Source organism: Mustela nivalis, assembly GCF_964662115.1.
Source record: "Mustela nivalis genome assembly, contig: HAP1_SCAFFOLD_176, whole genome shotgun sequence".
Taxonomy (NCBI): domain Eukaryota; kingdom Metazoa; phylum Chordata; class Mammalia; order Carnivora; family Mustelidae; genus Mustela; species Mustela nivalis.
The window spans coordinates 2,610-146,788 of record NW_028136452.1 but is presented as its reverse complement, the minus strand read 5'-3'; the positions used below and the strand labels follow the sequence as shown (position 1 = coordinate 146,788).

General features: G+C 41.3%; 1 pseudogene across 1 annotated transcript; it reads left to right on the top strand.

Annotated features, from left to right (window-relative positions):
- The first annotated feature begins 74,129 nt into the window (after positions 1–74,129).
- On the top strand, positions 74,130–75,059 carry LOC309857014 (small ribosomal subunit protein uS5 pseudogene; annotated as a pseudogene). Its single transcript has one exon. The product of its transcript is annotated as a small ribosomal subunit protein uS5 pseudogene (transcript).
- The last annotated feature ends 69,120 nt before the right edge of the window (positions 75,060–144,179 follow it).

Genomic DNA, 144,179 nt, shown 5'->3' with positions numbered 1-144,179 from the left:
TGAGGGGGCTAGCTATTGTTAGGGAAAGGTCATTTATTACTATTTAGTAAAAACTCAGGGAAGAGACTCTTCTGATGTGTATCAGTGGGTATATGCTTGGGAGATGATTGCCAATGTATATCTTGAGGGCAGGGGTGGGGAGTAGAGATAAAGAAGTTTCCAAAGTAATTTTTACATGTGAAAGTAGATTTTCAGTATCCTGGGGGGTGGACTAAGAATGCTTTTTGCCCTGAGTGGATGTGTCCACATGGAAGCAGCTGAGTCCCCAGAGGAGCTTCAAGGACTTGTCAACAGGCTATGAGTAGTAAGGAAATCTAATTTCTTCTCTAGCTTTTGTTCCACACACATCACCTACATCTTACACCTCTTTTATATTGATAATTTTAATGCTTTGCTGGTATCCAGATGACTATATCCTTAAGTGACTTCTTATCTCTATTGAATCCATTACGTATTCTATCCATTGTATTCTTAATTCAACTAGATTACATATATTTAATCTATTAGTACCACTAGGTTCTTATTCTTGTTTTTATTTCAAAATCTTTCCTTATTTCCTTACATTATTTATTGGGTATATTTTAAATCCCTGAAATACTCACTTATTATATATAAGCTGTCATCCGTATTCTTATTTTGAGGTAGCTATATCTTTTTGGGTTTTAGGACATCATACCAACAATGCCAAATAATTTTCAGACAACAGCAGGATCTCCAAGAATTCAACTAAATTCTGACACTATCTACCTGAACATAGTGTAAGATTTCATCAGTTAATGGATCAGTCCTCCAAGACTATCTCCAACCCCACCTCAGATGCCAGTCTCACTGTAGGCCCCAGGTTATTACCTGTGCTTGTGACTGAGCAACTACAGGTTGGAGGTCCCAGTGGCCTACTTCTTACGTTCTTTTAATTTGCTACAGGGACTCACAAAACTCAGAAAAATACTTACTTTATGTTTGCCAGCTTATTAAAAGATATAATAGAAGATTTAAATCAATAGATAGATAAAGAAGTGCACAGGGCAAGGTATGGAGAATGGGCACAGAGCTTCTATTACCTTCTGTAAGACTGCCACTCTTCCTGCCTTTTCATACATTTCACAAACTAAAAGCTTTCTGAACCCAGTCCTTTCAGCTTTTCTGTGGAGGCTTCATGACATAGTCATGACTGACTAAATCATTGTCATTTGCTGATCTAATCTCCAGATCCTCTTCCCTCCCCAGATAATCCTGTATTGGGAGGAAGGGGAGGCAAAAAGTTGTGAAGGCTTTCACCAAGTGGTTGGTCCTTCAGGCAAACAGCCCTTGCCTTGAGTGAGGTCTGAAGGTCACTTCATTAACAGAACAAAACACACCTCTCTCACCCTTATCACAGGAAATCCCAAGAGTTTTAGGAGCTGTGAGTCAGTAGCCATGGTTGAAAACCAAATATTCAGATGACCAAAATATATTTCTTGTAAACCACTATATTACACTACATGCTTAAGTATTTAATTATGTGATCTTTTAAACTAATATTTTTCTAAGAGTATAAACTGTTCTGGCAGTAATCTGGATTGGGGAGTGATGTATTGCCAAATTTCTGTCGTTTTAGTCCAGGAAGTCAAAGAGAAAGAACAGGAGAGCCCCTTAGGGCAGGAAGTTCAAAGTAACAATGTTAACTACTACTACCTTTTCTTGATTTTTTTTTTTAAACAAGCAAATCTTCTCTTCAGAGTTGCAGTTTAAAGCCAAGAACATGCAGAATTGGGAGAAAAAATAGTTAAATTTGGAGACTTGCAGAGGTAGAATCAGAGTAGTGAAAGCCATTACAGCAACTGAACTAACTGAGGTCAGTCTTTGGTGAATCACAGAAACAGGTGGAGTTGTCAAACAAAGGAATCTTTGTTTACAACATACAAGGAGATCACAGGGAATAAGTTCCAAAGCCTTGACTGTTTGAACAGGAGAGAGATTTTTATTTAGTATTTAAGATGAATACTCAGAAGGGAGAGTTTTATTATTCCGTGTATGGTTGGTCATAAGGTTGTGGATGCATGCACATCCACATATGTATTTGTGCAATATGTATTGCATGTTCACCTGAATGAAGCTTGTATTCCACCGAGGGCAGAAACTTCAACGTTAGAATAAAGCAGAGGTAACTGTTGGACAAGGGAAAGGGACTCTGCAGGCTTCAAGAGCAGATAGAAACTAGATGGGGTCTTGGGCTCATTTTCTGGGACAAGGAATGCAAGGCCTTGATTGCTTTTGAAATAGCACTAGGAGTTTTGCCACTGATTTATTGTCTCAATAGCTTAGGCTATTTCCTGGTCTGGTGGTGACTGTTAGTTTTCCCATTGCCTTGTTCCCTCAAAATCCTTAAGGAGTGAGGTTTTTGCATTTCTTTTTAAGAACCTCCCAGGAAGTTTTGGAAGAAGTGTGCTTGGGCAAGTACACAGGTGGGGTATAGATCATTGAAAATAGCTGGGGACAAAAAATGATTTTCTTATGTCAGGAAAACTATATGTCATCTTAATTTTCTGGGAACCTCTAATTCTTTCTGCTGATGTTACCAGCAGGCTTCTGAGATATTACTGATTGTTCTCTTGTACCTAAGGAAAAAGAAATGTAGAAAGCAAAAGACAAAACTTTAAAATCTATCCTCCAACTCATCAATTCACTGCAGCCACCTCTCTGTCTTTCCCTTTCTCTTTTTCTTTCTCTTTCTCTCTCACTTTCTCTCTCACATACGCACAACACACGCAAATCATCTTAAAACAATTTTTAATTTTCCCTATTCCATTTTAATATACTTGAGGCATGATCATTTTCTTAGTAAATACAAGAAAAAAAAATCTAGGATTCCATCATTCTGTGTGATTAAAGTATTGAGGAATTTACTTCCAATAGCACTTATAAAAACACATTTTATTTATGTAATATTATATAATCAGGTGCCTGCATTTTTCTTATTCTCTAACTAGTGTTATTTGGCAATTAATATTTTGTCAATCAATATTCCCCTATATCTGAATGTGTGGGCAGTGAGAGATGAGTTAGAGGCAAGGATGGTGAACACTCCCAACAACTGCAGACTACATATATCTTAAGCCATGATTTTCTTTGCAAAGGTCAACATTGATAATGTTCTAGTCATACCTCCGTGTACCAGGAAAGAAGTAGCATATTTCTTGAAAGACACAGCTATCAAAGCTCCATTGAGAAACTGTAAAGATGGACAAGCGATTTCCAAATTACATATCTGATAATGGACATCTACTCTGATTATTTAAATATGAATAAAAATAAAAAAACCTTACTAATAACCAAACAGAGTATCCAATTTTACATGTGAAGGAAATAATGGAAGAGACATGTCACCAAAAGTATATGGATGGCTTATAGGCACATGACAAATTTCTCAACATTTAGACATTAAAGAAATACAAATTAAAATCATAATGAGACATGCTTACATATCTATTAGAATGGCTAAAATTATAAAGGCTAATTGTACTTGGTCTGAGCTAGATTGAGAAGCAACAAAAAATCTAAACTGTTGTTGGCATATATCATGATACAACCACTTTGGAAAATAGTTTGAAAATTTTTTTAAATGCAAAATATGTTGCAGTTACAAAAATAGCCATTTTACTTCTAGGCATTTAACCAAGAGAAACAAGCCCTATGTTCATACAGGGACTTGTATATGAATTTCATAGCAGCTTTATTTTTAAGAATTGAAAACAGTGGAAATGTTCATCAATGTCCATCCATAGAGCAAAGAAAAATTATGATCTATTCATTAAAGAGATTACTATTCAACATCAAAATGAACTATTTATAATTGGAGATTCTCAAAGTAATGATGCTGAGAAAAGAAAAGCCAGGCAATGAATAGTATATACAGTGTGATTCCATGACTATAAAAAATCTAGAAAATACAAATTTATATATAGTCACAGTCATCAAATATATTGGTGTGATTTTAGTGCCTTCTTCTGTGATCCTATAGCTTCCTACACTTGCATCTCTGAGCATTTGTTACACCATGTGAAAATATGAACTCTTTCTCTTCATTCTGTCTTACTAGAATAAGAGTCCTTGAAATTTTATGGACAATTGAACTCTCAGTTATTAGCAGAAATTCTATCACACAGTAAGTTTCCAAATATAAAAGCCAGAGTTTTACAATGACTTCTAAGCTTTTACATGATCTAGCCACTCATTTAACCTCTGTGACCTCTTTCCCTGCTACTCTTCAGTCACTCACAGTGGCCTCCTTGCTATTCCTCAGATATGCCAGGCATGATCCAACCTTATGGCCTTCAAGATAGCCAATTCCTTTGTCTGGAGTGACCTTATTGCTGATAGTTCTGCGCAAATTCATCACCTTTCCATACCTTTGTTCAATTGTCAGCTTCATTGTAACTACCCTGATCTTCCTATTAAAAATTTTAACTCCCCATCCCCTGCCTAGCAACCTTGATTTTTCTCACCCTGATCGAGTTTTTCTTTTTCCCCATTGTACTCATCCTTTTTGAATGCACTATGCAATTTTTATTAAGGTTTATAGCTTTGAATTGTCTCACCCATTAAAATAAAAGTTCTACAAAGCCAAGTATTTCATTTACCAGTGTAGTCTGAAGTAATATCTGCCATATAATAGTTCAGTAGACAACTGGTAAATTTCAAAATAAATTAATGTTGAGAATATACTGAATTTCACAAGTCATTTCAATATTTATTTCCAAAAAATAAACTATGTAAAACATACCTTAAATTTACTTTCAAAATATTTTATAGCATATAATGGACAATATACATAAGCCTTAAAGAAACAATCCTATAAATAACCATTTCATACCTACTTAAAAACTACATAATACCACACTCCTAGATCCTCTCTGAACGCTCTAAAATAACCCTCAAGGAAATACATTTTTAAAAATAACAGATTTTTTGTCAAATAATTTAATAAAATAAAAGTTTCATTCATCTATGTAGATCATAATAAATGTTTTTAATAAGCATGAAATTATAACTCTGAAGTGTGCTAAAATGAAACCACCTGCTAAGGGTGAGAGAATAAAAATAAACATCATGTTTCCAAATAAGAGGAATTTATTACCTTTGAATCAAAGCATGTGGATTTGTTCAAACTGGCAATAAAGGAATATGGAGACACAAACCATAGAAAGTCATATTTTAGATTTCTAAAAGACTTCGAAGTGAAGAGTATACATTCACTTCTCACTTATTGCTCCTACATATTCATGAATTTGAGAGAAAATATAGGCCCTGTGTGTCTTAGCATCTAATGGGATATTTTTTGATATTTACATGCTTACACATAGTATGTGTTATAGTCTTCTCTTTTACATGCTGTAAAAAGGTTAACCCCTTTTCTGCAGAGATCTGAAAATGTGAAACAGTGCCTGAGTAGCTGAATTCATCTAATTCAAATTTCTTGCAGGTCTAAGACCTATTGATTTTCACTTGACTGCCTCCTTTTTCATCTGTCAATTGGTTACAAATTCTGGTACTGAAGAGAATACATTGGGGCTGGTGGCTCAGTGTGTTAAAGCCTCTGCCTTCAGTTCAGGTCATGATCTCAGGATCCTGGGATCGAGCTCCACATCGGGACATAATGTAACGACAGATAGTTTATATGGGAGCCCTTTGGGTACTCTGGTGGATGAATGTTTTTAAATTAGTTTTTCATGGACATGGGGAGTTAGAGACGAGAAGGGAGGTGGGGGAAATTGGAAGGGGAGCTGAATCATGAGAGACTATGGACTCTGAAAAACAATCTGAGGGTTTTGAAGGGGCGGGGGATTTGGAGGTTGGGGTACCAGGTGTTGGGTATCATAGAGGGCACTGCTTGCATGGAGCACTGGGTGTGGTGCAAAAAGAATGAATACTGTTATGCTGAAAATAAATAAAAAATTAATTTAAAAAATATTAGTTTTTCGTAAACTACAAAAAAAAAAAAAAAAAAAGAAAAGCGCTCCCATTTATAGCGTACACTTTATGGTTCACAAAGCACGTGCCAACAATAAAAATAATAATGGGATACCGTTACACTTCATAGAAAACGAGGTACAGGGAAATTGAATGAAAGGGAATAACAAAGTAGGTTCATAAGTCAATCTTCCTTGTAAAAAAATTAACCTGAAAGTGCGTTTCTGCCACCTCTCTCCTGTGTGACATTTTATCGATGGGAGATGGAAAATAAATGGTCTGGTTAACCTTTCCCTCCCCCTCAAAACCCATTATTTGAAAACACAAAAAGGGAAGTGAAGGGAGAAATCCTCCCACTCCCATTCCCACTCACCTCCATAGCCACCTCCTCTTCCAAGAACCTAGCAGACAAGGTGCCAAGAAGTGTTAGGTACCAGCAGTGGTCTCAGATCTCATTCAAGGATCATGGTGAAAGGCATTCAAAGAGATTGTGGGGGCACAGGGATCCAATTAAGGGGGACAAGTTTAAGGTTTGCCTGTTCCCCTAAAAACTAATGGCACTAGAGAAGATGACCTTTGGGAACTATAGCATAATGGATACAATGTGTAAAAAGCTTCAGTGAGTCATGGTGGGAAGAGGCCAAGAGGGCAGCAAACACAGTCTTAGATGATGTTATTAATAGCACTACAGGCTCTAGATTTCCTGTGGTGGTGTTCTTGGCAAGACCAGCCCGGCCAAAGTGGATACTCTCAACCTGGAACAGAGGGTCTTGGAGATGCCAGCACGTGAGGTATGATGAGAGGGTAAAATGATAGGAGGTGTCCTTTGGAAGGACTGACTCCTTGACTTTAAAAGGGAGAACCCAAATCTGTAGGTGAAATCTTTCTGGCTACAAAGAGGGCCAAGGCCTCCTAAGGTCAAGGTCTCCTCGTCACTTGCAAAGATGTCGAAGAACATATTCAGACATTTCAAAGATGTCCTCATATCATTGGTTCCCACTCTGGAATTCTATCAATAAGGTGAGAGTTCCTCTAGTTGAAAAAGAGATCTAAAAAGACTTCCCTTTCTCATGTAATTTCTGTAACCTCCAGGACACACCCACCTCCCCCTTCCAGCTCTGTAATGAAGCCACAGCTGGTGCCAATTTGTGGAACTCCTTAAAGGCTATTCTCCCTTATATACCCCGGGACCAAGTTCCCATGCTCCCTCACCCGATTTCCTGCACTCACCTCCCACCTGGTGTGTTCACACCTGCAAGTGCCTTTTACCAACCCCTTTGCCAAAAGGCAGCCAGAGTGACCTTTCAAAGACCTATCAGTTCCTGGCATTTGTCTCCATAGAAATCTGCACTGATCTTCTAACAAATTCTCAGTCCTCCAAAGGCACCCATAATCCTCCCATCAGTCTATTCATACCCGTCCAACTGACTGATGCCTGTTCTGCCCCATCTCTCTGCCCTTCAACCACACTGCCTCCTTCTTCCTGTGGAGACCTCTCATGCCACCTGCCTCCAAGCACAGGTGATTCCCATTGATGGGAAGACCCTCTTCTCTCCCCCATCTCCCCACTCCAGTTACTCCCACTTATTCGTGAGCTCACAAGCCCCATGGTACACACTCTCCATGCAGCCTGCTCTCTCTTTTCTAGCACTGGCCTCCGTTTCTGGCTGTGGTTGTGTCATGGATGTCCCTCCCCAGCTAGCCTCCAAGCTCTCTTTCCCTTTAGCTCCAACACCTGACACAGTGCCTGGCACGTAGTAAGCCCTGGCTAGCTTCTAAGAGCCTCACTGAGGGACTGAAAGCATTTTAAAAATGTCACCACGTAGGCTCCAAACTGTAGGCAGAAAAAGCTTTGCCTGGATTGACATTTTAGAGACGTATTGGTCAAGTTGGATGTGTTCACTGACTTTACCTTGTAAAATTTAAAAAAAAAAAAAAAGACCTCTGTATCGCTTCGCATCTATCGAAGGCGCATGTATACTCCTAGACCACGTTATGAGCTTAATGGAAGGAGACAAGATGTTTTCGCTAAGAAAATGTATAAGACTGTTGAGGTCAAGTGGGAGGAAACAGTCCGTTTGTTGGAGCATTGCTATCTTACTCTATCACAGCCACTCATAAAAATCTGACACGGGGTGTGTCAGAATTGTCTGTCGGAGATGAGTTAGATCTGGCTCATGTTCCTACAGACATGAATGCCAGAAACGAAGAAGGAGGCTTTGAAAGCGTGGGTTGAGGAGGCCGTGTGGTTCACTGCGATGAGCTAAGTGCCCAGGGCCACCAGCAGACATGCTGGCCTGTATCCTTCCTTTGTTCTGGGGTCCCTCTTGCACCATGTGGTGAGGCTGGTGGCTGGGAGCAGCTCAGGACAGGACCCGGTGGCATCTTAATTCTCCCACCCTCCTGTGGGCTCCAGTGGGCTCCAGTAGGTCCCAAAGGACAGCCTGCTTTCCTTGAAAAGCCCAGTAGCACTGGGAGCAGAAACTGGGGCCAAAGAGTGAGCACCCTGTTTGACAAGCTGGACCAGCCACCTCTTCTTCAGATGCAGGGGGAGCCCTGGCATGCTGACTCCTCCCTTCTCCCTTTCCTCTTTCCTCTCTTCCTCCCTCTTTCCTTCCCCTCTCTCCTTCCCTGGTGGTGCCCTTTCCCAATGCCCACTTCATCCCTTTTCCTTTCTACATACCTGTCTTCTAGAGTTTCTTCTCTTTCCTCCCCATTACTTCCCTTCATCTGAATCTCCTCTTTGGTCCCTTTGTCCCTGCTCTCTGCTCCTCCTCCCCTTCCCTGGCCCCTGTTCAGCTCCATACTGAATGCAGGCAGAGCTGGACTAACATGCTCACTTGCTAGCTCAGCCACCCTCCAGAGAAGTCACTCTTCGGTGGCCAACTTCCTGACCCCCTGGTCGCTTCTCCACTTGTTCAGATATTGCTCTGAAGTCTGAGGAGGACAGAGCGGCGCTGCCACAGAAGCAGGCCAGAGGAGAAACCAAAACATGTGTCCACACTGTCCCCCAGCACTGCTGCTCTGAGAGCTTTCAGAGTCCTCAACAGGGTTAGGATTTAGGGGCTTCTTCAGAACCGGGAGTGAAAACAACCATAGGTCAAAAGAAAAGCTATGGCTCCCACAAAAAATAATAATCACAAATGAAAACTATGTTAACTCTGAGTCCCAAAGTCGAAAAATTGCCTTGAATCTGTCTCTAGAAAGCACCCAAGGCCTCACTCTCTGGGTTCTGGGTGCCCTGGAAATGGCAGGAAGCTCTGAAACGCGCGTGGGGTGCTGAACTATGGGGGCTAGCCTGCCCTCTGGCGGGGGGGGGGGGTACCTCCTGTGGCGCTGTCCCGGCCTGACCCCCTGCGGACAGGGTGTGGCACAGCGTCTGGGGTGGTCCTGGTGCCCTGGGGTTGGCGGGAGGCTGGGGCCCAAACATCCCACGCCCAGCTCCTGGACCGCGTTTTCTGCTTCAGGTGAGGGCGCGTCGTGGTGTCACTTTACCTGTGAGCAGAGGGTCCTCCAGAGAAGCCATTGGGCGGGGAGGGGCAGCAGGCGGCGGGAACGGGAACAGGACACCACGGCCTCATGGGCTAGGCTGGAGCATGAGAGTGCAGGGGCAGCAAGTATGGTGGGTCCTGCAGTCCCGAATGGGCTGCAGCACAGCACCCTGGCGCTGCGCGCCCCTCCTTCCCGCCTGGGCAATTAGCAAAGCCCCTTCTCCCGGCCGCCCCCGACCCGCCCCCGCCCCTGCCCCCCTCCCTCCTGAGTCCTCTGAGAGCTCACTTCCAGCTTTGGAAATTAGCAAAGACCCTTCTCTACGCTGGCCCCACCCCCTCACTTCTGAGGTCGGAGCCCATGCTGGGGTGCGGGGCTAAGCCCTGGCATGCTGCTGCATTGCCAGCGCCTGCGCTGGGCAGCCGCCTAGCTTGGCTCCCTGAGCGGGTGTCCACGCGCAGCCTGGCTGCCAAAAGATCATCAGTCCTAAACGCCGGCTGCACTCTTGGGTCAGTTTGCTGGCTTCCAGTTTGCGCCCAAAGCCAGGAACCAGCTTCCCCAACACAGGCCTGGGCTGAGATGCCTGCCTGGGATCTGTCTGAGCAGTCTCCTCCACTCCAGGCAGGGATGGCACTTCAACCTGGATGTTTGGGTTTTTGGTTTGTTTTTTTGGTCATTGGTTATTACATGACCTCCAGGGTAGGTGCTCCACAAAGGGAGTGAAAACAGGACGGCATATATAGCATACAGCCATTCTAGAAAAATAGCTTGGGGTTCTCTCGGGAACGCGGCATTGGTCCTTGCACTATGGTTTAATAGAAAAGGGATTATGCACCAAGTTACTTAAATGAGCATAGGTTGAAATCGTTTACTGAGAGTAAATATTTTAAATAGTTATATTTTAACTAAATCTATTATCAATCATAAATCTATTACACGAAGGTTACAGGCAATTTAAAAGCAAGAGCACTCTCTTCAGGGTTTTAAATAACCCCTGTCTGTCTTGGCACAAGAAATGCAAAGATAGGAAATGGTTTGTAAAAGATCATATAATAGATTTTACTAATTCTATTTATTTGACAGACAGAGATCACAAGTAGGCAGAGAGGCAGGCAGAGAGAAAGATGGGGAAGCAGGCTCCCGGTCAAGCAGAGAGCCTGATGAAGGGCTCGATCCCAGGACCCTGAGATCATGACCTGAGCCCAAGGCAGAGGCTTAACACACGGAGCCACCCAGGCGCCCCCAGATGAAATACATTTCTGACTTAGAAACTTCAGATAGAATTATTTTGTCCATGATGACAACTGAAGAAAATGTGTCATCCCTAAACCTAACCTTAAACCCTACCAACGCTGAAACCTAAGCTGACCTTAAAGCCCAAACTAGAACCCTGAATCCCAAACCTGGAATGGAACCCAAAGCCTGTACCTGAGCCCTGGATCCAAGCCCTGAACCACGAACCCAAACCCTAAACCAGACCTCCAAGTCATGAAACCTGAACCCAAATCTCAGCATGAAGTCAAACCCCAAATTTGACCTTGAACTTTATCCCATAAGCCCTGAGTCTTAAAGCCTAAATCATAAACTTAAAGCCCTAAACTATAACTCTGTTCCCTGTCCTTCACTCTAAACCCTCACCCTAACACTAAACCCAAAGCCTGATCTAGAACTCTGACTAAAACCTGAACCTGTACCCAAATTCAAATGCTTCACCACACTTTGCTTAGGCACTTGCCATTGATGGATATTTGCAGTTTCTACCTTTTGATTCTTGTGAACATTGTTTGGGTTGGGGGCTAGGGTTAGGGTCTTGGATTAGGGTAGGGTCCAGGCTTGAGACCAAGTTGAGGTCAGAGTGTGGGTCTGCATCAGGGCCATGTTCAGTGACACTGTTTGGGTCAAGGACTGTTGTAATTCCACATTGTTTCCAATTCATTGTTCCTTAGCTATTTGGGGGGAAGTTGGGGGGTATTGGGCTCCATGCAGCTTGAATTTCCGGAATGAAATGGCATCAGCTGGACCCCAGGAGGGAGCAGGACCTTCCACTGAAGGGTGAGCTCCCACAGTCCTGCACTGCCTTGCACCGCCTGCAGAGGGCGCCAGACCCCAGCTCCCGCCCTGAGCCCAGGCTGCACAGCCACAGCTGGGACCAGAGCCCCGCCTCTTCAGGACCCACTGTGGAGACTTCTGGAGAATGTGGGGCGCCTCCCACCCTGACAGGACAAGCTGAGGAGGGTGTGGCTCTGCATCCACACTGACCGGACCCGTTGTGGAGGACGCGCCCACACTGGCAGCAGTCCAACCTCCTAAGGACCAGATGCTGGAGGAGCTGAGGAGAAGCCGCCTGAGTGAACTGTCAAGGGGTTCGTGGTCTCAGGACCCCACAGAGAAAGGGAGCCCTATGTAGACACTGGGGCTTCCGTCGTTTTGTGTGAGGAGACGTGGACTCCTGCTGTGCTGTGCGCGGGGCTGTGGGGTCCCCCCTTTCTGGGCTCGGGTGCTCCTAGGTCCTCATCTGTGTTTGTGTGCTCGCGGATTCGGTTCCTGGGGCTCCTCAGATGGTCTGAGGTCAGGGAGCGTCCGCCTGCTTCGGTGCTTGTGCTCTCCCCACCTCAGCCCTGCGGGGTCCTTCCCGTGTCCACACCCACTCCAGGCTTGCGCCGAGTCCGGAAATTCGGGAGCCAGAGTGAGGACTCTGTAGACGGTTTTGGGGAGAGTAGGTATTTTCCCAGTGTGGGTTCTACCCTGAGCACAGTGCCTCCCCATCTCCGTGTGTACCCCTCCCTGTCTGTCGTCATTGTTGCAGGGCTGTCAGATGACAGGTCTGTCACCTTCTTGGTTCAGGGGCCTCCCGGGTATCTTGCTGTCTTGGATGCAGGTGTAAATGAGATCGTTCTCAGCAGTCTCTTTTTGATGGTTCCTTCCGAGCACGTAGGAGTGCCACTAATTTGTGCATATTGATTTTGTTCCTTGCAAGTTTTTGAATTTATTAGTTCAATTGGCCTTAAACTCAATCTGCCAGTTATTTGACCAGCAGCATGGGTTTAATTGGGAAGAGCAGAGAATGGCAGTCTGGGCTGAGCAAGCTAAGGTCCCATCACAGGCAAGTGCGAGAAACAAAGGAGAGGAACATTATTTCATGGAGGAGGAAGAAGTTGGGAAGGGTGCTTGAAGGAAAGTCCCTTGGAGAAAGGCAGGGTGATGGAGAATTCTCACCAGCTGAGCTGCAAAGCTCCTACAAAAAGTCAGGAGATGAACCTCCAGCTTCCCGTGTGAGGCCTGGAATTGGTGAGTCTCTCCTGTGGGGGATTGCAATGTGGGGTCTGTAATGGGCACTGAGCACCAGGCGCTCCCTTCCAGCCTCCCCTTCTGGCATCCCCAGTCCACTTTACTGGGGCTTCCCTTCCTGCTTTTGCACAGTTCTAACCAGCTTGTGGTGGAACGTTGTGGAAAAACTGAAATTCCAAATCCACTGCTTCTACTGCACCTGAGATACAGGGGCCCATGATTTAATTCTCCCACGAGTCTCTTGCTAACATGTGTCCTCTCCATGTTGGGTGACCTGGATTTGGGAGGGCTTGGCCTCCATCCCAAAGTCTGATGTTCTCTCTGCTTCCGTGTCATCGTGCTAACATGGATATTTGGAAGATTCATTTCCTCTGTGGTGATTTCAAAGTGCAGTCAGCTTGTTATAGCAGCACAAATACGTGCTGTCTCCACACTCAGATTCCCCAGCCGTCATTTCTTTACCACGTTTGCCACTTCACACGGGATGCTTCAGTGTGTTTGATCCCACACCAGGACAATGTCCTGCAGAACCACCACATAACCTGAAATGAGGAGATCATTACAGAAACCATCCAAGGGTTAGTGTTAGGAACCAGGGACATGGCAGGGCTGATCTGAAGACCCCATGGAGAGCTGTCTGGGTGGCTGAGTTGACAGTGGAGGTGAGGGTGAGTGTCTGGCTCTGGCTTTGTGTCCAGGAGTCAGCTCTGTGTGGGTGTGTCCTTAGCTAGGCATGCAGATTTCTGCTCCTCTAAATCCTTTCCGGAGTTCCAAATGGCACAGTTTCCTTCTGGGCAGCAGGCTGAGTCCTCTGGGATTGCCCATGTGTCCCCAAATTGTAGGGCACCTACTGCAAGGCCTTTGGGGTCAGAATCTTGAAAAGCAAACCAAAGGTTATGGTTAGGGACCACAACATGGCAGGCCCGATCTGCCAGCAATCTGTCCATCTTTCTGGGGGAGGGGGCAGTCGAGGGATTTGTTCAGGTTGAGTGTCAAGCTCCAGGTTTGCATCCAGGGGCCTGCTGAATATGGGGGTGTCCAGAGGTAGGAATGCAGATTTCAGTTCCTCTGAATCCTTTCTGGAGTTCCAAATGGCATGGTTCCTTTCAGGGTGGCAGGGTTAGTCCTATGGTGTTCCTCACTGTCCCCAATCTCTGAGGCTTTGGAGCCAGGCCGTCGGGGACAGACAAACACAGGCTGGAGAGCTTTAATGTCAGAAATGTATTTTCGCACAGATCTGGAGGCCAGAAGTTCCAGATCAAGGTGCCAGCAAGGTTGGTCTCCAGTGAGCTTTTTCTTGTTGTTCTATAGATCACTACCTTTTCAACTGTGCCCTCAGATGACCTCTTCTCTGTGGGCCCCCAGAGGGGAGGTAGGGGGAGTGCTTTCATGTGTTTCACCCTTATGAGGACACCAGTCCTAGCAGATTAGGACTCCTGTGACCTCACCAAGCCTTCAGTACCTCCTTCTAGGTAGGCCCTATCTCCAGATGCAGTCACACTGGAGATTAGGAATTCTTCATATGACTTTTGTGGGGACACAATTCAGTCCATAACAATTAGTACAGGAGAAAAGCCATGGAGAGAATTCTAGAGGAGTCACACGTTGATGTTATAAGGTAAGTGGGTATAAAAGAGCACCTCTGAAGTCCAATAGGTCATTAGAGCTAGAGGCTGACAGGAAAGTCCCGTACGTGCCACAGTTTTGAGTTTGATGCAAGCGCAACTCTGAAGGGAAGATATTTGGGAGGCCTTGGCCGACCACTACTTCCAGCCAGGGGTGATTCTGGAGGGAGTATCTCTCGGAGTGCTGCCTAGAATCAAGACTTTGGGGTTGGAAAAGTGCCACTTCCAAAGCTGGAGAAGGATGGTGCTGTAAGTTACTTGAAGAGTACTGTTCTGGGAGATAGGAGATCTGGGGTGTCTTCTTTGTTCTGCTGCTGACCAGATGTGAAAATGCAGATTAACTCCCTAACCATCTCAGTTCTACCACCATGTGCTGCTGTCATGTGTCCCAAGCCCCAGAGTTAGTTTGATCCATAAGCAGAAGCCGGTCTTTTAGTTCCCAATCTCTTAATCGGGCTGATCGTCACAATATATAGCGGACACGTGACAGCCACCGGGGAGAAGTAAGGGTTGTCTTCCCCTCAGGGAGAGTGGAAAAGCTCTAGGAGAGGGCATACCCATAGACCAAAGGCAGCCAGTGCTGGGGAGTGGAGCCACGGGGAAGAGTGTGCTGATGACAGCCTTGTGGAGGGAGGGCAGAAAGAGCCACCACCATGACACTTGAGTTACAGATCGAGCTTGGGGATAGAGAAGGGATCAGGGCACGGTAGAGCAGCAGCTGGCAAAGTGATTCTGTTGAGCTTAAGCTCATAGTGCCTTAGCGAATTAGAATGGGAAATGCCTTGCTATTGTCTGTGACTCTGTGATTGTGTGAGTATGAGTGACAGAGTGGGGACAAAGAGAGAGGGAGAGAGAATACATTAAATTTTAAAGAAGGACAATAAGGGACGCCTGGGTAGCTTACTCAGTTAAGCATCTACCTTTGGTTCAGGTCATGATCCCAGGGTCCTGGGATTGGATCCCATACCAGGCTCTAGTGGGGGGCCTGCCTTCCCTCTGCCTGCAGCTCCCCTTGCTTGTGATCTCTCTCTTCCTCTGTAACAAATAATAGTAAAAAATAAACAAGGGCGATACGTTATGTTTACTTTTGTTTCTGATGCCAGACATGGGTTCAGAGGATTGAAGAGGGAGATCCAAGGAGCTAGCCTCTCAAGAGGAGTGAATACCTAGTCACTGGTAAGACCCCTGGTCCTGCAATACAATATGGCTCCTGTGATCTGGGTCCTGTTAAATGCCCCTCGCCATCCTTCACCCGATAGTTTGATTCTTCATTGCGTTCAGTGTGGGGAACTGGGAGAAGCTATGACACTTGGCCCTTTGTGGAGGAATGTTAGTAGTATAAATAGCAATAGTTATCAGTTCTGGAGCACTTCCATGACTCTGCTGCAGGCACTCTGCTGTGACCTGGGTTTATAGCAGTGAGATAAACATAGAAATAGATGTGGGCTCTGTTCCCAAGAATCTGAAACCCACTATTCTCCTTGTCCCCTTCCCATTCTGTCTTCTTCAGCCCTTGTGCAATCCCACCAAGCAGGAAGCTTGCTTCTCCCCTTCCCTCTCCTGCTCCCCCTGCTTGTGCTCTCATTCCCTCTCTCTGACATGTAAATAAATCAAATGTTTTAAAAAATTATAAAAAAGGCAAAACAAATAACCATTTTTGGAGAGTGATTTTCTGAATGCAGTTATGGGCAGTGCTGGGTACTGAAGAAGACGCTCTGCTGACCAGAGGAGTGGGGAAATTACAGAACAAATTCCACAGGTCATTGAATATATCACATTCATCACCCCACCCATAGCACTCATTAATCTCTAGCCCAGCCAATATGTTGGTTATAAAAATGAGCTTTCTCCAAACTGACAGGAAGTTCTCGTTTTAGCAATGTAAATCATTCTGATCTTTATCACTAATGTGATCTAATCCTGTCTAGTAAAGAAACTTGAGAGTTCTATATCTCTGTAAGCATTTAAGAAAAACAATGGACTCTACTCTAATTACTTTTTAACTAACTTGACTTGCCAAAGGAAGGAGAAAGTAAATATCAGAAATCTTACCACTAAGCACAAGTTGCAAGTTATACCTGCCAAAATGTGGTTCAAAATATAAGTAACCAGTCTCCTTAGAAGCCTTTTACCTTCTTATATCTGTTATGTTGGGTAAATGAGTAGTTACTAGAATACAGCTGGCTCAGTGATCACAATTCTGCTTACCCTCAGAAATATAAATAGATTACATGTTTAGCCCGGTAACTGGACACTGATATAGAATTATTCACTGGCTGATTCCTAGATCAGAAACCACAAAAAATTTTTCTTTTTTATGGAAGTATGGCTGTTACAATAGTCTCACCTGTACCTCATAGTGATTGACTTAACTACTCTATACGTTACAACTCTAGATGTAACATTTTAATAAAACAACAATATCTTTGATGGTATCATGGAAATGTAAGTGCCTTGTGCACTTTTCTTAATGTGTATAATTACCTAAACATCATAGTAAGTAAATCAAGGCCATTGTCAAGCTTCCGTCAAGGAGAGTCCTTAACTAGAGGGATTTCCCATTGCTCTCAGGATGATAACCTCTGAGTTACAGGTTCCGTTAGTTGGCCACACACATTTGGAGCCTTGTGGACTTTCTGACAGCTGAGCAGCATATCTGTTTCAAGCATTGTGATCCCTGTTCTTACTGCAAGAGTGACAGTTGTCACTTTTCCTTTGACCCCTGTCTTTAGGAAAGTGTCTGACTCAGAAAGTCGAGTCAGTACCCCCCAAAAATATTTTCAGGAGAACCACCTCAAAGATGATCACCTGAGATACTGTCAAGAAAAAAAAAAAACTGAAATTCTAAGCAACATCCATAAAAAGTATTTTCATGTTGATAAGGAAAGATTTTCCCCTAAATACCAGAGAGGCTCCATGAAAGTGAGATTTTTACCTATTTTGTTCACCGTGTCACCAGTCCCTAGAAGAGCGCCTAAGACATCACTCAAGATTAGGTTGCTTTGAATGAATCAAATGAATGAATGAACTGTAGCCTTTGATAGTGAGGTAGTTTATGGTCCTTAGGCAAGAGATGTGATTTGTGTTGGGATTTCAAGAATGGGAGGTGCTGAAGAGAAAATTGAGAAGCTAAATGTGAAAATATGCAATTTACTGACTGGAGTAGTTCTGAATATATTTCAAACATAATTAAACTATGGCTGTGGGTCTATATGCGTTTTCATAATTTTCCCTTGAAAATGTGAGGCATACAGATGTCATCTCCAATGAATTCTCCTTGTCCGTATACGGAATCACCAAAAAAAAAAAAAAAAAAAAAAGGCATTCTGACAGTCTTCAGACCATCCACTCCAGGATTGTGACTCTTTCTTCTCCATGTTCTTTCTGACATCATGGACTTTCAGGTTGACCTCTCTCATCTTGGGTCCCACTCTCATTAGCTGTAGAAGTCATGCGATGTTTGTGATGTGAGGGTGGCAATACTCTCTGACTTTTGGTTACAATATGTCTTTGAAAGCCAGTGTTTATTCTGCTTTTACAGCATTTCTCCATTTGAATTGGCCACCTTTTAAGTGGTCATTAGCCACATGTGGCTACTAGCCATGGGACTTGGACAGCAGAGGTGTGGAAAGTCCGCACATTCTTCCACTCAAAGGATATTGTGAGTTATGCTACATCTTTTTTTTTGAAGTGCCTTTTTTAGATATTTAAATTCAATTAGCCATTAGATAGTACATCATTGGTTTCAGAGAATTCAGTAACTCATCAGTTGTGGATAACCCTTGGTGCTCATCACATCACGTGTCCTCCTTAATGCCTATCACCCAGTTTCTCCATGTCTCCCACTCCCCTCCCCCCCAGCAACTCTCAGTTTGTTTCCTATAGTTAAAGGTGCCTCATGGCTTGTCTCCCTTTCTGATGACTCCCATTCAGATTTCCCTCCCTTCCCTCTGATCCTCTGTACTACATCTTAATCTCAACAGTCAAGCAGTGGTAGTAATTCAGTCATGGAGTCATGCATATTCTAAATCTAATGAGGTGGATTCCCATACTGCCTTTGTCTCTTCCAGAGCGCTTACATTTGTTATATTATTGCTGCTGTGTTCATGTTTCTCGTTCACTGAATATCTGATAAAAGAATTAGTAAAATGTGTGACTGCAGAAAATACAATGGTCATGGATGATGAAGATTTTCTCCTTGACCAGACTCGAGTCAAGTTCCTCTGAGTCCTCTTTCTGTCTAGCCTTGACCTTAGGCTCCGCCCACTTAGCCCAGTTTTAGCAAGAAATCTGCTTGGTCATTTTTCAGCAATCTTCTATCCTACTCTTGATATCTGATCAAATTCCTTATCTCTCACCCCTGGTATCTTACCACTTTTTTTTTTTTAAGATTTATTTATTTTGACAGAGAGAGAGCCTGAGCAGGGGGAATAGCAGAGGGAGAGAGAGAACCAGACTCCCCACTGAGCAGCAAGCCCAATGCCAGGCTTGATCCTGGGATCAGATCATGACCAAGCCAAAGCCAGAGATTTAACCAACTAAGCCACCCAGGTGCTTCAGTATCTATAACCCTTAATATCTGATCCAATCCCTTATTCCCAGGGCACCTGGTTGGTGCAGCTGGTTGAACGTTTGACTCTTGGTTTCTACTCTGGTCATGATCTCACGGTCCTGAGATTAAGCCTCACCTCAGGCTCTATGCTCAGTGAAGAGTCTGATTAAAATTCTCTTTCCCTCTCCCTCTACCCCTACCCCTGCTCCCTCTCTCTAAAATGTATTAATAAGTCTTTTAAAAAATTCCTTATCCCCTGATCTCAATAGTTTATGACCCTAGCCTTCCTTCAACAATATTACTGTCCAGATGGTTTAGCCAGAATCCCTTCATCCTTACCCTTGATGTTCCATCTTAATTTTACATTCAGTGATCCCCACCATGCTCTTTAGCTGTAAATCTCCATTTGTCTGAGCTGAGCCAGATTTCTCTCCCATACTATACAATAAAATCTCATCATAGTAGCATCCCTTGAATAAAATCTTCCTTACTCTCTTTAATGGGTGTCACAATATTTTTTTTTTCTTTAACAGTCAGGAGGGTGCTAATGGAGTACCATGACAAAAGGCCTAACTTCCTATAATGGACATTTCTTTGGTTTACCTGACAAATACGCTTTCTCTCTTCTAAGGAAAATTTCCGGTTCTCAGTATAACTGCCAACTGGCCCAGGGGTGGACAAGTGAGGCAGATGAGACCAAAATGAAAATTCTGTTGAGACACTGGACCTTGAGGATTCAAGCCAAGGACATAAAAGTGTTGGTACTCCATTATTCTGATGGTCCGTTAACTCTTGCTTTTTTGGTTCCTGTGTCTATCACTGCCCCTGCCTTTTTGAAGATAATGACCATTCATCTGAGTACACGGTTCACAGAATCCCTTTGCAGTGGCCCATGCGGGCCAAGGTAGTAGAGCATAATAGATCTCTGTAAGTTTTTAAAAAATGTCTTTGTCCCTGTTGCCCATGGCCATTAAAGACCAAAGGTCGGGGGTAGGGGGATATTGGAAAAGGTGAAGTTATAGTTACTCACTGATTTTTTGATTGGTAGAGAGAAAGCAACACCTACATACAGGGCCAGTGGGTGAGTGGAGGAAACATCTTTGGCTCTAGGAGGAATGGGGGAAGGAGGAATATTAATAATCTTTGTCTTTGGAACTGCCCCTGAAGACTTCCCCACACAGGAAAATGACCTAGCGTGACTCTCCTAAACTTCGGCAAGCCCCTTAAATTTAACTGACTTCTAGATCTGATACTCCCTGCTGGATAACTCTGATCATTATTGGATTGTTACTTATTTTATTTTAAAATTATTTTTAAAGAAAATTTTAATCTAAATACAATTAATTAACATATAATACTAGTTTCAGACATACAGGTTAGTGATTCATCAGTCTTTTGTAACACCCAGTGCTCACTGTATCACATGCCTTCCTTAATGTCCATCACCCAGTTACCCCATCCACCCATCCCTCTCCCCTCCAAGAACCCTCAGTTTGTTTACTGTGATTAAGAGTCTCTTCTGAGGGGTACCTGGCTGGCTCAGTGGGTTAAAGCCTCTGCCTTCAACTCAGGTTATGATCTCAGGGTCCTGGGATCGAGCCCCACATCAGGCTCTCTGCTCCCTGGGGAGTCTGCATCCTCCTCTCTCGCTCTTCCTGCCTCTCTGCCTACTTGTGATCTCTGTTTGTCAAATAAGTAAATAAAAATCTTTTTTTTTAAAGTCTCTTCTGGTTTGTCTCCCTCTTTGACTTCATCTTGTTTTATTTTTTTCCTTTACTCCCCTATGATTCTGGTTTGTTTCTTGAACTCCACATATGAGTGAGATCATATGATAATTGTCTTTCTCTGACTGACTTATTTCGCTTGGCATAATACCCTCTACTTTCACCCCTGTCATTGCAAATAATTGCCATTTATTTTAACTCGACAGAGAAGGCCACTAGAAACAGCAGGTGATGGCCCCAGCTCCTGTTCCTCCATGCAGAACATCTGTCAACACCTGTGGACATCTTTTCCTCCCCCCATTCCTATGAATGTTGCTCAGTTGTTACATGGCATGGACAAATGCTGTTGGCTGGTGGCATGGACACACTGGACAAGCTTGGCCTTCGGTAAAACAAAGACTGGCTTCAATTACTCAAACTGAAACAGGAATGCTTGGATGAACAAGCCTGCCAGGAAGTCCCACTGGAGGTACTCAACCTGTGCCCCTTCCCTCCTTGGACCAAGAACCTGAACTTGAGAGATGAATGGCTTATCCAAGGTTATGGCAAGGTTACACAGACCTGAAACTAGACACAGGTGTACATGCCTATTGATCAAGGCTGGCTGAGAAATCGAACTGCCTCAAATCTTGATTCTTTTTGCCACTTCTTATTCTCTGACCCTGTTTTTCATAGATTAGGATGTAGGAATAATAAAAATATCAGCTAATGGGGTATCCTGACTTTTTGATCTTTTAGTTCTTGTCAGACATTTACCATAATGCTTAGCACATGGATATGTGTGTGCACACACGTGCACATGCATGACACTCAAAAAATTGTTCCCTGATATTAACTTTATCAGTGCACTTTGCATCCACCACCAATTGGCTGTTTTGTCACAAACTGATTAAAGCAGAACTGTCAAGTGAGGAACTTCAAAGCCAAAGCATTAAGTGCTTTGAAAAACCAGCACCTGGGAGGATTTGTCTCAGCATCTGTGATTAGAAGGCAGCAAAAAGAGACTTTGGGGACACAGTTCACCCCTTCATGAAGCAGCCATTCAGAACTTTCTCCGAAGGGCTAATGCCTAATCTTCCAAAGACCAGCAAGAACAAGCTTATGGTCTGTTAAAATCAGATTTTTAAAAGATTTTTATTTATTTATTTGAGAGGGAGAGAGAGAGAGTGAGAGAGAGAGCATGAGAGGGGAGAAGGTCAGAGGGAGAAGCGGACTCCCCATGAAGCTGGGAGCCTGATGCAGTCCTTGATCCTGGGACTCCAGAATCAAAATCAGTTTGATTGACTCAATACAGTCAGGGAGGACAGTCCTCAGGAGTCACAGAATGCTGGTTGCCATGAGGGAGGATTCTTTTACAAAGTCTGGGCTCTCACAGAAGGAGTCTGAAGCACGTGTATGGAAAGCAGAGGTCAGTTCTGGATTAGAAGCTCTTTCTGAGGGGAAATGAGTAGAAGCAGGGATTAACCAGGACTTGGGCTCTGCTTTATTCAGTTCAAGTTGCTGCAACAAATGATGACAGACTGGGTGGCTGAAACAGCAAAACATGTACTATTCCTTGCAGTTCTAGAGACTGAGAAGTCCAAAAGCAAGATCCTGGGAGATCTGATATCTAGCAAGAGACTGCTTCATTATCTACAAATGCCCATATTTCTGTTGTAGACTTGCATGGATGACAGCTGGCAGAACAATCTCTCAGGTCGTTTCTCAGAAGTGCTTTTATCTCATTCACAAGTGTTCCAATCTCATGACCTCACCACCTCTCAAAGCCCATACCTCCTGATGGCACTCCTTGAGGGTCAGGGCTTCAACATCTGAATTGGGACAAGACACAAACATTCAGTCCATTAGCAAGTGTTGTCATGAGGACAGCATAGCTTATCAACTGGGTATCCCCAGGAATCCATGGGACTAGCAAAGCAGAATCTGGGGTTGTCACTGGTAGGAAAGCAGGAGGTCCCCAAGACAGTCCTCATAGCATTTTACAGAGACAGCAGGACCCTTGAGAAACAATAGTTTCCGTGACCCATACACCAGCCTTTATCTATGCCTGTCCTCCCTGCTGGATTCACAGCAAGCCTACTTCTTTCTTTTCCAGTACAAATGGATTTCCACTCTCTGAATCCTGATGAATTTTTGCTCTTTTGCAGTTAGTAGGTTGTCCCTCAGGATTCTGCATGTCTGGATTTGCAATCGTGGAAACTGCCAAAGGTCTAGGGACCTGCATGGCAGAACCCGGCCTCTACCACTATTGCCCAAGGTAGGGACTCTGGTCCCTTGAGTGTCCTGTGCTGCTGTCAAAGGTCTGTGTGCATTGGCTTATTGTTTTTTTTTTTTAATGTAATTGCTTATACGTGTGTTTCATCATGCTCAAGTGGCCTTTCTGTGAAAAAGTGGCCAAGCTACACCTAGAAGTCACTGAAGAAAGTTCTAAGAACTCCTGGTTAGTATGAGGCTAGAGAGAGAGAGAAAGAGAGAAAAGAAATCTGCCTCTCTGCATTTTGCAAGTCCCTGGGCAAAATCTGTTGGCTGTGCACTCCTCACACGAAGATTCCAGGCAGGGAGACCCTCCTGAGCCTCATCTCCCTGAGTTCCTCTTCCAGAAGCAATCCCTAGTTTGAGACCAGGGTTAGCGAAAATAGAGCAGCAAAGCAGGGTCCAGAAGGAAGGACTGCCACAGACCATGGAGCACCAGGGGGACAGGCTGGTACCTCCTCACGGTTGGGGTACAAATGGGCTCAGCTCAGCAGGTATATGGGTGCCCTTGGCCCCTCTGGTGGGCTTTGCAGTGCCCCAATCTCAGGAAGAAAAAAGGCTGGCTCAGGTGACATATTTTTGACTGGGAAGGAGCTGACAGCAATGGAAATAAACAAGTAGGGAATGATGTTGTAAAGTTGGAGGGTTTGTCCTTTATATCTCAGCTTTCTCTCCTATCTTCCCTTGCTCTGTAGTGTGTTATCAAAGAAGTTTTTGGCATGATATTCCTGTTCACTGATTAACTCTTGAGCTGTGTCTTTTCTGCTGTTCAGCTCATCTGGTGAATTCTTTTACTGTAAAAAGTATCTTGCCCTTGCAAGGGCAATGGCAAGACCTGAGAAATCCCAGAGATTTCAGCTTGCCACCCAGAAGGAAACCAGGCTATTTGGAATGCTGGAAAGGATTCAGAGTAGGGGAAATCGTCTTGGACATCTGAGACCACCCCCACATTCAGCGGTCCACTGGACACAAACCCAGACCTTGATACTGATCCTGAACCATGCTCTCAACTCAGACCCCTGTGATCCTCGCCACAGTGCTTTCAGATCAGTGCAGCCATGCCCATAGGCACAAACTCTTAAGCCTAGATTCTGTCCTGAGAGGTGTGTCCCCGACGGCCTGGCTCCAAATCCTCAGAGATTGGGGACAGTGAGGAACACCATAGGACTCACCCTGCCACCCTGAAAGGAACCATGCCATTTGGAACTCCAGAAAGGATTCAGAGGAACTGAAATCTGCATTCCTACCTCTGGACACCCCCATATTCAGCAGGCCCCTGGATGCAAACCTGGAGCTTGACACTCACCCTGAACAAATCCCTCGACTGCTTCCTCCCCCAGAAAGATGGACAGAGTGCTGGCAGATCGGGCCTGCCATGTGGTGGGCCCTAACCATAACCTTTGGTTTGGTTCGGTTCTCAGGATTGTGACCCCAAAGGCCTTGCAGTAGGTGCCCTACAATTTGGGGACACATGGGCAATCCCAGAGGACTCAGCCTGCTGCCCAGAAGGAAACTGTGCCATTTGGAACTCCGGAAAGGATTCAGAGGAGCAGAAATCTGCATGCCTAGCTGAGGACACACCCACACAGAGCTGACTCCTGGACACAAAGCCAGAGCCAGACACTCACCCTCACCTCCACTGTCAACTCAGCCACCCTGACAGCTCTCCATGGGGTCTTCAGGTCAGTCCTGCCATGTCCCTGGTTCCTAACACTAACCCTTGGATGGGTTCTGTAATGATCTCCTCATTTCAGGTTATGTGGTGGTTCTGCAGGACATTGTCCTGGTGTGGGATCAAACACACTGAAGCATCCCGTGTGAAGTGGCAAACGTGGTAAAGAAATGACGGCTGGGGAATCTGAGTGTGGAGACAGCACGTATTTGTGCTGCTATAACAAGCTGACTGCACTTTGAAATCACCACAGAGGAAATGAATCTTCCAAACAACCATGTTAGCACGACGACACGGAAGCAGAGAGAACATCAGACTTTGGGATGGAGTCCAAGCCCTCCCAGATCCAGGTCACCCAACATGGAGAGGACACATGTTAGCAAGAGACTCGTGGGAGAATTAAATCATGGGCCCCTGTATCACAGGTGCAGTAGAAGCAGTGGATTTGGAATTTCAGTTTTTCCACAACGTTCCACCACAAGCTGGTTAGAACTGTGCAAAAGCAGGAAGGGAAGCCCCAGTAAAGTGGACTGGGGATGCCAGAAGGGGAGGCTGGAAGGGGGCGCCTGCTGCTCAGTGCCCATTACAGACTCCACATTGCAATTCCCCACAGGAGAGACTCACCAATTCCAGGCCCCACACGGGAAGCTGGAGGTTCATCTCCTGACTTTTTGTAGGAGCTTTGCAGCTCAGCTGGTGAGAATTCTCCATCACCCTGCCTTTCTCCAAGGGACTTTCCTTCAAGCACCCTTCCCAACTTCTTCCTCCTCCATGAAATAATGTTACTCTCCTTTGTTTCTCGCACTTGCCTGTGATGGGACCTTAGCTTGCTCAGCCCAGACTGCCATTCTCTGCTCTTCCCAATTAAATCCATGCTGCTGGTCAAATAACTGGCAGATTGAGTTTAAGGCCAATCGAACAAATAAATTCAAGATCTTGCAAGGAACAAAATCAATATGCACAAATTAGTGGCACTCCTAGGTGCTCGGAAGGAACCATCAAAAAGAGACTGCGGAGAACGATCTCATTTACACCTGCATCCAAGACAGCAAGATACCCGGGAGGCCCCTGAACCAAGAAGGTGACAGACCTGTCATCTGACAGCCCTGCAACAATGACGACAGACAGGGAGGGGTACACACGGAGATGGGGAGGCACTGTGCTCAGGGTAGAACCCACACTGGGAAAATACCTACTCTCCCCAAAACCGTCTACAGAGTCCTCACTCTGGCTCCCGAATTTCTGGACTTGGCGCAAGCCTGGAGTGGGTGTGGACACGGGAAGGACCCCACAGGGCTGAGGTGGGGAGAGCACAAGCACCGAAGAAGGCTGATGCTCCCTGACTGCAGACCATCTGAGGAGCCCCAGGAACCGAATCCGCGAGCACACAAACACAGACGAGGACCCAGGAGCACCCGAGCCCAGAAAGGGGGGACCCCACAGCCCCGTGCACAGCACAGCAGGAGGCCACGTCTCCTCACACAAAACGACGGAAGCCCCAGTGTCTACACAGGGCGCCCTTTCTCTGTGGGGTCCTGAGACCACGAACCCCTTGACAGTGCACTCAGGCGGCTTCTCCTCAGCTCCTCCAGCATCTGGTCCTTAGGAGGTTGGACTGCTGCCAGTGTGGGCGCGTCCTCCACAACGGGTCCGGTCAGTGTGGATGCAGAGCCACACCCTCCTCAGCTTGTCCTGTCAGGGTGGGAGGCGCCCCACATTCTCCAGAAGTCTCCACAGTGGGTCCTGAAGAGGCGGGGCTCTGGTCCCAGCTGTGGCTGTGCAGCCTTGGCTCAGGGCGGAGCTGGGGTCTGGCGCCCTCTGCAGGCGGTGCAAGGCAGTGCAGGACTGTGGGAGCTCACCCTTCAGTGGAAGGTCCTGCTCCCTCCTGGGGTCCAGCTGATGCCATTTCATTCCGGAAATTCAAGCTGCATGGAGCCCAATACCCCCCAACTTCCCCCCAAATAGCTAAGGAACAATGAATTGGAAACAATGTGGAATTACAACAGTCCTTGACCCAAACAGTGTCACTGAACATGGCCCTGATGCAGACCCACACTCTGACCTCAACTTGGTCTCAAGCCTGGACCCTACCCTAATCCAAGACCCTAACCCTAGCCCCCAACCCAAACAATGTTCACAAGAATCAAAAGGTAGAAACTGCAAATATCCATCAATGGCAAGTGCCTAAGCAAAGTGTGGTGAAGCATTTGAATTTGGGTACAGGTTCAGGTTTTAGTCAGAGTTCTAGATCAGGCTTTGGGTTTAGTGTTAGGGTGAGGGTTTAGAGTGAAGGACAAGGGAACAGAGTTATAGTTTAGGGCTTTAAGTTTATGATTTAGGCTTTAAGACTCAGGGCTTATGGGATAAAGTTCAAGGTCAAATTTGGGGTTTGACTTCATGCTGAGATTTGGGTTCAGGTTTCATGACTTGGAGGTCTGGTTTAGGGTTTGGGTTCGTGGTTCAGGGCTTGGATCCAGGGCTCAGGTACAGGCTTTGGGTTCCATTCCAGGTTTGGGATTCAGGGTTCTAGTTTGGGCTTTAAGGTCAGCTTAGGTTTCAGCGTTGGTAGGGTTTAAGGTTAGGTTTAGGGATGACACATTTTCTTCAGTTGTCATCATGGACAAAATAATTCTATCTGAAGTTTCTAAGTCAGAAATGTATTTCATCTGGGGGCGCCTGGGTGGCTCCGTGTGTTAAGCCTCTGCCTTGGGCTCAGGTCATGATCTCAGGGTCCTGGGATCGAGCCCTTCATCAGACTCTCTGCTTGACCAGGGGCCTGCTTCCCCATCTTTCTCTCTGCCTGCCTCTCTGCCTACTTGTGATCTCTGTCTGTCAAATAAATAGAATTAGTAAAAGCTATTATATGATCTTTACAAACCATTTCCTATCTTTGCATTCTCATGTGCCAAGACAGACAGGGATTATTTAAAACCCTGAAGAGAGTGCTCTTGCTTTTAAATTGCCTGTAACCTTCGTGTAATAGATTTATGATTGATGATAGATTTAGTTAAAATATAACTATTTAAAATATTTACTCTCAGTAAACGATTTCAACCTATGCTCATTTAAGTAACTTGGTGCATAATCCCTTTTCTATTAAACCATAGTGCAAGGACCAATGCAGCGTTTCCAGGAGAACCCCAAGCTATTTTTCTTGAATGGCTGTATGCTTATATATGGCGTCCTGTTTTCACTCCCTTTGTGGAGCACCTACCCTGGAGGTCATGTAATAACCAATGACCAAAAAAAACAAACAAAAAACCCAAACATCCAGGTCGAAGTGCCATCCCTGCCTGGAGTGGAGGAGACTGCTCAGACAGATCCCAGGCAGGCATCTCAGCCCAGGCCTGTGCTGGGGAAGCTGGTTCCTGGCTTTGGGCGCAATCTGGAAGCCAGCAAACTGACCGAAGAGTGCAGCCGGGGTTTAAGACTGATGATCTATTCGCAGCCAGGCTGCACGTGGACACCCGCTCAGGGAGCCCGGCTAGGAGGCTGCCCAGCGCTGGCGCTGGCAATGCAGTAGCATGCCAGGACTTAGCCCCGCACCCCAGCCATGGCTCAGGTTTCAGATGTGAGGGGGCGGGGCCAGCGCAGAGAAGGGTCTTTGCTAATTTCCAAAGCTGGAAGTGAGCTCTCAGAGGACTCAGGAGGGAAGGGGGGGGCGGGTCGGGGGCGGCCTTGAGCAGGGGTTTCGTTAATTGCCCAGGCGGGAAGGAGGGGCGCACAGCGCCAGGGTGCTGTGCTGCAGCCCATTCGGGACTGCAGGACACACCATACTCGCTGCCCCTGTGCTCCCACGCTGCAGCCTAGCCTCTGACGCCGCGGTGTCCCGTTTCCGTTCAGGCCTTCAGGCCCCCTGCTGCCCCTCCCCACCCCATGGCTTCTCTGGAGGACCCTCTGCTCACAGGTAAAGTGACACCGCGACGCGCCCTCACCTGAAGCAGAAAACGCAGGACAGGAGCGGGGTGTGGGGTGGTCGGGGCCCAGCCTCCCGCCAACGCCAGGGCACCAGGACCACCCCGGACACCGCGCCACACCCTGTCCGCAGGGGGTCGGGCCAGGACAGCGCCACAGGAGGTACCCCCTCCTCCCCCCCGCCAGCCGGCAGGCTAGCCCCCATTGTTCCGCACTCCCACGCGCCTGTCAGAGCCTCCTGCCATTCCCAGGGCACCCAGAACCCAGAGAGTGAGGCCTTGGGTGCTTTCTAGTGACAGATTCAAGGCAATTTTTCGACTTTGGGACTCAGAGTTAACATAGTTTTCATTTGTGATTATTATTTTTGTGTGGGGGCCGTAGCTTTTCTTTTGACCTATGGTTGTTTTCACTCCCGGTTCTGAAGAAGCCCCTAAATCCTAACCCTGTTGAGGACTCAGAAAGCTCTCAGAGCAGCAGTGCTGGGGGACAGTGTGGACACATGGTTTGGTTTCTCCTCTGGCCTGCTTCTGTGGCAGCCCCGCTCTGTCCTCCTCAGACTTCAGAGCAATATCTGAACAAGTGGAGAAGCGACCAGGGGGTCAGGAAGGTGGCCACTGAAGAGTGACTTCTCTGGAGGGTGGCTGAGCTAGCAAGTGAGCATGTTAATCCAGCTCTGCCTGCATTAGCAATGGAGCTGAACAGGAGCCAGGGAAGGGGAGGAGGAGCAGAGAGCAGGGACAAAGGAACCAAAGAGGAGATTCAGATGAAGGGAAGTAATGGGGAGGAAAGAGAAGAAACTCTAGAAGACAGGCATGTAGAAAGGAAAAGGGATGAAGTGGGCATTGGGAAAGGGCACCACCAGGGAAGGAGAGAGGGGAAGGAAAGAGGGAGGAAGAGAGGAAAGGGGAAAGGGAGAAGGGAGGAGTCAGCATGCCAGGGCTCCCCCTGCATCTGAAGAAGAGGTGGCTGGTCCAGCTTGTCAAACAGGGTGCTCACTCTTTGGCCCCAGTTTCTGCTCCCAGTGCTACTGGGCTTTTCAAGGAAGGCAGGCTGTCCCTTGGGACCCACTGGAGCCCACAGGAGGGTGGGAGAGGTAAGATGCCACCAGGTCCTGTCCTGAGCTGCTCCCAGCCACCAGCCTCACCACATGGTGCAAGAGGGACCCCAGAACAAAGGAGGGACACAGGCCAGCATGTCTGCTGGTGGCCCTGGGCACTTAGCTCATCGCAGTGAACCACACGGCCTCCTCAACCCACGCTTTCAAAGCCTCCTTCTTCGTTTCTGGCTTTCATGTCTGTAGGAACATGAGCCAGATCTAACTCGTCTCCGACAGACAATTCTGACTCACCCCGTGTCAGATTTTTAAGAGTGGCTGTGATAGAGTAAGATAGCAATGCTCCAACAAACGGACTGTTTCCTCCCACTTGACCTCAACAGTCTTATACATTTTCTTAGCGAAAACATCTTGTCTCCTTCCATTAAGCTCATAACGTGGTCTAGTAGTATACATGCGCCTTCGGTAGATGCGAAGCGATACAGAGGTCCTGTTTTTTTTTTTAATTTTACAAGGCAAAGTCAGTGAACACATCCAACTTGACCAATACGTCTCTAAAATGTCAATCCAGGCAAAGCTTTTTCTGCCTACAGTTTGGAGCCTACGTAGTGACATTTTTAAAATGCTTTCAGTCCCTCAGTGAGGCTCTTAGAAGCTAGCCAGGGCTTACTACGTGCCAGGCACTGTGTCAGGTGTTGGAGCTAAAGGGAAAGAGAGCTTGGAGGCTGGCTGGGGAAGGACATCCATGACACAAGCACAGCTAGAAACGGAGGCCAGTGCTAGAAAAGAGAGAGCAGGCTGCATGGAGAGTGTGTACCATGGGGCTTGTGAGCTCACGAATAAGTGGGAGTAACTGGAGTGGGGAGATGGGGGAGAGAAGAGGGTCTTCCCATCAATGGGAATCACCTGTGCTTGGAGGCAGGTGCCATGAGAGGTCTCCACAGGAAGAAGGAGGCAGTGTGGTTGAAGGGCAGAGAGATGGGGCAGAACAGGCATCAGTCAGTTGGAGGGGTATGAATAGACTGATGGGAGGATTATGGGTGCCTTTGGAGGACTGAGAATTTGTTAGAAGATCAGTGCAGATTTCTATGGAGACAAATGCCAGGAACTGATAGGTCTTTGAAAGGTCACTCTGGCTGCCTTTTGGCAAAGGGGTTGGTAAAAGGCACTTGCAGGTGTGAACACACCAGGTGGGAGGTGAGTGCAGGAAATCGGGTGAGGGAGCATGGGAACTTGGTCCCGGGGTATATAAGGGAGAATAGCCTTTAAGGAGTTCCACAAATTGGCACCAGCTGTGGCTTCATTACAGAGCTGGAAGGGGGAGGTGGGTGTGTCCTGGAGGTTACAGAAATTACATGAGAAAGGGAAGTCTTTTTAGATCTCTTTTTCAACTAGAGGAACTCTCACCTTATTGATAGAATTCCAGAGTGGGAACCAATGATATGAGGACATCTTTGAAATGTCTGAATATGTTCTTCGACATCTTTGCAAGTGACGAGGAGACCTTGGCCTTAGGAGGCCTTGGCCCTCTTTGTAGCCAGAAAGATTTCACCTACAGATTTGGGTTCTCCCTTTTAAAGTCAAGGAGTCAGTCCTTCCAAAGGACACCTCCTATCATTTTACCCTCTCATCATACCTCACGTGCTGGCATCTCCAAGACCCTCTGTTCCAGGTTGAGAGTATCCACTTTGGCCAGGCTGGTCTTGCCAAGAACACCACCATAGGAAATCTAGAGCCTATAATGCTATTAATAACATCATCTAGGACTGTGTTTGCTGCCCTCATAGCCTCTTTCCACCATGACTCACTGAAGCTTTTAACACATTGTATCCATTAAGCTATAGTTCCCAAAGGTCATCTTCTCTAGTGCCATTAATTTTTAGGGTACCAGGCAAACCTTAAACTTGTCCCCCCTAATTGGACCCCTGTTCCCCCACAATCTATTTGAAAGCCTTTCACCATGATTCTTGAATGAGATCTGAGACCACTGCTGGTACCTAACACTTCTTGGCACCTTGTCTGTTAGGTTCTTGGAAGAGGAGATGGCTATGGAGGTGAGTGGGAATGGGAGTGGGAGGATTTCTCCCTTCACTTTGCTTTTTGTGTTTTCAAATAATGGGTTTTGAGGGGGCGGGAAAGTTTAACCAGACCATTTATTTTCCATCTCCCATCGATAAAAAGTTTACCACTCCCCACTGGAAGAATTTATATCTTTCCTTTGAATCTACAGGAAAATCTCCCAAACCCAGACCACCACCATGTGGATTCAGCCATCTTCTGATTCACCTCCAGATTGTCTCCTCCTAACTGCTCAAGCCACAGGTTAAGGGCGAAATGTTCAATGCCCAAGCAATTAAGTGGGGAACACGTTTATCTAAGCAATTGCATGCAGCTCTCTATCTGCATACAGGGGGTCTCTCCCAAGCCTTTCCAACCTCAGCAAAAGAAGACAAAGCCCCAGCAGTCTGGGGTATATATCATTCATTCATTCCTGTGTTCAACACTCATGGCGGATCCCCACCAAGACAGTGGGAGAGCAAGGACTGGAGAAATCCTGGAAGCTGAAATCTGAGGAGGATTTCAAATTCAAGTCAGAGATGAAAGAAACATCTGGACTTGGTCCTCAGGTACATGCAGTATTCTGAACTGAGGCTAGAACCAGAGACCATTCTAATGAAAGGCCTCTACAGGTGGGCTCTCACAGGTGGGCCCCAACTCAGTTTCGTGTATATTCATTCATGAAATAGCTCTTTGGGTCAACATGCAGAAGAAAACCATTTCAGAAAACTGACAATGAGGAGAGGAAAGGGAAGCCAAAAGGCTTGTGAATGGGGAGAGAGGAGGAGCCAGGGCAGAAAACCAAGAATCCCTCCCTGCCCTCCTTGCTGCCAGGGAGGTCTGAGGGACTAGTTTCCACCTGGGATCCCAAGTCCAGAACAAAAGCAGCGGGGCCACGGCGGGGGAGGGAAGGGGGTCCTCAGCACGGGCGCATGGGGCTGCGGAAAGATGGGGGCTAGCGTGCCTGCTGGCGGGGGGCACCTCGCAAGGCGCTGTCCCCAGCCCGACCCCATGAGGACCCGGGTTTGGCGCAGCGTCGGGGGTGGTCCCGGTGCCCCGGGGTTCCGGGAGGCTGGGCCTCCACAACCTCCCTCTCCGCCCCCAGGTCGGGTCCGTGCTTTCTGCTCCAGGTGAGGGCGCGGCGCGGTGTCACTTTACCCCTGTGCAGAGGGTGGTCCGGAGAAGCCTTGGGGCAGGGAGGGGCAGCAGGCAGCAGGAGCGGGACAGCGGAGCCTCACATGGGAGCGTACGGGCGGCGAGTCCGGTGGGTCCTGCAGTCCCGAGTGGGCCGCAGCACAGCACCGCGGCGCTGCCCGCCCCTCCTCCGCCAGCCCCTCCACCTCCTCCCAGACTCTCAGCCACATCCTCTGTGAGCTCACTTCCAGCTTCGGCAATTAGCAAAGCGCCTTCTCCCCGCCGCCCTCCACCCGCCCCCGCCCACCTCCCTCCTGAGTCCTCCGCGAGCTCCCTTTTCGCTTTGGCAATTAGCAACGCCCCTTCTCCGCGCCGCCCCGCCCCCCTCCCTCCTGAGGCCCCGCCCCGGCTGGGGCGCGGGGGGAAGCCCCGGGGGCTGCAAGCTTTGCCAGCGCTGGCGCTGCGCAGCCTCCTAGCCTGGCTCCTTGAGCGGGTGTCCACCCGCGGCCTGGCTGCAAAAAGATCATCAGTCCTGTTAACCCTGGCTGCACTCTCCCGTCAGTTTGCTGGCTTCCTGATTGCGCCCAAAGCCGGGAACCAGCTTCCCCAGCACAGGCCTGGGCTGAGATGCCTGCCCAGGATCTGTTTGAGCAGTCTACTCATCTCCAGGCAGGGATGGCACTTCCACATGGATGTTTGGGTTTTTTTATTGTTTTTTGGTCATTGGTTATTATTACATGACCTCCAGGGTAGGTGCTCCACAAAGGGAGTGAAAACAGGATGCATGATATACCCCTCACCTCCCATGCTGTCTTTCTCTTAAATAATAAGCACTGCTGAACTATCTTAGATTCTGTACCTTCTCTCCAGCCATGAACCTATCACTGTCTTTAACTCTTGAAAACTTCATTAGACAAATTAATGTGGTGAAGGAAGCAATATGAGAAAGCCTATTAATCTGATGAGCATGGAACTGAACAAACCCTATAGATACTTTCCCTTTGATTTCTAGCCTATCAATACCTACAGTGAGTCACATACACTCAAGATTATTGTTTTTATTGTATACTTCATATATTCATTGATTTTGGACTCGTTATCATTTCGTTGAAGTGTTAAACTATGGTAATAAACAAACTTTTAATTAACTTTTCCTCCTATGATACAAATATAACTTGCACTTGAGCTTTAGCTAATTTTATGTTCTAAAATTGCCAAAACAAAATGATCAAGGTTTCTAGATTATTTACTGTATTTTCTACTATATAATATTGTTCTATCTCTTCTGTATAAAGAAAATGAATGCTTGGGGCTCTTGGGTGGCTCAGTGTGTTAAAGCCTCTGCCTTCTGCTCAGGTCATGATCCCAGAGTCCTGGGATAGAGCCCCACATCAGGCTCTCTGCTCAGCAGGGACCCTGCTTCCCTTCCTTTCTCTCTGCCTGCCTCTCTGTCTACTTGTGATCTCTGTCTGTCAAATAAATAAATAAAATCTTTAAAAAAAGAAAATGAATGCTTGATAACTAAATGAATGCTTTACTGAACAAATTAAATATGGCAATAGCATTTTATTTTATCATGCTTCACATATTAAACTATAATATTATATCACTAGTCTACAAATAATCTACTCGCATAGTCATTTGGAAGCTTTTAGCAAAAGAATTCTTCCTCCTGATTGTAGTATAACAGCCACAGAAATATACAGAAGACTCCTAGGATAGAAAGTGAAATCCAGTTATCCGTGATGCCTTGAGGAGGACCTGACCTATGTATGTCCTGGGATGCACTAGTAACTGTTACATGTGATAGGATTATATTTAATATATACAGTTTCATTTACTTCACAAAGGACATATAAATTTGAGAATAAAATATTTGATGAATCTATAAAGTCTATATCTATTTGTAACTAATGTGGTAGAATTAAGATGTTAATTTGAAAAAAAATTCATTGAACACATTCAATTGTTTTTATATATATAAACAGCATTATTTATTTATGTAAATAAATGCATTGTCAGTAAAATCCATTTACTTATCAATCATAAGGGTAATTTTAAGTACTAAGAATAAGAAATATGTGAAAAGATAAGTGTTCAAGAGTGCAGTTTGTGGTAATTAATACAATATGATAGGCTCATAAAAATGATATATTACTTGAACTTAAAAGCTTCTATAATTAAGCGATGACCACTTGAAATTTGTAATTAGTCTTGCTGCAGTTTTTCCTTGCACTTATTGCCCTTCCCCAGAAGTTCATTAAGAATTTCTGTGAATGTCCTTATGTTTAATCTCATTCATAGATTCCACTGCTGCTCACAAAACAAAGCCAAAAAGAGAGGTAACTCTATGTGGCACTCCATCCACAAGCAATACATTCATAAATAATTAAAAAGCTCTCTACTTCATTTGTTACCCATTCAGCTGATAATTTAAATGAGTAACTGAGGCCATTTTATCAGCACTTTTAATAGAATGCGACTCAGAAACTTCACAGTGTTATTTAAGAAGAAATGCTCACGTGTTAAGGTTTTTATTTTTTTAAATCAACAAAATAATTTTCAAATATTAAAAGCAAATGTCTCCTTTTCCTCCAAGTTTCCTTGCTATGTCAAAGTTATAAATAAATATATTAAAATCGTATTTTGAGTAGTAGATAAAAACAAAAGTTTTGAAACTGTGGGTTGAGTGTCTGGGTTAACTTGTATAAATATCTGAACTCAATGTATTTAGACTTTATTAGATTTTTTTTTAGACTATTTAAAAATACATGCTGAGATAATGACAACATTATTTTATTCATTTTAATAAATAAATTATTTTATTTAATTATGTTTAGATATTTATTTATTAAATTAATGATTTAATATTTAATAATCTAAATTTGAAATATTTTAAATTCTAAAAATATTTATTTAATTAAATTGATATATTTAATATAAATATTTAATAAATTATTTAACCATTATTATAATTATGCAATACATTATGTATTGTGTAATAATTGCATTTTAATAAATAAATAAATGTATTATTTACATTATTTTATTATATTTTATTTCGTTGACAAAGAGAGGGAGAACGCAAACAAAGGGAGCTGCAGGCAAAAGGAGAGGGAGAAGTAGGCTCCCAGCTGAGCAGTAAGTTCAACCTGGGGTTCCATCCCACGACCCTGGGATCACCACCTGAGTCGAAGGCAGATGCTTAAGTGACTGAGCCATCCAGATGCCCAAGGCTTTGTATTCTTCGCTTCTAAATATTGATGCACCTTCATCTCTGGAGTTAGTAAATTGATGTTGAGAATTCATATCAAAGAATTGATAGTAGCTGTTAAACAGAAACATGTAATTTAGGGGAAAAAAAAGAACAGAAGGAAGAGAAAGGCCAAAAGTCAAAAGCACATTAATATAAAATTTAATTAGATAAAAAAGCTGATATTCCTGAAGGGGGCTAATAAAAGAGCTGCAAAGAGCTGATAGGATTAGGAAAATTGTCCACTCCTGGTCATTTCATAATTTTAAACTATTCCTTATTAATAAATATACATAGTTCCAGAAACACAAGCACATAGGAACATTTCCACCAAGTTTTCTCTAACAGCATTTACAAATTAGACGTTCAAACAATGCAGTTCATTACATGTTGCATCTGTATCTTAAAGTTTAAACACTTTCTGTGACACATTTTCTAACAATTAAAATTAAAATATATATATATATATATACCTTATCCCTAAATGGAAAAAAAAAATATATATATATATATACATAGAAACCTTATTCCTAAATGAAACCTTTCTTTGTTTATTAGCTTAAATAGGTAAATTAGCAACAACAACAACAACAAACAGCTAATATTATAAAGGTAGGAACAATTTACCTTTTCATTTATTGCTATTTTCTAAAAATTCCTATTTTATTTTTTTCTCAAGTCTGTCATAATAATTTTCTAAATCTCCTGCCTTATTCAATTTTTTTCTTTTAGTGGAAATCTCTATTTCATATTTATTTTCTCTTCCTCCACTCTTTGCTCTAATAATTCAATGTATTATTAGATTTTCTGTTTTTCTCTTTATCCAGATATATCTTTTCTTTCTTTCTTTCTTTTTTAAATAATTTGATTTGCTGGCATTTTACATCAGTACATGCTTTCTTATGGATGTTAGAAATGTCTGTGGAACTACTAGAAGAATAAACTTTTTTACCTTTAAGAAGTTTACAGTCTAGAGTGCCTGGGTGGCTTAGTTGGTTAAGTGTCTTCCTTCAGCTTAGGTCATGATGCCAGGGTACTAGGATCCAGTCCTGCATCAGCTGCCTGCTCAGCAAGGAGTCTGGTTCTTCCTCTCCCTCTGCCCCTCCCTCTCTCTCTCTAATAAATAAATAAAATCTTTTAAAAAAAGACTTACTGAAATCTGAGACTGAATTACTAAATTCAGTCTTAATAGAAGACAGCTAAACAAAGCAATGATCACAACTGGAAAATTTAGCGAGATCATGATTTAACATTTTTGGTTGACACAGGACCTCTTTCAGTAACAACTTTCCCTAAATATCAATTTCTTTGTAAGGCAAAAAATTTTGACAAGAAATCCAGATCCTTCTGATCGTTTTCATATCAATTTAATGTGACATCCTCAGAGTATATAATCAAATATGTAATTATTCTATCTGTTGCCTTGTATATTGCCTGTATCTTTTTCAGACTCAAAGTTCCATTGAGGTAGAGTTTTTTTTTTTTAAAGCAGAGATTTTTAAAGTGTTTGATATATACAAGATGCTTAATAAGTTTTTAAAAAACCTATGTATTACAGAAGCCTTAAACAGGTTTTAAAAAAAGAAGGTGATATTAGTGGTCATATCAAACAATTTTCAGGTTTCAGTCATGTAAATAACTACATTTCTCAGAGACAGAGAAACATACAAATGATCTGGGTCCAGTAGGATAATGCTAGCATGTGTTGTAAATTCTTTTATATGACCTTATTCTTGCAAGAATTGGTTATGTGGCAGAAAAAAAGGTATCACTATCTTATACTTTATTATTTAAAGAGATTTATGGAAGTCTTAATTTCTTACACTACCCCTTTGTTTCAGTGGACCCAATTTCCATGGTAATGGTGAGAGGAAAGTAGGCAATTTAGGCAGCAGCCAAAATCACCTACAAGGCACTATAAAATAAGGCTTGTTCTAGATCATGGGTCTGTCCAAAGGGGAATGTTAAGGGGTAGAATGGATGATGGATGCATTGTGGACTTATAACTTTAAGATTAATACTGTTATGCCCCAATAATGGGTCTATGATTAAAGGAGCGAGACTGATGTAAAGCAAAGGTCAAGCAAAGCTTTATTTCATGCCAAGCATCAAGAATCTAACCGAACGTTTGGGGCCACACCTCTTATGAGAGAAGGCAACCCTTTGCTGTTTCACAGTCTAGCTTTTAAGGGCAAAGGCCATGCAGTCAGGCCTGGCCACGCACAGGTGACCAATGAGATTTTAACACACACAGGAAACTCCACAGTGAGGCTAGGTGACCAATTGAGGTTCAATTTACCCTAGTATAGACATTTGACCCAGCCTATTACACCTTGATTAGGATTAGTGCCAAAAAGGTTCCCAAAGAGCAGAGGAGTGGGGCATACTCATTAGTATCTAGGGAGACAATATGCAAACGCCGCCCCCACCCCTTCTGCTCATTGATGTCTCCACCTAGCCTGACCCACCCTTGTATATGGGCTTTGTTACCTGGAGCTGATTTCCAGGACTTGTTTTTAAGTGAATCCCCTGGGGGAAGGGGAGCAAGGACAGTTTAAGGGTTAACCTCAATGAAAGCCTCTTGCTAAAATATAAAAATATAAAATAGGTCCTTACATTACAACAACTCAGTAGGGAAAGTCCCAGTGTGGTGATAAAAGAAGTGAGGTACCTTGCATTGCACATTTTTTTTTAAAAAGTGTAAGTTGTATTATTCCGTGCCATGACATCATACTTTATCTTCATCTCTGTCTACTAGTTTAAAACTAGTTAAACAAATTCAACAATTTTTTAAAAAATATTTTATTTATTTATTTAAGAGCAAAAGCCAGAGAGAGAGAGAGAGAGAGAGAGAGAGAGAGAGAGAGTATGAGCAATATGGGGCTCGATCCCAGGACTCTTTAGATCCTGATCTGAACCAAAGGCAGACACTTAACTGACTAAGCAAATGAGACTCCCACAAACTCAACAATTTTATAAAATTTTTATTTGTTGGGGTGCCTGGCTGGAACAGTCAGTAAAATATATAAATCTTGATCTTGGAGTTGTACGTTTGAAATCCACCTTGGGTGTAGAGGTTTTATTTAAAAATAAAATCTTTAAAAAAATTTTTTTCATTTTTTTATTTAAGCCATTGTATGGCAGTGTTGATCACTATATTGTACACCTGAAACTAATATTAACCTTATTTTAACTAACTGGAATTTAAATAAAAACTTTAAAAATAAAATAAAAATAATAATCATAAAAATAAAAAAGAGGAAAAATTATTTGGCAGGCAATTTTCTTAATTGCATTATTATTTATTATTATCATAGTCTGTGTGTGTCGGTGGGAAGTGGCTGGTATTACAGTGAGTTCCATATCTGTGTTACACTGAGTTCCATGTCTGTAGTCAGTCTTTTTTTTCTTTTAGTTTATTTTCAGGGATCCAAAATTCATTGTTTATGCACCACACCCAGTGCTTCATGTAATAAATTCCCTCCTTAATACCCACCACTGGGCTCACCCAACCACCTGCCACCCTCCTCTTCAAAACCCTCAGTTTGTTTCTCAGAGTCCACAGTCTCTCATGGTTTGTCTCTCCCTCCGATTTCCCCCAGCACACTTCTCTCCATCTCCCAGTGTCCTCCACGTTATTCCTTATGTATTGATTCTTATAAGAACTTTTATTTCTTTCCCTATTCTGCTTTGCATATGCTTACCTTAGATGTTAAAATGTTATAAACCTCTCCTGCCTGGTCCATTTTCTCTCTCTTCTCTCATGATTTCTCATGCTCTCCCTGCCAACCCCACATGCCTTACAATATCTGGATATGACTAATTTCTTCCTGAGCTACTTTATTCTACTCTGCCATATGGTTGCCCTTCCCTCTTCTGTACCATAACTTCTATCCCCTGCATTTGTGCTTTAACAATACCTAATTCTTTTCACTGCATCTGTATCTTTGAGGTCAATACTCAGTAGTGCAATCGCTGGGTCATAGGCTAGCTCTATTTTACTGGAAAGAAGGGCCATATGCACCCCAGTGTTCATAGCAGCAATGTCCACTATAGCCATTCTGTTGAAAGAGCCAAGATCCCCTTCAACAGACAAACGGATAAAGAAGATGTGATCTATGGATACAATGGAATATCACTCAGCCATCAGAAAGGATGAATACCCAACTTTTGCATCAACATGGATGGGAATGTAGGAGATTATGTTAAGTGAAATAAGTCAAGCAGTGAAAGTCAATCATCATATGGTTTCACTTATTTGTGGAACCTAAGGAATAGCATGGAGGACATTAGGAGAAGGAAAGGAAAAATGAAGTGGGGGGATTGGAAGGGGAAATGAAACATGAAAAACTATGGACTCCAAGAAACAAACTGAGGGTTTTAAAGATGAGAAGGATGTGGGGATGGGTGAGACTGGTGATGGGTACTAAGGAGTGCACATATTGCATGGGGCATTGGGTGTTTTACACAAACAATGAATCATGGAACACTACGTCAAAAACTAATGATGTATTGTATGGTAACTAACATAACATAATTAAAAAGAAAAGGAGGGGGACAATACCTAACACTCAATCTTTGCTAGTTTCTTGTTTACCTCCTTTTAAGAGTAAGCTCATTAGTGTTTTTTGTTTGTTTGTTTGTTTTTGTCTCAACTAAAAGAAGAAAAATAATACACATTATTTTGAAAACTTTTTGAACAGTGTACAAACGTTAGTCAAGTCCACAATGTCTCATCTCTTCTTCCTCCTAACATGGCTAAGATGAAAAACCCTTTATCTGGGAAAAGATCATTCTCCTGCCACCTTGTGTAAGATTTTGGCTTTAGGTTAGATTATCCTTTCTTTCCTTTTCTGAAAATAAGTTGAAAATATTAATAGCCTCAGTTTCTTCTTCCAAAATATGACTGCTTCTTTACCAAGTGCAAAAGCAACCCATTTTGACCATAGTAAACAGCTTGGACCTACTTTTTTTGGCTCACTGTTTTAGTGAGACAAGTGGAGTGAAGATGACACACCATTTCCAAATGTATTAATAATTGGTAGACCATACTTCTAAATTGAAGATTTGTTGCCATTAAACTATGACCAGACTCGCTATAATTACAGAGGTAAATTCTTTATATTTACTATATTTGAAATTACCATATAATACCAAAATAAAATTATGATTATGTGAAGAGTCTGTAATATTAAGAAGATGACTTTGAAATGATTGCTTATCTAAATGAAATTTCCCATTTTATAATCTTGTATAAGCTTCCGTTGTCATTTCCTATTTAAAATCTATTAGAAGGCACTCTTATTTTCCCTTAAGTGGGAAGTCAAATGTGGAACAAATTCATCCCAAAGGAACTGATTCTATATTCCACTGAAGACCAGGTGGCTTCCATGTGGCATTTTGCCTCTTGCATATTGTTCATCTCCTACAACAAATGGGGGTATGCTCTTTAGTAAACTAATTCAACTCAATTAGAGGCATTGTCTTCAAGGGATAACATCATAGAGACTAGAATCAGAATCATACTTTTGGGAAAATTGGGCCCAGGATTTTTGTTTTGTTTTGTTTTAAGATTTTATTTATTTATTTGACAGGCAGAGACCACAAGTAGGCAAAGAGGCAGGGGGGGGGGGAAGCAGGCTCCCTGCTGAACAGAGAGCCTGATGCAGAGCTTGATCCCAGGATCCTGAGATCATGGCCTGAGCCGAAGGCAGAGGCTTAACCCACTGAGCTACCCAGGGGCCCCTGGGCCCAGGTTTTGATGGCTTCTTTCCTCAATCTTATAAAACCTATTTGAACTCTACTGGATGCCAGAACTGCTTAAAAATATTTGGTCCCTTGTAATTTTAACCTTCCAGTATTCAATGCACCTGATCCATGTAATATCCTATAGTATTTTTGTCAAATGAAGACTCTCAAAGTGTGTTTCTTGGGAGACACTTTTCAATTGGTTGCTTACATTTCTGCATTTATTATTTGTTCTATGCCATCCTTTGAAGATGGTTGTATTGATAGACTTGGAAGACAGAAATAGTATCTTTTTTTTTAACTTAACCTGTTGTGTTTGCAAATATTATCTGCCTCTGTTTTGATTCTTCTTGTGGGAACTGAGGCTCAGAACTGATATATAACTCCCACCCCTACACACACACACACACACACACACACAAATACACACACACACACAAATACTGTTAATATTCTGGCTACCTCTATTGCTGTGAATAATAAACTATATTATTTCTGAACCATGAGTCTGCGTCTTCTATCAACACCCAAGAAACTACGGCAGACTCATACACCAGCTTTCAAATAAGGGAAAATAATCTCAGATGCTTTATATTTTTTGATAGTGTTACCTACTTCTGAACATATGACTGAGCACATATAAAGCTGGAGCCATGACCATTTAGAGCTTCTTCTGTGGAAGAACTATGCATTCACTAGTAAACAAAAGTAGATTCATCTTTTTTTTTTTTCCTCCTGACACCATTTCCTCTCTCACACTGTTGCTCAAATTGGATGGAGTCTAAGGTCCTTTGAGGAAATTTTTCTTTAATGACTCAAAATAAAATAGGAAGAGTCTAAAGTGCTAAAAATACTTCTAGATAAAAGGTATAAGATCATGCCAGAAAGGATAGTAATTTTATCTAACAACTGCCTGTTCACCCCTTTTTTGTTCATTAACTAATCTCCAAATTCCTGACTAAATCCCTTTTGTAAGCCAGAATGTGAGCTAAAAACTGGGATTTTAAAAAATTTTCATTTGAAATCCAGTTAGTTAACATATATGGTTGTATTAGTTTCATGTGTACAATATAACATATAGCACTCAGTGCTCATCATGACAAGTGCTCTAATTAACCCCCATCACTTATTTAATCCATCACTCCTTTCAGATCCCGTCAAGTAACCATCAGTTTGTTCTCTGTAATGAAATGTCTGTTTCTTGCTTTGTTTCTCTTTCTATGTCTTATTATTTCCCCTTTGCTTGTTTGTTTTGTTTCTTTTATTCCATATATGAGTAAAGGTATTTGTCTTTCTCTGACTGACTTATTTCACTTTTAGCATTATACTGTCTAGTTCCAACCATGTTATTGCAAATGGCAAGATTTCAGTCTTTTTTATGGCAGAATAATATTCCATTGTATATACATACCACTTATTCTTTATTTATTCATCAATTGATGGATACTTGGGCGCTTTCCATATCTTAGCTTTATAAATAATGCTGCTATAAACATAGGGGTGCTAGAATCCCTTTGAATAATTTTCTTATATTCATTGGGTAAATACACACCAACAGGATTGTTGGATCACAAAGGACTTCTATTTTTAAATTTTATGGAAATTCCATACTGTTTTCAAATATGGCTGTATCAGTTTGCATCACCACCAACAGTTCACAATTGTTACTTTTTTTTTTAAGATTTTATTCATTTGACAGAGAGAGATCACAAGTAGAGAGAGAGAGAGGAGGGAGCAGGCTCCATGCCTGGCAGAGAGCCCGATGTGGGACTTGATCCCAGGACCCTGAGATCATGACCTGAGCTGAAGGCAGAGGCTTAACCCACTGAGCCACCCAGGCAGCCCCCACAAGTGTTACTTTTTCACATCCTCTCCAACACCTTTTGTTTCTTGTAGTGTTGATTTTAGCCATTCTGACAGGTGTGAGGTGGTATCTCTTTCTAGTTTTGCATTGCAATTTCCTGATGATACATGATGATGGACATCTTTTCATGTATCTACTGAACATTTGAATGTGTGCTTTGGGGAAACACTTGTTCATGTCTTCTATCCATGGTTTTATTGGATTATTTGTTTTTGGATGTTGACTAAAAACTGGATATTAAGTAACACACAAGACAGGTTTCTTGAGCTTAAATTTTATTTGCATGAGTATCATTAACAGGAAAAAATATGCATATGTGTATGTACAAGTGTGTTTATGTATACATCTATCTATCTATCCTCTATCCCATGTCTTCTAATTGTGGTAAATCCTGTAAGGTGGGGAATGGGATAGTCTGAAGAAATATGCTTCTGGATATGCTGGGTAAGCAAATTTAATTGCACTCAGATGCATTGGATATAAGTGAATCACTCAAATGAGTTATTTAATATTATATAGAAACAAATTAAAAGTTTATGTAGTTGAAAATAATAGGTAGTTAAAATAATTTTTTTGTTTGTTGTTTTTGTGTCTTTTTTTGTTTATATATACTATGGTGTGAATGTTTATGTCTCCCAAAATCATATTATGAAATCTAACTCTGTAAGTGCTAGTATTAAAACATAGGGGCCTTTGGGAGGTGATTAGGTCATAAGTGGGATTACAGTCCTTTTAAAGGAGACCCCAGAGAGTTCTCTTGCTTCATTCATCATGTACGTTTACAGTGAGAAGATAGCCATCTATGAGGAAGTGGGCTCTCCCTGGATCTGCCCATTCCTTAATCTTGAACTTCTCCGTTCTAGAACTGTGAGAAATAAATTCCTGTTCTTTATAAGCTATTAAGTCTATATCATGTCCGTTATAGCAGCCTGCATGCAGAAGGACACTATGACCTAAAATGAGAGCAATAAATATAAAGTTTCAGTAAAGTCAGTTGGTACAATGTTTTTTTTTTTTTTAATTAGAGAAGACATGCTGCTTCATGTTAAACCTTGATATTGTATATGTTTCTTGAAGGGCCACTTCTTACTCCTTTGTGTGTTTTCCACAAAGTCCAGGATGATGCCTTACATAAAGGTAATATTTTATAAATACTGTTGGAAATATATACTTCTCTAAAATCTTATTTTGCCTACAGATTACTTGGATCCACTTTGCCTTGTGTAGAATATTTGAAATATTTTAAGAACAGAATGTCTCTCTAAATAACATTTAGAATCATCATTAGTTTATGACTCCTGACTCATTTGTTTATGCAGTGATACTTACTGCAAGAACACTGAAGTTTGTAATATAATTTTGAATTAATCACCAAGCTAGTTTATTTTAACTTATGAAAAAATAATTTCTCATGTTGGTTTAATTCTGCTCTTATGTTATGGTCATGACATTTTCATTAAAATAAAGTAGAAAATAGAAGTAAATAATTAATGAAAAATAAAAAATAATAAATAAAAAATAAAAGCCAATCTCTTGTGAAATGTTAAACTTTTCTTACTTATTTTGTTTTGCTTTTCCTCTACCATGCTGGCAAAGCTGTATGTTGCAGATAAGTATAATTTTCTAGGTGGTAGGTTTGTTACTTTTACTAAAATTTTCAAAATATAAGGAGTTGAATAGTCATGGATTGTTTATTAAACTCCTTATCTACACATATAAAAATAAAACAATGATGGTGACCTGGGTATTTCTAAAATTGTATTCTGTTTTTCCATATTATGGTTTACAATGTAATTAATAAAGATTCTGCATATATTAACATCCATCCCCTTCTATCTCATCTGTATGTCCATACAGAGCATGTATGATTTCTATTCATTTCTATGTTGTGGTGAAGAGATTGTCTGAAGTAGCCTATATTTATGCAGGTAGATCTTAAGCTACGGTGCTCTTGTTTATTTGCTTGTTCGTGATCAGTATGTCTGAAAGATGATAACTATTGCATCAGGTGTGACGATTAAAAAATATTATTGGTGCCTGATACACTGTGATGAAATAGGTAAGTCAATTCATAATTTGTTAATTAAATTAGAAAAGAAATTCCTTTGGATTTGTTCTTTATTAAAGTTTTTTTTTAACGAATTCCTTGGGATGTTTTTTGTGTAATATATATCACATGCCTCAACCTTTAAATTTGAATGTAGAAAAGAGTTATCAGAATGAGCCTAGAAAATATTGTTATGGGGGCGCCTGGGTGGCTCAGTGGGTTAAGCCGCTGCCTTTGGCTCAGGTCATAATCTCAGAGTCCTGGGATTGAGTCCCACATTGGGCTCTCTGCTCAGCAGGGTGCCTGCTTCCTCCTCTCTTTCTGCCTGCCTCTCTGCCTACTTGTGATCTCTCTCTGTCAAATAAATAAATAAAATCTTAAAAAAAAAGAAAACATTGTTTTGAAATATTTTTGTTCTGTTATATTATGTTAACTTAGGAAATAATGGTAGTTATTTTTATTAGCATTTCCTACTTTCCACATGCCCTTACAGATGAGATATCATGTTTTTCCTACTCTTTTTATCGTGGTTGTTATATTCTTCATGATCAATAACAATCAATAAAAATTCATAACATTAATTTTCTTTGGGAAAGTGATATTTTAGCAAGAATCCATGACCAAAAATTTTAGCTGTTGTTCTTCCAGGAGATGAGACTATCAATGTTCCCGAAATTTCAAGAAATAGAACTTATTAATTGTGTTGGTTGATGTTTATTGTCTCTGAACTTAGAGGTGCATAATTCAATTTAAAATTTATTTTGGGGGCGCCTGGGTGGCTCAGTGGGTTAAAGCCTCTGCCTTTGGCTCAGGTCATGATCCCAGGGTCCTGGGATCGAGCCCCGCATCGGGCTCTCTGCCTAGCAGGGAGCCTGCTTCCTCTTCCCTCTCTCTCTGCCTGCCTCTCTGCCTACTTGTGATCTCTATCTGTCAAATAAAATAAATAAAATCTTAAAAAAACCGGAGTGGACATTATGGGGGTGCTTATCTGAAATTGAGGGACATTATAAAAAAATAAAAAATAAAATTTATTTTGAATTGAAAACAAGATCTTACTGAAGTTTAGGCATCCCACTTTATATCAGGCCTCCAGTACATTCTAATTTACTTATAGAAAATATCATAAACATGAATGACACTTTTCCTATTGCATTTATATGAAACTACAATGACTCAAAGATGTCAGATTTGAAAAGCACTACCTTTCTATAATTTCTGTTTCCTAGGAGGAATGGATATACCATTTTAGCTCAATTATCCAACAGTATTCAAAACCACCATGAATTTTAAAACATAGTTATTACACCCTAAAAATCAAGTATGAAAATGTATAAACAACCAAATCTCTATCTGTAAATGAAATACTCCCACACAGACGGGTTTTAAAACTTTCTAACTTAAGGAATTTGATAGCACAGACTCAGGGTAGTAGTTTCAGTGCCTACAGTATACTTTCAGGGAGAGAGTAATGTAAGCTCTGAGTCACTTTCTGCCTAGAGATGACCTAATAGTGGTTCTGGCATTGTTTGTTTGTTTTTGAAAATACGTTCCTGGGCATCATTCAGAAAATGCAGAGTTTGGCATCTATATAAATTAAGGATGATCTTTTTGAACTTTTGTCTTTCATTACATCAAATTACCATAATTGGACAGAAATTCCACTAAATTAAGCATTGTTAGGAAATGTGTAAATTGGAGCTACTCAAATTAGTTGCTCTTTGAACTATGTGCTGTTGGTTCAGGATTAGATAAGGATTTTGAAGGCAAACCTAAATCATTGCTTCCTTTTTTGAGAGATTCTCAGCATATTTTCTTAAAATTAGCTGAAATAAACAATGTGTTTAGTCGCAAAGTGATTTGCATTTTTGCAAAAACTCCCTATCTCCTTGAGAATTATAACAGATATTTCATGAAACATCATTGATCTTTACTTTGTTACACTGCTGTAAAGTACATTCAGAGTTGCCAGTTAAAGGTGTTAGTGTTGAGATGAAATGTCATGCATTTTTCTTCACTTCCATGCAAATGAACACAGTAATTTATTAAGACACAATGAAGAAAAAAAAATTGACAATGAGTTCCAGATTTTAAAAATCACTTGCCATTCAATCCAAATTGTGAGTTTGATCGGTTACCGAACACTTTATAATGCACCCCCGGTAATTTTACAGAGATTACTTTTTTCTTACCAATTCTTGATTATTCTGTCTTGCAATGCAGAGAAAGCTAACTAATTTAAAATAAACTTCCGTTAATTTTGATTGTTATAAACTTAAAATTGACTAATTTCCATATACAGAGTTTAAAATGTTCACAATTTACATTAAATATATATTCTGTGTATACCTTGGAAAAATTATACTGAAAATTGAAATTAAAATGATGTTGTATATAGCTGCAAGAAGCCGCCTGTCCCATTTCATCTTACTATATAAGTTGTGTCAGGTAATTTATAAAATCCCTGCTGCATAACAAATCTATTTTTTGTTGGAATGGGTAGTAATGTTTCTTCTTATTTCGAAATAAGAGTTGGTCTATGAGTGCCTCTGCAACTGTATTTTTCCTAAGTGGCTTCATGGTCTTGAACTGAGAAAGTTCAGAGCATTAAACATCAAAGTAATATATTTTGACATAATTAGACATCAAGAAAATGCAATTAAAATGACACTGAGATATCACTACACACTTACCAGAATGGCTAAAATAAAATATAATGACAAGCCCAAAAGAAAAAAATATACCATTTGATGATACACAATGGCAAGTTGTACCATAACTTAACCATCTCTGACTAGTGTAGTGTTAAATTTGTTTTTCTAAGCCATGTTTTGGGTCACTTACCACTTTTCAAGGATATAAAGTGCTATCATTTTACTTAAAACTGTGAAATTTGGTCAGATTTAAATTTCAATTTATTTTAAAACATTCTGTAAACTGTGTTAGACTTTGACATTTGTTCCCTCAGTTCAGTGAATAACACTATATCATATTCTGAAAAATACGCTAATTTTTTATTATTTTGAAAAATATCCCTTTTTCCTCTTATGGTAATTATGAATATGAATTAATAGTAGAATTTGATATGGTCCAGTATGACCATAAATACTTTATTGTATATTATCAAATTTAATAATGAATATAATGTACTTCTTTGGACAATTTTTAAAGACCAGTCTACTCTTAAAACAAAAAAAATGGAGATGCACTTCTTTAGTTCACACAAATTTCATTTTATTATATATGACCTCAGATAAATTTCAACAAATCATAATTTATTAAAATCATGTCTACTTAAAAATCTCATAGAAGAGTTAAACCATCAAAAATAAAAATAAACACACACAACACACACACATCACCCATGTATTGGCAAATCACAATTGCTGTAACAATACATTAGGCATTCCACAGTTAAGGGCTATCAAAATTTCCATCAGTGACAAAAAGATTTGTATCCAAATGGACTGATTTTCCAGAATCCAAGAAAAAGTCTCCTAGGATTTATTTAAAGATAAATATTTGAACAAATACTTCTTAAATTTAGGAAATTCAGAACATACGATTAAAGAATATTTGCAGTGCAGACTATATTCAATCCTTCCTTCAAAATGTGCCTTTGAGTACATAATTCTGTTTTCTCGATCTCAATTGAGCTGTCTTCCAAGGAAGTTTTCCAAAATGTGTGTCTCTGTGTGATAAATGTTCTAAGACCTAACATGCTTCATTGTATTTTTACTGTGCTCTCAAATTTAATCAATAATTTGGATTGATGTATAATACCTAGTTTCAAATATCTTTTCCATCTATAAAAACTCCCAGCTGTCTCTTTATATGCTATTACTATTGAGAATTGTGCTGTCAGTATTATTCTTGTACATTTTAGGTGATCTGTTCTTCTCTTGGGCATCATTTATGCTCTTCTCTGTTTTTGATATTCTTAAAACTCACCATAATGTATACGAGTGGTTTTTAGTGTGTGTAGTTTTTGTTTTGTTTTGTTTCTGATATCTCATGTTTGGCATCATTTTAAGTCTGGTATCTTTTATCTTTCTTTAATTCTCCAAAATTTATCTCAGTACTTATTTAAATATTTTCTTTATTTTTTTTTTCTCTTCTGCTGTATTTGGACAGAAGTCATTACTTTGTTTGTTTTTCCCAACTCATTTATTCATTTTACAGCTATATTCATCTTAGTCTCCATTTATTGTATTCTTTATTTCAACAATTTTCACTTAATTTATATTCACAGTATAGTATCTTTCTTTTCCTTGTATATGTATATCATTATTTTATCATATACTTTTAAGCTATTTTTAAAAATATTTTATTTATTTATTTGACAGTGAGAGATCACAAGTAGGCAGAGAGGTGGGCAGAGAGAGAGGAAGAGAAGCAGGCTACCTGCTAAGCAGAAAGCCTGATGTGGGGCTTGATCCCAGGACCCTGAGATCATGACCTGAACGGAAGGCAGCGGCTTAACCCACTGAGCCACCCAGGCGCTCCTTTTAAGCTATTTTTTAAAAGTACAGTCATTCTTTTTTTTTTTTTAAGATTTTATTTATTTATTTATTTGACAGAGAGAGATCACAAGTAGACAGAGGGCAGGCAGAGAGAGAGAGAGGGAAGCAGACTCCCTGCTGAGCAGAGAGCCTGATGCAGGACTTGATCCCAGGACCCTGAGATTATGACCTGAGCTGAAGGCAGTGGCTTAATCCACTGTGCCACCTAGGCGCCCCTAAGCTATTTTTTTAATTCCTGTTCCAATAACACTTGGATTGGCATATAAAGTTAACCACATCATATTTTTTAGGTAAGTAATTGTACTTTTTATGTGCATAGTTATTTTGGTCCATGAGTTCAGCTCTTCTTAGGATCATCAAATCTCTGTAAAGTCTGGGTATGCTAGGATTTTCTAAGCAACAATAAAATACATTGAAACCTGGTAGCTTAATTATAATAATGTTTTCTTTCTCAATCATTCATAATAGTATTCCATTCTGAGTAGCTTCCTTCTATTTTGCAGCTTTAGTGTTTGGAAAAACTTGAAATGTGATATTACTGTGATAATGTGAATTAGTCAGGGTTTTTCAGAGAATCGGGAAGAGAAAAAAAGGAAGATATTCTCCAGGTCCAACTCTAGAAGTGACTATTAAAACATCTGTCCAAATTCAATTGAACAAAACTCAGAAATGCCATCTCCAGTGAAATACAAAAAAGATTATATATAGTTCTGGACACACACATCTCATTTGACCCAATGATGTATATCAATGAAAGACTGAAGGCCAATCACCACTCCATGGGAGAATTTAAAAATAAATTTACTAATGAGGCCAAGAATTCAGAATCACAAATACTTCAGAACTAATAATAACTGCCTTCACTTGATTTTATTCTATAAGATAAATCCTATGATCAAGTTTCAATTTTAAATTCTTACAATTTTAAATTCTTAAATCCTTATGAAGAAGCATCATTTGGAGGGAGCAGTTTTCATAATTTATCATCCATCAGCTTTTTTTTAAAGATTTTATTTATTTATTGGACACAGAGAGAGAGAAAGAGAGAGAGAGAGAGATCACAAGTAAGCAGAGAGGCAGGCAAGCAGGGAGGGAAGCAGGCTTCCTTTTGAGCAGTGCCCGATGTGGGGCTGGATCCCAGGACCCAGAGACCATGACTTGAGATGAAGGCAGAGGCTTAACCCACCACCCACGTGATGAGAGAGCCACTCAGGTGCCCCTCATCCATCAGTCTTAATTGATTGGAGGAAAATGTGTGGAGGAATAATGCCTTAGGGAGCTAATCTCTCTAAAGAATTTTCAAGTCTTTACCCCTTCAAGGTTTTTGTAAAGTTCTGATAGCCTCTAAACATCTAGTGGATTTCTACAGTGACAGGCCTGTTAAAACCTGTCTTCAAACCAGGAATAGAGCTTGAAACATACCAGTCAAGGGCAACTTTGAGTCTTTTAAGGAATTTATCATCATTTCTTTCTTTTTGGTTAATATCTGAAATAGTTCCATATTACACTGGCATAATTTCTCCAGAGCTGACTTTGAAGGAGGCATTCAGTTCCAGCTAGTTCCATATTTTGGCAAGAACTATACTTCTATATTAAAAAAAAAACATATTTTAGGGCACCTGGGTGGCTCAGTGGGTTAAAATCTCTTCCTTCGGCTCAGGTCATGATTCCAGGTTCCTGGGATTGAGTCCTACAGTGGGCTCTCTTCTCAGCTGGGAGCATGCTTCCATTCCTCTCTCTCTGGCTGCCTCTCTGCCTTCCTATGATCTCTGTCAAGTAAATAAATAAAATTTTTAAAAAAACATATTTTATACCAGTTATCCATGTTTATTAACTAAGATATCACAATACAAATAATACAAACAGTTGCTCTTTATTAATACCTTCAACCAAGATCAAAAAATATGTCATATTTTCTACAAAAATTTTATATCATCTGATAGGTCAGATATATATATAAATTACTTTTAAAGTTTTAAAAATATCAGCAAATATTTTCATTTAAATGCAAATTTGAAAAAAAATCTACTTTTCCAAACACGACTTTTTATCCTATTTATTTTGAATTTTGTCAACAACTGATAAAATGTTTAGCGAGACTATAAATGTTAGATCGAAAAAAATGATTAATAGATGTAGGTTCAAATTATTATGTTCCATTAAAAATGATTTAGTCTTTGATGAACATCTGTTTGGTAATATGTTGTATCCAGATATAGTAAATTAAAGACATATATAAAATTATAGGGAAATGACATCTTCCGTTCCATTATGAGTAGAGCTTTTAAAATGCTATTTGCCACAACCTGTCATCTTGTCATTATGTAGCATTATGTAGCAATTAAAAAATGTATACTCTTCACTTAGAAGTCTTTTAGAAATCTAAAATATGACTTTCTATGGTTTGTGTCTCCATATTGCTTTATTGCCAGTTAAAACAAATCCACATGCTTTGATTCAAAGGTAATAAATTCCTCTTATTTGGAAAAAGGATGTTTATTTTTGTTCTCTCACCCTTAGCAGGTGGTTTCATTTTAGCACACTTCAGAGTTATAATTTCATGCTTATTAAAAACATTTATTTTGATCTACATAGATGAATGAAACTTTTATTTTATTAAATTATTTGCCAAAAAATCTGTGAGTTTTAAAAATGTATTTCCTTTGAAGGGTTATTTTAGAGCATTCAAAGAGGATCTAAGAGTGTGGTATTATGCAGTTTTTAAGTAGGTATGAAATGGTTAATTATAGGATTGTTTCTTTAGGCTTATGTATATTGTCCATTATATGCTATAAAATATTTTGAAAGTAAATTTAAAGTATGTTTTATGTAGTTTATTTTTTGGAAAAAAATATTGAAATGACTTATGAAATTCAGTATACTCTCAACATTGATTTATTTTGAAATTTACCAGTTGTCTACTGAACTATTATATGGCAGATATTACTTCAGACTACACTGGTAAATGAAATACTTGGCTTTGTAGAACTTTTATTTTAATGGGTGAGACAATTCAAAGCTATAAACCTTAATAAAAATGGCATAGTGCATTCAAAAAGGAAGAGTACAATGGGGAAAAAGAAAAATTCGATCAGGGTGAGAAAAATCAAGGTTGCTAGGCAGGGGATGGGGAGTTAAATCTTTTAATAGAAAGATCAGGGTACTTACAATGAAGCTGACAATTGAACAAATGTATGGAAAGGTGATGAATTTGCGCAGAACTATCAGCAATAAGGTCACTCCAGACAAAGGAATTGGCTATCTTGAAGGCCATAAGGTTGGATCATGCCTGGCATATCTGAGGAATAGCAAGGAGGCCACTGTGAGTGACTGAAGAGTAGCAGGGAAAGAGGTCACAGAGGTTAAATGAGTGGCTAGATCATGTAAAAGCTTCGAAGTCATTGTAAAACTCTGGCTTTTATATTTGGAAACTTACTGTGTGATAGAATTTTTGCTAATAACTGAGAGTTCAAATGTCCATAAAATTTCAAGGATTCTTATTCTAGTAAGACAGAATAAAGAGAAAGAGTTCATATTTTCACATGGTGTAAGAAATGCTCGGAGATCCAAGTGTAGGAAGCTATGGGAGCACAGAAGAAGGCACTAAAATCACACCATATATTTGATGACTGTGACTATATATAAATTTGTATTTTCTAGATTTTTTGTAGTCATGGAATCACACAGTATATACTATTCATGGCCTGGATTTTCTTTTCTCGGCATCATTACTTTGAGAATCTCCAATTGTCTTTGCTCTATTGATGGACATTGATGAACATTTCCACTGTTTTCAATTCTTAAAAATAAAGCTGCTATGAAATTCACATACAAGTCCTTGTATGAACATAGGGATTGTTTCTCTTGGTGAAATGCCTAGAATAAAATGGCTATTTGTGTAACTGCAACATATTTTTCATTTAAAAAAATTTTGAAACTATTTTCCAAAGTGGTTGTATCATGATATATGCCAACAACAGTTTAGATTTTTTGTTGCTTCTCAATCTAGCTCAGACCAAGTACAATTAGCCTTTATAATTTTAGCCATTCTAATAGATATGTAAGCATGTCTCATTATGATTTTAATTTTTATTTCTTTAATGTTTAAATGTTGAGAAATTGGCCATGTGCTTATAAGCCATCCATATACTTTTGGTGACATGTCTCTTCCATTATTTCCTTCACATGTAAAATTGGATACTCTGTTTGGTTATTAGTAAGGTTTTTTATTTTTATTCATTTTTAAATAATCAGAGTAGATGTCCATTATCAGATATTTAATTTGCAAATCCCTTCTCCATCTTTACGGATTCTCAATGGAGCTTTGATAGCTGTGTCTTTCAAGAAATATGCTACTTCTTTCCTGGTACACGGAGGTATGACTAGAACATTATCAATGTTGACCTTTGCAAAGAAAATCATGGCTTAAGATATATGTAGTCTGCAGTTGTTGGGAGTGTTCACCATCCTTGCCTCTAACTCATCTCTCACTGCCCACACATTCAAGTATAGGGGAATATTGATTGACAAAATATTAATTGCCAAATAACACTAGTTAGAGAATAAGAAAAATGCAGGCACCTGATTATATAATATTCCTTAAATAAAATATGTTTTTATAAGTGCTATTGGAAGTAAATTCCTCAATACTTTAATCACACAGAATGATGGAATCCTAGATTTTTTTTCCTTGTATTTACTAAGAAAATGATCATGCCTCAAGTATATTAAAATGGAATAGGGAAAATTAAAAATTGCTTTAAGTCGATTTGCGTGTGTTGTGCGTATGTGAGAGAGAAAGTGAGAGAGAAAGAGAAAGAGAGAAAAAGAGAAAGGGAAAGACAGAGAGGTGGCTGCAGTGAATTGATGAGTTGCAGGATAGATTTTAAAGTTTTGTCTTTTGCTTTCTACATTTCCTTTTCCTTAGGTTCAAGAGAACAATCAGTAATATCTCAGATGCCTGCTGGTAACATCAGCAGAAAGAGTTAGAGGTTCCTAGAAAATTAAAGAAGAGATATAGTTTTCCTGACATAAGAAAAGTCATTTTTTGTCCCCAGCTATTTTCAATGATCTATACCCCACCTGTGTACTTGCCCCAGCACACTTCTTCCAAAAATTCCTGGGAGGTTCTTACAAAGAAATGCAAAAACCTCACTCCTAAGGATTTTGAGGGAACAAGGCAATGGGAAAACTAACAGTCACCACCAGACCAGGAAATAGCCTAAGCTATTGAGACAATAAATCAGTGGTAAAACTCCTAGTGCTATTTCAAAAGCAATCAAGGCCTTTCATTCCTTGTCCCAGAAAATGAGCCCAAGACCCCATCTAGTTTCTATCTGCTCTTGAAGCCTGCAGAGTTCCTTTCCCTTGTCCAACAGTTACCTCTGCTTTATTCTAACGTTGAAGTTTCTGCCCTCGGTGGAATACAAGCTTCATTCAGGTGAACATGCAATACATATTGCACAAATACATATGTGGATGTGCATGCATCCACAACCTTATGACCAACCATACACGGGATAATAAAACTCTCCCTTCTGAGTATTCATCTTAAATACTAAATAAAAATCTCTCTCCTGTTCAAACAGTCAAGGCTTTGGAACTTATTCCCTGTGAACTCCTTGTATGTTGTAAACAAAGATTCCTTTGTTTGATAACTCCACCTGTTTCTGTGATTCACCAAAGACTGACCTCAGTTAGTTCAGTTACTGTAATGTAATATCAAGCATATCTAGTTAGTTGATCATTTTGTTCAAGTCTTACATATCTTACCAATATGATGACCATTTGTCTATGTAATCTTAAAATAAGTGTGTTGAAATTATTTTCCATTTGTCGTCCAAGGTAGAAGTTATGATTTTTGTTCTTAGTTTTTCCCTATATATCCCCAAATCTGTTGTTACGTATTAAAATTCAAGAATTATTATACTCCCGGGGCGCCTGGGTGGCTCAGTGGGTTAGGCCGCTGCCTTAGGCTCAGGTCATGATCTCTGGGTCCTGGGATTGAGTCCCGCATCGGGCTCTCTGCTCAGCAGGGAGCCTGCTTCCTCCTCTCTCTGTCTCTGCCTGCCTCTCTGCCTACTTGTGATCTCTCTCTGTCAAATAAATAAATAAAATCTTTAAAAAAAAAAAGAATTATTATACTCCCTGATGAATTCATCCTTTTACTCTTCTGTAATTTTGACTTGATCTTTATGTCTGATAATGAAATTTGCTTTAAAATCACTTTTCATTATCTTGATATAACCACCAAAGTTATAGTGTGATTAGAGTTAATATAGCATATTTTTTCTTTTACTTTTTAAAGCACTTCTATATTGAATCCTGACAAAGAAACAAAACAGCTTTTTAACTCTGGAAGCATCTTTCTAAATTATCCCTTTTTTTTTTAATGAAGCAGTAGCAATTTTTGTTAAGGGACCTAAACTGAAAGTAGGTTTAGAAATTTATTTATTTTTTTATTTATTTAGTAAAAGATTTTATTTTATTTATTGACAGCAAGAGAGAGAGAGAGAGAGAGAAGAAGCACACAAACAGGGGGAATCATGTGCAAAGGGAGAGGAAGAAGCAAGCTCCTTGGGGTGCAAGTAGTCCCATGCAGGGCTGGATCCCTGTACACTGGAATCATGACCTCAGCCAAAGGCAAACATCTGCTTAAACAACTAAGTCATCCAGGCACCCCTAGAAAATTAAAAAAAAAAAAAGGCCTTTTAAAACATTTTGTTTCTTTCTTGTTTTTTTTTTAAATATTTTATTTATTTGACAGACAGAGAGACAGGAAGAGGAACTATAAGCAGGGCAGAGGGAAAAGGAGAAGCAGGTTTCCCACTGTGCAGAGAGCCTGATGTGGGGCTTCATCCCAGGACCCTGGGATCATGACCTGAAAAGAAGGGACACTTCTTGGAGGAAGCCACCCAGACACCTCTTTTCTTTGTTTTTAATATATGGCAACTGATGCTTCCCAGCCACGAGGAGCATATTACCCATTGATTAAATCTTTGATAACAACCTATTTAAAAAGGTGTGTAAATATATACTTACTCAGATTTATACACTTTGTGTTTTCTTCATAGTTTGGGGCTGGACCCCATGGTCACAACACTGCTTCCAGTCTTTGCCTTCCCATCTTTTGATACCAGGTATTTGGTCAGCAAAGCAAATTAGTATCAAAATTGATAAGCCCTTGGCACCATATCTCTGGAGCAGGGCTTGCTCTTAGCCAAGGCCCAGAGCAGTTGACCTTCCCTCACTAGTGCTATAGCCCCAAGGACTAGGTCCCTGCCACCAGAACTCAGTCTTACATGTTATGCTAAGCAGACAAAACCAAACCAGGAAAGCTCCGACAGCTTTCACTGGCATGCCTCATCTCCAACTCTCTCGACGTCTAGGCAGTACCAGATGACAGGGAGGGGTCTTGGTCCAACATATGGGAGGGAAGGAAGTAGCCACGAGCAAGTACCTGCCTCTCTGTTCCTTTCTTTCATGAGCAGGTTGTAAGGAGGAGGAAGAGGAAGGGGAAGAGAGGTGAACTTCAAGGGGTGAAGGCCTCAGGTAGGCAGCTGGCTCCTGCCAGTAGGAAAGGGACAAAGGAGAAGGCAGTGAGTCTTGCAGGGAGGGTGGGGGGTAAGGGTTACAGCTTATGACGGAATCTGGACAGGAGTAATAGGGATACTAGTCATTTGAGTCCACCATTGGCAAGCTGGGCTGGGTGTCAGGGCAGATAGGCCTCCCTGGGCAACGGCACATGAGAGAAGGTGGAATTCTTCTCTGAGGAGCAGGTGAAGCTTTGGGTGTTGGGAAAGCATAGACAGTATTGTTCCAGGGCCAAGGACAGGTCCGGGTACTCCTGGTTGGAGGTCAAGGCCACAGTATGATCCAGGTCTTCTACCAGCAGCTTGAAGGTACCACATGCCAGCCACCCCTCATTATTGTGTATAACTCTCTGGTGCACTTATTGGCTTATCCATCAAATGACTCCTTCAGCAGCTTGAAAACCACCTCCACAGGCACTCCAGGATATGGGAGGCTTCCAGAGTGAAAATTTTGCACAGGATCACCCCCAAAAGACCAGAAGTCACTCTGGTGGATGTAGATCTGGTCAAACATGGCCTTAGGGACCATCCACTTCACAGGCAGTCCACTGTTGGTTCTCATTTTATAGTAACTGATGTGGTGATATCTCTGGCAAGGCTGAAGTCTGAGATCTTCATCATGTTGTCCTTTGTCACCAGCACTTCCCTGGTGGCCAGGTCTTGGTGTATGCACTTCTTGGAGGCAAGGTACTCCATGCCTCAGGCTACCTGGTAGGCAAAGTATACCGGGTGCTTGGAGGAGAGTTGCTCTGCTGCATTGTGGCTGATATTGTAACAGTACTCCAGGTCAGGAGGCCTCTGGGCCTGCAGGTACTCCTGTATGTTGTCTTTGGAGGCATATTCCATGATAGTGTACGAAGGACCATCCTGTGTGCAGGACCCAGCAGGTTGATGGTGTCCTTGTGCTGTCCAATCATCTTCATCATCTCCATTTCTGAGATTAGGTTTGACAGGTCTTTCTCTGCTGCATCTGACTTCAACATCTTCACAGACACTTTAGTCAAATGGTTGGATTTGTCTTTGTCCAGCCCAAAGTAGGCCTCTCTTAGGGGTCTGCCTAAACTGCCTACAACCAGCCTGCCTCAAGGCAGTTATGAACTCTAGATTATCCTCAAAAACATTAAACCACAAGCTAAAAATTCTCTTCACTAGGTCTCTGTCGCAGGTCTAATTTTCTTATCTTTCATCATTTATCTTTTTCCTAATTCTTATTTTCAGTATAGTTTATTTGGCTTCCAGGTGTTTCCCCGGGTTTCTGTATGCTGTTTCATAGGGAAGAATTATCCTGTCATAAAATTATTTCTTGAGCATTCATTACATCTCTCGGTTAAAATGGGTTCTTTTATGGTATTGATTCATTTGAGTTTTCTCAAAATGGGAAGAATTTTCAAAATGGTGTTTTCCTCAAGGTTCAGAGTATGTCTTAGCCTCATCTTTACTCTTTTTGAAATTCACTTTTCAAATTCTTGTCCCTCTTTTTATCTTTTTAAATTAAAATGTTTCCTTTTACTATTTTTTTATTTGAGTGTAGTTGATAGTCAGTGTTACATTGGTTTCAGGTTTTCAAGATCTCCATACATTATTCTATGATCACTACAAATATAGCCACCATCTGTCACCATATAACACTATTATAATATCATTGACTATATTCTCTACACTGTCCCATATCTCTTTTTAAAATCTCTGATTTTTATGTTTTCTGTTATTCCAATTTTCGACCTCATTTTACTTGGTTACTTTAATAAAATATGCCTGATTACACACTCTATGCTGAAAACCATAGCATTTGATTTATAGTAGTCTTCTTCTTCTTCTTCTTCTTCTTCTTCTTCTTCTTCTTTCTTCTTCTTAATTAACATATAATGTATTATTAGCCCCAGGGGTACAGGTCTGTGAATCGCCAGGTTTACACACTTCACAGCACTCACCACAGCACATACCCTCCCTAATGTTCATAACCCCACCACCCTCTCCCTAACCTCCCCCCCCCCCGGCAACTCTCAGTTTGTTTTGTGAGATTAAGAGTCTCTTATGGTTTGTCTCCCTCCCGATCCCATCTTGTTTCATTTACTCTTTTCCTGTTCCCCAAACCCCCCACATTGCACCTCCATTTCCTCATATCAGGGAGATCATATGATAGTGACTTTCTCTGGTTGACTTATTTTGCTAAGCATAATACCCTCCAGTTCCATCCATGTCAACGCAAATGGCAAGATTTCATTTCTTTTGATGGCTGAATAGTATTCCATTGTGTGTGTATATATATATATATATATATATATATATATATATATATATATATATTTCATTTGTTGATGGACATCTAGGTTCTTTCCATAGTTTGCCTATTGTGGATATTAATGCTATAAACATTTGGTTCACGTGCCCCTTTGGATCATATACAGTCTTCTTTACCTCTATCAGAACCCCAGGAAGCTTTATTTATTTATTTACTCACATAAACAGATGATCCAACACAACGTTTTTTGATGTTCCAATGTATTATAATGTCTTACCGCTTAACACTATGCTTACTGCTCTCTTTCACTGTCTGACTAAATCCTCATCATTACTATGCCATTTAATGAGAAAGAACATTTGAACTCAGAGTTCTCTCCATATCAGGGAATGAAGACTCCACCCTTCTGTTTGTGCAGGTAAAATAAATGTTGATGTCTGTCCTGCACATACCCCATCCTGTTCACCAGAATATTCACCATCAAAATATATACACAATGAAAACCATACCTCACCACTTCTATTACCACCCAGCATGCTAAAAACACCATCATATGTTCCTGAATTATTGACTTGATTGATAACCCCACTTCCACACATACTGCACTCCTTTCTCCATGCAAATTTATTTTGGTACAGCAATTTAACCTAAAAATCAAGTCATATGATTTTATTCTGCTGTTGAAAGACTTTTGGTATCTTCCCCTTTCATATTAAATAAAAACTGAAGGCGTTTCAATGTACTAGAAGGTCATACATCAATACGTTCTTCCTCTCTCCACCACTATGAACTCCTCATTGGCCTCCTTGCTTTTCCTCAAAAGTAACAGACAAGCTGTTCACACAAAGTCTATATACTTACTTGCTCTGCCTAGAGCAATCTTTTCCTTTAATATTTGTATAACACTCTCCTTCACTTCCTGGGTCTTTGTGCAAATAACATCTCATAAATGAGATATAACCACCCAAAACAAAATAAAATTAACTTTCATCCCAGCATTCCCCAATGGCTTTTACCTTTCTTGTATTTCTTTGTATCACTTATCACCATCAACCATCAATCATTATTCTATTACTGGTTTATTTTCTTATTTGAGACAGAGAGAGAGAGAATTGGGAGGGTGCGCAGAGGAAGAAGAAAACACCCCACTGCCTAGAAAGCCTGCTGGGGAGTTACATCCCAGGACCCTGAGATCATGACCCAAGCCAAAGGCAGTCACTCAATGGACTGAGCCACCCAGGTGCCCCTCTATTATTGGTTTATTTCACTATTATATTTCAAAAGAATGTGAGCTCTTTGTGGTCAGGTATTTTATATGTTTTATTAATTGAAGTATTCTCAGAAAGGTAGCTGGCAGATTGTAAGGGCTCACTAAACTGTATTTTGTTGTTATTATTGGGCTCCTTTATGGGCTTTACCTCTTACGCTAGAAGTCTATCCTTCAGATGTAAGCGATAAGAATAGAGCCCTGCTGCCTGTTCAAATGTGTAAAAAGCCTGTATTAAGTGGATATTTTAAAAGCTAAATGAATGGCTTAATAGTTGTATATAGGGGAAAAGGGAACATATTTTCCACAGTTTAGAAGTGGAGTTCTTTTATAGAGTTCTTGTACAAGCCTACACTATGGAACGATAATGGGCAGTTGTACATTACAATTATACAAACACTTTGGTAATTTATATCCTTTTTTAGTAATTCTTGACTGGATCATTTAATTCCTTAGGAGCATTATAGCATTTCAACTTTTCATGTTCAATAAACTTATTGGGGTTGCTACCTTTTTTATTCAAATGGAGAAATAGTCATGATTTAATCTAAATAAAGTGTTATTGATTGTGTTGTTTTCTAGGAATGAGTCGCACATGCTAGTTTAAAAGTTTTGTTAAAGTCCCAAGTCTGTCACTGATAAAAGCCTTTTGTAGATTAGTAACTTGATCAAAACGGAAAAGTTATGTAACACCAATTGTTATACTATCTTTGTTTCCATCTTGCATTGTAATAACACCCATCTTAACTCTATTTAAGACAAATCATTGCCAGATGGATTTCTGGCATTGATTGCAGGATATGAAATCTAGTATAACTAAAAGTTTTTGGTTTTAGTAGAATATAAATCAATTTAGAAAAATATATGTATTTGAATATAAGATAAAGTTTTAAATTATTTGGCAATAATAAACTAAACTTTTTTTTTGTAAATTTTTATTTTCTAAAATTTCATTGAGCTCTCTTGCAATAAGAAACAAGTTACAAAAAATTAAGGTTTATTTACCCCAATTCAAAATTATTAGGAATATAATCATAGAGGTTGAAGTATTTAAAATATTGAACCCAAAATGTTTTATTAGGTAAATTCATGAATGCTGAGCATTCACTGTTAAAATATACTAATAACATTGATAGACTTGTAGAAGCCTAAAATCAAATATTTATTAAATATTTATATCCATATCTTTTCATAGCTTGGTAATTCATTTCTCTAGCATTAAATAATATTCCATTGTTTGCATGTACTACACTTTCTTTGACCTTTCACTTATGGAAGGATATCTTGGTTGCTTCCAAGCTTTTGTCAGTTATGAATAAAACTACTATAGACATCTTTGTGGGTATAGATTTCATCTTCTTTGGATAAATACCAAGAGCTGCTACTGCTGAATAATCTGGCAAGAATATGTTTAGTTTTGTAAGAAACTGCCAAGTTGTTTTCCATTCTTTATTCTCAATACACATGGAAGAACATTCCTGTTGCTCCACATCCTCACCAACATTTCGTGTTCTGTTGTCAGTGCTCTGGATTCTGGGTATGTACTGGTGTCTCTTTTTTGTTTTAATTTGCATTTTCCTGATGACATATGATGTGAAGCATCTTTTTATATGCTTATTTGCCATCTGTAATATTTTCTTTGGTGAGGTATCTGCTAAGGCCTTTGGCTCATTTTTAATCCGGTCTTTCCCCCATTGTTGAGTTTTTAGGGGTCTTTGTGTATTTTTGATTAACAGTCCTTTGCCAGATGTGTATTTTGCAAATTTTTTCTCATAGTCTGTGCTTTGCCTTTTCATTCTCTTGGCATTGTGTTTCACAGAGTAGACATTTTTAAATTCAGTGCTTGTGCTTTTGTAGCTAAAGTTATTGCGAAAACCAAGGTCATTTAAATTTTCTTCTATATTACCTTCTACATGTTTCATGTTTAGGTTTATAATCCAATCTGAGTTAATTTTTGTGAAGAGTGTAGGATATCTGCCTGGATTTATTTTATTTTATATTTTTAGATTTAGCTTCACCATTGCTACAGAACCATTTGTTTAAAAGATTGTATTTTGCTCTCTTGTATTGCTTTTGCTTTTCTATTAAATATAAAATATAATTGATAATATATATTCTGTTGCTTTAATCTAGTCTCTCTGTGGTATTACAATATCATGCTTACAATTATCGTTATGGTAAACTTTTTTTTAAGATTTTATTTATTTATTTGACAGAGAGAGAGATCACAAATGGGCAGAGAGACAGCCAGAGAGAGAGATGAGGAGAAGCAGGCTCCCTGCTGAGCAGAGAACCCAATGCCGGACTCGATCCCTGGCCCCTGGGATCATGACCTGAGCCGGAAGGCAGAGGCTTAACCCACTGAGCCACCCAGGCGCCCAATCGTTATGGTAAACTTTGAAGTCAGTCCTCAGTCTTTGTTCTCCTTCAACACTATGTTGACTATTGTGAGTCTTTGCCTCTCCATATAAACTTTAAAATAAGTTTGTTAATATTAAAAAAAAAGAACTTGCTGGTATGCATTAATTGTATAGATAAACTTGGAAACCAGTGACCTCTTGAGCTTAGCAGGAGATAGACCATGGACATCAGTTGTCACAGTGGTGCCTCTGGCAGAACCTATTGCAAATCCCTAGGCAAAATGACACCTCAAGGATCTGAGAGAATGTCTAAGAAGTACTTGATACATCCCTTGGGTATGGTTTATTGAAGTGTCCACCTGTCTGAAAGCTGGGGAATCTAGATAAGGGAGGGAAAATTAGTTATGATAAAACATATCAACAAACATCAATAAATTTTGTAAAACTAATTGTCATGGCTCATATACAATATGACCAACAGAGGGACCATCAGAAGGAAAGCATCAGTTATGTTTATTGTGAAATTTTTTATTCAAAATAAAGCAATGTGAGGGGAAGACACAATGAGAAAATTACCATTTTTTAAATGGTAAACATCTTACAAAATGGAATAGGTTTTATATTCTAAGTAGTATATTGAAAAGTAAAACATTGGGGCGCCTGGGTGGCGCAGTGGGTTGGGCTGCTGCCTTCAGCTCGGGTCATGATCTCAGGGTCCTTGGATTGAGCCCCGCATCGGGCTCTCTGCTCCGCAGGGAGCCTGCTTCCCCCCCTCTCTCTCTCTCTCACTGCCTGCCTCTCTGCCTACTTGTGATCTCTGTCTCTCAAATAAATAAATAAAATCTTTAAAAAAAAAGAAAAGAAAAGTAAAACATTAAAAAATAAAATTTCAATGAAAAAAATTATTTAATTTTTAAAAAGGTTAAAAATAGCAGAACCATTTTTCTTATAACTGGAAAATACACTGTATATACATCTATCAAAATAACTTGTCATGGGGGAGCCTGGGTGGCTCAGTAGGTTAAAGCATCTGCCTTCGGCTTAGGTCATGATTCCAGGATCCTTGGATCGAGGCCCACATCGGGCACTCAGCTCAGCAGGGAGCCTGCTTCCTCCTCTCTCTCTCTGCCTGACTCTGCCTTATTGTGATCTCTGTCAAATAAATAAATAAAAACTTTTATAATAAATATTTGAAAAATAACTTGTCATGTGTGAAATCAGGAGCATATGGAAAAAAATAATATCTGAGGACAATACTTCTGCCATGTTTTGTGCCTTGCTAATATTTTTAAACAGTCAGGCAAATTTTAGCCTTATTGAAATACCTGCTAAGATACCTGCAGTGCCTTTTGGAGCCCTATGACTATAAAAATTAATTGCAAATATTCAAAATGTTTACTATGGTGTCACTATTTAGGGCCACCACCAAGTATGTTTCAGAAGTAAGCATAACTGTTACTCTTCCATAAGGCAAAAGGGCATATTTTCAGGAGTTCCATCTGCTGTACCAGGAGGTGAATCAAGTAATGATTTTTGTCTATAAAATAATTCACTTTTCAATCTAACATTCCTCATTCCACATTATAATAATAAAAACTAGGAGGAGACTAAAACAAACAAACAAATACAACTACAACAACCAGCTTTTCCTACAGTGGAAAAGTAAATATAACCTTAGGAGTAGCCTGAAATTTATTTTTAAATATTTTAAGATAAACGTTTTTGTTAGAAAACCATATATTTTATATTACTAAGAAATAACAGGCAACGTTTTATAAACTTCTAAAAAGTCTAGTTACTTGTATTTATCTATTAACTCATCTCTTTATGAAGTAGAACATGATCACACCTCTTGTATCTACCCAAGTTTGTATGCTTTGGTTGTTTTATGTTTGCTATTTCCTTGCTTAATTTTTACAATATTTGATACATAATAGTATCTTTAAGTCCATCTATGATTTCACAGAATTTGTTTGAACTTCATAAAAATGTACCATACTTTTTGCACTGTCCTTGTTTTACTTCTCTATTAGCTTTCCAAGTTTTATTCACTTTAGAGTGTGTAGCTATCATTTATTTTTACTCCTCCATAATGCTATGTTTACAAATTTGTATTTATCTGTACTTTTAAAAATATCTTAATTATATACCATTTCTCATCTCACGTAACACTCATGTTACTTCTACACTTATCAGATATTATGTAACTGAAAACCACAACTCAGCAACAATAGAACACCATTTTTCAAAATTAAATGGCTTACCAGAATTCTTTAATTCTATCCTTTATTTGTATTAGATGACCCTTTATTCTGGTATTTGGCATTGTTCATATGGAGGAAAGCTTATAAGTTGATATTCCATAAATAGAAGGATTTTTATGATCGATTAATTATTTTCATTTAGAATGCATAGAATATGGTTGATTTAATATTTCTTTCTTACTCTCTGCCTGGAACATAGTGCTATCTATGCAATAGCCACTAAAATATTAAGTTAATTACCTAGACTTTAAACTGCATATTAATAGGAATAGCATACAGAACTCTTCTCAGATTGGGACACCTGGGTGGCTCAGTCAGTTAAACGCCTGAGCCTTTAGCTCGGGTCATGATCTTAGGGTCCTGGGACTCAGTTCTGCAACAGATTCCCTGCTTAGCCGGGAGTTTGCTTCTCCCTCATCCTGCTGCTCCCCCTGCTTGTGCTCTCTCTCACTCTCTCTCTTACAAATAAATAAAATTAAAAAAATAAATTCTTCTCAGATAGCTAATATAGAATATCGTCTTTGTATTCATCAAAGGGAAAGTGCCATATAATAATGAAATCCAGACTACTTCAAATTCATTTTTTAACCAGTAAGAAAGTACTGGAAACAAGCCAAAAATGTCTTCAATGAATTAAAGAAATAGATTGATTTTCAATATCTTAATGTTTCTAATGTTAAATTGCAAGATTTTTATACTAGATATCAGTGTAAATATTCATTATACAAGGATATTCTAAAAATAAACCTGAGAAAACTACTTGACATATATGATGACAAAAACCAATGTCAGTTTGGGTAAAACTTACAACACCTACCACCTGAAACTCTTGTTCTATATGGTGCCATCTTGTGATGCTGGGCAGCGGCAGTGAGCCACAGCTTTCAGTCAGCTAGAAGATTACAGGGGTGAACACCTGATATTCTTACAAGCATTCTATATATAGAATATATATATAGAATATATATATTCTTCTTTTTTTAGTGTAATATTTAATAAATTGCATGTGATATTTGATACTTTGTTATAAAATAGGCTTTGCTTAAGATGATTTTGCCCAAATGCAGGCAAATGTAAGTGTTCTGAGTATGTTTAAATAAGCTTAAGGTAAGCTATGATATTTGATTGTTTAGGGGTATTAAATGCATTTTCAATTTTTTATGTGTTTCTCTGTACATAGCCCCCTTGTAAGCTGAGGAACATCTCTATATGTATATGTAGCCTTGGTATGGCTTACATATTATTGGCATGAAACATCTAGAACAGTACGTGTGCCATAGAATTGTCTACAACATCAAACAAGTTTCTTGAAAACTTGTGCCAAAGGGGTTATGTCTTTAAGGATTCTTATTTCAGAAGGGTTCTCTCAAACGTAAGATTTTTCAGAAGTTAAGTGAAAATCTGACCAAACTAAACATTTTTCCATTTTCCCTAGTGAGCAAAGATAGCTAAAATCTATCTGCCATTTTCAACACTGTACTCAACGATTGTAATTCTAATTTAAGAACAGATTATTTATATCAAAACCACATGTTGGCCTAATCTTATACAATATTCATAAGTCACACTCAGACCCTTGGACACTTTTATTTGTTGAGTCTATATGGTACTACGGACATTCATCTTTTTTGACCTCATAGCTTCATGTATGTCTATACTTTTGAAAATACATGCATCATAGTTCCATTGTAAAATGTCTGGGTTATAAAATGTGCTATGCTATCAAAATGGTAATAAGAACATACAAATGACCTGATGTAATGAACTGGACCAGATTGCCAGATATCACATTGCATACCAGAAAGATTCAGTGGTAAGTTTTAAAATGGCCAGCTATACACTGACTGAATTATAACTCATTTAGCTTCTTTCTTTGTGTACAGTATTATACATTAGTCAGTATTATAGTAGATAAGTACTTTGGACAGATGTAAATATGCTGTAATAAAAAATGTTTTTCTTCTTTCTTTTAGTCCTTTTTACTTGTAAGACTAGCCACAAATACCACGCCTCCCCCAAAATAATTTGCAATCCAAATTTATCTCTAAATGAATTTATTGCACAGAAAAATATGTATATATATATATATATACACTTACAGAAGACATGTTCAAAAATAGTTACACAACAGCAGGGCCCTAAATGTAAGCAGTATAGTTGTTTTGTTTTGTTTCTTTTAAAAAAAGAGGTTATGTGAAATATTAGGATTTTATTTCCAGGCGTAGTATTTCAAGACAGTTAACTACACCTATGGTGTCAACAGCCTCTTGTTGGCAGTATGATTTTATTGGCTCCATGGAATAACAGCAAGAATTTACTATTGCTTCTTTCTTTTATGACACACACAGAAAAAAAAATTGACACATTTGCTCAAGACCAACCAGAATCATTTTAACCTATCAAAATTGATGGGAGGCCTTCACTGCCAAAGTCACTGCTGCGTTTTCACAATTCACTGCAGACAATCTGCTACTCCCATTATGATAAAGGAGAGCAGAGTCATAATCAGGGAAGAAAGCTAGATTAATACTTGTAATTATCATTGAATATTTAGCCTGCTATAGGATTATTATTATTAGTGTCATTTGATAATTTTCTCTCATTTTATTAAACACAACTGTGAGTAATTACGCTACCTAATATTACTCTGTATTGGCTGACTAGCTAGCAAACATTCATGAAAATATCCATTAGCCACACATATAAAATGCTGCATTATGATGCTGTTGAATCAGAACATAGCTCTTTGAGGATTTGCAAATCAATTAATTCTATGTTTATTGGATTCTTCCCATACAATTAGAAAATTTATAATCGAGTCCATGAACATTATTAGTTTTACCATTTTAAACCAGCAATCACACTTTGATTTTTACAACAAAAGCAGAAATATAAACACACACATTTGGATCAGTTTTCTCTTAGTCTGTCTGGACTTCAAAATCCTATTCCTCAAGATGATGCACACCAAAGTTCTGGATTAAACAAGAAATTAGATGGCACCTGAACACTTGGTTTAATATTCTCAAAAGGATTATGCAACTTCTTTCTTACAATATGACATTGTTTTACAAAGATCCACACTTTTATAATGTTAGTATTTATAATAATCAATAGTCAATTAATCATGATTAAAAATCAAACATAAAAATTTCTACTTTTTGCTTTTGCCCCCTCCATTTAGAACTTATTTATAGCCTGATATTCATAGGTCCCTATGTTTATGAAAATCTGGACAGAAATAGCTCTAAGATCCCATTCAGAACTTGATATTAATCTAAGTCTTTTGGCTCCATTTATCCTGAGAGCAAAGAGTAGGACAAAGGATTTGAGTACTGTTAGTTTATCTGGGAGATTATCCAAGGTAGAAAAGAATGGGAAAGTGATACAGTGAAGAAGCAACTTTGTCAAAGAGGTACATTGTTGATATAATTGTTGTGGATAGAAAATGAAGGCTTGCTTTTACTGAAAGGTCCTGAGAAACTTCTTTAAGTTGTCCTCATGAAGACCTGAAAACTGACAATTTTACCTATGGTTCTTATTTCCACTTCACTGAGAGCTGTCCTCAGAGGACATTAACTCTCCTACACTTTCAGGTTGTGTTGGAGACATTCTAAAATGAGAGAGAGAACATGAGATGCTATCAGTGTTAAGTAACTGCAATTTCCCATGGAACTATCCACCACAGGTTTGGCTATAATCAGGTGTTGGGCCTTGATATCAGAGGGATTTGAGGCAGTATCATTTTAGGTTAATCATTATATCTGAAATTTCCAAAAACTTCAACTGATGAAACTTTGATTATAAACCTATAAATATAACAATAAATCTACAGTATTCAAATTATTTTCATAGAAATACACAAACAAAGCATCAACTGATTAATATTTAAATGTTACAAAATACTGAACTGAAAGAATTTGGTCATATAACAACGTGTAAGAAGTAGAGCTTAGGTTTAGGTTAGAAGTCAGGATGCATTTGGGACTCAGTTAAGAAATTGAATGGAGGGACGCCTGGGTGGCTCAGTGGGTTAAGCCACTGCCTTCGGCTCAGGTCATGATCCCAGGGTCCTGGGACCGAGCCCCAAATCAGGCTCTCTGCTCAGCAGGGAGACTGCTTCCTCCTCTCTCTCTGCCTGCCTCTCTGCCTGCTTGTCATCTCTCTCTGTCAAATAAATAAATAAAATCTTAAAAAAAAAGAAATTGAATGGATGTCTGACTATCTTATAGGTTTGCTAAAAATCAGTGACTTTGTGTTCACGTGTGGCTATGCGGGAATTTTTAACTTTCTCTAAGAAGTTATTAGATTGATTATATAATGGCAGTAAAGGATGGGGAAAAGCAAAGTACAAACCCCATAAAGACAAAGACACTGAGTATGAGAAAAGAGTAATAGATAAGAAGAATCAATGCATTTGAGGAAAATGGGAATTGAAATACACAATGATTGTTGATTTTTTTAGATGCAGAAATCAAAACTAGCTTGCAAGAAGGAAATAACAGAAGACATGTTGTGAAAAGGCAGTAACGTGGAATAAAGGAGTAGGGAGAGCATATCAGGTAATTTGGATAGGAAGGAGTTAGGAGATAACTGCTTGATAAATTTTATATGGCCCACTTAAATGCACAGATTTCTCTTCTTTAATTTATATGGAGAACAGGGTGTCGTTTCTCTTCCCTTTCAGAGCACCCGAGGTGTACTCTTTCAGACTGAAAACCTGAAAAGCTCAGGACTCAGTTGCTTAAGCACAGCTGAGAGGACATATTTCAATTAAGATTTACAGTTTGCTGTAGGTAGTAGACTGTCAAAAGTGGTTTAACCATATTTTTCATTTAACAAGAAGACTACAGAGAGTGTTTTCTGGTGTTGGTTCAGAGTCTTAAGAAAGTCAAGTGAACTATCTTAGAGGTTTTCATGGCTTTTTATTCACAGTTGCAAAAATTGCTGTTGGAGTTCTCACTATTAAGCCCACATTTCTGGCAGAAAGATAGAGGTAAAAGAGAATGATATCTTGTACGACTGATACTTTGTCATATGGTTACAATGTAACTAGAAAAGAGACAATAAAATATTTGATGTTGTTTTAAGTTTCCTTGTTGTCAATCCCTCAGTGCTTTCTGATACTAAAGGAAAAAGTAGATGGATATTGACCTGGCAACTATCAACACCTGTCAGTCTCTCTTGGATAACCAATATCTCTATAATCTCTTCTTCCCAGTAAAAAAAAAATAAAATATATTCATAAACCACACTTTGCCATCTCAAGTTACTGCACCAAGATAAAATTACAATGATTTTCAGTTGTTCCAAATGGACAGAATACCCTTCCTTATGATATCATGTCTTATAAGATAGATAATTGGCTTGCTACCAATATACCCAGATGAGACTGTGGAAGAGACAGGAAAAAAATAATAATATTTATTTATTCCTTGGGTTGACCCTGTTTACACAGATGCATTACTATTAGAAAAGGTTGGTTTGGGACATTGGAATGAATTTACTTAATGGGTCTGTATGTAATTGGGTTGGAGAAAATTTTTAATTTCTACAAAAATTATTAGAATTCTATCTTATTCCCTTTTGATAATTTTCACATGTTAACAAAGCCAACGTTTTTGTCTAGCAGACAAGATCTTAAATCCTAACAAAACTCAATTTTTTCCTTTTTTTTTTAAGTTTGAGAGCCTCATGTTCTCTCATGCTGCTTTAAATACAACTCAAAAAAACAAAAGGAGCTAAATGGGGCAGTAAGCCCAGACTTTTTATTTTAATTTATTTATCTTATTTTTAATTAAAAAATTAAAGATTGTATTTATTTATTTGAGAGAGAGAGAGCATGAGTGGGGCAGGGGGATGTAGCTGCAGAGAGAGACTGAGAAGTATACTCCCTAATGAGCAGGAAGCCCGATATGGGGCTCGATCCCAGGATACTGACTGAGATCATGACCAGAGACAAAGGCAGATACATGTGCAAAATCCCTTTTTTTCTGGGAAACAATACTTTACAAGAGATGTTTGAAAAAGTACTGGGGAAACAACTTTAATCAGAGATACAAAAATTTAATTGACTTTTGTAAAGCTACAGGGATCCAAATGATGGGAATCCCAGGCCGTTTAGGTTGTGGACCACAGAGTATTCTTCTCTGTAATATTTTATTTTCTTCCATGTCTACTAACTCCAGTCCAAGTTCACTGATCTCTTTTTAGATAGTGCAAAACATGGCAAAGAATACCAAACAAGTGCCCAATATTCTACATTTATTACATCATTTCTAACATATAGAAGTGTGTTACCAAGGCTGGTTCTGTGAACAAACCTAGTTATGCTAAAGTGTGTTTTGTTCTCCAAAAATTAAATTCATGATTATCACACAATTATAAAATACTTGTGTCAAGAATTTTTATTCAAAAATTAATAAGAGAAGCAGATATTAAAACTAGTTCACATGGTTATTTGGGATATAAGCAGAGTTGTGCAGCAGAAGTGCTCTGGGCCCATAATTTGGGTTATAGAATTTATGTTTTCTAATGAAAAATCACTAACTTGCATTATTGTTAACAAGAATCCTGTGCATTACCATCAGTTTTCTCCATTATAACCTCTTGCTCTACAGTTTGTAAATAACTTTGTCAATAGCAAGCTAATAAACGGGGTGACTCCAATGGATTGAGATAATCTCCAGAGTTTCTGCTACATAATGAACAGGACTCCATTGAAAGGACACCTAAGAGTTTATTTTGCCCAAAAATTTGATCACTTTTTTCACTGTCCTTACCTATTTTCCAAACCTAGTTCTTTTCAGTCTACAGACAACCCTGTATCTGACTGACTTGTTAATTCTGGGAATGTCTTGCAGATTAATTTGCTTGCCCGAGGTGGTTCCTCTAATTGATGTCTAAGAACCCTAATTAGTTAAGAAAACTTTTTTTTTTAACATTTTCATGGCTATTTATTAATATTATTATTATTATTATTATTATTATTGCTAATATCTCTATTATAAATAATTCACAAGGGCATCTTTCTGACAAAAGACAAAGAGCTGGCTACTAGTAGAAAAAGTACATTTGACTCTGTCAGTGAAAGTGGTAAAGGGATTTGAGAAAATAAGGCAAAGCAGTGGAATTATGTGTTAAAACTTTAAATATTATAGACACATTTACTTAATTTCTAATACTGCTTATAATTAAAAAAGATGTTTTCCATGAACCACGCATTACAGCAAATATATTGTTTATACAGATTAAATTTTCATCAAAAGGGACGCCTGGGTGGCTCAGTTGGTTAAGCAGCTGCCTTTGGCTCAGGTCATGATCCCAGCATCCTGGGATCGAGTCCCGCATCTGGCTCCTTGCTCGGCCGGAGCCTGCTTCTCCCTCTACCTCTGCCTGCCATTCTGTCTGCCTGTGCTTGCTCTCTCGCCCACTCTCTCTGATAAAGAAATAAAATCTTAAAATAAATAAATAAATTTTCATCAAAAAATTATAAGTGTATTTTTTTGTAGGATCATGATAAGCATTTTGCAGATGAGAAAAGTGAAATTTAGAAAAGTATGTCTCTTCAAATCCCTCATACAATATCTGGCCTAGATAGAAGGATATACTATCACAATTGAGGAAGATAATTGAGATTACTTAAAATGATAAACTTTACTGTATAGGGTTTTTTACAAGTTTGCCACAGATTCACATTTTTTAAAATATATATCTATTTGTGTAAAGAGAATGCACTGAGAAGTAAAAAGATAGTGATATATCAGTGCTACCAACTAATGGCTATAATATCATCACCTTATTTATGAACAATGAAACAGTGTGTAATATTTAAATAAATTTAAATAAATTCCTATTTATTTTATATATTTATAAATTTAAATGAATTCCTATTTATTTATTATTAAAGAAATTCCTCTAACAAACAGTATGTTTTGAAGGTTGCTAGCAGGAAAGTGTTGTACGACATGGAAGTAATCAGAAAATGTGATCTAAAATTCTGCTTTCAAGGGCGCCTGGGTGGCTCAGTGGGTTAAAATTCTGCTTTCAAGAAGCTATAACAGTAAGTACTGAGCATTAGCTATTATATGCTATGGATGAATAACTGAAATCTACATTTGAAACTATTGGTACACTATATGTTACCTAATTGAATTTTAAAAAGTTAATAAAAAAAACCACTATTTTATAAAACAATATTCCCAACAGGCTCTTTTGCTTTAAAATACTCACTTTGTTTCCTCTCCGAGAGAACACCAAATGGCGGATGACGCCGGTGCTGCGGGAGGGCCCGGAGGGCCCGGGGGCCCTGGAATGGGAGGCCGCGGCGGTTTCCGCGGTGGCTTCGGCAGCGGCATCCGGGGCCGGGGCGGGCCGGGGCCGTGGTCGGGGCCGGGGCCGAGGCCGCGGAGCTCGCGGGGGCAAGGCCGCGGACAAGGAGTGGATCCCCGTCACCAAGCTGGGCCGCCTGGTCAAAGACATGAAGATCAAGTCCCTGGAGGAGATCTATCTCTTCTCCCTGCCCATCAAGGAGTCTGAGATCATCGACTTCTTCCTGGGAGCCTCCCTCAAGGACGAGGTTTTGAAGATCATGCCTGTGCAGAAGCAGACGCGCGCGGGCCAGCGGACCAGGTTCAAGGCATTTGTCGCCATCGGAGATTACAATGGACACGTCGGTTTGGATGTCAAGTGTTCCAAGGAGGTAGCCACTGCCATCCGCGGAGCCATCATTCTGGCGAAGCTTTCCATTGTCCCTGTGCGGCGAGGCTACTGGGGGAACAAGATCGGCAAGCCCCACACTGTCCCGTGCAAGGTGACTGGCCGCTGTGGCTCTGTGCTGGTGCGTCTCATCCCCGCCCCCAGAGGCACTGGCATTGTCTCGGCCCCTGTGCCCAAGAAACTGCTGATGATGGCTGGTATTGACGACTGCTACACCTCGGCCAGGGGCTGCACTGCCACCCTAGGGAACTTTGCCAAGGCTACTTTCGATGCCATCTCCAAGACCTACAGCTATCTCACCCCTGATCTCTGGAAGGAGACTGTGTTCACCAAGTCTCCCTATCAGGAGTTCACGGACCATCTTGTGAAGACCCACACCAGAGTCTCTGTTCAGAGGACCCAGGCTCCAGCTGTGGCTACTACATAGTTTTATACAAGAAAAATAAACTGAACTAAAGCTTGAAAAAAAAATACTCACTTTGTAATGAGAGTCATTACTTTTGTCTAGCCAAATCTTATAGCACTGTTTATCCCTTCCCTGCTTTATCCCTTCCCAGTATCAATAAAGGCTCACTTGGGTTACCTAGAAGCCATGAGAAAGCTTGTAATAGATCTGGCTGGTTTTCACCAGCAATTTGACCACCATGTGCACAGGGAAGTCTATTGATAAAGGCTTTATTGCAATAAGTTGCAAATACATGGATGATTTTGAATTCTCTTTCTTGAGGTCTTGTTTCATGATAATAAATTTAGGGTGGCTTATTGGAATGGATGTTATTAACATATCTTCATAGTTATAAGCACATGGAATTGTAAAATAGATGAATGAATGTGGCATTACTGACAACTGTCCTCATTTTGAAATCAAATTACAGTGTACTAAGATGAGGAAGCAAAGCAGATTTGGGATTATGAGTGAAATAATTTTAAAAAGTATTAGGGGTATGATCGGACTATTGGGTAATTCAGTAGAAAAATGTCTACTGATTGAGATTCTGTGTTCCCTGATTTCAGAGAGAAGTTAAGATAAATAAGTAACACGAGGAGACTAGGAAGCCAAACATAAGTGATAATTTTGTGCCAGGGTGTGTATACATCTGTTTATCTTCTTGCTTTACCACTAAGGTTGCTCCTAGAGGAGAGTTTAAATATGTGTTGGAGCTAATCTCTGTGGATTACACAAGAAACCACATCCTACAGCTCTCCCTGAAACACCCCTTATGATTTCAATGTAATTTGGTTTTTGCATTTTTTAGAAATAACAAAATACTTTGCAAACTCATCTACTTTATTACCATCACAAGTGAGTCAGCTGACTCCACATTTTAACACAGTGACAGTCACAGAGGAATGGAGGAATGAGTAGAGTTATCAATATATGTGCTTTTAAGAAGTATGACAGGGTAGCAGCTATTTCCAGGAACCAAAACATGGGTCAGCAGCTGTGCAGGAAAAGTGATGGAATAAATGACTCATTTCAGAGGAGTTCTATAACATATTAGTTCTATAATGTATCTTCAGCCCCCAATTACCCGCTTTGATCTAAAGATAAGGATTTACAGTTAAGGTCCCATTTATGATTTGACTGGTAGGGTCTGAATCATGTTTACTATTGTTTTGACTATTACTTGAAACCTATAGTAGTACTTGGGATATGTGTTGTGTATTCTGTGAACATGTGCTATTTTTAGATTAGATAATTTCTGTCTCGAACCCCTGTTCATTTGTTTGTTTTTGTTTATTTGATAGTGGTTTCAGTAAATGGATATATCTGAAAAATTGCAAAGCCACTATTAAAACAAGTTATTATTATATATAGCATGGAATTGCACATTCCTCCTTTGAATCCGACAGAGCTTCACCATATCCTTAACAATTTGGGAAAAACATGCTATTATTTTTCTTTATAAAATTTCTCCTGTTAGGCTGTGATGGTTGTCATCAGCAGTAACTCCTCTGAAGGCTTTGTCAAAAGAGTTGAAAAAATTGGAAAGGTGTGTGAATGAAGCTGTTTGTTGAATATAAAGAAAAGAGCATTGAAATACAATTCACACTCTTACTTCTCCTTCTATGCTTTCAGATGTTTGTCATTTGAAAATTTTGCTTCTAGAAGAGATGTCCTATATAATTCTTACTTTAAGGAGCAAGTTGCTTTTATAATTTTTTTATTATTCTACCATTCCAGTATTTCCATTTAAATTAAATTCAATACCATTTAAAAAAAATCAAAAGTGCAGCCAGTATTCAATTCCTGGGCTAAATAATTTTAGAAAGCTTTGTGTTATTGAACCTACGGGGTTTTTATGTAGTTTTAACTCTTTCTTTCTGTGATTTTTCCCATTAGTCATGTAAGTGACTGCAATATAACAGACATTGAGGATAAAGAAGGACTGAATAGAACAATCCTTGGCCTCATGAAGTTGAGAATCTAGCAAGGGAGTCAAACAATTCAATCATTCAGAGACAATTTATTGAGTGCCTGGCCTAAGATGAGCACAACAAAACCCCAGCCCAGAGGAATCATTTTAATGGGAGAGATAGATAATAGGTAAGCCAACTTTAAAAAAAAAAACGTACTGATTTTTCTTTAATAGAGATGCATATTTGAACTAAATAAGCACATTTTTAAAAGAGCAGTGATTGAGAAGAGGTTTTTAAACTGAGTGGTCCAAAAGGGCCTCCCTGAAAAAGTCTGTTTTGAACAGATTTCTGAATAATATCAGCTAGGAAGCTGCGTAAAAATCTCAGGGATGGGTGATTTTTCCAGTCGAAAAACTGTAAAGGCTCCAAAGTCACAATAGAGCTATAAGTTTCTCTAATAAAGTAACTTCTGACAAAGAATGAGAAGAAATAACTAACCCAGGTTTGAAAGAAAAGGGACAGACTTTCTATGGAATTCATATTTAATTAAAGCTCTAAAGGACAAAAATACAATAGAGCAAAATTCTGGTCACGCTGATATACCTAACGAAAGTTCATAAACAAGCTTTGGGTAGCAAAGAGTGTGTGGGAATGTTGGTAAGAACAGTGGGGAAGAGTCATCCCTGAACATGTTCTTAAATGAAGCAATTCTTGGGTTGTTTTAAAGGGTAAATTGGAGTTTGCCTAAGTGATTAGAGAAGGATGCCTCAGCTTATGGAAGTTCAAAGCCATAAAGATGTGATAAACTACTGCAGATATTTTCATGTATATTTGTTGTTGCTTCTAGTAATGGTGATCTAAAAACTCCTACTTAAGACAACTAAAAATCCAGACAAAATAGCTTTTAAAGTTAAAAATATCAGAATGATTATAAAAATAAGTGAGGGATTACTGGGCCAAAATACGAAATACAATGAGAGCCTAGAGATATATGCCCTGAAGCCATTTTAGCTATGAGAGCATTTGAAACTGCTAAAACACACTGAGCTGTGTTGTTCATAGACTCTTGATACTAGAGAAACAAAATTCAAAATCCAGCAGCAATCAAATTTGAGGACTTTGGTACAACCCAAATTTAACTTGAGATCCCCAAAGCACAAGGAGAAGCAGAAATAAGACTATAGCCTACCTTGCCTTCTGTGTAAACTGAGAAAGTCAATCACTGAATTTGGAGTATGATTGTCTTGTAGAGTCTCAGATATAAGAGAAAATCCTACCAAGGAGGACCATACCATTATTATAGCTCTTAATTATCCCTACTCAATAAGAGTTTCAAATATAATGTCTTGAACATAGCAAAATGTAACAAAGCACACAAAGAAAAACCATTAACAAGATTTGATAGACAAAATGGGATTAAGTATGATGTTAAAATGATCAATAAAGATTGTAAAATGGCTTGATTACTCTGCTCAAAGAAATGAGAGGGGAAGCAAATTGAACCAAAAACTGACACTAAAAATGATATTGAGAAAGGTTTTATAAATGAACAAATGGATACTCTAGAACTTTAAAAATATGACAGCTAATTTAAGGTACCACAGGGGTGCCTGGGTGGCTCACTTAATTAAACCTCCAATTCTTTTTCCTTTTTTTTTTAACACCTTAATTTTATTTTATCTCTTTCATTTGGCTCAGGTCATGATGTCAGGGTTGTGAAATAGAGCCCAGAGTTGGGCTCTGTGCTGAGCCTGGAGCCTGCTTAAGATTCTTTTCCCTTCTTTTTCTATCCCTCCCTGCACTCTCACTTGCTCGCTCTCTCTTGCTTGCAAATAAATAGATAGATAGATAGATAATAGACAAAGAAAAATAAAAGCAGATTATGAAAATAAATATAAAGATTTTGAAATGAAAACAAGTTCAAAATAAAATAGAGAAGACCTACACAGCTTAAAGTTCATTCAGAAAATCTACTATTAAAGAAGTCAGTATGACACAATGTTAAGATATCAAAAGATTTGAGCATGCACTTTTCAGAAAGGGTAATCCAAATGGCCACTCATATATAAAAACTGTTTATCTTTATTATGAATCTGGAATTAAATTAAATTAAATTAATAATAAATTAAAACCTAAAATGACATACTATTACACACTTACCATATTGGGCAACAGTAAAATTGCCTTGCAAGAATGTGAAAGAATGAAAGTGCCCATAATAAAAACATTTGAGGTAAGTTGGACAATATTTAGAAAACTTAAAAATAAAAATAAAAATTTGGTCCATTCCTAGAAATACAACATGGAACTAAATGAATATTTTCACCAGGATATGCAAACAGATGATTATAGCTATTTCATTCATAACAGCAGATCAGTAGTGGTCTATTTGCACAATGTTACATTAAATAAGAGAGAATATTAACAAACTGGGAGGAGGGGCTAGGTTGTTATCATAAACAGATCTTCTATGGTGCTGATTATGTTCTATTTCTCAAAATCTTTAAGTTAAAAAAGTTTTCACATTATATCTAGATAGATAGATGATAGATAGATATCCCAGAAGCTGCAATGCTAGGCTAAGACCAGGCTTTAAAGGGCTTTTCTATACTCTACTAAATACTTGAAATCATTCATTATATCATAGCTCAGTGTTCAAATCTCCATTTGTTTCCTCAGGTTCCTAATATTTACCTTAAGGTGACCTGATCCAGACTTTTGATCACCTTTGTCTAAATATTTCTATTTTAACAAAGTCCTTTTTAACACTGAGAGACTAAAACTTAGAAAAATACTCTTTTATCTCACTAGAGTGGAAAATATATAGTTACCCATTAACTAATGATATCCATGTCTACATTAGATCAATGACATTTTTAATTCTTGGGAGCTTTTGGTTAAATGAAATTTTTAAGCTTCCTTTAAATGAAGCTTTAAGCCATCACCACATGAATAAAATTAAAGAACCAAATGAAAACAGGCCAAGTATTTACAGAGTAATAGAATGTGCAATGGTAAGAGTACAATTCTGAAATCATAAAGCCTAAATTAGTGTGATGCATTTTTGCTACCCATGTAATCATAAACCAGTTATCCAAATGTGTTAGCCTCAGTTTTTTCACCCATGAAATGGTGATGATAATACTTATTATGCTGCGTTGTTGTGTGTATGTGATGAAGCATGGAGCATGAGAGTCTCATATTCCATGCTAAAATGATAGCTATTTTTATACTTATAATAATTCTAGTAATAGTAATTAAATTGTTCAAAATGGTAATATTCATTTATATTGAGGCATTGTATTGACTATTCATAGACACATTTACCAACATAAATTTCATTTTACTTTACCCCCTCTGAGGATATATATTCCCTAATTCAATATGAATCTCTTTATGAATAATAATTATCATAATAAATATGCTGATTTGTCTTCTATTTGTTTTTAGGGAGGTATCCTTTACTGTTGAACATGAAACTTAAGCAAGTCTGTCTTATTCAAAATTTGCATGCTGTTTTCTTATGAAACTAGATTATAGAGTTGTATGAAATAAATTCATGCAGTTAAGACATTGATGTTTGGAACACTGGGTGGTCAGTTTAGTATTTCAAAAGAAGATTTTAAATTTAAACCTTAAAACTGAGCTCTTTCAGCCTTATTTATAGACCATCCTTCATGTTTCATAAGTACTCCTCCATTGTAAACTAAGTAATACTTTTTGTCACAGTGTATATAATGAAAATGGATTTTATATTCTATTATTTCAGAGTTAGTTGCAGTTTCTACTGCCTTACTTCATTTTTTGAAAAATAGATTAATTCTACAAAAAGTTTTTTCCAGGTTTATTGAAAAAAATCGACATATTTGTAAATTTAAGAAATGATTTCTTATAACATTGCAAACCTTTAACATTGTGTAAATTTTGTACAATTTGATAAATTGGTATACATCTTTATTGCAATATAATCTACATAAAAATGTTAATACATCTACTATCTCGTATAGTTGCCACTGTTTTTTATGCATTTATCATAAGGAATTTTAAGATCTACTCTCTTAGCAACTTTTATGTATATAGTATAGTAGAGATAAACTTCAGAGGTCTTGTGGGTTTTGTTCCAGACTGCCTCAATAAAGTGATTATCTCAATAAACTAAGTCAAATTATTATATTTTTTGGTTTCCCAGTGCATATAAAAAATTATGTTTCCCAGTGCATATAAAAAATAAAAACTATACTGCACTGTTCAAAAGCATTATGTTTTTAAAGAAAAACAATGTATATACCTTAAGTACACTAGTTCTGAGTTTTCAGTGGGTCATAATTACTGATCACAGATCACCATAACAAATACAATAATAATGAAAAAACTTGATATATTGCAAGAATTACCAACATGTGACAAAGAGACACAAAATGAACAAATGTTGTTAGAAAAATGGTGGCAGCAGACCTCTTTTATACAAGATTGCTATAAACTTTCAACTTGTAAGAATGTGATATATGCAAAGTTTAATAAAGGGAAGCACAATAAAAAAAAGTATGTATATCTTATTAACTATGATCATCATGCTGTACATTAGATCCCCAGAACTTTTTCATATTATAGTTGCAAGTTTGCACCCTTGGACCACCTTACTCCACCCCAGGTTCACCCCTTGTCAACTCAACTCTAAGTTTCCATTAGTTTTCCTTTTCCTCAGATTCTGTATGTAAGGGATATCATAATACATAAATTAAAAAAATATACAAAATCTTTGAAATATTTCACTTAGAATAATACCTTCAAGATCCATCCATGCTGTTGTAAATGGCAGTATTTCTTAATTTTTCATGGTTAAGTAGTATTCCGTAGTATATATTTACCATACTTATTTTACTCATTCATCCATTAATGGATACTGAAGTTATTTCCATCTCTTGCTTAGAGTTAATAATTTTATAATAAACATAAGAGTGCAGATATGTCTTTGAACAGTGAACTTCGTTTTCTTTAGATAGATACCTAGAAGTGGGATTACTGAATCATATGGTAATTTTACTTTTAATAATATGAATAATCTCCATACTGTTTTCCATACAAATTTATATCCCTATTACAGTGCATAAGTTCCCCGTTTTCCCCAATATTTACCAAAATTGGTTAGTTTCAATTTTTTGGTAGTATATATTCTAATATCTTGCTGTGTTTTTCAGAGGTAAACAACAACAACAACAACATAAGGACTTTGTCCTGAGATTTTTACGTTGAGCACTTTTTAATGCTCCTGTTGGTCATTTATATAACTTTTTTGAAAAAAAAAGTCTATTGAGATCCTTTTGCTATTTTTTTAATCATATATTTTTTTCTATTTGTATCTGTTGGTTATTAACCTCTTTTCAGATATAAGATTCGTAAGTATTTTCTTACATTCTGTGGATTGTGTTTTCATTCTCTCTCCCTTTTTTTGGCAATGCAGAAACGTTAGTTTGATGTAATACCATTTATTTATTTTTGCTTTTTTTGCTTGTGTTTTTGGTCTGGTATCCAAAAAACTATTGGCAATACCAATGTCAAGGAGAATTTTTCCTATGTTTTCCTTTAGGAAATTTAGTTTCATGCATCACCTTTAAGTCTTTAATCTATTTCAAGTTCAGACTTATGAGTGATATAAGGTTCCCTTTTCATACTGTTTATGTGACTATTCAGTTTTAAATATCATTTATTGAACAGGCTATCTTTCCCCATTACATATGTTGGCCCCTGTCAAATATTAGGTGACTGTATGAAAGAATTTATTTCTGGACTCTCAATTCTGTTCTACTTGTTTATTGGTCTGTTTTTATGCCAGTATACTTTATTGTTTTGAGCATGAGGGCTTTGTAGTATAGTTTCAAATCAAGAAGTGTAATCTCCCTTCTTCATTCTTTCTCAGAACTGCTTTGATTATTTGTTGTCTTTCATGGTCTCATATAAACTTTAGGATTCTTTACTTACTTCTGTAAAACAATAATATTGGATTTTTTTTTAAGATTTTTAATTTATTTATTTGACAGAGAGAGATGACAAGCAGGCAGAGAGGCAGGCAGAGAGAGAAGAGGAAGCAGGCTTCCTGCTGAGCAGAGAGCCTGATGCGGGGCTCGATCCCAGGACCCTGGGATCATGACCAGAGCCGAAGGCAGCGGCTTAACCCACTGAGCCACCCAGGCGCCCCTAACATTGGATTTTTGATAGGAATTGGATTTACAGATGGTTTACGGTAGTATGGACATTTTAACAATGTTAATTCTTACCATTCATAAATATGAGCTATCTTTCCATTTCTGTCACCTTCAATTTCTTTATCAATGTCATAGTTTATGGAGTACAGATCTTTCATCTTCTTAGTTAAATCTATTCCTAAGTATTTTATTATTTTTGATGCTATTGTGAATTAGATTGTTTTCTTTATTTTTTCAGATAGTTCATCATTAGAATGTTAAAATGCTCCTGTCCTGTGCTTACTTTGGCAGCACATATACTAAAATTGGAATGATGCAGAGAAGATTAGCGTGATCACTGAACAAGGATGACATGACAAACTGGGAAGCAGTCCATAAAAAAAAAAAGAAACAAAACAAAATTCTTTTCTTTTATATATTGATCTTGTATTTGGTAATTTTACTAAATTTGTTTATTCAAATTTTTTGTGAATTTTTTAGGATTTTTTAACATGTAAGTTCATGTTATCCAAAAAAAGAAAATTTTACTTCTTCCTTTTTTTTTTGGAGTCTCTTATTTCTTTGTGTTCCTTGTTTCTCTGGCTAGGACATCCACTACTGTGTCAAATGAGAGTAGTGAAAATGGACACACTTGTCTTTCTTCTGATCTTTAAGGGGAAAACTTTCAAAAGTTTTGATTGAATATGAGATTAGCTCTGGGCTTGCAATCTGTGTTTTTTCTTTAATGGGTTTTTTAAATTATTTTTTAAAATTTTTTATATAATGTGTTTTTATCCCTAGGGGTACAGGTCTGTGATTCACAGCACTCACCATCAGTCACCATAGCACCTGCCCTCTCCAATGTCCATACCCCCACCATCCTCTCCCAACACACCTCCCCCCAGCAACCCTCAGTCTGTTTTGTGAGATTCAGTCTTTTATGGTTTGTCTCCCTCCTAATACCATCTTTTTTTATTTTTTTTTCGTACGCCCGAAACTGCCTATGTTGCATCTCCACTTCATCATATCAGGGAGATCATATGATAGTTGTCTTTCTCAGATTGATTTATTTCGCCAAGCATAATACCCTCTAGTTCCATCCACGTCATCACAAATAGCAGGATTTCATTTTTTTTGATGGCTGCATAGTATTCCATTGAACATATATACCACATCTTATTTATTGATTCATCTGTTGAAGGACATTTAGTTTCTTTCCATAGTTTAACTATTGTAGACATTGCTGCTATAAACATTTGGGTGCATGTGCCCCTTCAGAATGCCACGTTTGTATCTGTAGGGTATATACCCAGTACTACAAGCACTGGGTCATAGGGTAGTTCTATTTTCAGCTTTTTGAGGCACGTCCACGCTGTTTTCCAGAGTGGTTGCACCAGCTTGCATTCCCACATACAGTGTAGGAGGGTTGCCCTTTCTCCACATCCTCGCCAGCATCTGTCATTGACGGACTTGTTCATTTTAGCCATTCTGAACGGTGTGAGGTGGTATCTCATTCTGGTTTTGATTTGTATTTCCCTGATGCCGAGTGATGTGGAGCATTTTTTCATGTGTCTGTTGGCCATTTGAATGTATTCTTTGATGGAACATGATAGTGAGCTTAGGGAATCACCAAGTTAATGAAAGAGGTGCCTCTTGTAGGTGAATTAAGAGTGAGAGAAAGAAAAGAGGGCTTATCCTAGATTGGAGAACTCGGGGCTGAAAAGGACCCTCATCTGGGAGCAGAGAAAGTGGTCCAGAATCAGAGGCACAGAGGACTCCCAACACCTTCCACAAAAGCGGAGCACCTAAAGACATAGTGCCATTACCCCTGAAAATCTAGGCATGGAGGTATTCTCTTTAGGCAAATAGGCATCGGAGAATAGTTTGTCCATAGCCCAGTCACTGACTTCAAGAGGAAAAGCTATAACAGCTCTCGAAGCAGGCCGGATAGCTCAAGCAACAGCAGCCAAGCCAAAATCCTTATCCCCTGCATTTCTGAACAATGACAGAGCAGCGGTTCTGTCTAGAACCAGGAGGTATTCAGAAGTCAATTGTTGGGTCCCGGGTTGTGTCCATCAGTTCAGACGCGGCCTTCAGATCAACTCATGATTCCAGGGCCTTGGCATTGACTCTGTTCTCAGGTTCTCTGCTCAGGGGCAAGTAAGCTTCTCCCTCTCCAGCTCCACCCCCTGATTGGGATCTCTCTGCCTCTCTGTCCAAACGTGCATGTGCATGTTCGATAAGATAACAAAGACAAAAACAGTGCACAATAATTGACTGGGACCAAAGGATGTTTTATTGAATTTGGACCTAGGTTCCTATGGAGGGCAGCCAGGTATAGAGAACCTCCCACCATCCTAAAATGCCCGACCTTCGCTTGGAGCTTCCTTGTTCATTCTCCTGTTCTTTGCCTTCCTGGATCTCCTCACCAACCTGCAGCATCCGCTGTCTGTCGTGCTGTACTGACCCCTTGTTAACACATTGTGCATCCTCTCGGGGCTCCATTGGAACATGCCCATCTTCCTCAAGAGGCACTGTTTGCTTATCGCATGGAACCATTTGGGGGATGGTCATGAGAGGGTGAAGGCAGGCTTGTGCTGCCACATCTCCATGCAGTTCCACAGAGGGTAGCTGATCCACCATGAGGGAGTGCTCAAGGTTCTTCCACATTCGAATCCTCTTCAATGCGTCCTTTTGCACATACAAGTTGTCTTCCTGAAATGGGCACGGAAGTCTTTCAGTTGGCTTCATTGGGCTATGGGTCTCTTCCAACATGCTCTCCGTTGGCTTCTGTGGACTCCAAGAACATGAGTCCGTCCTGGACCTAAGGTTCTAGGGTGTAGAGTCTGCCTTGGATGCATGGTGTTTTTGGAAGATTGGGAGGCCTTGTTGGCACCGTTTCTGGAGACCATTGAGGTACTCGTGTGCTTTCTGTGGAAGACTCCAGACATGTCTTTGGCACGGTTGCGGGGGTTCACTTTGAGCTTCCCTTGGGTGGACCTTTTCCTGTTGAGATGCTCCATGATTTGGTGGGAGGGTCTCACCCTTACGCAGGGCTCAGATTTCCTTCCCTGAGGCATTGCTTGCGGTCTGTTAGTTTCTTGGCTTGTCGTTGCTAAGATGGAATGCGGCATCTTGCCTTTCTCCGAGGTCCAGAGGGCTGGTGCTGACACTCACGACCAAATACTATGAATTGGGCCATGGAGAAGGTGACACCGACTCGCTTCGCAAACTGCCTTGGTGAGAGACCCAGGCGGCTCCAGCAGTTTGGAACGGCCTGGGGTCCTCTTGGCCCACCCATGACTACTCCAGTCAAGTGTAGTGATCAGGCCTGGGTTGATGAGGAGTGGTTGCTCTGACCTCAAAGCTTTGTGACATCACAGATGCTGGCTTCACTGAAGCAGCTGTCCCTCTCCCATGACCTTGGTGTCCTATGGCTTTAAGTAGGAAGCCCCAGGAAGGACAAAACAAGAGCCCTCTGAACCTGATCAAGAACTCAGGATGTCTTGTGGTTTAATGTCCAACTTCCCCTTTCTGGAGACATAGAGGAAGGAAAATGACATTCAGTATACCTTCCTTTAGGCCAACATATCCCCAGAGACGGCAAGGTGTCCTTTTACACTACAATTTCTAGATATCTCAAGAAAAGGTGAGGTCGCGTGTATGAGCAGCTCTCCGTGGGGTTTTTCGTCCTGTGGGTGAGAGCGTACTTTGTCAGCGTCTTTTGCTTATGGGTCAGTGAAGACTAAGGTACGGAAAGTACCTTTCCGAGGTAAAAGGTGAGGGCATCGCTATATGGTGCCGTCTGTGTCCTCGTCTCCTAGTGTTCTGAAACACGCGGCTAAGGGATGAGGCCTCTGTCTACCTGGCTTTCCCTTAAATACCTTTGAAAGTCTTTGAGGAGAGTGACCTTCTGCATCAGAGCTAACTCTCAGAGAGGTCTACCGAACCCCTTGTTATTATTAGTTAACTGTACTTGTTGTGGTAACGGGTATAGACATGTGGACCAAGACTCTTTAGTCAGAAGGAAAGGGACGGCGTATATAGACGGCTTGCAAGGCCCATTCGAGCAGACCTTTGGAGTGAGCCGCAATGCCCTTGCAAGGACTAGTGGATCAGGATGTTTGGGTCCATTTCGGCACCTCAGTATTCCTCTGCCATCGAAGTGAATGAACCCCTGGACCTTGCCTTGACATGAATGTCCCATGCCCTGCTGTTGGGAAATGGAAAAGGCAAGCAGACAAAGGGAAATATCATATGGCTTCCCACAATATGTGCCTCGGGAGGAATACCTTGGCCCTAGGAAAGGAAGGGAATAATAAAGGGCAAGAAGTCAGAGAAGGAGACCCACCAGGAGTGACTCAGGACTCTGAGAATCCAGATGAGGGCTACCGAAAAGAGAACTGATTAATCGGTGGTCAGGAGTTGTGGCATATATTAGGAGGAGCACTAGGACGTCCATGCAACTAAAGCATCCGTGAATACTCTGTCAAAAATGGATGATGGATGATAGGCAGGCTTTCTCAACAGAACAGCAACAAGAACAACATCAATTCATAGGAAAACAATGTGGCCCTCTCAAAACCAAAGGAAGTCACAGGGAGAAAAGGAAAGAATTATATTGTTTATTATCTTTCCTTATTGAAATGACATGGGTGGGTTTCCTAAAATGTCCTTCTTTGAATTGGGTCTTTATCCTTGTAAATTAGAGTTTACCCACCTCTTCCATCTCTGGATTTGATGAGAGGACATGACAATGCCTTCACTAAATACATAGAAGAGTGGCCCAAGCAAATGACTTGACCTGGCCTTCTGTGTGTTGGCAGGGGTTGGATTACTGCTTCAAAGGCTTCCGTCTAAACTAGAGAGCTGAGATTTTGTAGGTTTCCTGACCTAATCTTGGAAGTTTCTATGTGTCTGGGAATTTATCCTTTTCTCTCAGTTCTTGGATTTGCTAGCATAAATGTGTGGCTATGCCTTTTCGGTTATTCTTTTTTCCTTGCTACCAGTTGTGATGTGGTTTCATACTTGCAGCTGTGTGCTTGTCTCCCTGTTTTATCCCAGTAATGGCTTCTGCGGTTTGTTCCTGTTGTCAAAACTCAAGTGTGAGATCTCCTGATTTTTTTTCCTATTGGTTTGTTTGTATTTCCTTAATTTTGATAATCACATGTCTGATTTCAATTTTTCTGTTAACTTTGGAGTTCGGTTTTTCTTCATCTTGTTCCTTCAGTCGTCCTTTTAGGTGGCTTTCTTTTTCGGTGTTTTTAAATTTTGGAAATGCACACATTTAACCCTATATTGTTTCCCCATAAAATGTTTTGGCATCCTCCTCTAAGTTTCTTAGAATTCCTTCGTTCATGGCTCTTCTTTTCCTTTGGATTTTCTTTCTTGCATTCATTGCAGTTCGTGAATGTGTTGTGTTTTCCACTTTAGTGTCTGGCTGTATTTCCAATTTGAAAGTGATATCTTCCTGTTTTCATACCTTCGTGATGATAAGTGCACAGGATAGGTTTTGACTTCTCTTCCATGAATTATGACTGGATTTGGACTCGAGCTCATGACCTGCGATAGACAAAGTTAGGTCTGCTGCTGGGAAGAACATATCTTATTGTCCTCAGAGACGCAATCTTACTCATGGACCCCCCAAAGTTCAGGTGGTCTCGAATGCCCATGTGGACGTCTGTTATTCCTTAGCACCTTCCCATCCAGATAATCTGTCCTGTGCTTAACCTGGATATCATAGTTGCCAACAGTATTGGATAAACGTCGCCATCTCCATTCCTGTGTGTTCATAGGCTTCCAACGTTTAGATACACCTTTTTTCATGGTGGATATGTTGGCAATTCTTCCAGGTTTCTGATGTTTTGATGCTCCATCAAGACAAAACACCTTCCGCTTAGCTTTTTTCTCTCGAAGGCATAAAATGACTCTCGCTGACTTAGGCACAAACACTTTGGCTCTCTTCTCCTTGGGAATAGCATAACCTACATCTTCCCTGTTTCTTCACTTGCAAGCTATGAGTATCTTTATAGTCGAAGGAAATCTCCTATGGGCAACAGAAGGACGAGCCTGTTTAATATTTGCTGTTTTCTTATGGATGTTTCTATTTTTTTTTTTTTTTTTGATTTGGAATTTCAACCACTGTTACAAACTGTTTGTATTGACGGGAGTCTTTAGTCCTGAGTACTGAATGTATTATTGATAGGTAATAGTTCACTTTCTCATTTCGGTTGGCTTCTGACTTGGATTCTATTTGCCTTTCACCTATATGGTATTTTCTTGGGGTTGCTTCATTGGTACGATTCCTCGCTTCCTTCCCATATTTTGCATGTCTTATCTTTGTGTGTTTGCATGTGCATGTGTTAATGCTGTGTGGTGTGTGTGTGTTTCACATCACAATTATTATTAAAATACGAGAGAATGGAATTCGGTCTCTTGTGGGTAGCAATTCAATTTGACATGCCTTGAAATCTCACATTCCATTAGTTTCAGGAAATCTCCTTAAAGGAATGTCATCTCTTGTCCTCTTCAAGAATCCCGTGTTCTCACAAAACGGCCTTCCAACAAACAGCACCATTTGAATTCCTCATTAGAGTCATAATGTTTGTCCCAATACCCTTTCTTTTTCGTATGTTTCTTGACTGTCATGAGTTAGTGAAATCGTCTGTTTATTGTCTTTCTGAGAATGATAGATGTGACAAAGTCCAATGCTCTCCGCAAGACTGCCATAAGAGACATGTGGAAGAATTCCTTCTTGCTTATGTCACAGTACAAATTGTGGTGACATGAAGACACTGAGATGGTAGTAGTGTCTAATAACCTCATGCTTCTTCAACCATGAAGGCAACAAAAAGATGACCACAACAACTGCAGTGGGGTGGAAATTGACCTGAAGCCTACAAGGTAAACTCCACAGCGAAATAGAACGGAAGTTGCAGAGATGATGGGAGAAGGTTGGAGACATGGCTCAGGGGAGATTTGGTTGGTTCGTGGATCAGAGGGCTGGAGTCCATGAAGAGGACCAAAGCACAGGAGAGCAGGGCACCCTGGGAACACACAAGGAACCTGTTTCCCAGTGCCGTTGACTGTGAGACGCAGAGGGTCTGAAGGGCACGAGTACTTGACAACACAAGTGTTGAGGGCTGAAGTTTTCCTATCAGCAGGCTTGGCAGACATCAACTTGAAAGAACACCATCTTTTTCCTGCATATGACACCAACAAGCGACCAGGAGCAGACAGCCTGGAGACAATGATCAGAGAGAGACAATACCAAGAGACGCAGTGGGAAGATGATGAGTCGTGGGAGTGATTCCGTGAAAGGCAGTGTTCGTGGAGATGACTCAATGTGGACATAATAAATTTTGGCTCTCACAACAGCAGCATCAAGACAGAGCTTGGCCAAGAACAGGTATGTGAGGACAGAGACTCCCTAGCCAGCCAACACAAAATACCAACAGTGGAACACTTGGAGGATTGCCTTCCTCAGTCCAAGATGCTTAGTCCAAGGAGAACAGACTCTCCCATACGGGACGAGAAGAAAGCTTTGACCACATGTTCTCTTCTGAACACAGCATTCTGCAGGCCTGCGTTCTGTTGAGTTGGTAGAGTTTCTCCTTTCACAGGCACACCAGAGCCCACCAAGGTAAACCTCAGCATATTCAGCCCGGACCCTAAAAACAACAAACGGCCGGAAAGGAGAGCTACTGCAAATGACTGGCCTCCAGGACAGGGTCAGCCACAACACAAACAGCAGTGGCATGCATGCCACATACACTCTCACAAACACACACACACACGCATGCACTCAACAAACCTTAAGGGCGAGCCCTGGGTCACTCACGGATCACTTCCTCCTAAATAAATTACCCTCAGGTTAGAAAACAGAATGAGTTTAACGAATACAGAGAGGTGACAGAGACTTAGATCCAATGCAAAGATGGAAGAATCAATTGATTCCCAGGTAAAGGAAGAAGGAGTGATTACGACTAGGCAGTCAGAGTGAAACCTCTACATAGAGCACGCCCGATGCGGGATAGAAAGCTGTGGCCTGGATACTCGCTGTACATCAGAAAACATAGGAGATATCAGAGAGTCTCGAAACACAGAGATAAAACTGATAAAGATAAAAACACCTAAAGAACTCCTGAAGAGAAGATTGGCAGGAGACTGGATGCAAAGTTCGGGAACATGGTAGAAGTGGAGGATCCAATTAGGAACCGAGAAGAACAAGCCTAGAAAATAAGGATGCAAATTCTAAGAGAGAAGGCAGAATGATGGAACATGATAGTGAGCTTAGGGAATCTCTAAGGAAATGAAAGAGGTGCCTCTTGTAGGTGAATTAAGAGTGAGAGAAAGAAAAGAGGGCTGATCCTAGATTAGAGAACTCGGGGCTGGAAAGGACCCTCATCTGGGAGCAGAGAAAGTGGTCCAGAATCAGAGGCACAGAGAACTCCCAACACCTTCCACAGAAGCGGAGCACCTAAAGACATAGTGCCATTCCCCCCGGAAAATCTAGGCATGGAGGTATTCTCTTAGGCAAACAGGCATCGGAGAATAGTTTGTCCATAGCCCAGTCACTGACTTCAAGAGGAAAAGCTATACCAGCTCTCGAAGCAGGCCGGATAGCTCAAGCAACAGCAGCCAAGCCAAAATCCTTATCCCCTGCATTTCTGAACAATGACAGAGCAGCGGTTCTGTCTAGAACCAGGAGGTATTCAGAAGTCAATTGTTGGGTCCCGGGTTGTGTCCATCAGTTCAGACGCGGCCTTCAGATCAACTCATGATTCCAGGGCCTTGGCATTGACTCTGTTCTCAGGTTCTCTGCTCAGGGGCAAGTAAGCTTCTCCCTCTCCAGCTCCACCCCCTGATTGGGATCTCTCTGCCTCTCTGTCCAAACGTGCATGTGCATGTTCGATAAGATAACAAAGACAAAAACAGTGCACAATAATTGACTGGGGCCAAAGGATGTTTTATTGAATTTGGACCTAGGTTCCTATGGAGGGCAGCCAGGTATAGAGAACCTCCCACCATCCTAAAATGCCCGACCTTTGCTTGGAGCTTCCTTGTTCATTCTCCTGTTCTTTGCCTTCCTGGATCTCCTCACCAACCTGCAGCATCCGCTGTCTGTCGTGCTGTACTGACCCCTTGTTAACACATTGTGCATCCTCTCGGGGCTCCATTGGAACATGCCCATCTTCCTCAAGAGGCACTGTTTGCTTATCGCATGTAACCATTTGGGGGATGGTCATGAGAGGGTGAAGGCAGGCTTGTGCTGCCACATCTCCATGCAGTTCCACAGAGGGTAGCTGATCCACCATGAGGGAGTGCTCAAGGTTCTTCCACATTCGAATCCTCTTCAATGCGTCCTTTTGCACATACAAGTTGTCTTCCTGAAATGGGCACCGAAGTCTTTCAGATGGCTTCACTTGGGCTTGGGTCTCTTCCAACATGCTCTCCGTTGGCTTCTGTGGACTCCAAGAACATGAGTCCGTCCTGGACCTAAGGTTCTAGGGTGTAGAGTCTGCCTTGGATGAATGGTGTTTTTGGAAGATTGGGAGGCCTTGTTGGCACCGTTTCTGGAGACCATCGAGGTACTCGTGTGCTTGCTGTGGAAGATTCCAGACATGTCTTTGGCACGGTTGCGGGGGTTCACTTTGAGCTTCCCTTGGGTGGACCTTTTCCTGTTGAGATGCTCCATGATTTGGTGGGAGGGTCTCACCCTTACGCAGGGCTCGGATTTCCTCCCCTGAGGCTTTGCTTGTGGTCTGTTAGTTTCTTGGCCTGTCGTGGCTAAGATGGAATGAGGGATCCTTGCCTTTCTCCGAGGTCCAGAGGGCTGGTGCTGACACTCACGACCAAATACTACGAATTGGGCCATGGAGAAGTTGACACCGACTCGCTTCGCAAACTGCCTTGGTGAGAGACCCAGGCGGCTCCAGCGGTTTGGGATGGCTTGGGGTCCTCTTGGCCCACCCATGACTACTCCAGTCAAGTGTAGTGATCAGGCCTGGGTTGATGAGGAGTGGTTGCTATGACCTCAAGGCTTTGTGACATCACAGATGCTGGCTTCACTGAAGCAGCTGTCCCTCTCCCATGACCTTGGTGTCCTATGGCTTTAAGTAGGAAGCCCCGGGAAGGACAGAACAAGAGCCCTCTGAACCTGATCAAGAACTCAGGATGTCTTGTGGGTTAATGTCCAACTTCCCCTTTCTGGAGACATAGAGGAAGGAAAATGACATTCAGTATACCTTCCTTTAGGCCAACATATCCCCAGAGACGGCAAGGTGTCCTTTTACACTACAATTTCTAGATATCTCAAGAAAAGGTGAGGCCTCGCGGGTATAAGCAGCTCTCCGTGGGGTTTGTCGTCCTGTGGGTGAGAGCGTACTTTGTCAGCGTCTTTTGCCTATGGGTCAGTGATGACTAAGATACGGAAAGTCCCTTTCGGAGGTAAAAGGTGAGGGCATCGCTATATGGTGCTGTCTGTGGCCTCGTCTCCTAGTGTTCTGAAACACGCGGCTAAGGGATGAGGCCTCTGTCTACCTGGCTTTCCCTTAAATACCTTTGCAAAGTCTTTGAGGAGAGTGATATTCTGCATCTGAGCTAACTCTCAATGAAGAGGCCTGGACCGAACCCGTTGTTATTATTAGTTAACTGTACTTGTTGTGGTAACGGGTATAAACATGTGGACCAAGACTCTTTAGTCAGAAGGAAAGGGACGGCCTATACCGAAGGCTTGCAAGGCCCATTCGAGCAGAACTTTGGAGTGAGTCGCAATGCCCTTGCAAGGACTAGTGGATCAGAAAGTTTGGGTCCATTTCGGCACCACAGTATTCCTCTGCCGTCGAGTGAATGAACCCCTGGACCTTGCCTTGACATGAATGTCCCATGCCCTGCTGTTGGGAAATAGAAAAGGCAAGCAAACAAAGGGAAATGTCATATGGCTACCCACAATATGTGCCTCGGGAGGAATACCTTGGCCCACTTAAGGAAGGGAATAATAAAGGGCAAGAAGTCAGAGAAGGAGACCCACCAGGAGTGACTCAGGACTCTGAGAATCCAGATGAGGGCTACCGAAAAGAGAACTGATTAATCGGTGGTCAGGAGTTGTGGCATATATTAGGAGGAGCACTAGGACGTCCATGCAACTAAAGCATCCGTGAATACTCTGTCAAAAATGGATGATGGATGATAGGCAGGCTTTCTCAACAGAACAGCAACAAGAACAACATCAATTCATAGGAAAACAATGTGGCCCTCTCAAAACCAAAGGAAGTCACAGGGAGAAAAGGAAAGAATTATATTGTTTATTATCTTTCCTTATTGAAATGACATGGGTGGGTTTCCTAAAATGTCCTTCTTTGAATTGGGTCTTTATCCTTGTAAATTAGAGTTTACCCACCTCTTCCATCTCTGGATTTGATGAGAGGACATGACAATGCCTTCACTAAATACATAGAAGAGTGGCCCAAGCAAATGACTTGACCTGGCCTTCTGTGTGTTGGCAGGGGTTGGATTACTGCTTCAAAGGCTTCCGTCTAAACTAGAGAGCTGAGATTTTGTAGGTTTCCTGACCTAATCTTGGAAGTTTCTATGTGTCTGGGAATTTATCCTTTTCTCTCAGTTCTTGGATTTGCTAGCATAAATGTGTGGCTATGCCTTTTCGGTTATTCTTTTTTCCTTGCTACCAGTTGTGATGTGGTTTCATACTTGCAGCTGTGTGCTTGTCTCCCTGTTTTATCCCAGTAATGGCTTCTGCGGTTTGTTCCTGTTGTCAAAACTCAAGTGTGAGATCTCCTGATTTTTTTCCTATTGGTTTGTTTGTATTTCCTTAATTTTGATAATCACATGTCTGATTTCAATTTTTCTGTTAACTTTGGAGTTCGGTTTTTCTTCATCTTGTTCCTTCAGTCGTCCTTTTAGGTGGCTTTCTTTTTCGGTGTTTTTAAATTTTGGAAATGCACACATTTAACCCTATATTGTTTCCCCATAAAATGTTTTGGCATCCTCCTCTAAGTTTCTTAGAATTCCTTCGTTCATGGCTCTTCTTTTCCTTTGGATTTTCTTTCTTGCATTCATTGCAGTTCGTGAATGTGTTGTGTTTTCCACTTTAGTGTCTGGCTGTATTTCCAATTTGAAAGTGATATCTTCCTGTTTTCATACCTTCGTGATGATAAGTGCACAGGATAGGTTTTGACTTCTCTTCCATGAATTATGACTGGATTTGGACTCGAGCTCATGACCTGCGATAGACAAAGTTAGGTCTGCTGCTGGGAAGAACATATCTTATTGTCCTCAGAGACGCAATCTTACTCATGGACCCCCCAAAGTTCAGGTGGTCTCGAATGCCCATGTGGACGTCTGTTATTCCTTAGCACCTTCCCATCCAGATAATCTGTCCTGTGCTTAACCTGGATATCATAGTTGACAACAGTAGTGGATAAACGTCGCCATCTCCATTCCTGTGTGTTCATAGGCTTCCAACGTTTAGATACACCTTTTTTCATGGTGGATATGTTGGCAATTCTTCCAGGTTTCTGATGTTTTGATGCTCCATCAAGACAAAACACCTTCCGCTTAGCTTTTTTCTCTCGAAGGCATAAAATGACTCTCGCTGACTTAGGCACAAACACTTTGGCTCTCTTCTCCTTGGGAATAGCATAACCTACATCTTCCCTGTTTCTTCACTTGCAAGCTATGAGTATCTTTATAGTCGAAGGAAATCTCCTATGGGCAACAGAAGGACGAGCCTGTTTAATATTTGCTGTTTTCTTATGGATGTTTCTATTTTTTTTTTTTTTTGATTTGGAATTTCAACCACTCTTACAAACTGTTTGTATTGACGGGAGTCTTTAGTCCTGAGTACTGAATGTATTATTGACAGGTAATAGTTCACTTTCTCATTTCGGTTGGCTTCTGACTTGGATTCTATTTGCCTTTCACCTATATGGTATTTTCTTGGGGTTGCTTCATTGGTACGATTCCTCGCTTCCTTCCCATATTTTGCATGTCTTATCTTTGTGTGTTTGCATGTGCATGTGTTAATGCTGTGTGGTGTGTGTGTGTTTCACATCACAATTATTATTAAAATACGAGAGAATGGAATTCGGTCTCTTGTGGGTAGCAATTCAATTTGACATGCCTTGAAATCTCACATTCCATTAGTTTCAGGAAATCTCCTTAAAGGAATGTCATCTCTTGTCCTCTTCAAGAATCCCGTGTTCTCACAAAACGGCCTTCCAACAAACAGCACCATTTGAATTCCTCATTAGAGTCATAATGTTTGTCCCAATACCCTTTCTTTTTCGTATGTTTCTTGACTGTCATGAGTTAGTGAAATCGTCTGTTTATTGTCTTTCTGAGAATGATAGATGTGACAAAGTCCAATGCTCTCCGCAAGACTGCCATAAGAGACATGTGGAAGAATTCCTTCTTGCTTATGTCACAGTACAAATTGTGGTGACATGAAGACACTGAGATGGTAGTAGTGTCTAATAAACTCATGCTTCTTCAACCATGAAGGCAACAAAAAGATGACCACAACAACTGCAGTGGGGTGGAAATTGACCTGAAGCCTACAAGGTAAACTCCACAGCGAAAGAGAACGGAAGTTGCAGAGATGATGGGAGAAGGTTGGAGACATGGCTCAGGGGAGATTTGGTTGGTTCGTGGATCAGAGGGCTGGAGTCCATGAAGAGGACCAAAGCACAGGAGAGCAGGGCACCCTGGGAACACACAAGGAACCTGTTTCCCAGTGCCGTTGACTGTGAGACGCAGAGGGTCTGAAGGGCACGAGTACTTGACAACACAAGTGTTGAGGGCTGAAGTTTTCCTATCAGCAGGCTTGGCAGACATCAACTTGAAAGAACACCATCTTTTTCCTGCATATGACACCAACAAGCGACCAGGAGCAGACAGCCTGGAGACAATGATCAGAGAGAGACAATACCAAGAGACGCAGTGGGAAGATGATGAGTCGTGGGAGTGATTCCGTGAAAGGCAGTGTTCGTGGAGATGACTCAATGTGGACATAATAAATTTTGGCTCTCACAACAGCAGCATCAAGACAGAGCTTGGCCAAGACAGGTATGTGAGGACAGAGACTCCCTAGCCAGCCAACACAAAATACCAACAGTGGAACACTTGGAGGATTGCCTTCCTCAGTCCAAGATGCTTAGTCCAAGGAGAACAGACTCTCCCATACGGGACGAGAAGAAAGCTTTGACCACATGTTCTCTTCTGAACACAGCATTCTGCAGGCCTGCGTTCTGTTGAGTTGGTAGAGTTTCTCCTTTCACAGGCACACCAGAGCCCACCAAGGTAAACCTCAGCATATTCAGCCCGGACCCTAAAAACAACAAACGGCCGGAAAGGAGAGCTACTGCAAATGACTGGCCTCCAGGACAGGGTCAGCCACAACACAAACAGCAGTGGCATGCATGCCACATACACTCTCACAAACACACACACACGCATGCACTCAACAAACCTTAAGGGCGAGCCCTGGGTCACTCACGGATCACTTCCTCCTAAATAAATTACCCTCAGGTTAGAAAACAGAATGAGTTTAACGAATACAGAGAGGTGACAGAGACTTAGATCCAATGCAAAGATGGAAGAATCAATTGATTCCCAGGTAAAGGAAGAAGGAGTGATTACGACTAGGCAGTCAGAGTGAAACCTCTACATAGAGCACGCCCGATGCGGGATAGAAAGCTGTGGCCTGGATACTCGCTGTACATCAGAAAACATAGGAGATATCAGAGAGTCTCGAAACACAGAGATAAAACTGATAAAGATAAAAACACCTAAAGAACTCCTGAAGAGAAGATTGGCAGGAGACTGGATGCAAAGTTCGGGAACATGGTAGAAGTGGAGGATCCAATTAGGAACCGAGAAGAACAAGCCTAGAAAATAAGGATGCAAATTCTAAGAGAGAAGGCAGAATGATGGAACATGATAGTGAGCTTAGGGAATCTCTAAGGAAATGAAAGAGGTGCCTCTTGTAGGTGAAGTAAGAGTGAGAGAAAGAAAAGAGGGCTGATCCTAGATTAGAGAACTCGGGGCTGGAAAGGACCCTCATCTGGGAGCAGAGAAAGTGGTCCAGAATCAGAGGCACAGAGAACTCCCAACACCTTCCACAGAAGCGGAGCACCTAAAGACATAGTGCCATTCCCCCCGGAAAATCTAGGCATGGAGGTATTCTCTTAGGCAAACAGGCATCGGAGAATAGTTTGTCCATAGCCCAGTCACTGACTTCAAGAGGAAAAGCTATACCAGCTCTCGAAGCAGGCCGGATAGCTCAAGCAACAGCAGCCAAGCCAAAATCCTTATCCCCTGCATTTCTGAACAATGACAGAGCAGCGGTTCTGTCTAGAACCAGGAGGTATTCAGAAGTCAATTGTTGGGTCCCGGGTTGTGTCCATCAGTTCAGACGCGGCCTTCAGATCAACTCATGATTCCAGGGCCTTGGCATTGACTCTGTTCTCAGGTTCTCTGCTCAGGGGCAAGTAAGCTTCTCCCTCTCCAGCTCCACCCCCTGATTGGGATCTCTCTGCCTCTCTGTCCAAACGTGCATGTGCATGTTCGATAAGATAACAAAGACAAAAACAGTGCACAATAATTGACTGGGGCCAAAGGATGTTTTATTGAATTTGGACCTAGGTTCCTATGGAGGGCAGCCAGGTATAGAGAACCTCCCACCATCCTAAAATGCCCGACCTTCGCTTGGAGCTTCCTTGTTCATTCTCCTGTTCTTTGCCTTCCTGGATCTCCTCACCAACCTGCAGCATCCGCTGTCTGTCGTGCTGTACTGACCCCTTGTTAACACATTGTGCATCCTCTCGGGGCTCCATTGGAACATGCCCATCTTCCTCAAGAGGCACTGTTTGCTTATCGCATGTAACCATTTGGGGGATGGTCATGAGAGGGTGAAGGCAGGCTTGTGCTGCCACATCTCCATGCAGTTCCACAGAGGGTAGCTGATCCACCATGAGGGAGTGCTCAAGGTTCTTCCACATTCGAATCCTCTTCAATGTGTCCTTTTGCACATACAAGTTGTCTTCCTGAAATGGGCACCGAAGTCTTTCAGATGGCTTCACTTGGGCTTGGGTCTCTTCCAACATGCTCTCCGTTGGCTTCTGTGGACTCCAAGAACATGAGTCCGTCCTGGACCTAAGGTTCTAGGGTGTAGAGTCTGCCTTGGATGAATGGTGTTTTTGGAAGATTGGGAGGCCTTGTTGGCACCGTTTCTGGAGACCATCGAGGTACTCGTGTGCTTGCTGTGGAAGATTCCAGACATGTCTTTGGCACGGTTGCGGGGGTTCACTTTGAGCTTCCCTTGGGTGGACCTTTTCCTGTTGAGATGCTCCATGATTTGGTGGGAGGGTCTCACCCTTACGCAGGGCTCGGATTTCCTCCCCTGAGGCTTTGCTTGTGGTCTGTTAGTTTCTTGGCCTGTCGTGGCTAAGATGGAATGAGGGATCCTTGCCTTTCTCCGAGGTCCAGAGGGCTGGTGCTGACACTCACGACCAAATACTACGAATTGGGCCATGGAGAAGTTGACACCGACTCGCTTCACAAACTGCCTTGGTGAGAGACCCAGGCGGCTCCAGCGGTTTGGGATGGCTTGGGGTCCTCTTGGCCCACCCATGACTACTCCAGTCAAGTGTAGTGATCAGGCCTGGGTTGATGAGGAGTGGTTGCTATGACCTCAAGGCTTTGTGACATCACAGATGCTGGCTTCACTGAAGCAGCTGTCCCTCTCCCATGACCTTGGTGTCCTATGGCTTTAAGTAGGAAGCCCCGGGAAGGACAGAACAAGAGCCCTCTGAACCTGATCAAGAACTCAGGATGTCTTGTGGGTTAATGTCCAACTTCCCCTTTCTGGAGACATAGAGGAAGGAAAATGACATTCAGTATACCTTCCTTTAGGCCAACATATCCCCAGAGACGGCAAGGTGTCCTTTTACACTACAATTTCTAGATATCTCAAGAAAAGGTGAGGCCTCGCGGGTATAAGCAGCTCTCCGTGGGGTTTGTCGTCCTATGGGTGAGAGCGTACTTTGTCAGCGTCTTTTGCCTATGGGTCAGTGATGACTAAGATACGGAAAGTCCCTTTCGGAGGTAAAAGGTGAGGGCATCGCTATATGGTGCTGTCTGTGGCCTCGTCTCCTAGTGTTCTGAAACACGCGGCTAAGGGATGAGGCCTCTGTCTACCTGGCTTTCCCTTAAATACCTTTGCAAAGTCTTTGAGGAGAGTGATATTCTGCATCTGAGCTAACTCTCAATGAAGAGGCCTGGACCGAACCCGTTGTTATTATTAGTTAACTGTACTTGTTGTGGTAACGGGTATAAACATGTGGACCAAGACTCTTTAGTCAGAAGGAAAGGGACGGCCTATACCGAAGGCTTGCAAGGCCCATTCGAGCAGAACTTTGGAGTGAGTCGCAATGCCCTTGCAAGGACTAGTGGATCAGAAAGTTTGGGTCCATTTCGGCACCACAGTATTCCTCTGCCGTCGAGTGAATGAACCCCTGGACCTTGCCTTGACATGAATGTCCCATGCCCTGCTGTTGGGAAATGGAAAAGGCAAGCAAACAAAGGGAAATGTCATATGGCTACCCACAATATGTGCCTCGGGAGGAATACCTTGGCCCACTTAAGGAAGGGAATAATAAAGGGCAAGAAGTCAGAGAAGGAGACCCACCAGGAGTGACTCAGGACTCTGAGAATCCAGCTGAGGGCTACCGAAAAGAGAACTGATTAATGGGTGGTCAGGAGTTGTGGCATATATTAGGAGGAGCACTAGGACGTCCATGCAACTAAAGCATCCGTGAATACTCTGTCAAAAATGGATGATGGATGATAGGCAGGCTTTCTCAACAGAACAGCAACAAGAACAACATCAATTCATAGGAAAACAATGTGGCCCTCTCAAAACCAAAGGAAGTCACAGGGAGAAAAGGAAAGAATTATATTGTTTATTATCTTTCCTTATTGAAATGACATTGGGTGGGTTTCCTAAAATGTCCTTCTTTGAATTGGGTCTTTATCCTTGTGAATTAGAGCTTACCCGCCTCTTCCATCTCTGGATTTGATGAGAGGACATGACAATGCCTTCACTAAATACCTAGAAGAGTGGCCCAGGAAAATGATCTTTTAGGCCAACCTTTCTCCAGAGATGGCAAAGTTTTCCTATTTCCTCTGAAATATCTAGAGATATCAGAAACAACAAGTCCTCTGGTATATCATCCCGTCTCTCTGAGGTTTGTCATCCTTTGCATGAGAGAGTGACATTATACATTATAGCTAATCCTTAAGGAGGAGCAATGGACAGCACTCCTTGTTACCATTATTTATCTCTACCTACTGTGTTAATGGGTATAACCCTGTTGACCAAGTCTCTTTAATCAAAGGAAAATTAATGGCTTATATCGATGGTCTGCAAGGCTCACTTGAACAGAACTGAGGATTGAGCTGCTATGTCCTTGCAAAGACTAGTGGATAAAGAAGGTGTGGTCCATATTGACAACAGAGTATTCCTCAGCAATTAGGGAGGATGAACTCTTGATTCTTGCACTGGCATGAATGCCACAGGACTGGGTTTGTGAAATGAAATGGGCAAGGAGACATAGGGAAATATCATATGGCTTCTCTCATATGTGCCCTAGGACGAATACCACGGCCCTTAGTAGAAAGAAGGAAAAACTGAAGGGGATAAGTCAGAGAAGGAGACAAACCAGGAGTAACTCAGAACTCTGAGGAATCAAGCTGAGAGTCAAGGAAAAAAGAGACATGCAGGGAATGAGGGAACGGGCTAATGGGTGTTGAAGAGTTCTGGCATATCTTAGGCGGAGTACTAGGTCATATATGGAACTGAAGCATCAGTGAATACTCTGTCAAAAATGGATGATGGATGACAGGCTGGCTTCCTCAACAGTACAAAATAATACAAAAACAAGCTGGCCCTTTCAAATGCAGGTGAAGACAGACAGAGAAAAGGAAAGAATTATATTTTTATTATGTTTAATTATTGAAATGGAATATAATTTATTTCCTAAAATGTCATTATTTGAATTGGGTCTTTATACTAGTAAAGTGGAGTTCATCCACCTCCTCCATTTGTGGAATTGATGAGAAGAAAATGGCATTGCCTTCTCTAAATGTCTAGAAGAGTTGAACAGGAAATGATTTGCACCTCGCCATCTGTGTGTTGACAGGGGTTTGATTACTGCTTCAAACGCTTTAGTCACTACTACAGAGCTGAGATTTTGTAGGTTTCCTGACCTAATCTTTGGAGTGAATATGTGTCTTGGAATTTATCCTTTTCTCTCAGTTCTTTTCTTTTGGGTTTGCTTCATTAGTGCTATTCTTCACTTCCTCCCCATCTTTTGTGTGTCTTATCTGTGTGTGTGTGTGTGTGTGTGTGTGTGTGTGTGTGTGTGTGTGTGCTGAGTGTGTTTCAAATAACAATTATAATTAAATTGATGGAGATAGGAAGTCGGTATTTAATGGATAGCAGTTCCATTTGACATGCCTTGAAAACTCACATTCCCTCTCTTTCAGCCACATTTCCTACAAAGAATGTCATCTTTTGTCCTCTTTGATAAACACATATTTTCTCAAACCTGACCTCAACAAACACCACATTTTGTGTGCCTGGGTAGTGTCGTATTATTTGTCCATTTTTCCCTTGCTTTTTCATATGTCTCTTGACAGTCATGAGAGAGTGAAATTGTATGTTATTTGTCTTTCTGGGACTGATAGATGTGACGTAGGCTAATGCTCTCCACAATTCTGCCACATGAGGCAAGTGGAAAGAATTCATTCTTGCTTATGGCTGGGTAAGATTCTGTGGGGCTTTTTCAGGACAGTGAGATGGTAGTAGTGTCTGGTAACTCCAGACTTGTCTTTATCCAGGAACACAACAGGAAGATTACCACATCAACTTCAACATGGCAGAAATGAACTGGAGCCCACAAAGCAAACTCCATAGCAAAAGAGAGAATAAGTTGCAATCACTATGGGAGAAGACTGGAGACATGGTTTAGGGGAAAAGTGGAAAGTTGGTAATTCAGAAGGCAGTGAGACAATGCAATGGGCAAAGCCACAAGAGATCGGAGCACACTTGGAACCCACAAGGAGTACGTTCTCCAATTCCATTGATTCTGACCATCAGGGGGTCTGAATCATACTAGTTCATGCCAACAAAGGGCCTTGAGGCCTGGAGATTTTAGATCAGCAGCCTTGGCATATCAACTCAAAAGAACACTGTATTTCTCTGTCAGAGAACACCAACAAATAGCCAGGTGAAGACAGCCTGGAAACCACGATTAGAGACAATACCAGGTGACACAGTGGGAAGATGGTGGGTTCTGGCTGTACATTAGTGAGAGGCAGTGTTCTTGGAGATGATTTGATGGGGCCAAAAGAAATTTGGGGCTCTCGCACAGGCAGCATCAAGCCCGAGCTACTGGCCAAAGACAGGTTGGTGAGGGCTTTAATTGCCTCTCCTGCAAACACGAAATTCTCACCATGGAACACATAGGGTACTGTGTTCCTCAGTCCAACTTGCTTCATTTTAAGAGAACAGATTCTCCCATAGGGGACTAGAAGAAAGCCCTGTCCATAGGCTGTCCCCTGACCACAGAATGCTACAGGCATTCATTCTGTTGTGAAGGTTGAATTTCTCCTTTCACAGGCACACCAGATCCCACCAAGCTAAACCTCAGCCTATTCAGCCCAGACCCCAAACACACCAAAAGGCTGACAAAGAGAGCCTCTGCAGATGACTGGTCTCAAGGACAGGGGGCAGCTATGATACAACAGCAGAGGGCATGCATGCCACACACACATACCTGAGACTCCCTCAAGGGCCAGCCCTTGGGCACTCCATGATATCTTATTTCTAAAGAAATTACCATCAGGATAAAAAACAGAATTGATTTTTCAAATACTGAGAAAGAGTCAGAGACCTATATCCAAGACAAAGATGGAAGAATCAATTGTTGCCAAGGAAGAAGACAAGAAATTATCATGGCCAGGTAATCGAAGTGAAACCTCACATATAACACGCCCAATGGAGGATTGAAAGCAGAAAGATATCAGGGAGTCTCAAAACACATAGATTAAACTGATAGAAATAAAATAAAGTAAAATAAAATAAAATAAAATAAAATAAATAAAGAATTTCTAAAGAAAAGATTGGTAGCAGACTGAAGGAAAAGTCCAAGAAGCTGGCAGAAGCAAAGGACCAAATTTTTGACCTGGCAGAAAAGGAATGGTAAATAAGGAAACAAATCCAAAGAAAGAAGGAAGAATGATGAAACATGACAATGAGCTTAGGAAAGTCATTGACTCCAAGGAATAGAAAGAGGTGCTTATTGTAGGAGAAGTAGGAGTGAGAGAAAAAAAAGAGGGCTGAACATGGATTTGAGAATTCAGAGCTAAAACTGTCCCTCATCTGGGAGCAGAAACAGAGATCCAGATTCAGAGGCAAGGAGGACTCACATCACCATCCACAGAAGCATGGAACCACAAGACATAGTTTCATTCAATGGAGGAATTCTCTTTACCTAAATATGCGTGGGAGTGTAGTTTGTACATAGCCAAATCACTTACCTCAAGAGGACAAACTATACCAGCTCTCAAAGCAGGCCAGGTTGCTCAAGCAACACCAGCCCAAGCCAAAATCCATTTACCCTTCATTTGTGAACAATGACAGAGCAGTGGTTCACGTCTAGAACTAGGACGTATTCAGAAGTCAAAGGTTGTGTCATGGATTGTGTCTATCAGTTCAGAGGCGGCCTTCAGCTCAACTCATGATCCCAGGGTCTTGGCATCGACTCTGGTCTCAGGTTCCCTGCTCAGGGGTAAGTCAGCTTTTCCCTCTCCAGCTCTACACCCTGATTGTGATCTCTCTGTCTCTCTGTCAAATATGTGCATGTGCATTGTTTGACAAAAAGACAAAAACACAACCGGGGTACAAGGATTGACTGTGGCCAGGGGATGTTTTCTTTAATTTGGACCTAGATCTCTATGGAAGGCAGCCAGGTTCAGAGAACCTCCCATTATCTCAAATGCTAGACCTTCGCTCAGAGCTCCAATGTTCATTCTCCAGTTCCTTGTCTTCCTGAATATCCTCACCAACCTGTAGCATACGCTGTCTGTGGCTCTCTAATGGCCCTTTGTTGTCCCACTGTTCATCTTCTGCTGCCTCCATTAGAACACGCCCATCTTCCACAAGAGGCATTGTTTGCTTATCCCATGAAACTATTTGGGGGATGTTCATGAGAGGGTGAAGGCAGGCTTGTGCTGTCACATCTACATGTACTCCTCCAGAGGGTATCTGCACGACCCTGTGGGAATGCTCCAGGTTCTTTGACATTTGAATCCTCTTCAATGCGTCCTTTTGAAGATACAAGTTGTCTTCCTGAAACGGGCATGGAAGTCTTTCAGATGGCTTCACTTGGGCTATGGGTCTTTTCCAACATGCTCCATGCTTGCTCCTGTGGACTCCAAGTACATGAGTCCATTCTGGACCTAAGGTTCTAGGATGTAGAATCTGCTTTTGGTAAATCGTCAGTTTTGAAGATTTGGAAGTCATTTTGGCTCTATTTCTAGGGATGCTACAGCTACTCATTATAAGGTCCGCTAGGCCAGAGGGAGTCATTTTGTGTTTCTGCAGTAAACTTATATTGAACCCATGCTGTAAACAAAATTGACCCTACTCCTCCCAGAGGAGCTTACTCTCAAAGCCTAGATACAAGGGTGAATCAGGCCAGGTGAAGACATCCCATTAGAGGGGCACGCATATATCTACTAGGGTAAATTGAGATCCAATTGTCCACCCATGTGTTACCTAGCATTTTTGTTTTTGTGGTGTAGCAGACTTAGCACGACTGTGCAGTTTTTTCTGTATTGTTATCTCATTGGCCACGTCTGTATAGCCTGGCTAAACTACCGCTATAAATGTTAGTCTCTGAGGCTGGGAGGGGTTGCCTCTTTGCAAGAGAAGGCCCTGACCGGTCAATATGATTCTCGATGCTTTGTGCAAAATTAACGTTTGCTTGACCTTCACTTTGTATCAGTCTCGCTCTTTTGAATAAGGACCCTATCTTTGGAGGGCCACCCGAATTCAAATGATGAGAACTGAAACAGCATTGGAATTTTTGGAAAAGCCTCTGGAGGTAAGATCATGGGATCCTGCATGGAGCTGCAGTGTACAGTCTCCTGCCAATCTTCTCTTCAGGAGTTCTTTAGGTGCTTTTATCTTTATCAGTTTTATCTCTGTGGTTCGAGACTCTCTGATATCTCCTATGTTTTCTGACGTACAGCGAGTATCCAGGCCCCTGCTTTCAATCCCGCATCGGGCGTTTTCTATGTAGAGGGTTCACTCTGATTGCCTAGCCATAATCATTCCTTCTTCCTTTACCTGGGCATCAATTGATTTTTTCATCTTTGCATTGGATCTAAGTCTCTGTCACCTCTCTGTATTCGTTAAACTCATTCTGCTTTCTAACCTGAGGGTAATTTATTTAGGAGGAAGAGATCCGGAGTACCCAGGGCTGGCCCTTAAGGTTTGTTGAGTGCGTGCGTGTGTGTGTGTTTGTGAGTGTGTATGTGGCATGCATGCCACTGCTGTTTGTGTTGTGGCTGACCCTGTCCTGGAGGCCAGTCATTTGCTGTAGCTCTCCTTTCCGGCCGTTTGTTGTTTTTAGGGTCCGGGTTGAATATGCAGAGGTTTACCTTGGTGGGCTCTGGTGTGCCTGTGAAAGGAGAAATTCGAGCAACTCAGCAGAACGCAGGCCTGCAGAATGCTGTGTTCAGAAGAGAACATGTGGTCAAAGCTTTCTTCTCGTCCCCTATGGGAGAGTCGTTGTCCTTGGACTAAGCATCTTGGACTGAGGAAGGCAGTTTTCCAAGTATTCCACTGTCGGGATTTCGAGTTGGCTGGCTAGGCAGCCTATGTCCTCACATACCTGTCTTGGCCAGTAGCTTTGTCTTGATGCTGCTGTTGCGAGAGCCCAAAATTTATTATGTCCACATTGAGACATCTCCACGAACACTGCCTTTCACGGAATCACTCCCACTACTCACCATCTTCCCAGTGCGTCACTTAGTATTGTCTCTCTCTGATCATTGTCTCCAGGCTGTCTGCTCCTGGTCGCTTGTTGGTGTCATATGCAGGAAAAAGATGGTGTTCCTTCAAGTTGATGTGTGCCAAGCCTGCTGATAGGAAAACTTCAGCCTTCAACACTTGTGTTGTAAAGTACTCGTGCCCTTCAGACCCTCTGCGTCTCACAGTCAACGGCACTGGGAAACAGGTTCCTTGTGGGTTCCCAGTGTGCCCTGCTCTCCTGTGCCTTGGTACTCTTCATGGGATCCAGCCCTCTGATCCACTAACCAACCAAATATCCCCTGAGCCATGTCTCCAACCTTCTCCCATCATCTCTGCAACTTCCGTTTTCTTTCGCTGTGGAGTTTATCTTGTAGGCTTCAGGTCAATTTCCACCCCAATGCAGTTGTTGTGTTCATCTTCCTGTTGCCTTCATAGCTGAAGACAAGCATGAGGTTATTAGACACTACTACCATCTCACTCTCCTCCATGTCACCGCAATTCGTACTGAGACATAAGCAAGAAGGAATTCTTCCACTTGTCTCTTATGGCAGTCTTGCGGAGAGCATTGGGCTTTGTCACATCTATCATTCTCAGAACGACATCAGACAGACGATTTCACTAACTCATGACACTCAAGAATCATACGAAAAAGAAAGGGTATTGGTACAAACAGTATGACTCTAATGAGAAATTCAAATGGTGCTGTTCTTTGGAAAGCAGTTTTGTGAGAACACGGGATTCTTGAAGAGGACAAGAGATGACATTCCTTGCAGGAGATTTCCTGAAACTGATGGAATGTGAGATTTCAAGGCATGTCAAATTGAATTGCTACCCACAAGAGACCGAATTCCATTCTCTCGTATTTTAATAATAATTGTGATGTGAAACACACACACACCACACAGCATTAACACATGCACATGCAAACACACAAAGATAAGACATGCAAAATATGGGAAGGAAGCGAGGAATCGTACCAATGAAGCACCCCAAGAAAATACCATATAGGTGAAAGGCAAATAGAATCCAAGCCAGAAGCCAACCGAAATGAGAAAGTGAACTATTACCTATCAATAATACATTCAGTATCAGGACTAAAGTCTCCCGTCAATACAAACAGTTTGTAAGAGTGGTTGAAATTCCAAATTAAAAAAAAAAAAAAGGTAGAAAACATCCATAAGAAAACAGCAAATATTAAACTAGCTCGTCCTTCTGTTGACCATAGGAGATTTCCTTCGACTATAAAGATACTCATAGCTTGCAAGTGAAGAAACAGGGAAGACATAGGTTATGCTATTCCCAAGGAGAAGAGAGCCAAAGTGTTTGTGCATAAGTCAGCGAGAGTCATTTTATGCCTTCGAGAGACAAAAGATAAGCGGAAGTTGTTTTGTCTTGATGGAGCATCAAAACAACAGAAACCTGGAAGAATTGCCAACATATACACCACGAACAAGGGTGTATCTAAATGTTGGAAGCCTATGAACACACAGGAATGGAGATGGCTGTTCTGCCCCATCTCTCTGCCCTTCAACCGCACTGCCTCCTTCTTCCTGTGGAGACCTCTCATGGCACCTGCCTCCAAGCACAGGTGATTCCCATTGATGGGAAGACCCTCTTCTCTCCCCCATCTCCCCACTCCAGTTACTCCCACTTATTCGTGAGCTCACAAGCCCCATGGTACACACTCTCCATGCAGCATGCTCTCTCTTTTCTAGCATTGGCCTCCGTTTCTAGCTGTGCTTGTGTCATGGATGTCCCTCCCCAGCCAGCCTCCAAGCTCTCCTTCCCTTTAGCTCCAACACCTGACACAGTGCCTGGCACGTATCACTTTGAGCTTCCCTTGGGTGGACCTTTTCCTGTTGAGATGCTCCACTGGGAGCTTAGCCCCGCACCCCAGCATGGGCTCAGGCCTCAGAAGTGAGGGGGCGGGGCCAGCGCAGAGAAGGGTCTTTGCTTATTTCCAAAGCTGGAAGTGAGCTCTCAGAGGACTCAGGAGGGAGGGGGGCAGGGGGCGGCCGGAAGAGGGGCTTTGCTAATTGCCCAGGCGGGAAGGAGGGGCGCGCAGCGCCAGTGTGCTGTGCTGCAGCCCATTTGGGACTGCAGGACCCACCATACTCGCTGCCCCTGCACTCCCATGCTCCAGCCTAGCCCCTGAGGCCGCGGTGTCCTGTTCCCGTTCCCGCCGCCTGCTGCCCCTCCCCGACCCATGGCTTCTCTGGAGGACCCTCTGCTCACAGGTAAAGTGACACCACGACACGCCCTCACCTGAAGCAGAAAACGCAGTCCAGGAGCTGGGCGCAGCCTCCCGCCAACCCCAGGGCACCAGGACCACCCCAGACGCTGTGCCACACCCTGTCCGCAGGGGGTCAGGCCGGGGACAGCGCCACAGGAGGTACTCCCCCCCTGCCAGCGGGCAGGCTAGCCCCCATAGTTCTGCACCCCCACGCGCTTTTCAGAGCCTCCTGCCATTCCCAGGGCACCCAGAACCCAGAGAGTGAGGCCTTGGGTGTTCTCTAGTGACAGATTCAAGGCAATTTTTCGACTTTGGGACTCAGAGTTAACATAGTTTTCATTTGTGATTATTATTTTTGTGTGGGGGCCGTCGCTTTTCTTTTGACCTATGCTTGTTTTCACTCCCGGTTCTGAAGAAGCCCCTAAATCCTAACCCTTTGAGGACTCCGAAAGCTCTCAGAGCAGCAGTGCTGGGGGACAGTGTGGACACATGGTTTGGTTTCTCCTCTGGCCTGCTTCTGTGGCAGCCCCGCTCTGTCCTCCTCAGACTTCAGAGCAATATCTGAACAAGTGGAGAAGCAACCAGGGGGTCAGGAAGGTGGCCACCGAAGAGTGACTTCTCTGGAGGGTGGCTGAGCTAGCAAGTGAGCATGTTAGTCCAGCTCTGCCTGCATTCAGTATGGAGCTGAACAGGGGCCAGGGAAGGGGAGGAGGAGCAGAGAGCAGGGACAAACGGACCAAAGAGGAGATTCAGATGAAGGGAAGTAATGGGGAGGAAAGAGAAGAAACTCTAGAAGACAGGTATGTAGAAAGGAAAAGGGATGAAGTGGGCATTGGGAAAGGGCACCACCAGGGAAGGAGAGAGGGGAAGAAAAGAGGGAGGAAAGAGGAGAGGGGGAAGGGAGAAGGGAGGAGTCAGCATGCCAGGGCTCCCCCTGCATCTGAAGAAGAGGTGGCTGGTCCAGCTTGTCAAACAGGGTGCTCACTCTTTGGCCCCAGTTTCTGCTCCCAGTGCTACTGGGCTTTTCAAGGAAGGCAGGCTGTCCCTTGGGACCTACTGGAGCCCACTGGAGCCCACAGGAGGGTGGGAGAGGTAAGATGCCACCGGGTCCTGTCCTGAGCTTCTCCCAGCCACCAGCCTCACCACATGGTGCAAGAGGGACCCCAGAACAAAGGACGGACACAGGCCAGCATGTCTGCTGGTGGCCCTGGGCACTTAGCTCATCGCAGTGAACCACACGGCCTCCTCAACCCACGCTTTCAAATCCTCCTTCTTCGCTTCTGGCTTTCATGTCTGTAGGAACATGAGCCAGATCTAACTCATCTCCGACAGACAATTCTGACTCACCCCGTGTCAGATTTTTATGAGTGGCTGTGATAGAGTAAGATAGCAATGCTCCAACAAACGGACTGTTTCCTCCCACTTGACCTCAACAGTCTTATACATTTTCTTAGCGAAAACATCTTGTCTCCTTCCATTAAGCTCATAACGTGGTCTAATAGTATACATGCGCCTTCCTTAGATGCGAAGCGATACAGAGGTCCTTTTTTTTTTTTTTAAATTTTACAAGGTAAAGTCAGTGAACACATCCAACTTGACGAATACGTCTCTAAAATGTCAATCCAGGCAAAGCTTTTTCTGCCTACAGTTTGGAGCCTACGTGGTGACATTTTTAAAATGCTTTCAGTCCCTCAGTGAGGCTCTTAGAAGCTAGCCAGGGCTTACTACGTGCCAGGCACTGTGTCAGGTGTTGGAGCTAAAGGGAAGGAGAGCTTGGAGGCTGGCTGGGGAGGGACATCCATGACACAAGCACAGCTAGAAACGGAGGCCAGTGCTAGAAAAGAGAGAGCAGGCTGCATGGAGAGTGTGTACCATGGGGCTTGTGAGCTCACGAATAAGTGGGAGTAACTGGAGTGGGGAGATGGGGGAGAGAAGAGGGTCTTCCCATCAATGGGAATCACCTGTGCTTGGAGGCAGGTGCCATGAGAGGTCTCCACAGGAAGAAGGAGGCAGTGTGGTTGAAGGGCAGAGAGATGGGGCAGAACAGGCATCAGTCAGTTGGAGGGGTATGAATAGACTGATGGGAGGATTATGGGTGCCTTTGGAGGACTGAGAATTTGTTAGAAGATCAGTGCAGATTTCTATGGAGACAAATGCCAGGAACTGATAGGTCTTTGAAAGGTCACTCTGGCTGCCTTTTGGCAAAGGGGTTGGTAAAAGGCACTTGCAGGTGTGAACACACCAGGTGGGAGGTGAGTGCAGGAAATCGGGTGAGGGAGCATGGGAACTTGGTCCCGGGGTATATAAGGGAGAATAGCCTTTAAGGAGTTCCACAAATTGGCACCAGCTGTGGCTTCATTACAGAGCTGGAAGGGGGAGGTGGGTGTGTCCTGGAGGTTACAGAAATTACATGAGAAAGGGAAGTCTTTTTAGATCTCTTTTTCAACTAGAGGAACTCTCACCTTATTGATAGAATTCCAGAGTGGGAACCAATGATATGAGGACATCTTTGAAATGTCTGAATATGTTCTTCGACATCTTTGCAAGTGACGAGGAGACCTTGACCTTAGGAGGCCTTGGCCCTCTTTGTAGCCAGAAAGATTTCACCTACAGATTTGGGTTCTCCCTTTTAAAGTCAAGGAGTCAGTCCTTCCAAAGGACACCTCCTATCATTTTACCCTCTCATCATACCTCACGTGCTGGCATCTCCAAGACCCTCTGTTCCAGGTTGAGAGTATCCACTTTGGCCGGGCTGGTCTTGCAAAGAACACCACAACAGGAAATCTAGAGCCTATAGTGCTATTAATAACATCATCTAAGACTGTGTTTGCTACCCTCTTGGCCTCTTCCCACCATGACTCACTGAAGCTTTTTACACATTGTATCCATTATGCTATAGTTCCCAAAGCTCATCTTCTCTAGTGCCATTAGTTTTTAGGGGACCAGGCAAACCTTAAACTTGTCCCCCTTAATTGGATCCCTGTGCCCCCACAATCTCTTTGAATGCCTTTCACCATGATTCTTGAATGAGATCTGAGACCACTGCTGGTACCTAACACTTCTTGGCACCTTGTCTGCTAGGTTCTTGGAAGAGGAGGTGGCTATGGAGGTGAGTGGGGATGGGAGTGGGAGGATTTCTCCCTTCACTTCCCTTTTTGTGTTTTCAAATAATGGGTTTTGAGGGGGAGGGAAAGGTTAACCAGACCATTTATTTTCCATCTCCCATCGATAAAATGTCACACAGGAGAGAGGTGGCAGAAACGCACTTTCACGTTAATTTTTTTACAAGGAAGATTGACTTATGAACCTACTTTGTTATTCCCTTTCATTCAATTTCCCTGTACCTCCTTTTCTATGAAGTGTAACGGTAACCCATTATTATTTTTATTGTTGGCACGTGCTTTGTGAACCATAAAGTGTACGCTATAAATGGGAGCGCTTTTCTTTTTTTTTTTTTTTGTAGTTTACGAAAAACTAATATTTTTTAAATTAATTTTTTATTTATTTTCAGCATAACAGTATTCATTCTTTTTGCACCACACCCAGTGCTCCATGCAAGCAGTGCCCTCTATGATACCCAACACCTGGTACCCCAACCTCCAAATCCCCCGCCCCTTCAAAACCCTCAGATTGTTTTTCAGAGTCCATAGTCTCTCATGATTCAGCTCCCCTTCCAATTTCCCCCACCTCCCTTCTCGTCTCTAACTCCCCATGTCCATGAAAAACTAATTTAAAAACATTCATCCACCAGAGTACCCAAAGGGCTCCCATATAAACTATCTGTCGTTACATTATGTCCCGATGTGGAGCTCGATCCCAGGATCCTGAGATCATGACCTGAACTGAAGGCAGAGGCTTTAACACACTGAGCCACCAGCCCCAATGTATTCTCTTCAGTACCAGAATTTGTAACCAATTGACAGATGAAAAAGGAGGCAGTCAAGTGAAAATCAATAGGTCTTAGACCTGCAAGAAATTTGAATTAGATGAATTCAGCTACTCAGGCACTGTTTCACATTTTCAGATCTCTGCAGAAAAGGGGTTAACCTTTTTACAGCATGTAAAAGAGAAGACTATAACACATACTATGTGTAAGCATGTAAATATCAAAAAATATCCCATTAGATGCTAAGACACACAGGGCCTATATTTTCTCTCAAATTCATGAATATGTAGGAGCAATAAGTGAGAAGTGAATGTATACTCTTCACTTCGAAGTCTTTTAGAAATCTAAAATATGACTTTCTATGGTTTGTGTCTCCATATTCCTTTATTGCCAGTTTGAACAAATCCACATGCTTTGATTCAAAGGTAATAAATTCCTCTTATTTGGAAACATGATGTTTATTTTTATTCTCTCACCCTTAGCAGGTGGTTTCATTTTAGCACACTTCAGAGTTATAATTTCATGCTTATTAAAAACATTTATTATGATCTACATAGATGAATGAAACTTTTATTTTATTAAATTATTTGACAAAAAATCTGTTATTTTTAAAAATGTATTTCCTTGAGGGTTATTTTAGAGCGTTCAGAGAGGATCTAGGAGTGTGGTATTATGTAGTTTTTAAGTAGGTATGAAATGGTTATTTATAGGATTGTTTCTTTAAGGCTTATGTATATTGTCCATTATATGCTATAAAATATTTTGAAAGTAAATTTAAGGTATGTTTTACATAGTTTATTTTTTGGAAATAAATATTGAAATGACTTGTGAAATTCAGTATATTCTCAACATTAATTTATTTTGAAATTTACCAGTTGTCTACTGAACTATTATATGGCAGATATTACTTCAGACTACACTGGTAAATGAAATACTTGGCTTTGTAGAACTTTTATTTTAATGGGTGAGACAATTCAAAGCTATAAACCTTAATAAAAATTGCATAGTGCATTCAAAAAGGATGAGTACAATGGGGAAAAAGAAAAACTCGATCAGGGTGAGAAAAATCAAGGTTGCTAGGCAGGGGATGGGGAGTTAAAATTTTTAATAGGAAGATCAGGGTAGTTACAATGAAGCTGACAATTGAACAAAGGTATGGAAAGGTGATGAATTTGCGCAGAACTATCAGCAATAAGGTCATTCCAGACAAAGGAATTGGCTATCTTGAAGGCCATAAGGTTGGATCATGCCTGGCATATCTGAGGAATAGCAAGGAGGCCACTGTGAGTGACTGAAGAGTAGCAGGGAAAGAGGTCACAGAGGTTAAATGAGTGGCTAGATCATGTAAAAGCTTAGAAGTCATTGTAAAACTCTGGCTTTTATATTTGGAAACTTACTGTGTGATAGAATTTCTGCTAATAACTGAGAGTTCAATTGTCCATAAAATTTCAAGGACTCTTATTCTAGTAAGACAGAATGAAGAGAAAGAGTTCATATTTTCACATGGTGTAACAAATGCTCAGAGATGCAAGTGTAGGAAGCTATAGGATCACAGAAGAAGGCACTAAAATCACACCAATATATTTGATGACTGTGACTATATATAAATTTTTATTTTCTAGATTTTTTATAGTCATGGAATCACACTGTATATACTATTCATTGCCTGGCTTTTCTTTTCTCAGCATCATTACTTTGAGAATCTCCAATTGTAAATAGTTCATTTTGATGTTGAATAGTAATCTCTTTAATGAATAGATCATAATTTTTCTTTGCTCTATGGATGGACATTGATGAACATTTCCACTGTTTTCAATTCTTAAAAATAAAGCTGCTATGAAATTCATATACAAGTCCCTGTATGAACATAGGGCTTGTTTCTCTTGGTTAAATGCCTAGAAGTAAAATGGCTATTTTTGTAACTGCAACATATTTTGCATTTAAAAAAATTTTCAAACTATTTTCCAAAGTGGTTGTATCATGATATATGCCAACAACAGTTTAGATTTTTTGTTGCTTCTCAATCTAGCTCAGACCAAGTACAATTAGCCTTTATAATTTTAGCCATTCTAATAGATATGTAAGCATGTCTCATTATGATTTTAATTTGTATTTCTTTAATGTCTAAATGTTGAGAAATTTGTCATGTGCCTATAAGCCATCCATATACTTTTGGTGACATGTCTCTTCCATTATTTCCTTCACATGTAAAATTGGATACTCTGTTTGGTTATTAGTAAGGTTTTTTATTTTTATTCATATTTAAATAATCAGAGTAGATGTCCATTATCAGATATGTAATTTGGAAATCGCTTGTCCATCTTTACAGTTTCTCAATGGAGCTTTGATAGCTGTGTCTTTCAAGAAATATGCTACTTCTTTCCTGGTACACGGAGGTATGACTAGAACATTATCAATGTTGATCTTTGCAAAGAAAATCATGGCTTAAGATATATGTAGTCTGCAGTTGTTGGGAGTGTTCACCATCCTTGCCTCTAACTCATCTCTCACTGCCCACACATTCAGATATAGGGGAATATTGATTGACAAAATATTAATTGCCAAATAACACTAGTTAGAGAATAAGAAAAATGCAGGCACCTGATTATATAATATTACATAAATAAAATGTGTTTTTATAAGTGCTATTGGAAGTAAATTCCTCAATACTTTAATCACACAGAATGATGGAATCCTAGATTTTTTTTTCTTGTATTTACTAAGAAAATGATCATGCCTCAAGTATATTAAAATGGAATAGGGAAAATTAAAAATTGTTTTAAGATGATTTGCGTGTGTTGTGCGTATGTGAGAGAGAAAGTGAGAGAGAAAGAGAAAGAAAAATAGAAAGGGAAAGACAGAGAGGTGGCTGCAGTGAATTGATGAGTTGGAGGATAGATTTTAAAGTTTTGTCTTTTGCTTTCTACATTCCTTTTTCCTTAGGTACAAGAGAACAATCAGTAATATCTCAGAAGCCTGCTGGTAACATCAGCAGAAAGAATTAGAGGTTCCCAGAAAATTAAGATGACATATAGTTTTCCTGACATAAGAAAATCATTTTTTGTCCCCAGCTATTTTCAATGATCTATACCCCACCTGTGTACTTGCCCAAGCACACTTCTTCCAAAACTTCCTGGGAGGTTCTTACAAAGAAATGCAAAAACCTCACTCCTTAAGGATTTTGAGGGAACAAGGCAATGGGAAAACTAACAGTCACCACCAGACCAGGAAATAGCCTAAGCTATTGAGACAATAAATCAGTGGCAAAACTCCTAGTGCTATTTCAAAAGCAATCAAGGCCTTGCATTCCTTGTCCCAGAAAATGAGCCCAAGACCCCATCTAGTTTCTATCTGCTCTTGAAGCCTGCAGAGTCCCTTTCCCTTGTCCAACAGTTACCTCTGCTTTATTCTAACGTTGAAGTTTCTGCCCTCGGTGGAATACAAGCTTCATTCAGGTGAACATGCAATACATATTGCACAAATACATATGTGGATGTGCATGCATCCACAACCTTATGACCAACCATACACGGAATAATAAAACTCTCCCTTCTGAGTATTCATCTTAAATACTAAATAAAAATCTCTCTCCTGTTCAAACAGTCAAGGCTTTGGAACTTATTCCCTGTGATCTCCTTGTATGTTGTAAACAAAGATTCCTTTGTTTGACAACTCCACCTGTTTCTGTGATTCACCAAAGACTGACCTCAGTTAGTTCAGTTGCTGTAATGGCTTTCACTACTCTGATTCTACCTCTGCAAGTCTCCAAATTTAACTATTTTTTCTCCCAATTCTGCATGTTCTTGGCTTTAAACTGCAACTCTGAAGAGAAGATTTGCTTGTTTAAAAAAAAAAATCAAGAAAAGGTAGTAGTAGTTAACATTGTTACTTTGAACTTCCTGCCCTAAGGGGCTCTCCTGTTCTTTCTCTTTGACTTCCTGGACTAAAACGACAGAAATTTGGCAATACATCACTCCCCAATCCAGATTACTGCCAGAACAGTTTATACTCTTAGAAAAATATTAGTTTAAAAGATCACATAATTAAATACTTAAGCATGTAGTGTAATATAGTGGTTTACAAGAAATATATTTTGGTCATCTGAATATTTGGTTTTCAACCATGGCTACTGACTCACAGCTCCTAAAACTCTTGGGATTTCCTGTGATAAGGGTGAGAGAGGTGTGTTTTGTTCTGTTAATGAAGTGACCTTCAGACCTCACTCAAGGCAAGGGCTGTTTGCCTGAAGGACCAACCACTTGGTGAAAGCCTTCACAACTTTTTGCCTCCCCTTCCTCCCAATACAGGATTATCTGGGGAGGGAAGAGGATCTGGAGATTAGATCAGCAAATGACAATGATTTAGTCAGTCATGACTATGTCATGAAGCCTCCACAGAAAAGCTGAAAGGACTGGGTTCAGAAAGCTTTTAGTTTGTGAAATGTATGAAAAGGCAGGAAGAGTGGCAGTCTTACAGAAGGTAATAGAAGCTCTGTGCCCATTCTCCATACCTTGCCCTGTGCACTTCTTTATCTATCTATTGATTTAAATCTTCTATTATATCTTTTAATAAGCTGGCAAACATAAAGTAAGTATTTTTCTGAGTTTTGTGAGTCCCTGTAGCAAATTAAAAGAACGTAAGAAGTAGGCCACTGGGACCTCCAACCTGTAGTTGCTCAGTCACAAGCACAGGTAATAACCTGGGGCCTACAGTGAGACTGGCATCTGAGGTGGGGTTGGAGATAGTCTTGGAGGACTGATCCATTAACTGATGAAATCTTACACTATGTTCAGGTAGATAGTGTCAGAATTTAGTTGAATTCTTGGAGATCCTGCTGTTGTCTGAAAATTATTTGGCATTGTTGGTATGATGTCCTAAAACCCAAAAAGATATAGCTACCTCAAAATAAGAATACGGTTGACAGCTTATATATAATAAGTGAGTATTTCAGGGATTTAAAATATACCCAATAAATAATGTAAGGAAATAAGGAAAGATTTTGAAATAAAAACAAGAATAAGAACCTAGTGGTACTAATAGATTAAATATATGTAATCTAGTTGAATTAAGAATACAATGGATAGAATACATAATGGATTCAATAGAGATAAGAAGTCACTTAAGGATATAGTCATCTGGATACCAGCAAAGCATTAAAATTATCAATATAAAAGAGGTGTAAGATGTAGGTGATGTGTGTGGAACAAAAGCTAGAGAAGAAATTAGATTTCCTTACTACTCATAGCCTGTTGACAAGTCCTTGAAGCTCCTCTGGGGACTCAGCTGCTTCCATGTGGACACATCCACTCAGGGCAAAAAGCATTCTTAGTCCACCCCCCAGGATACTGAAAATCTACTTTCACATGTAAAAATTACTTTGGAAACTTCTTTATCTCTACTCCCCACCCCTGCCCTCAAGATATACATTGGCAATCATCTCCCAAGCATATACCCACTGATACACATCAGAAGAGTCTCTTCCCTGAGTTTTTACTAAATAGTAATAAATGACCTTTCCCTAACAATAGCTAGCCCCCTCAAGGTCCTGGAAACCTTGTTTATAAAATACCTTGGAGGCTTGTGCTATCCCTAACCTCCTCCCAAATTGAAAGTATATAATCAGCCACTCTTCATGACCCTCTCTCTCTACTCCAAATAAATAAATAAATATTTTTAAATAAAATAAAATAAATGACTTTTTTTAAATGAAAGAAGAAAAAGGAAAGAAATATTTGAATATTAATGTACATCTATTTCTCAAGCATAAAATAGTCAAGACACTGGATTAAAACTTACATACAAGAAAAGAAAGAAAATATTCATAACTAGAGTTGACTCTATGAATCCCAAACTAGGGCATACATACCAAAGACACACAAAAAAAATCACAAGTGTTAGAGAGAAAAAAAATAATTCATTAATAAAGAAACAAGAATCAGACTGACAGAAATTTTTTAAATAACATCAGATATAAAAAAGAATGAAGTAATAGCTTTATTATCTTGAAAAAAAATCACAAATGGAAACATTTAGATCCTTATAAAATGTCATTGGCATAGGAAGGCATAATAAAAAAAATATTTTCAGGAATACAGACCACAGATAATTTGCCTTAATTTGTGTAGGCAGCACTTAAATACTAATATTATTTTAACAGTTAAAATATACTCTATGATCTTTGAGGTTGGGGAAAAGAGGATGACCAAGTCATCTTGAAATAATTCAGTTTTATGAAAAAAGTAAAAAGATCAAAAAAAAAAGACTTGTAGAAAAGAGAGATAAAACATATGCATAATAAAAATAAATAAATAAATAAACAGCTGGAGTGCCTGGGTGACTTAGTCGGTTCAAGTGTCTGCCTTCAGCTCAGGTGATGATCCCAGGGTCCTGGTATTGAGCCCTGCATCAGGCTCCCTGCTCAGTGGAGAGTCTGCTTCTCCCTCCCATTGAGAAAAAAAATTTGACTTATTTATTTGAGAGAGATAATCTTTAAATTTTACTTATTTATTTGAGAGAGAGTGAGAAAAGAAAAACATGCACACAGCAGAGGGAATAACAGAGGGAGAGGGAGAAGCACGCCACTGAGCAGGGAACCCCCTGCGGGGCTCTATCCCAGGACCCGGGTATTATGACCTGAGCTATAGGTAGACACTTAACTCAGGTACCCCAATAAATACAATCTTTTAAAAAAAATAAATAATAATAAAAATAAATAATATTTCAGATAGTATGATTTTTTTAATGTAAGACTTGGTATAAAAACAGGATGACATACTTGTCTAATTATAGCAAAGACTTTGATAAGTTTAGATGCAGTAGTACATAAAAAATTTAACTTCTTTCATTAACTGATAATTTAATTATATTAAATTAAGAGACATCAAAATTTAGAGAATCTAATAGTCCTGATCTATTAATAAATGTAGCCATCCTGACCCCAAAACAAGAGTCTTCAGTAAGTATATAAGCATAAGTTGAACATTTACACAAACAGGCCATTATTTAGGCCAGAAGTATATGCCAATAAATTCCTAGAGTTAAATATCAGGCTATATTTTCCAAGAATAAGGCAATAAAATTAGAAAACAATGACCAAAATATTAAATTCATATAATTGGAAGTTAACTTCATACCTAAAAAGAAATAATACAGCTAATTCAGAAATTTTTAGAATTACAGTACTTTGGTAATATCAACTCTCAAAATGAGTAACGGACAGGTGGGGCTAGCAAGAGACTCGTGGGAGGATTAAATCATGGGCCCCTGTATCTCAGGTGCAGTAGAAGCAGTGGATTTGGAATTTCAGTTTTTCCACAACGTTCCACCACAAGCTGGTTAGAACTGTGCAAAAGCAGGAAGGGAAGCCCCAGTAAAGTGGACTGGGGATGCCAGAAGGGGAGGCTGGAAGGGGGCGCCTGGTGCTCAGTGCCCATTACAGACCCCACATTGCAATCCCCCACAGGAGAGACTCACCAATTTTAGGCCCCACAGGGGAAGCTGGAGGTTCATCTCCTGACTTTTTGTAGGAGCTTTGCAGCTCAGCTGGTGAGAATTCTCCATCACCCTGCCTTTCTCCAAGGGACTTTCCTTCAAGCACCCTTCCCAACTTCTTCCTCCTCCATGAAATAATGTTCCTCTCCTTTGTTTCTCGCACTTGCCTGTGATGGGACCTTAGCTTGCTCAGCCCAGACTGCCATTCTCTGCTCTTCCCAATTAAACCCATGCTGCTGGTCAAATAACTGGCAGATTAAGTTTAAGGCCAATCGAACTAATAAATTCAAGAACTTGCAAGGAACAAAATCAATATGCACAAATTAGTGGCACTCCTAGGTGCTCGGAAGGACCCATCAGAAAGAGACTGCTGAGAACGATCTCATTTACACCTGCATCCAAGATAGCAAGATACCCAGGAGGCCCCTGAACCAAGAAAGTGACAGCCCTGCAACAATGACGACAGACAGGGAGGGGTACACACGGAGATGGGGAGGCACTGTGCTCAGGGAAGAACCCACACTGGGAAAATACCTACTCTCCCCAAAACCGGCTACAGAGTCCTCACTTTGGCTCCCGAATTTCCGGACTAGGCGCAAGCCTGGAGTGGGTGTGGACACGGGAAGGACCCCGCAGGGCTGAGGTGGGGAGAGCACGAGCACCAAAGCAGGGGGACGCTCCCTGACTGCAGACCATCTGAGGAGCCCAAGGAACCGAATCCGCGAGCACACAAACACAGACAAGGACCAAGGATCACCCGAGCCCAGAAAGGGGGGACCCCACAGCCCCGCGCACAGCACAGCAGGAGGCCACGTCTCCTCACACAAAACGACGGAAGCCCCAGTGTCTACACAGGGCGCCCTTTCTCTGTGGGGTCCTGAGACCACGAACCCCTTGACAGTCCACTAAGGGACTTCTCCTCACCTCCTCCAGCGTCTGGTCCTTAGGAGGTTGGACTGCTGCCAGTGTGGGCGCGTCCTCCACAACGGGTCCGGTCAGTGTGGATGCAGAGCCACACCCTCCTCAGCTTGTCCTGTCAGGGTGGGAGGCGCCCCACATTCTCCAGAAGTCTCCACAGTGGGTCCTGAAAAGGCAGGGCTCAGGTCACAGCTGTGGCTGTGCAGCCTGGGCTCAGGGCGGGTGCTGGGGTCTGGCGCCCTCTGCAGGCGGTGCAAGGCAGTGCAGGACTGTGGGAGCTCACCCTTCAGTGGAAGGTCCTGCTCCCTCCCCGGGTCCAGCTGATGCCATTTCATTCCGGAAATTCAAGCTGCATGGAGCCCAATACCCCCCAACTTCCCCCCAAATAGCTAAGGAACAATGAATTGGAAACAATGTGGAATTACAACAGTCCTTGACCCAAACAGTGTCACTGAACATGGCCCTGATGCAGACCCACACTCTGACCTCAACTTGGTCTCAAGCCTGGACCCTACCCTAATCCAAGACCCTAACCCTAGCCCCCAACCCAAACAATGTTCACAAGAATCAAGAGGTAGAAACTGCAAATATCCATCAATGGCAAGTGCATAAGCAAAGTGTGGTGAAGGGTTTGAATTTGGGTTCAGGTTCAGGTTTTAGTCAGAGTTCTAATCAGGCTTTGGGTTTAGTGTTAGGGTGAGGGTTTAGAGTGAAGGACAAGGGAACAGAGTTATAGTTTAGGGCTTTAAGTTTATGATTTAGGCTTTAAGACTCAGGGCTTATGGGATAAAGTTCAAGGTCAAATTTGGGGTTTGACTTCATGCTGAGATTTGGGTTCAGGTTTCATGACTTGGAGGTCTGGTTTAGGGTTTGGGTTCGTGGTTCAGGGCTTGGATCCAGGGCTCAGGTACAGGCTTTGGGTTCCATTCCAGGTTTGGGATTCAGGGTTCTAGTTTGGGCTTTAAGGTCAGCTTAGGTTTCAGTGTTGGTAGGGTTTAAGGTTAGGTTTAGGGATGACACATTTTCTTCAGTTGTCATCATGGACAAAATAATTCTATCTGAAGTTTCTAAGTCAGAAATGTATTTCATCTGGGGGCGCCTGGGTGGCTCCGTGTGTTAAGCCTCTGCCTTGGGCTCAGGTCATGATCTCAGGGTCCTGGGATCGAGCCCTTCATCAGGCTCTCTGCTTGGCGGGGAGCCTGCTTCCCCATCTTTCTCTCTGCCTGCCTCTCTGCCTACTTGTGATCTCTGTCTGTCAAATAAATAGAATTAGTAAAAGCTATTATATGATCTTTTACAAACCATTTCCTATCTTTGCATTCTCATGTGCCAAGACAGACAGGGATTATTTAAAACCCTGAAGAGAGTGCTCTTGCTTTTAAATTGCCTGTAACCTTCGTGTAATAGATTTATGATTGATGATAGATTTAGTTAAAATATAACTATTTAAAATATTTACTCTCAGTAAACGATTTCAACCTATGCTCATTTAAGTAACTTGGTGCATAATCCCTTTTCTATTAAACCATAGTGCAAGGACCAATGCCGCGTTTCCGAGAGAACCCCAAGCTATTTTTCTAGAATGGCCATATGCATATATATCAGGCGTCCTGTTTTCACTCCCTTTGTGGAGCACCTACCCTGGAGGTCATGTAATAACCAATGACCAAAAAAACAAACCAAAAACCCAAACATCCAGGTTGAAGTGCCATCCCTGCCTGGAGTGGAGGAGACTGCTCAGACAGATCCCAGGCAGGCATCTCAGCCCAGGCCTGTGCTGGGGAAGCTGGTTCCTGGCTTTGGGCGCAATCTGGAAGCCAGCAAACTGACCCAAGAGTGCAGCTGGCCTTTAGGACTGATGATCTTTTCGCAGCCAGGCTGCCCGTGGACACCCGCTCAGAAAGCCAGGCTATGAGTCTGCCCAGCGCAGGCGCTGGCAATGGGACAGCATGCTAGGGCATAGCCCTGCACCCCAGCCAGGGTTCAGGCCCCTGGAGTGAGGGGGCAGGGCCGGCGCAGAGAAGGGTCTTTGCTAATTTCCAAAGCTGGAAGTGAGCTCTCAGAGGACTCAGGAGGGAGGGGGGCGTGGGCGGGGCGGGGGGGGGGGCCAGGAGAAGGGGCTTTGCTAATTGCCCAGGCGGGAAGGAGGGGCACACAGCTCCAGGGTGCTGTGCTGCAGCCCATTCGGGACTGCAGGACCCACCATACTCGCTGCCCCTGCGCTCCCACGCTCCAGCTTAGCCCCAGAGGCCATGGTGTCCCGTTCTCATTCCTGCTGCCTGCTGCCCCTCCCTGCCCCATGGCTTCTCTGGAGGACCCTGTGCTCACAGGTAAAGTGACACCTCGACGCGCCCTCACCTGAAGCAGAAAACGCAGGACAGGAGCGGGGGGGGGGGGGGGGGGAGTGGAGAGTTCGGAGCCCAGGCTTCCGGCAACCCCAGGGCACCAGGACCACCCAGGACGCCGCGCCACACCCCCTACGCAGGGGGTCGTGCCAGGACAGCGCCACAGGAGGTACCCCCCCCCTGCCAGCGGGCAGGCTAGCCCTCATAGTTCGGCACCCCCACGTGCATGTCAGAGCCTCCTGCCATTCCCAGGGCACCCAGAACCCAGAGAGTGAGGCCTTGGGTGCTTTCTAGTGACAGATTCAAGGCAATTCTTCGACTTTGGGACTTCAGAGTTAACATAGTTTTCCTTTTTGATTATTATTTTTGTGTGGGGGCCGTCGCTTTTCTTTTGACCTATGCTTGTTTTCACTCCCGGTTCTGAAGAAGCCCCTAAATCCTAACCCTGTTGAGGACTCCGAAAGCTCTCAGAGCAGCAGTGCTGGGGGACAGTGTGGACACATGGTTTGGTTTCTCCTCTGGCCTGCTTCTGTGGCAGCCCCGCTCTGTCCTCCTCAGTCTTCAGAGCAATATCTGAACAAGTGGAGAAGCGACCAGGGGGTCAGGAAGGTGGCCACCGAAGAGTGACTTCTCTGGAGGTTGGCTGAGCAAGCAAGTGAGCATGTTAGTCCAGCTCTGCCTGCATTCAGTATGGAGCTGAACAGGGGCCAGGGAAGGGGAGGAGGAGCAGAGAGCAGGGACAAAGGGACCAAAGAGGAGATTCAGATGAAGGGAAGTAATGGGGAGGAAAGAGAAGAAACTCTAGAAGACAGGTATGTAGAAAGGAAAAGGGATGAAGTGGGCATTGGGAAAGGGCACCACCAGGGAAGGAGAGAGGGGAAGAAAAGAGGGAGGAAAGAGGAGAGGGGGAAGGGAGAAGGGAGGAGTCAGCATGCCAGGGCTCCCCCTGCATCTGAAGAAGAGGTGGCTGGTCCAGCTTGTCAAACAGGGTGCTCACTCTTTGGCCCCAGTTTCTGCTCCCAGTGCTACTGGGCTTTTCAAGGAAGGCAGGCTGTCCCTTGGGGCCTACTGGAGCCCACTGGAGCCCACAGGAGGGTGGGAGAAATAAGATGCCACCGGGTCCTGTCCTGAGCTTCTCCCAGCCACCAGCCTCACCACATGGTGCAAGAGGGACCCCAGAACAAAGGACGGACACAGGCCAGCATGTCTGCTGGTGGCCCTGGGCACTTAGCTCATCGCAGTGAACCACACCGCCTCCTCAACCCACGCTTTTAAAGCCTCCTTTTTCGTTTCTGGCTTTCATGTCTGTAGGAACATGAGCCAGATCTAACTCCTCTCCGACAGACAATTCTGACTCACCCCGTGTCAGATTTTTATGAGTGGCTGTGATAGAGTAAGATAGCAATGCTCCAACAAACGGACTGTTTCCTCCCACTTGACCTCAACAGTCTTATACATTTTCTTAGCGAAAACATCTTGTCTCCTTCCATTAAGCTCATAACGTGGTCTAATAGTATACATGCGCCTTCCTTAGATGCGAAGCGATACAGAGGTCCTTTTTTTTTTTTTTAAATTTTACAAGGTAAAGTCAGTGAACACATCCAACTTGACGAATACGTCTCTAAAATGTCAATCCAGGCAAAGCTTTTTCTGCCTACAGTTTGGAGCCTACGTGGTGACATTTTTAAAATGCTTTCAGTCCCTCAGTGAGGCTCTTAGAAGCTAGCCAGGGCTTACTACGTGCCAGGCACTGTGTCAGGTGTTGGAGCTAAAGGGAAGGAGAGCTTGGAGGCTGGCTGGGGAGGGACATCCATGACACAAGCACAGCTAGAAACGGAGGCCAGTGCTAGAAAAGAGAGAGCAGGCTGCATGGAGAGTGTGTACCATGGGGCTTGTGAGCTCACGAATAAGTGGGAGTAACTGGAGTGGGGAGATGGGGGAGAGAAGAGGGTCTTCCCATCAATGGGAATCACCTGTGCTTGGAGGCAGGTGCCATGAGAGGTCTCCACAGGAAGAAGGAGGCAGTGTGGTTGAAGGGCAGAGAGATGGGGCAGAACAGGCATCAGTCAGTTGGAGGGGTATGAATAGACTGATGGGAGGATTATGGGTGCCTTTGGAGGACTGAGAATTTGTTAGAAGATCAGTGCAGATTTCTATGGAGACAAATGCCAGGAACTGATAGGTCTTTGAAAGGTCACTCTGGCTGCCTTTTGGCAAAGGGGTTGGTAAAAGGCACTTGCAGGTGTGAACACACCAGGTGGGAGGTGAGTGCAGGAAATCGGGTGAGGGAGCATGGGAACTTGGTCCCGGGGTATATAAGGGAGAATAGCCTTTAAGGAGTTCCACAAATTGGCACCAGCTGTGGCTTCATTACAGAGCTGGAAGGGGGAGGTGGGTGTGTCCTGGAGGTTACAGAAATTACATGAGAAAGGGAAGTCTTTTTAGATCTCTTTTTCAACTAGAGGAACTCTCACCTTATTGATAGAATTCCAGAGTGGGAACCAATGATATGAGGACATCTTTGAAATGTCTGAATATGTTCTTCGACATCTTTGCAAGTGACGAGGAGACCTTGACCTTAGGAGGCCTTGGCCCTCTTTGTAGCCAGAAAGATTTCACCTACAGATTTGGGTTCTCCCTTTTAAAGTCAAGGAGTCAGTCCTTCCAAAGGACACCTCCTATCATTTTACCCTCTCATCATACCTCACGTGCTGGCATCTCCAAGACCCTCTGTTCCAGGTTGAGAGTATCCACTTTGGCCGGGCTGGTCTTGCAAAGAACACCACAACAGGAAATCTAGAGCCTATAGTGCTATTAATAACATCATCTAAGACTGTGTTTGCTACCCTCTTGGCCTCTTCCCACCATGACTCACTGAAGCTTTTTACACATTGTATCCATTATGCTATAGTTCCCAAAGCTCATCTTCTCTAGTGCCATTAGTTTTTAGGGGACCAGGCAAACCTTAAACTTGTCCCCCTTAATTGGATCCCTGTGCCCCCACAATCTCTTTGAATGCCTTTCACCATGATTCTTGAATGAGATCTGAGACCACTGCTGGTACCTAACACTTCTTGGCACCTTGTCTGCTAGGTTCTTGGAAGAGGAGGTGGCTATGGAGGTGAGTGGGGATGGGAGTGGGAGGATTTCTCCCTTCACTTCCCTTTTTGTGTTTTCAAATAATGGGTTTTGAGGGGGAGGGAAAGGTTAACCAGACCATTTATTTTCCATCTCCCATCGATAAAATGTCACACAGGAGAGAGGTGGCAGAAACGCACTTTCACGTTAATTTTTTTACAAGGAAGATTGACTTATGAACCTACTTTGTTATTCCCTTTCATTCAATTTCCCTGTACCTCCTTTTCTATGAAGTGTAACGGTAACCCATTATTATTTTTATTGTTGGCACGTGCTTTGTGAACCATAAAGTGTACGCTATAAATGGGAGCGCTTTTCTTTTTTTTTTTTTTTGTAGTTTACGAAAAACTAATATTTTTTAAATTAATTTTTTATTTATTTTCAGCATAACAGTATTCATTCTTTTTGCACCACACCCAGTGCTCCATGCAAGCAGTGCCCTCTATGATACCCAACACCTGGTACCCCAACCTCCAAATCCCCCGCCCCTTCAAAACCCTCAGATTGTTTTTCAGAGTCCATAGTCTCTCATGATTCAGCTCCCCTTCCAATTTCCCCCACCTCCCTTCTCGTCTCTAACTCCCCATGTCCATGAAAAACTAATTTAAAAACATTCATCCACCAGAGTACCCAAAGGGCTCCCATATAAACTATCTGTCGTTACATTATGTCCCGATGTGGAGCTCGATCCCAGGATCCTGAGATCATGACCTGAACTGAAGGCAGAGGCTTTAACACACTGAGCCACCAGCCCCAATGTATTCTCTTCAGTACCAGAATTTGTAACCAATTGACAGATGAAAAAGGAGGCAGTCAAGTGAAAATCAATAGGTCTTAGACCTGCAAGAAATTTGAATTAGATGAATTCAGCTACTCAGGCACTGTTTCACATTTTCAGATCTCTGCAGAAAAGGGGTTAACCTTTTTACAGCATGTAAAAGAGAAGACTATAACACATACTATGTGTAAGCATGTAAATATCAAAAAATATCCCATTAGATGCTAAGACACACAGGGCCTATATTTTCTCTCAAATTCATGAATATGTAGGAGCAATAAGTGAGAAGTGAATGTATACTCTTCACTTCGAAGTCTTTTAGAAATCTAAAATATGACTTTCTATGGTTTGTGTCTCCATATTCCTTTATTGCCAGTTTGAACAAATCCACATGCTTTGATTCAAAGGTAATAAATTCCTCTTATTTGGAAACATGATGTTTATTTTTATTCTCTCACCCTTAGCAGGTGGTTTCATTTTAGCACACTTCAGAGTTATAATTTCATGCTTATTAAAAACATTTATTATGATCTACATAGATGAATGAAACTTTTATTTTATTAAATTATTTGACAAAAAATCTGTTATTTTTAAAAATGTATTTCCTTGAGGGTTATTTTAGAGCGTTCAGAGAGGATCTAGGAGTGTGGTATTATGTAGTTTTTAAGTAGGTATGAAATGGTTATTTATAGGATTGTTTCTTTAAGGCTTATGTATATTGTCCATTATATGCTATAAAATATTTTGAAAGTAAATTTAAGGTATGTTTTACATAGTTTATTTTTTGGAAATAAATATTGAAATGACTTGTGAAATTCAGTATATTCTCAACATTAATTTATTTTGAAATTTACCAGTTGTCTACTGAACTATTATATGGCAGATATTACTTCAGACTACACTGGTAAATGAAATACTTGGCTTTGTAGAACTTTTATTTTAATGGGTGAGACAATTCAAAGCTATAAACCTTAATAAAAATTGCATAGTGCATTCAAAAAGGATGAGTACAATGGGGAAAAAGAAAAACTCGATCAGGGTGAGAAAAATCAAGGTTGCTAGGCAGGGGATGGGGAGTTAAAATTTTTAATAGGAAGATCAGGGTAGTTACAATGAAGCTGACAATTGAACAAAGGTATGGAAAGGTGATGAATTTGCGCAGAACTATCAGCAATAAGGTCATTCCAGACAAAGGAATTGGCTATCTTGAAGGCCATAAGGTTGGATCATGCCTGGCATATCTGAGGAATAGCAAGGAGGCCACTGTGAGTGACTGAAGAGTAGCAGGGAAAGAGGTCACAGAGGTTAAATGAGTGGCTAGATCATGTAAAAGCTTAGAAGTCATTGTAAAACTCTGGCTTTTATATTTGGAAACTTACTGTGTGATAGAATTTCTGCTAATAACTGAGAGTTCAATTGTCCATAAAATTTCAAGGACTCTTATTCTAGTAAGACAGAATGAAGAGAAAGAGTTCATATTTTCACATGGTGTAACAAATGCTCAGAGATGCAAGTGTAGGAAGCTATAGGATCACAGAAGAAGGCACTAAAATCACACCAATATATTTGATGACTGTGACTATATATAAATTTTTATTTTCTAGATTTTTTATAGTCATGGAATCACACTGTATATACTATTCATTGCCTGGCTTTTCTTTTCTCAGCATCATTACTTTGAGAATCTCCAATTGTAAATAGTTCATTTTGATGTTGAATAGTAATCTCTTTAATGAATAGATCATAATTTTTCTTTGCTCTATGGATGGACATTGATGAACATTTCCACTGTTTTCAATTCTTAAAAATAAAGCTGCTATGAAATTCATATACAAGTCCCTGTATGAACATAGGGCTTGTTTCTCTTGGTTAAATGCCTAGAAGTAAAATGGCTATTTTTGTAACTGCAACATATTTTGCATTTAAAAAAATTTTCAAACTATTTTCCAAAGTGGTTGTATCATGATATATGCCAACAACAGTTTAGATTTTTTGTTGCTTCTCAATCTAGCTCAGACCAAGTACAATTAGCCTTTATAATTTTAGCCATTCTAATAGATATGTAAGCATGTCTCATTATGATTTTAATTTGTATTTCTTTAATGTCTAAATGTTGAGAAATTTGTCATGTGCCTATAAGCCATCCATATACTTTTGGTGACATGTCTCTTCCATTATTTCCTTCACATGTAAAATTGGATACTCTGTTTGGTTATTAGTAAGGTTTTTTATTTTTATTCATATTTAAATAATCAGAGTAGATGTCCATTATCAGATATGTAATTTGGAAATCGCTTGTCCATCTTTACAGTTTCTCAATGGAGCTTTGATAGCTGTGTCTTTCAAGAAATATGCTACTTCTTTCCTGGTACACGGAGGTATGACTAGAACATTATCAATGTTGATCTTTGCAAAGAAAATCATGGCTTAAGATATATGTAGTCTGCAGTTGTTGGGAGTGTTCACCATCCTTGCCTCTAACTCATCTCTCACTGCCCACACATTCAGATATAGGGGAATATTGATTGACAAAATATTAATTGCCAAATAACACTAGTTAGAGAATAAGAAAAATGCAGGCACCTGATTATATAATATTACATAAATAAAATGTGTTTTTATAAGTGCTATTGGAAGTAAATTCCTCAATACTTTAATCACACAGAATGATGGAATCCTAGATTTTTTTTTCTTGTATTTACTAAGAAAATGATCATGCCTCAAGTATATTAAAATGGAATAGGGAAAATTAAAAATTGTTTTAAGATGATTTGCGTGTGTTGTGCGTATGTGAGAGAGAAAGTGAGAGAGAAAGAGAAAGAAAAAGAGAAAGGGAAAGACAGAGAGGTGGCTGCAGTGAATTGATGAGTTGGAGGATAGATTTTAAAGTTTTGTCTTTTGCTTTCTACATTCCTTTTTCCTTAGGTACAAGAGAACAATCAGTAATATCTCAGAAGCCTGCTGGTAACATCAGCAGAAAGAATTAGAGGTTCCCAGAAAATTAAGATGACATATAGTTTTCCTGACATAAGAAAATCATTTTTTGTCCCCAGCTATTTTCAATGATCTATACCCCACCTGTGTACTTGCCCAAGCACACTTCTTCCAAAACTTCCTGGGAGGTTCTTACAAAGAAATGCAAAAACCTCACTCCTTAAGGATTTTGAGGGAACAAGGCAATGGGAAAACTAACAGTCACCACCAGACCAGGAAATAGCCTAAGCTATTGAGACAATAAATCAGTGGCAAAACTCCTAGTGCTATTTCAAAAGCAATCAAGGCCTTGCATTCCTTGTCCCAGAAAATGAGCCCAAGACCCCATCTAGTTTCTATCTGCTCTTGAAGCCTGTAGAGTCCCTTTCCCTTGTCCAACAGTTACCTCTGCTTTATTCTAACGTTGAAGTTTCTGCCCTCGGTGGAATACAAGCTTCATTCAGGTGAACATGCAATACATATTGCACAAATACATATGTGGATGTGCATGCATCCACAACCTTATGACCAACCATACACGGAATAATAAAACTCTCCCTTCTGAGTATTCATCTTAAATACTAAATAAAAATCTCTCTCCTGTTCAAACAGTCAAGGCTTTGGAACTTATTCCCTGTGATCTCCTTGTATGTTGTAAACAAAGATTCCTTTGTTTGACAACTCCACCTGTTTCTGTGATTCACCAAAGACTGACCTCAGTTAGTTCAGTTGCTGTAATGGCTTTCACTACTCTGATTCTACCTCTGCAAGTCTCCAAATTTAACTATTTTTTCTCCCAATTCTGCATGTTCTTGGCTTTAAACTGCAACTCTGAAGAGAAGATTTGCTTGTTTAAAAAAAAAAATCAAGAAAAGGTAGTAGTAGTTAACATTGTTACTTTGAACTTCCTGCCCTAAGGGGCTCTCCTGTTCTTTCTCTTTGACTTCCTGGACTAAAACGACAGAAATTTGGCAATACATCACTCCCCAATCCAGATTACTGCCAGAACAGTTTATACTCTTAGAAAAATATTAGTTTAAAAGATCACATAATTAAATACTTAAGCATGTAGTGTAATATAGTGGTTTACAAGAAATATATTTTGGTCATCTGAATATTTGGTTTTCAACCATGGCTACTGACTCACAGCTCCTAAAACTCTTGGGATTTCCTGTGATAAGGGTGAGAGAGGTGTGTTTTGTTCTGTTAATGAAGTGACCTTCAGACCTCACTCAAGGCAAGGGCTGTTTGCCTGAAGGACCAACCACTTGGTGAAAGCCTTCACAACTTTTTGCCTCCCCTTCCTCCCAATACAGGATTATCTGGGGAGGGAAGAGGATCTGGAGATTAGATCAGCAAATGACAATGATTTAGTCAGTCATGACTATGTCATGAAGCCTCCACAGAAAAGCTGAAAGGACTGGGTTCAGAAAGCTTTTAGTTTGTGAAATGTATGAAAAGGCAGGAAGAGTGGCAGTCTTACAGAAGGTAATAGAAGCTCTGTGCCCATTCTCCATACCTTGCCCTGTGCACTTCTTTATCTATCTATTGATTTAAATCTTCTATTATATCTTTTAATAAGCTGGCAAACATAAAGTAAGTATTTTTCTGAGTTTTGTGAGTCCCTGTAGCAAATTAAAAGAACGTAAGAAGTAGGCCACTGGGACCTCCAACCTGTAGTTGCTCAGTCACAAGCACAGGTAATAACCTGGGGCCTACAGTGAGACTGGCATCTGAGGTGGGGTTGGAGATAGTCTTGGAGGACTGATCCATTAACTGATGAAATCTTACACTATGTTCAGGTAGATAGTGTCAGAATTTAGTTGAATTCTTGGAGATCCTGCTGTTGTCTGAAAATTATTTGGCATTGTTGGTATGATGTCCTAAAACCCAAAAAGATATAGCTACCTCAAAATAAGAATACGGTTGACAGCTTATATATAATAAGTGAGTATTTCAGGGATTTAAAATATACCCAATAAATAATGTAAGGAAATAAGGAAAGATTTTGAAATAAAAACAAGAATAAGAACCTAGTGGTACTAATAGATTAAATATATGTAATCTAGTTGAATTAAGAATACAATGGATAGAATACATAATGGATTCAATAGAGATAAGAAGTCACTTAAGGATATAGTCATCTGGATACCAGCAAAGCATTAAAATTATCAATATAAAAGAGGTGTAAGATGTAGGTGATGTGTGTGGAACAAAAGCTAGAGAAGAAATTAGATTTCCTTACTACTCATAGCCTGTTGACAAGTCCTTGAAGCTCCTCTGGGGACTCAGCTGCTTCCATGTGGACACATCCACTCAGGGCAAAAAGCATTCTTAGTCCACCCCCCAGGATACTGAAAATCTACTTTCACATGTAAAAATTACTTTGGAAACTTCTTTATCTCTACTCCCCACCCCTGCCCTCAAGATATACATTGGCAATCATCTCCCAAGCATATACCCACTGATACACATCAGAAGAGTCTCTTCCCTGAGTTTTTACTAAATAGTAATAAATGACCTTTCCCTAACAATAGCTAGCCCCCTCAAGGTCCTGGAAACCTTGTTTATAAAATACCTTGGAGGCTTGTGCTATCCCTAACCTCCTCCCAAATTGAAAGTATATAATCAGCCACTCTTCATGACCCTCTCTCTCTACTCCAAATAAATAAATAAATATTTTTAAATAAAATAAAATAAATGACTTTTTTTAAATGAAAGAAGAAAAAGGAAAGAAATATTTGAATATTAATGTACATCTATTTCTCAAGCATAAAATAGTCAAGACACTGGATTAAAACTTACATACAAGAAAAGAAAGAAAATATTCATAACTAGAGTTGACTCTATGAATCCCAAACTAGGGCATACATACCAAAGACACACAAAAAAAATCACAAGTGTTAGAGAGAAAAAAAATAATTCATTAATAAAGAAACAAGAATCAGACTGACAGAAATTTTTTAAATAACATCAGATATAAAAAAGAATGAAGTAATAGCTTTATTATCTTGAAAAAAAATCACAAATGGAAACATTTAGATCCTTATAAAATGTCATTGGCATAGGAAGGCATAATAAAAAAAATATTTTCAGGAATACAGACCACAGATAATTTGCCTTAATTTGTGTAGGCAGCACTTAAATACTAATATTATTTTAACAGTTAAAATATACTCTATGATCTTTGAGGTTGGGGAAAAGAGGATGACCAAGTCATCTTGAAATAATTCAGTTTTATGAAAAAAGTAAAAAGATCAAAAAAAAAAGACTTGTAGAAAAGAGAGATAAAACATATGCATAATAAAAATAAATAAATAAATAAACAGCTGGAGTGCCTGGGTGACTTAGTCGGTTCAAGTGTCTGCCTTCAGCTCAGGTGATGATCCCAGGGTCCTGGTATTGAGCCCTGCATCAGGCTCCCTGCTCAGTGGAGAGTCTGCTTCTCCCTCCCATTGAGAAAAAAAATTTGACTTATTTATTTGAGAGAGATAATCTTTAAATTTTACTTATTTATTTGAGAGAGAGTGAGAAAAGAAAAACATGCACACAGCAGAGGGAATAACAGAGGGAGAGGGAGAAGCACGCCACTGAGCAGGGAACCCCCTGCGGGGCTCTATCCCAGGACCCGGGTATTATGACCTGAGCTATAGGTAGACACTTAACTCAGGTACCCCAATAAATACAATCTTTTAAAAAAAATAAATAATAATAAAAATAAATAATATTTCAGATAGTATGATTTTTTTAATGTAAGACTTGGTATAAAAACAGGATGACATACTTGTCTAATTATAGCAAAGACTTTGATAAGTTTAGATGCAGTAGTACATAAAAAATTTAACTTCTTTCATTAACTGATAATTTAATTATATTAAATTAAGAGACATCAAAATTTAGAGAATCTAATAGTCCTGATCTATTAATAAATGTAGCCATCCTGACCCCAAAACAAGAGTCTTCAGTAAGTATATAAGCATAAGTTGAACATTTACACAAACAGGCCATTATTTAGGCCAGAAGTATATGCCAATAAATTCCTAGAGTTAAATATCAGGCTATATTTTCCAAGAATAAGGCAATAAAATTAGAAAACAATGACCAAAATATTAAATTCATATAATTGGAAGTTAACTTCATACCTAAAAAGAAATAATACAGCTAATTCAGAAATTTTTAGAATTACAGTACTTTGGTAATATCAACTCTCAAAATGAGTAACGGACAGGTGGGGCTAGCAAGAGACTCGTGGGAGGATTAAATCATGGGCCCCTGTATCTCAGGTGCAGTAGAAGCAGTGGATTTGGAATTTCAGTTTTTCCACAACGTTCCACCACAAGCTGGTTAGAACTGTGCAAAAGCAGGAAGGGAAGCCCCAGTAAAGTGGACTGGGGATGCCAGAAGGGGAGGCTGGAAGGGGGCGCCTGGTGCTCAGTGCCCATTACAGACCCCACATTGCAATCCCCCACAGGAGAGACTCACCAATTTTAGGCCCCACAGGGGAAGCTGGAGGTTCATCTCCTGACTTTTTGTAGGAGCTTTGCAGCTCAGCTGGTGAGAATTCTCCATCACCCTGCCTTTCTCCAAGGGACTTTCCTTCAAGCACCCTTCCCAACTTCTTCCTCCTCCATGAAATAATGTTCCTCTCCTTTGTTTCTCGCACTTGCCTGTGATGGGACCTTAGCTTGCTCAGCCCAGACTGCCATTCTCTGCTCTTCCCAATTAAACCCATGCTGCTGGTCAAATAACTGGCAGATTAAGTTTAAGGCCAATCGAACTAATAAATTCAAGAACTTGCAAGGAACAAAATCAATATGCACAAATTAGTGGCACTCCTAGGTGCTCGGAAGGACCCATCAGAAAGAGACTGCTGAGAACGATCTCATTTACACCTGCATCCAAGATAGCAAGATACCCAGGAGGCCCCTGAACCAAGAAAGTGACAGCCCTGCAACAATGACGACAGACAGGGAGGGGTACACACGGAGATGGGGAGGCACTGTGCTCAGGGAAGAACCCACACTGGGAAAATACCTACTCTCCCCAAAACCGGCTACAGAGTCCTCACTTTGGCTCCCGAATTTCCGGACTAGGCGCAAGCCTGGAGTGGGTGTGGACACGGGAAGGACCCCGCAGGGCTGAGGTGGGGAGAGCACGAGCACCAAAGCAGGGGGACGCTCCCTGACTGCAGACCATCTGAGGAGCCCAAGGAACCGAATCCGCGAGCACACAAACACAGACAAGGACCAAGGATCACCCGAGCCCAGAAAGGGGGGACCCCACAGCCCCGCGCACAGCACAGCAGGAGGCCACGTCTCCTCACACAAAACGACGGAAGCCCCAGTGTCTACACAGGGCGCCCTTTCTCTGTGGGGTCCTGAGACCACGAACCCCTTGACAGTCCACTAAGGGACTTCTCCTCACCTCCTCCAGCGTCTGGTCCTTAGGAGGTTGGACTGCTGCCAGTGTGGGCGCGTCCTCCACAACGGGTCCGGTCAGTGTGGATGCAGAGCCACACCCTCCTCAGCTTGTCCTGTCAGGGTGGGAGGCGCCCCACATTCTCCAGAAGTCTCCACAGTGGGTCCTGAAAAGGCAGGGCTCAGGTCACAGCTGTGGCTGTGCAGCCTGGGCTCAGGGCGGGTGCTGGGGTCTGGCGCCCTCTGCAGGCGGTGCAAGGCAGTGCAGGACTGTGGGAGCTCACCCTTCAGTGGAAGGTCCTGCTCCCTCCCCGGGTCCAGCTGATGCCATTTCATTCCGGAAATTCAAGCTGCATGGAGCCCAATACCCCCCAACTTCCCCCCAAATAGCTAAGGAACAATGAATTGGAAACAATGTGGAATTACAACAGTCCTTGACCCAAACAGTGTCACTGAACATGGCCCTGATGCAGACCCACACTCTGACCTCAACTTGGTCTCAAGCCTGGACCCTACCCTAATCCAAGACCCTAACCCTAGCCCCCAACCCAAACAATGTTCACAAGAATCAAGAGGTAGAAACTGCAAATATCCATCAATGGCAAGTGCATAAGCAAAGTGTGGTGAAGGGTTTGAATTTGGGTTCAGGTTCAGGTTTTAGTCAGAGTTCTAATCAGGCTTTGGGTTTAGTGTTAGGGTGAGGGTTTAGAGTGAAGGACAAGGGAACAGAGTTATAGTTTAGGGCTTTAAGTTTATGATTTAGGCTTTAAGACTCAGGGCTTATGGGATAAAGTTCAAGGTCAAATTTGGGGTTTGACTTCATGCTGAGATTTGGGTTCAGGTTTCATGACTTGGAGGTCTGGTTTAGGGTTTGGGTTCGTGGTTCAGGGCTTGGATCCAGGGCTCAGGTACAGGCTTTGGGTTCCATTCCAGGTTTGGGATTCAGGGTTCTAGTTTGGGCTTTAAGGTCAGCTTAGGTTTCAGTGTTGGTAGGGTTTAAGGTTAGGTTTAGGGATGACACATTTTCTTCAGTTGTCATCATGGACAAAATAATTCTATCTGAAGTTTCTAAGTCAGAAATGTATTTCATCTGGGGGCGCCTGGGTGGCTCCGTGTGTTAAGCCTCTGCCTTGGGCTCAGGTCATGATCTCAGGGTCCTGGGATCGAGCCCTTCATCAGGCTCTCTGCTTGGCGGGGAGCCTGCTTCCCCATCTTTCTCTCTGCCTGCCTCTCTGCCTACTTGTGATCTCTGTCTGTCAAATAAATAGAATTAGTAAAAGCTATTATATGATCTTTTACAAACCATTTCCTATCTTTGCATTCTCATGTGCCAAGACAGACAGGGATTATTTAAAACCCTGAAGAGAGTGCTCTTGCTTTTAAATTGCCTGTAACCTTCGTGTAATAGATTTATGATTGATGATAGATTTAGTTAAAATATAACTATTTAAAATATTTACTCTCAGTAAACGATTTCAACCTATGCTCATTTAAGTAACTTGGTGCATAATCCCTTTTCTATTAAACCATAGTGCAAGGACCAATGCCGCGTTTCCGAGAGAACCCCAAGCTATTTTTCTAGAATGGCCATATGCATATATATCAGGCGTCCTGTTTTCACTCCCTTTGTGGAGCACCTACCCTGGAGGTCATGTAATAACCAATGACCAAAAAAACAAACCAAAAACCCAAACATCCAGGTTGAAGTGCCATCCCTGCCTGGAGTGGAGGAGACTGCTCAGACAGATCCCAGGCAGGCATCTCAGCCCAGGCCTGTGCTGGGGAAGCTGGTTCCTGGCTTTGGGCGCAATCTGGAAGCCAGCAAACTGACCCAAGAGTGCAGCTGGCCTTTAGGACTGATGATCTTTTCGCAGCCAGGCTGCCCGTGGACACCCGCTCAGAAAGCCAGGCTATGAGTCTGCCCAGCGCAGGCGCTGGCAATGGGACAGCATGCTAGGGCATAGCCCTGCACCCCAGCCAGGGTTCAGGCCCCTGGAGTGAGGGGGCAGGGCCGGCGCAGAGAAGGGTCTTTGCTAATTTCCAAAGCTGGAAGTGAGCTCTCAGAGGACTCAGGAGGGAGGGGGGCGTGGGCGGGGCGGGGGGGGGGCCAGGAGAAGGGGCTTTGCTAATTGCCCAGGCGGGAAGGAGGGGCACACAGCTCCAGGGTGCTGTGCTGCAGCCCATTCGGGACTGCAGGACCCACCATACTCGCTGCCCCTGCGCTCCCACGCTCCAGCTTAGCCCCAGAGGCCACGGTGTCCCGTTCTCATTCCTGCTGCCTGCTGCCCCTCCCTGCCCCATGGCTTCTCTGGAGGACCCTCTGCTCACAGGTAAAGTGACACCTCGACGCGCCCTCACCTGAAGCAGAAAACGCAGGACAGGAGGGGGGGGGGGAGAGTGGAGAGTTCGGAGCCCAGGCTTCCGGCAACCCCAGGGCACCAGGACCACCCAGGACGCCGCGCCACACCCCCTACGCAGGGGGTCGTGCCAGGACAGCGCCACAGGAGGTACCCCCCCCCTGCCAGCGGGCAGGCTAGCCCTCATAGTTCGGCACCCCCACGTGCATGTCAGAGCCTCCTGCCATTCCCAGGGCACCCAGAACCCAGAGAGTGAGGCCTTGGGTGCTTTCTAGTGACAGATTCAAGGCAATTCTTCGACTTTGGGACTTCAGAGTTAACATAGTTTTCATTTGTGATTATTATTTTTGTGTGGGGGCCGTCGCTTTTCTTTTGACCTATGCTTGTTTTCACTCCCGGTTCTGAAGAAGCCCCTAAATCCTAACCCTGTTGAGGACTCCGAAAGCTCTCAGAGCAGCAGTGCTGGGGGACAGTGTGGACACATGGTTTGGTTTCTCCTCTGGCCTGCTTCTGTGGCAGCCCCGCTCTGTCCTCCTCAGACTTCAGAGCAATATCTGAACAAGTGGAGAAGCGACCAGGGGGTCAGGAAGGTGGCCACCGAAGAGTGACTTCTCTGGAGGTTGGCTGAGCAAGCAAGTGAGCATGTTAGTCCAGCTCTGCCTGCATTCAGTATGGAGCTGAACAGGGGCCAGGGAAGGGGAGGAGGAGCAGAGAGCAGGGACAAAGGGACCAAAGAGGAGATTCAGATGAAGGGAAGTAATGGGGAGGAAAGAGAAGAAACTCTAGAAGACAGGTATGTAGAAAGGAAAAGGGATGAAGTGGGCATTGGGAAAGGGCACCACCAGGGAAGGAGAGAGGGGAAGAAAAGAGGGAGGAAAGAGGAGAGGGGAAAGGGAGAAGGGAGGAGTCAGCATGCCAGGGCTCCCCCTGCATCTGAAGAAGAGGTGGCTGGTCCAGCTTGTCAAACAGGGTGCTCACTCTTTGGCCCCAGTTTCTGCTCCCAGTGCTACTGGGCTTTTCAAGGAAGGCAGGCTGTCCCTTGGGACCTACTGGAGACCACTGGAGCCCACAGGAGGGTGGGAGAAATAAGATGCCACCGGGTCCTGTCCTGAGCTTCTCCCAGCCACCAGCCTCACCACATGGTGCAAGAGGGACCCCAGAACAAAGGACGGACACAGGCCAGCATGTCTGCTGGTGGCCCTGGGCACTTAGCTCATCGCAGTGAACCACACCGCCTCCTCAACCCACGCTTTTAAAGCCTCCTTTTTCGTTTCTGGCTTTCATGTCTGTAGGAACATGAGCCAGATCTAACTCCTCTCCGACAGACAATTCTGACTCACCCCGTGTCAGATTTTTATGAGTGGCTGTGATAGAGTAAGATAGCAATGCTCCAACAAACGGACTGTTTCCTCCCACTTGACCTCAACAGTCTTATACATTTTCTTAGCGAAAACATCTTGTCTCCTTCCATTAAGCTCATAACGTGGTCTAATAGTATACATGCGCCTTCCTTAGATGCGAAGCGATACAGAGGTCCTTTTTTTTTTTTTTAAATTTTACAAGGTAAAGTCAGTGAACACATCCAACTTGACGAATACGTCTCTAAAATGTCAATCCAGGCAAAGCTTTTTCTGCCTACAGTTTGGAGCCTACGTGGTGACATTTTTAAAATGCTTTCAGTCCCTCAGTGAGGCTCTTAGAAGCTAGCCAGGGCTTACTACGTGCCAGGCACTGTGTCAGGTGTTGGAGCTAAAGGGAAGGAGAGCTTGGAGGCTGGCTGGGGAGGGACATCCATGACACAAGCACAGCTAGAAACGGAGGCCAGTGCTAGAAAAGAGAGAGCAGGCTGCATGGAGAGTGTGTACCATGGGGCTTGTGAGCTCACGAATAAGTGGGAGTAACTGGAGTGGGGAGATGGGGGAGAGAAGAGGGTCTTCCCATCAATGGGAATCACCTGTGCTTGGAGGCAGGTGCCATGAGAGGTCTCCACAGGAAGAAGGAGGCAGTGTGGTTGAAGGGCAGAGAGATGGGGCAGAACAGGCATCAGTCAGTTGGAGGGGTATGAATAGACTGATGGGAGGATTATGGGTGCCTTTGGAGGACTGAGAATTTGTTAGAAGATCAGTGCAGATTTCTATGGAGACAAATGCCAGGAACTGATAGGTCTTTGAAAGGTCACTCTGGCTGCCTTTTGGCAAAGGGGTTGGTAAAAGGCACTTGCAGGTGTGAACACACCAGGTGGGAGGTGAGTGCAGGAAATCGGGTGAGGGAGCATGGGAACTTGGTCCCGGGGTATATAAGGGAGAATAGCCTTTAAGGAGTTCCACAAATTGGCACCAGCTGTGGCTTCATTACAGAGCTGGAAGGGGGAGGTGGGTGTGTCCTGGAGGTTACAGAAATTACATGAGAAAGGGAAGTCTTTTTAGATCTCTTTTTCAACTAGAGGAACTCTCACCTTATTGATAGAATTCCAGAGTGGGAACCAATGATATGAGGACATCTTTGAAATGTCTGAATATGTTCTTCGACATCTTTGCAAGTGACGAGGAGACCTTGACCTTAGGAGGCCTTGGCCCTCTTTGTAGCCAGAAAGATTTCACCTACAGATTTGGGTTCTCCCTTTTAAAGTCAAGGAGTCAGTCCTTCCAAAGGACACCTCCTATCATTTTACCCTCTCATCATACCTCACGTGCTGGCATCTCCAAGACCCTCTGTTCCAGGTTGAGAGTATCCACTTTGGCCGGGCTGGTCTTGCCAAGAACACCACCACAGGAAATCTAGAGCCTGTAGTGCTATTAATAACATCATCTAAGACTGTGTTTGCTGCCCTCTTGGCCTCTTCCCACCATGACTCACTGAAGCTTTTAACACATTGTATCCATTATGCTATAGTTCCCAAAGCTCATCTTCTCTAGTGCCATTAATTTTTAGGGGACCAGGCAAACCTTAAACTTGTCCCCCTTAATTGGATCCCTGTTCCCCCACAATCTATTTGAAAGCCTTTCACCATGATTCTTGAATGAGATCTGAGACCACTGCTGGTACCTAACACTTCTTGGCACCTTGTCTGCTAGGTTCTTGGAAGAGGAGGTGGCTATGGAGGTGAGTGGGGATGGGAGTGGGAGGATTTCTCCCTTCACTTCCCTTTTTGTGTTTTCAAATAATGGGTTTTGAGGGGGAGGGAAAGGTTAACCAGACCATTTATTTTCCATCTCCCATCGATAAAATGTCACACAGGAGAGAGGTGGCAGAAACGCACTTTCACGTTAATTTTTTTACAAGGAAGATTGACTTATGAACCTACTTTGTTATTCCCTTTCATTCAATTTCCCTGTACCTCCTTTTCTATGAAGTGTAACGGTAACCCATTATTATTTTTATTGTTGGCACGTGCTTTGTGAACCATAAAGTGTACGCTATAAATGGGAGCGCTTTTCTTTTTTTTTTTTTTTGTAGTTTACGAAAAACTAATATTTTTTAAATTAATTTTTTATTTATTTTCAGCATAACAGTATTCATTCTTTTTGCACCACACCCAGTGCTCCATGCAAGCAGTGCCCTCTATGATACCCAACACCTGGTACCCCAACCTCCAAATCCCCCGCCCCTTCAAAACCCTCAGATTGTTTTTCAGAGTCCATAGTCTCTCATGATTCAGCTCCCCTTCCAATTTCCCCCACCTCCCTTCTCGTCTCTAACTCCCCATGTCCATGAAAAACTAATTTAAAAACATTCATCCACCAGAGTACCCAAAGGGCTCCCATATAAACTATCTGTCGTTACATTATGTCCCGATGTGGAGCTCGATCCCAGGATCCTGAGATCATGACCTGAACTGAAGGCAGAGGCTTTAACACACTGAGCCACCAGCCCCAATGTATTCTCTTCAGTACCAGAATTTGTAATCAATTGACAGATGAAAAAGGAGGCAGTCAAGTGAAAATCAATAGGTCTTAGACCTGCAAGAAATTTGAATTAGATGAATTCAGCTACTCAGGCACTGTTTCACATTTTCAGATCTCTGCAGAAAAGGGGTTAACCTTTTTACAGCATGTAAAAGAGAAGACTATAACACATACTATGTGTAAGCATGTAAATATCAAAAAATATCCCATTAGTTGCTAAGACACACAGGGCCTATATTTTCTCTCAAATTCATGAATATGTAGGAGCAATAAGTGAGAAGTGAATGTATACTTTTCACTTCGAAGTCTTTTAGAAATCTAAAATATGACTTTCTATGGTTTGTGTCTCCATATTCCTTTATTGCCAGTTTGAACAAATCCACATGCTTTGATTCAAAGGTAATAAATTCCTCTTATTTGGAAACATGATGTTTATTTTTATTCTCTCACCCTTAGCAGGTGGTTTCATTTTAGCACACTTCAGAGTTATAATTTCATGCTTATTAAAAACATTTATTATGATCTACATAGATGAATGAAACTTTTATTTTATTAAATTATTTGACAAAAAATCTGTTATTTTTAAAAATGTATTTCCTTTAGGGTTATTTTAGAGCGTTCAGAGAGGATCTAGGAGTGTGGTATTATGTAGTTTTTAAGTAGGTATGAAATGGTTATTTATAGGATTGTTTCTTTAAGGCTTATGTATATTGTCCATTATATGCTATAAAATATTTTGAAAGTAAATTTAAGGTATGTTTTACATAGTTTATTTTTTGGAAATAAATATTGAAATGACTTGTGAAATTCAGTATATTCTCAACATTAATTTATTTTGAAATTTACCAGTTGTCTACTGAACTATTATATGGCAGATATTACTTCAGACTACACTGGTAAATGAAATACTTGGCTTTGTAGAACTTTTATTTTAATGGGTGAGACAATTCAAAGCTATAAACCTTAATAAAAATTGCATAGTGCATTCAAAAAGGATGAGTACAATGGGGAAAAAGAAAAACTCGATCAGGGTGAGAAAAATCAAGGTTGCTAGGCAGGGGATGGGGAGTTAAAATTTTTAATAGGAAGATCAGGGTAGTTACAATGAAGCTGACAATTGAACAAAGGTATGGAAAGGTGATGAATTTGCGCAGAACTATCAGCAATAAGGTCATTCCAGACAAAGGAATTGGCTATCTTGAAGGCCATAAGGTTGGATCATGCCTGGCATATCTGAGGAATAGCAAGGAGGCCACTGTGAGTGACTGAAGAGTAGCAGGGAAAGAGGTCACAGAGGTTAAATGAGTGGCTAGATCATGTAAAAGCTTAGAAGTCATTGTAAAACTCTGGCTTTTATATTTGGAAACTTACTGTGTGATAGAATTTCTGCTAATAACTGAGAGTTCAATTGTCCATAAAATTTCAAGGACTCTTATTCTAGTAAGACAGAATGAAGAGAAAGAGTTCATATTTTCACATGGTGTAA